General features: G+C 36.6%; 14 protein-coding genes across 23 annotated transcripts; 9 read left to right on the top strand and 5 right to left on the bottom strand.

The window, feature by feature from the left end:
• Positions 1 to 884: 884 nt before the first annotated feature.
• LOC113040240 (protein shisa-5-like) lies at positions 885 to 4,782 on the bottom strand. 2 transcript variants are annotated; one of them, XM_026198571.1, is made up of 5 exons: positions 4,608 to 4,782; positions 4,239 to 4,395; positions 3,168 to 3,271; positions 2,117 to 2,308; positions 885 to 2,037 (listed from the first exon to the last, which is right to left on the bottom strand). In XM_026198571.1, exons 1-5 carry the CDS (start codon positions 4,666 to 4,668, stop codon positions 1,874 to 1,876), a joined length of 678 nt encoding a protein of 225 aa, XP_026054356.1. In that variant the 5' UTR covers positions 4,669 to 4,782; the 3' UTR covers positions 885 to 1,873. The 2 variants fall into 2 exon arrangements, with proteins under 2 accessions (XP_026054356.1, XP_026054357.1); XM_026198572.1 differs by lacking the exon at positions 3,168 to 3,271 and having other exon boundaries at positions 4,608 to 4,749.
• Positions 4,783 to 20,427: 15,645 nt separating this feature from the next.
• On the bottom strand, positions 20,428 to 23,284 carry LOC113040239 (protein shisa-5). Of its 2 annotated transcripts, none has more exons than XM_026198570.1 (5): positions 23,152 to 23,284; positions 22,186 to 22,333; positions 21,216 to 21,376; positions 20,970 to 21,131; positions 20,428 to 20,879 (listed from the first exon to the last, which is right to left on the bottom strand). In XM_026198570.1, exons 1-5 carry the CDS (start codon positions 23,210 to 23,212, stop codon positions 20,740 to 20,742), a joined length of 672 nt encoding a protein of 223 aa, XP_026054355.1. In that variant the 5' UTR covers positions 23,213 to 23,284; the 3' UTR covers positions 20,428 to 20,739. The 2 variants fall into 2 exon arrangements, with proteins under 2 accessions (XP_026054355.1, XP_026054354.1); XM_026198569.1 differs by having other exon boundaries at positions 20,428 to 20,882; positions 23,152 to 23,283.
• Positions 23,285 to 23,328: 44 nt separating this feature from the next.
• On the bottom strand, positions 23,329 to 30,952 carry LOC113040238 (ubiquitin carboxyl-terminal hydrolase BAP1-like). Of its 2 annotated transcripts, none has more exons than XM_026198568.1 (17): positions 30,640 to 30,952; positions 30,341 to 30,370; positions 30,195 to 30,249; positions 29,633 to 29,765; positions 29,425 to 29,544; positions 28,607 to 28,668; positions 28,344 to 28,486; positions 28,182 to 28,260; positions 27,724 to 27,862; positions 27,190 to 27,334; positions 26,775 to 26,956; positions 26,567 to 26,694; positions 25,304 to 25,797; positions 25,010 to 25,230; positions 24,829 to 24,921; positions 24,649 to 24,721; positions 23,329 to 24,267 (listed from the first exon to the last, which is right to left on the bottom strand). In XM_026198568.1, the coding sequence occupies exons 1-17, from the start codon at positions 30,722 to 30,724 to the stop codon at positions 24,134 to 24,136; spliced, it is 2,316 nt and encodes a 771-aa protein (XP_026054353.1). In that variant the 5' UTR covers positions 30,725 to 30,952; the 3' UTR covers positions 23,329 to 24,133. The 2 variants fall into 2 exon arrangements, with proteins under 2 accessions (XP_026054353.1, XP_026054352.1); XM_026198567.1 differs by having other exon boundaries at positions 25,304 to 25,800; positions 30,640 to 30,951.
• A 1,604-nt stretch (positions 30,953 to 32,556) lies between these two features.
• LOC113040237 (helicase ARIP4-like) lies at positions 32,557 to 48,295 on the top strand. Its single transcript, XM_026198566.1, has 22 exons — positions 32,557 to 32,734; positions 34,778 to 34,947; positions 35,115 to 35,340; positions 37,454 to 37,566; positions 37,654 to 37,767; positions 38,739 to 38,974; positions 39,062 to 39,244; positions 39,333 to 39,466; positions 40,582 to 40,778; positions 40,868 to 41,210; positions 41,336 to 41,513; positions 41,611 to 41,832; positions 43,038 to 43,156; positions 43,304 to 43,413; positions 44,663 to 44,762; positions 44,842 to 45,047; positions 45,136 to 45,311; positions 45,845 to 46,041; positions 46,131 to 46,309; positions 46,390 to 46,479; positions 46,573 to 46,662; positions 47,355 to 48,295. The coding sequence occupies exons 2-22, from the start codon at positions 34,830 to 34,832 to the stop codon at positions 48,293 to 48,295; spliced, it is 4,272 nt and encodes a 1,423-aa protein (XP_026054351.1). The 5' UTR covers positions 32,557 to 32,734; positions 34,778 to 34,829.
• A 4,002-nt stretch (positions 48,296 to 52,297) lies between these two features.
• Positions 52,298 to 62,087, top strand: LOC113040236 (ras association domain-containing protein 1). Of its 4 annotated transcripts, none has more exons than XM_026198563.1 (7): positions 52,298 to 52,707; positions 53,931 to 54,490; positions 56,192 to 56,316; positions 59,366 to 59,470; positions 60,828 to 61,131; positions 61,223 to 61,338; positions 61,442 to 62,087. In XM_026198563.1, exons 2-7 carry the CDS (start codon positions 54,199 to 54,201, stop codon positions 61,589 to 61,591), a joined length of 1,092 nt encoding a protein of 363 aa, XP_026054348.1. In that variant the 5' UTR covers positions 52,298 to 52,707; positions 53,931 to 54,198; the 3' UTR covers positions 61,592 to 62,087. The 4 variants fall into 4 exon arrangements, with proteins under 4 accessions (XP_026054348.1, XP_026054349.1, XP_026054347.1 ...); XM_026198564.1 differs by having other exon boundaries at positions 53,537 to 54,490; XM_026198562.1 differs by lacking the exon at positions 52,298 to 52,707 and having other exon boundaries at positions 53,422 to 54,490.
• A 414-nt stretch (positions 62,088 to 62,501) lies between these two features.
• Positions 62,502 to 65,521, top strand: LOC113040235 (tumor suppressor candidate 2-like). The gene is made up of 4 exons (XM_026198561.1): positions 62,502 to 62,658; positions 63,144 to 63,350; positions 64,191 to 64,311; positions 64,412 to 65,521. The coding sequence occupies exons 2-4, from the start codon at positions 63,199 to 63,201 to the stop codon at positions 64,475 to 64,477; spliced, it is 339 nt and encodes a 112-aa protein (XP_026054346.1). The 5' UTR covers positions 62,502 to 62,658; positions 63,144 to 63,198; the 3' UTR covers positions 64,478 to 65,521.
• A 5,490-nt stretch (positions 65,522 to 71,011) lies between these two features.
• Positions 71,012 to 86,391, top strand: LOC113040233 (hyaluronidase-2-like). 2 transcript variants are annotated; one of them, XM_026198559.1, is made up of 4 exons: positions 71,012 to 71,096; positions 74,649 to 75,624; positions 83,024 to 83,113; positions 84,374 to 86,391. In XM_026198559.1, exons 2-4 carry the CDS (start codon positions 74,656 to 74,658, stop codon positions 84,758 to 84,760), a joined length of 1,446 nt encoding a protein of 481 aa, XP_026054344.1. In that variant the 5' UTR covers positions 71,012 to 71,096; positions 74,649 to 74,655; the 3' UTR covers positions 84,761 to 86,391. The 2 variants fall into 2 exon arrangements, with proteins under 2 accessions (XP_026054344.1, XP_026054343.1); XM_026198558.1 differs by lacking the exon at positions 71,012 to 71,096 and adding an exon at positions 73,737 to 73,975.
• A 926-nt stretch (positions 86,392 to 87,317) lies between these two features.
• LOC113040234 (protein ABHD14A) lies at positions 87,318 to 92,721 on the top strand. The gene is made up of 5 exons (XM_026198560.1): positions 87,318 to 87,470; positions 87,841 to 88,118; positions 89,900 to 90,015; positions 90,113 to 90,348; positions 90,438 to 92,721. Exons 2-5 carry the CDS (start codon positions 87,844 to 87,846, stop codon positions 90,618 to 90,620), a joined length of 810 nt encoding a protein of 269 aa, XP_026054345.1. The 5' UTR covers positions 87,318 to 87,470; positions 87,841 to 87,843; the 3' UTR covers positions 90,621 to 92,721.
• Positions 92,722 to 93,721: 1,000 nt separating this feature from the next.
• Positions 93,722 to 103,750, top strand: LOC113040231 (hippocampus abundant transcript 1 protein-like). The gene is made up of 12 exons (XM_026198556.1): positions 93,722 to 93,996; positions 95,584 to 95,679; positions 95,840 to 95,902; positions 95,981 to 96,108; positions 97,437 to 97,551; positions 97,643 to 97,861; positions 99,264 to 99,377; positions 99,507 to 99,578; positions 99,663 to 99,775; positions 99,890 to 99,987; positions 100,067 to 100,221; positions 101,428 to 103,750. The coding sequence occupies exons 1-12, from the start codon at positions 93,919 to 93,921 to the stop codon at positions 101,632 to 101,634; spliced, it is 1,458 nt and encodes a 485-aa protein (XP_026054341.1). The 5' UTR covers positions 93,722 to 93,918; the 3' UTR covers positions 101,635 to 103,750.
• Positions 103,751 to 103,800: 50 nt separating this feature from the next.
• On the bottom strand, positions 103,801 to 111,223 carry LOC113040230 (spindle assembly abnormal protein 6 homolog). Of its 2 annotated transcripts, XM_026198553.1 has the most exons (17): positions 111,016 to 111,223; positions 110,771 to 110,831; positions 110,602 to 110,681; positions 110,404 to 110,508; positions 110,149 to 110,320; positions 109,969 to 110,046; positions 109,772 to 109,891; positions 108,458 to 108,649; positions 108,186 to 108,380; positions 107,965 to 108,054; positions 107,709 to 107,888; positions 107,563 to 107,644; positions 106,927 to 107,045; positions 106,637 to 106,783; positions 105,112 to 105,194; positions 104,937 to 105,031; positions 103,801 to 104,855 (listed from the first exon to the last, which is right to left on the bottom strand). In XM_026198553.1, exons 1-17 carry the CDS (start codon positions 111,078 to 111,080, stop codon positions 104,782 to 104,784), a joined length of 1,938 nt encoding a protein of 645 aa, XP_026054338.1. In that variant the 5' UTR covers positions 111,081 to 111,223; the 3' UTR covers positions 103,801 to 104,781. The 2 variants fall into 2 exon arrangements, with proteins under 2 accessions (XP_026054338.1, XP_026054339.1); XM_026198554.1 differs by lacking the exon at positions 106,637 to 106,783.
• A 155-nt stretch (positions 111,224 to 111,378) lies between these two features.
• Positions 111,379 to 112,925, top strand: LOC113040232 (U6 snRNA-associated Sm-like protein LSm7). Its single transcript, XM_026198557.1, has 4 exons — positions 111,379 to 111,468; positions 111,734 to 111,824; positions 111,935 to 112,006; positions 112,250 to 112,925. The coding sequence occupies exons 1-4, from the start codon at positions 111,463 to 111,465 to the stop codon at positions 112,390 to 112,392; spliced, it is 312 nt and encodes a 103-aa protein (XP_026054342.1). The 5' UTR covers positions 111,379 to 111,462; the 3' UTR covers positions 112,393 to 112,925.
• A 2,061-nt stretch (positions 112,926 to 114,986) lies between these two features.
• On the top strand, positions 114,987 to 123,888 carry LOC113040227 (transmembrane protease serine 9-like). Of its 2 annotated transcripts, none has more exons than XM_026198550.1 (15): positions 114,987 to 115,132; positions 115,969 to 116,144; positions 116,242 to 116,369; positions 116,474 to 116,541; positions 117,068 to 117,243; positions 117,332 to 117,373; positions 117,454 to 117,567; positions 118,806 to 118,971; positions 119,050 to 119,324; positions 119,486 to 119,628; positions 119,701 to 120,088; positions 121,363 to 121,531; positions 121,622 to 121,887; positions 122,640 to 122,776; positions 123,103 to 123,888. In XM_026198550.1, the coding sequence occupies exons 2-15, from the start codon at positions 116,012 to 116,014 to the stop codon at positions 123,262 to 123,264; spliced, it is 2,367 nt and encodes a 788-aa protein (XP_026054335.1). In that variant the 5' UTR covers positions 114,987 to 115,132; positions 115,969 to 116,011; the 3' UTR covers positions 123,265 to 123,888. The 2 variants fall into 2 exon arrangements, with proteins under 2 accessions (XP_026054335.1, XP_026054336.1); XM_026198551.1 differs by having other exon boundaries at positions 115,062 to 115,132; positions 115,982 to 116,144.
• Positions 123,889 to 124,717: 829 nt separating this feature from the next.
• Positions 124,718 to 127,002, bottom strand: LOC113040229 (mitochondrial import inner membrane translocase subunit Tim13). The gene is made up of 3 exons (XM_026198552.1): positions 126,763 to 127,002; positions 125,786 to 125,854; positions 124,718 to 125,695 (listed from the first exon to the last, which is right to left on the bottom strand). Exons 1-3 carry the CDS (start codon positions 126,880 to 126,882, stop codon positions 125,597 to 125,599), a joined length of 288 nt encoding a protein of 95 aa, XP_026054337.1. The 5' UTR covers positions 126,883 to 127,002; the 3' UTR covers positions 124,718 to 125,596.
• A 1,146-nt stretch (positions 127,003 to 128,148) lies between these two features.
• Positions 128,149 to 138,857, top strand: LOC113040226 (ectoderm-neural cortex protein 1-like). The gene is made up of 3 exons (XM_026198549.1): positions 128,149 to 128,398; positions 129,323 to 131,120; positions 136,623 to 138,857. The coding sequence occupies exon 2, from the start codon at positions 129,330 to 129,332 to the stop codon at positions 131,097 to 131,099; it is 1,770 nt and encodes a 589-aa protein (XP_026054334.1). The 5' UTR covers positions 128,149 to 128,398; positions 129,323 to 129,329; the 3' UTR covers positions 131,100 to 131,120; positions 136,623 to 138,857.
• Positions 138,858 to 141,125: the final 2,268 nt, after the last annotated feature.

Genomic DNA, 141,125 nt, shown 5'->3' with positions numbered 1-141,125 from the left:
CATAGTCCGGTCATGCTTCAATTTGGACATTTCAGTAGTGTTGCATGCTTCTTGTGGGAATTTCCAAATTTGTGCCTATATTAAATCTTTAGCATTAATGATTCATTCTTTCGATCTAATTCATCTCAATGAACGCGTTCACATATGCTAATCTTAGATGTGGAAGTAGACAAGAGTAGGCGGCTACAATGAGAGGAGTGAACAGTTCAGTCAAAGAAAGATAGTTCTCACTTTCCATAGTGAATCAGCCACCCACAAGACATTGCGTCATTCACAACCATGTGCTGTGTTACTAATAAAAAATAAGTTATTTACATTCTGTTGCTCTGTCATCAAAACAGATATGAGGGACAAGACACCAAAAGAAGAAGTGTGGCACATGTCAACAGAGAGATGTCATTTAGAATCCAAATCAAATAAACATTTATTAATGAATTGTTCAAAATAATTTTGAGTACATTTTCAATATATCCTGACTTTGATTCAGTTTGAGGATAAGAAATAGCATTATTGCAGAGCTGAAATATATAATTTAAAGGAGAATAAGGTTCCCCTTTCTGGTACATGGTAAATGAGTTAGTTTTGGATGCCTAAAAAAAATGCCCAGAGGTGTAGCAAATGTTTCCAGTGTAAGTTAAATGAATTAGATATTTCAAATGATTTGGTTGTAAATTGTAAAGTGCTACATATTTCATTGCTGCAGAGATGAGTGTATTTTGTAAAACAATTGCAACTGCTCAGTTAATTGCCATAATTATCCCAATTGTCATTCGTTAATAGCATCATGTTCAAAACAATAATCTACTAATCTATGATAATAAGAGTAAAAAGCCTATATACAAAATAATATTTAAATGCATAAGTAAAAAGACTAAACACTAGACTAGATTGTTTCTTTTTTATTTGACCAGTAGGTTGCGCCATATACATTCAAGGTTTGGATGACTTTGTTGAGTTTGACATCCTTTAAATATAGTTTTCCCTTCTTTCAAGCATAAAAACATAAAAAACAGCAGTTAAACATTTACAAAATGTATAGCCGTTAAACAAATAGGCTGCTTCTCAAAAAAACTGTGTAACCTAAAACAATACAATAAGGAACTGTGAATGACAGTGGTTTCCCATAATGCTTTAACAAAGGTTGCTTTATCAAAAATGCAACCCTTTTTCCTACTTTGACAGCCATTTTGTGCTTTAAATCTTTCATGTGCATTTAAACTTGCTACAGAAAGTCAGTGGGACTCGTGACATGATTGTGGAAATTTTGTGACAGTCATTGTTGTTCAAGTGCGGTTGCATTTTTTTAGACCCTCAAAGGAAAAAAGCTCAAAATAGAAAACTTGTTGACACTTTGTTTGAACGGAATCCCCGTCACTGTCATCTGAAATGTAAACCCCTACACAATCATATTTATGAGTAACACCGTTAATGAAAATATGAAAACTCAATAACAGAGTTACGTAAACTGAAACGAAAGAACTTTACATTTTATATTGTGTAACAGTTCAGTTCAGTTTTAAAATAATAATCTAATAATTAATATGAAAGTAGAAAAAAAACAACTAAAACTGCATTAAAACAATTCACTTATTGCTTGTAGAAAGACTGAAATTGTATTTTCTTGTAAAACTAATCTTTGCTTTATTTACAATTCCCAAAAACATTTTTCCACAGTTTGCCACGGAGTGAAAACGAAACTGAAAGAAATTACTAAACGTAATAACGCAAAATAACTCAATTTAAAACCAGTAATAACCTGAGTCTAACACATCCACTATTTTTGTATAATCCACATTATTTTGGCCACATTCTGACTGCTTCGCGAAATATGCGTCAACCTCCACAGTCCAGCAGATTGACAGACGGTCGCGCTTTAGTAAGCGATGTTTGGTGGCTGCACGTAGGCGGGGTTGTAGGCCGGCTGATTCAATGTTTCTGAAGGCATATACATGACCCCCGGCTGGGCAGGCGGCTGCATGGGGTACATGGCCTGGCCTCCGTCATATGCACTCTGACCAGTGGGATATCCAGGACTCACTGGAAACAGAAAAAATTGATACTTTCCCAGAAAAGACTACTACATGGTTTCAGTCTGTCGAGTACTAGATGTTCTTACCGGCCACGTGATATGAGGGCGGGGGTCCTGGTGCATATGGCTGTCCCTGATACAGGCCCGTCTGCATTGGCTGACCATAACCCGGTTGAGTCGGCACTGGTTGGTATTGTGGGTACTGGCCCGCCTGCATTACAGGCTGCTGCTGAATGAAATGTGCATTTGAGATTGTAGTCACATGAGCTCCTGCCACAGCTGAGGGGGAAAAACAAGACAGAAATCAATTTACAATTCAATTTTACCAGCCCCCTAAATAATATATAATATATAATCCCCGTAATGGAACTGATCACCCAAAAAAAGAAAATATGCTGAATATTTGTTCACCCTCGGGCTGTCTAAGATGTAGATGAGTTTGTTTCTTCATCAGAACAGATTTGTAGAAAAATGTAGCATTACATCACTTGCTCACCAATGGATCCTCTGTAGTGAATGGGTGCCGTCAGAATGAGAGTCCATACACCTGATTAAAACATCACAATAATACACAAGAAATCCACACCACTCCAGTCCACCAGTTAACATGTAGTGAAGCAAAAAGCTACATGTTTGTAAAAAACAAATTCATCATTAAGACATGTTTAATGTAAATCCGTGATAACACTTCCTTTAGTGTAAAATCCATACCCATATTTAAAATAACTGTAAAATAACTGTTTTTGCTTGTAAGGGGTGCCTGGTCTGTGGTCTGTATTTCTCTCCCGATTCAGAAAAGAACGTTTTTTACTGTATAAAGCAATATTATGGATATTTAACCGGTTAAAAATGCCTTAATGACAAATTTGGCAGCTTTTGCTTCGTGAGGCATTAATTGATGAACTGGAGAGGTGTGGATTACTTGTGGACCATTGTGATGTTTTCATCAGCTGTTAGGACTCTCATTCTGACGGCACCCATTCACTGCAAAGGATCCACTGGTGAGGAAGTCATGCAATGCTACATTTCTACAAATCTGTTCAAATGAAGAAACAAACCCATCTACATCTTGGATGGCCTGAGGGTGAGCACGTTTTCAGTTTTTGGTGGACTAATCCTTTCACACTAAAACACTTACGTCTGGGTGTTCTACACATTTTATAGATACAGCAGCAGGTGATGAACACAGCGATAAGGATCACCCCCGTTATTAATGAGCCAATAACAATATTATTGTTTCTTCTGAAGGACAGATAAAACATGAAGCAACAAGCATTAGAAAAGCTCTTTAGCATATATTAGTATAATCTATAAAATCTAATGAATATATTAAAATCTTGTTAACACTTCATTTATTTAAATGCCATTTTTTATTAATTTAATTAAACCACACAGGTTTAATGAAAACACATTGGTTACTGCTGTGGTTAGTTTGCTTTGTGCTGGGACTATTAAAAATATACAATATCAAATCAGGATTCTGCAATCTATGCCACTAAAAAAATGTAAAGCATTTGTTTGCTTAAAATATTTGTTACAACATTTTTTTTTCCTTATTTGGTCATGTCCTGTCTTGCCTAGGCCACCATGTTAACCCCTTCAAAAAAGTTGCATCATGCTTCATCTTCAAGTTGACCTCTTTTTAAAGCAATGACTTAAAATGTTTGTTCTTTAAAGAACAAAGTGAGGGCTAAAAGCGCAACACACCAATCTGTGAGATGCATTTTGCAAGATGCATCACAAATAGAACACAGCCTCGGTAGGAAATGGTGGGAGGTGCGAGAAAAGATAAAAAAAAACCTCAGCCAACACGATCCGGAAACCAGAGATAAGAACAGGCCAGGTACATTTCAAGATAGGGCTTTATGTTTGATTAGACTCGTGATCAGGTTAGAATCAAAAACTGATATTAACAGTATAGGACACTTTAAAGTAGAAATCACTTGTACAGTCAGTGTCTCGGTTTACAGAATTATCACTAGATCACAGTTATGGATGATGAGGGAAATTAAACCATAAACTGACCCAATCATGAAAGTTGTAATTTTTGATGATTCAATCAGTCAGGTGGTTATTTGAAAAATGTCCTTTGTGTTCAGAAAGTGTAAGATAATCTTAGCCTACGACATGAGGGTGTAGAAAAAGAAACTTTAGGTGTCTAACGGACATCTGTAGCTATAGAAAATTGCATTGACTTAAAGGTCCTTACAAAGTGCAGAGGTTTTGATCACTTTCGGATAACTTAAAATATTCAGAGGAGCAGCAGTATCTGTGATTACAGGATCCACAGCAATGCTCCCGACCATAGCAGTTAATCCAATTCTTGAACTCGTTATTAATGTTCAAGTAGCTCTTACAGTCATCACCTAAAACCAAACACAAGAACAGCAGAAAGGCGACAATCAAGAGAAAGGATTTAAATGCTATTAACATTAACATTGTGAAGTAGCTACCGTTTAATCAAGCGCTGAATAAATGATTTTTGTACCTGGCAGCCATCGGTAAACCGGCCCAAAACAAGTTTAACGTGTTACTTTATTTTATTTTATAAATTTTTATAACATTTTGTCTAACTTACCAGCTTTTACCGTGAATAAACCTGCAGAAAGGAGAAGAAGAAGCGCTAAAGTAGACGCCATCGCGCAGCTCTTCCTCTATAACAACACTTTCTCTTGGTGCCTGAGGAAGCCTATTTCCAAATCTGCTCGCGCAGCGTCCGCGTCTCGAGACGCAATGACGCTTCTTTACTGTTTTCGGTCTGCACGCAAACACTTGGAGGAAACGAAAGCGAAAGGAAAACGGTCAAAAACTTGTTGAATATGTCAACTAAAACATTAACCAATGCAATCAACATTTGTTTGTGATTTGTTACAATATCCCAAATCTTTTTTTTTTTAAGAACAGAAGTTTTATTCTAACATACACAGCAATGCCGTTCAAAACTAAGCTATGACGCAGTGTCACGTGATCCTTGAGAAATCATTCTAATGTGCTGATTTATTATCAGTGGTGAAACACTTGTGCTGCTTCATTTATTTATTCAAAATAGAAAAATCTTTACTTTCACTTTTTTTTATCCATTTAACACATACTTGCCGAATAAAAGTCTTAATTTCTTTAAAAAAGAAAAAAAAAAGAAAAGGATCATGTGATAGGGAAGTGTGGAGAAATGATGCTGAAAATTCAGCTTTGCTTATTAAAATAGAACATTTAAAATTATTGCGTTAATATTTCACAATATGTATATATATATGCTTGAGGTGATGAATATTCTATTGTTTGGTAATAACAGATGGGATTTATCTTTTTTTCCCTTTACTTTTTAAAATGATAAGTTTCTTGTTTTCAGTGTCTGAGTCAATCGTCCCATTGCAAAATATTTCTCGTTGCTCACTGTATTTCACAATTAATGTTCTCAAAACCTCACACTATAATTACGCAAGAGTGTATTCTTGGCATGTGAAAAAATAGTTATGCAGCTGTTTAAGCACAAAACAGAAAAAGAAGAAGTTTAGGCATTTTTAAGAGCTCTGGCTCTCTGCTTCAACTCAAATGTTAATTATCTGCTAGTTGCTGTCTTGCTTGCTGGAGCCGGTGTCCTGAAATATTCCAAGTATAGGTGTCTGCAGGAAAGTAATGGGAGTTACCAGATCAGGGTGTTTTTAGACCATGATACCTGATTGGCTGACGTCATAGTGATGGTAGGTTTAGGGGTGGGGTTGGGTAAGGGGGATCATTTTGATTGCATGATTTAAAAACACCCAGCAGTCTGGAAACATCCACAAGGTCAGAAACAACCACTTTTGCTCTGCAGAGACCTAAGTCACCAAATATTCGGTGTCTGAGATATTCGGTGTCACTGGGAGGAGCATAGTCAAATCAAGTCAAGTCACCTTTATTTATATAGCCCTTTAAACAAAATACATCGCGTCAAAGCAACTGAACAACATTCATTAGGAGAATATTAGCTGCGTTTACATGGACACTACTAATCCGATTGTAATAAGACTAGAAGCACAATCAGAATAGAAAAGTCACATGTAAACACGTCAATCGGATTGAAGTGGCATTCGGATTGTAAAGGGTGGATAATCACTTTTGTAATCCGACCGAGAGGACATGTAAACACTTGATCGAATTGAAAAACTGAATTTGGAAAGTACTGCTCATGTGCAGTGACGTAGAAACGTTCTGGACTTTAGAAAGAGGAAGCGAAACTAGACCGCAAGGGATATCTGGGTATTTTTGTAAAGGCTAGAGGCATTTGACCAATGTCTCTTATCTACACTGAGACATGACTTCAGCTCACACCCTCCCCATTCAGAGTTTAGCTTCTTCTTCTCATCTGACTCGTCTTATTTAATATTTACTATTATTTAATTTTATTTCAAGATACTTAGTATTTTTATATACTTTGTACTCTTATGAACTTGTACTGAACCACCACCCACCGTCTGACTTTGGATTGAATTCTGCATCGATACATTTAGTGGACAAAATGCAATGGGAACAGATTATTTATATCCATTGCAGAATAGGTCATTAAAGAACGATCCCCATGTTTTTAATATTAGTAGAATATCCACCAACATTATATCTTATATCTTTTTTATCCATTAAATATGTTTTATTAGCTCATGCTTAGTTTGATTCCCTTTTATTATCTTGATTCCGAAAGTGTAGGTTTCAGGAACAGTATGTAGTAAAACTTTAAAACTGGTCAAATAATTCAACATATGAATCATATAGAATACATGTTATTAATATTGTGCATTTGATTTGATTTGATTCACCACTACAGTGATAAAGTACATTATGTTGGCCATCATACACACAATCCACCGTTCCCTGCATTGGATTAAAAAAACTAAATCAAAACAAAAGTTACCCATGTCTTCTTGTATCTGTGCAATAGTGGGCTCATTTATATTTGTAACAGATACATTAAATACAAACAAACAGCTTCTCCACACGAACCGCAGTCTGTTTGTAAGCGGTCATGCACTTCCATGTGACACATTTTTTAAAGTTGTTACTTCCCAAGAGTCTTTATATTGTTCCTCATTTCTCATTTCCCACAGGTTTGCCAGCCTATAACAGGCTACACACTTTAAATTATATACTTATCAAACATCATACTTTTAATAGCAAAACAGAAGATTGAGAAAATATTTAACAGCTGTTGGCCCATTTATTTGTAGCTGTTCTAACGGTAGGCTACCTCTGGCAAATCAGTGGCTCTAATCATTGAATAAACATATAACACCGGAAACAATTTATAACATTTTGTGCACAAACAAACAATTATACTCTAAGCTTGTTTAACTTCGTTCGAAATGAAATGTAATTCGAAAAGTAATGTAATTACCTTGTTAAAAAAGCTTTTGTGAACCGGTGAAAACGTACTAATATTTTCAGAGTCGTTTCAGAGCGTATCGAAATGTATGAATATTCATGTTTACTCCGCCCTGTGATACCAAATATCTCAGACAACAAATATGTCAAAACGCTGGAACACACACCCGAAGGCGGGTCTTAAAGGTGCAATAGATGATTGTCTTCAGAAACATTTTTTTGTTATACTGGTTGAAAGTCTCTTCACATCCCGATAGCAATCATTAAGTTAAGTGGTTTAACGTGCATGAACTGTGTTCCAATCGATATGATCCCTACACCGTGTTCATTGCTCCCTACTCCCTGAGCAGGGGTTTACTACACTTCGGAACATGGTCTGGAATTGGGAACCGCTGATGTAGCCTATTGTAGTAAAGTTGTCTGGTATTCTGGTCTGTGAGCGTAAATGCATTCAGGGGGCGTGGCTTTGGATAGCGATTGTAGGGATGGTAGGATGTATGCTTTCAATGCTAACAGGCTAATATTAGCATTTTTCAAGATCTCCTATTGCACCTTTAAAAATTACAAGTAGCCTAGGCTATAGTAAATCTGTTGAACTTTCTGTTAGAGACTTAAAACGCGCTAGAATTTATTCTTACCAGAACTATAAAAATAGGTATAAAAGCAGGTAAATTAATTAGGCAGAGATGTCCTTGCGTTATCCTGTGGGCAGCATACAAATGTTGATTAATAGGCTCGGAGAAGTATTTATCACCTCCAAATGTTGATTTAGAATGTTACAAGTTGTGTAGCAATTCAGGTGAGGAAAGACTTTGTTTATTCTCAGAATAATAATAAAACAAACACAATATAACCATGTAAAGGCCATTCATGCGAGCACATTTAAACTGAAAAGAATGCTTTAATTTGAGCCACTACTCCACATAGAAAAAAGAAAAAAACAGACATGCCAACTAGTTATTGACCTGTTGCAAATACACTACTGAAGCGGATCGATATCTTCTTGGTAAAGCGAGATTCACGTGAGGGAATCAGTTCGACTGATTCATTGAAAAGATCTGATTGGACAGATTCATTCAGAAATAACAGCCAAGGAGTACATTTTAAAGTTCATGCTTCATGTCTTTATAATTTGTAAGTATTTTCATGCAATATTTAAGGTTTAAGGAATTAAAACAACCATTATATTCATACTTTAGAAATACTCAAGTAACAGCCGGAAAAAATAGGATATAATGAGATGTTCCTATATTGTACTTTTCAGGTGCTTTAGCTGTATTTTGAATTACCGTATTGACCCGAATATAAGACAGTGTTTTTTTCTTGGAAATACATCTGAAAAAAACACGGTCGTCTTATATTCAGGGTCTAGAATTTGACAAAAAGTGGCACCAAAAACACATAAGAAACAGAAGCAGAAGTCCCAGTGAAGTACTTCACCTTCACATCATTGTCTTTAAAATAATCCTCTTCCTTCAGTCTCCTGTTCTCCTCCAACAAACAGTTAATTTCTGCACACTTCCTGATGTTCTGCAATGTCGTCATTTGAGTGTACATCATCCATTTGTGAAGCATCATGTGCTAGTGGTGCAGGTACAGCATGATCCCTGTGACAGCTGCAGTCTCCTTGTACTCCGGTTAAACCGTCCAGGTTACGTTGCTTTAAAGGGTTAGTTCACCCAAAATTTTAATTAGGCAATAAATTACTCACCCTCAAGTCATCCTAGGTGTATATGACTTTCTTCTTTCAGACGAACCCAGTCAGAGTTATTTAAAAAAAAAATATTTGGTCTTTTAAGCTGTTTAACATCACTCAGCAGGTGTTGCATGCATCGGTCCAATAAGTTAAATAAAATGCACCCATCCATAAATAAAATGTCCCACACGGCTCTGGGGCATGAACAAAGGCCTCCTGTACGAATCAATGTTTATTTGTCAGATAAATATCCATATTCAAAACGTAATTATCACATTAATGTAGCTTGAGCCAACAGTTATACACAGAAGCAGCTCTGGGAGGACGATGAGGTCAGCATCGTCTAGTCGCCGCGTCCTCCTTGACTTTTACATGGTTTCGACTAGGTCCTGTAGACTGAACTGTGTTAAGAGTGCCAATCTCATTATGGTTCTGTATGTGAAACTTGACATACTTAGTCGATCCAGGATCCATCGCTGTAACACGGCAAGGTCAAAGTGAACGAATCTCGGCTACTCAGGTAACCTCGTTGCTTGTCAAGATTCTGAATGGATAATTACAAGCGCTGCCTTATATAGAATGGGATCCCCTCATATGTTGTGTGCTTGAACGCCATTGGCCAATTTCACTGGCTAATTCACTAAGGCTTCAGTAGTATCTGGAGGAATGGGGAAACCCATAAGCATTGTAATTAAATGTCCTGTTCCCTCATCTCAGGGAATCAAGGTTACATGAGTAACCAAGAGATTTTGCTGTAACCACAGTTTAACCATGGTATTTGTAGCATAACTGTGGTTATACAAATTGCGGTCAGTACGCCCCCCAAAAAAACCATTGTTACCACACTTACGATAAAACCATGGTTAGCTTTTGTGAGGGCTGGTGCCAAATACTATGGTAAATTAATACAGTATGCATGCCGTTTATCAAATTACTGTATGATTACTGGGATCATATTTAAAACATAATTAACATCATATTCAAAACAATAAAAAGAATCTGTCTCTACTATGAAAATAAGATTAAAAAGCATCTACACAATTTTTTTTTATATTTAAATATGTAAATAAAAAGACTAAAATCTATAACATACTCTATTACAATTAGATGATTAGTAACAAAACAAACACTAGAGATTGTGTCTTTATTTCACCAGTAGGGGGCTTCTAACACATTCAAGTGCTGCAAGAGCACCAAACTCTTAAGCAAGTTTGGATGACTTTGATGAGTTTGACATAAAAAGAAAATAAAATTCACATCTTTCCCACATATAAACATATATAACACCGGTTAAACATTTACAACATTTATAACCGTTAAATAGGCTGCATCTCCAACAACGTCAGCTGAAAATACACAATACAATCTGAAAAGGAACTGCGAATGACAGTGGTTTCCCCTAATGCGTCAACAAAGGTTGCTTTAGTAGTACTAGTAGCCCTTTATTGTCACTAGTCACAAGAACCAGCTAAATTAGCCATCAACCTGTCCATACATACATATACACAACATACATAAAATATGACAAGGGGGTAGACAGGAGAGGAAGACAGGGAATTGAGGAATAAATACACCATAACATAACAAGTGAGGAGAAAAACAACAACAACCCGACTATACTCCTTTGGGAGCACAGTGTGAGAACAGGAAAAACACCTCAGCAACAAAAGCACATAATCAATACACCATAAACACACGACTTTGCTACAAGGGAATGGAAATTGGGGGGTGGAGGTAATCCAGCGCAGGCAATCAGTCATCCGGTCCATCAGGTTCCCCCGAACACTACGTCCATGCTTTTATCATGATCTTACCATATTATTTTAGTCTATTTGTTTCAATTTAAGGACAACACTATTTGTTTTACTAACTAAATTTGTAAAAGCTTCAACAGCTGTTGTGAAACTTTTATACGTCGAATACCTAATGTACTTAAGTCTAACAGAACTATAGCTACATAATTAAATAATTAGCCTATTAAATAGAGTCTGAAGCAAAATTATTTAAAAACCTTGAGTACTTTCTGTGTTCTGATAAATTAAATAATTGTGCTTGTAAATGTCTCCTTATATTCCCTTTGCATTGCACCCCTAAATCTTTCAACTTTGGGGAAAAGGTAAGCGTCATTCCTGTTTAAATAACAAAGTGACAGTTTAACAAAGAGTAACGCGCATCAATCTGGGGATGCATTCTGCAAACTGCTTTTCAGAGAAAAATACCACAACAGAGAAAAATACCACAGCCTCGCTCTGTAGGAAATGGTGGGTGGTGCAAGAAAAGTGAACCTCAGCTAACAATTGTTAGAAAAGATAGGGTTTCGACTTAAAGATTTACATCAACAAAAGATTTAAATAGAAATCACTGAATTGTGCAGTGCCTCAGTAGATCATAGATATTAAGTCGAAATCAATCATTAACCGAATTATGAAAATTGTAATTTTGGAAGATTCAGGAAGTGACCTGTGAATATGACCCGTTCTATGCAAAAAAATAAAAATAATAATTGACCCTACCAAAAAAAAAGATCCCCCTTTCATGCAATGCAAAGGTTCCATATATGTCAAAGGTTCTTCGTGGAACCATTTATACCAATGAAGAACATTTATTTATGAGAGTATATGTCCAAAATGTACAATAAAAAAACGTCTCTTTCCAGTAAGATGGTGCAAATAGAGAAGAGTTTAAGATTTCTGCTATTTATTCACCATAAGTCTGAAGTCGCCTCAGTGACTGGTTGATTTGCTTGACCACAAAACCACAATAAAAGTGTACAAAGGACTGTTTTCACATGTAGAAATGATTCATCAACTTTTGACCTTTAATTTTTTTGTTTTGTTTAAGATGCCATTTATTGACCTTTAAACAAATTACACTCACATATTAGGTTAAAATGAAGAGAAACAAACAAACAGCGGGTCATTGGAGTAAATAGAAAACAAGTTCAGAAAGCAAGTATTAACTTAGAAATGGCAAATGTACATGAATGACAGTAATACTTTTACTCTCAACACAGTCTTATGAGCGCCTGTAGTAGATGCACAATTCACAAAAGCAAAGCAGTGTGGAAACTAACAATTCTCTGTGATCCAGCATTGATAGCAGGCCATTTTGGGGGCGTGGCTAACTGGTCTTTGGCGATTCCACATGAGTCGAAGTGTAGTTTGTGGGAAGCGCTGGTTGAACCGGTGCTTGTGGAGGGTACATGATCTGACCACCGTCATATGCAGCCTGGCTGAAGGGAGCAGGAAACAGACCTGCTGGAAAACAAAAACCAGCAAAGAAAATTTTGGCTGTTTGGTAATGAAAGATAGGATTGATCTTTTGTCCTTTCAATTTTCAAATGTAAAGTTTCTTGTTTTCAGTGTCTGAGTCAATCTTGCCATTGCAAAGTCATTCTCCTCGCCTACTGTCACCACAATCCTGTTCTCAAAACCTCACACTGTAGTTACGCAAGAGTTTATTCTTGGCACGTGAACAAACAGTTCTGCGTTTTTTTTCCCCCACAAAACAGAAAAAAAAGTAGTTCAGGTTTTTTGTGCTTCCACCATCTTTGTCTCTCTGCTACCACTCGCATTTTAATTGGCTGCTAGTTTAATAATTACAAGTATAGCAAATTTGTTGAATATGTTTTGTTACAGACTTAAATCAATAAAGTTCAACAACATTTGGTCTTGTAAAATGCGTTAGACTTTATTCTTCCCAAAACCATTAAAATAGGCAGATATAAAAGCAAATAAATTAACAGCCCCCACATTATTTTACCTATCGTTTAACACAAAAATAAAACTCAGTGCCTGCATGTTTATTATGATTGTTGTAATGTTTTCAGGTAGATGTTTGCCGATCTTACCCGCCTCCTGATATGTGGGTGGTGGTCCCGGGACATAAGTTTGCTGATATGGTCCAGTCAGAATGGGATGTGCCCCATACGCTGGCTGTATGTGATTAGCCAAAGGCTGTTGATATGAGTATTGTGGGTGTTGTGTAGTCGTGACTGTAGTATTTGACTGCACATCTACAAAAGATGATTTTACAGCATTAAATATGTACAAAACCCACATGCAGCTCTTTTTACACACATTTTGACACTTACGCTGCGCATGTCTTATTAATCTTTTGGCCACGCAGTAGAAGATGATCAACACAGAAACGGCCACTGCGAAAAACACTAATGGGGGCACAATGTCTTCCATTGGGTGTATGACTTGAATATTTATTCAAATAGGTTTTTGCTTCTGGAAAGATTAGGGGAAATAAACATTAGAAACTTTAGAAATTGCATGTTTCATCTGTTGAATAACATCAGTCTTTGAATAACAAGCTAAGCGCTGTATCCAATATATCAATAGGACGTTTCCAATCAAATAGACATTTCGAAAATGTCTTTAAGATGTTTATGATTTAGAATGTTAGCAAAACTGACACATCAGATGCTTCCAGATTAAGTGATCTTTAACAGACATCTTGCAGATATAGGCCTAGTGTGCTATCATCAATCAGTTGAATTTATGATCAAATCATTCAGCTCAGTTTTGTCAAATAGTTCGACTGATTCATTGAAAAGATCTGACTGGAAAGATTCATTCAGGAATAGAACATAGCCGAGCAGTAGATGTTAAAGTTCACACTTCATGTCTTTATAATTTCTACGTTTTTGCATGCAATAAATAAGGTTTTTAGGAATTTAACCCTTTAACTGTCACCCCGTCCCGTATACGGGATGCCTACATTTTCTTCACTATATTACAGTGAAATCTAATCTAATCTTTACAAACTATATATGGAAAGGTCTAAGACTCTAAAATATATATTTTACCAATGATTTTTGTTAAAAATTATGTAGGAAAAGTAATAGATTAATTTATGACAAGAGTGCACCCTCAAAAATCAAAATTATAACTGGTGTTTTGATCTTTGTTTAAAAAAAAGACTTACTCGTTGCCTTTTTCTCTATCACATTTTAGAAATCATCAGACATTATATATCAACTGAAAACTTAAAATCTAAAAATTCATCCTTTAAAACCCATTTTAAAATCAGACATTGAATTACCATGTAAATGGTACATCAATATCATGTTACAAAATGTTTTCATTCATGAATTATAAAAATGTAAGTTTGGAACGTGCACTATAAAGTCTATGTTCAAAACTGTGATTGGCAGTTAAGGGGTTTTAAACAGCCATGCAGTACTTGTGTATATAAAAAATAATGTGACAAATAGAGCTTTTAAAACATCCGAAACAAATTACCAGTACCTTTTTACATTATCTACAGATTTTTCTTACAGTCTTTCATGAAACAAACAATTAGACACTTACCTACTTTCACCACAAATAAAAGTTCAGAAGAACCGTATTGTTGTAGACTTAGAGCTACTCATCCTCCTCAATCGCTTGTTTCGTCCTAATGGTGTATTTCCGGAGACTGCAGGACCAATTAAACCATGTTTTTCTTGCTGTTGTATCTAAACAATCCTGATAAGTGGCTATAGTGCCCCTCCCATGCAAGAAACTTTCAACAAAACCAAAACCCACCAGTGCAACATTTGAAGCAAATTGATTTTAAATACAGAGTCATATAAATACGCACAGACAGAACATTTCTGAGACAAAACACACTTCTGAAAACTAGACACAAACAATTTGTTCTTCAATTCTGAACTCTGTTATTCATCTTGACTCTTGCTTCATTTGATTGGCATGAAATGAATTGATAGACACATTTCACAAGGTAACAAATTTACAGTTGCAAAAAATCTCTACCAATCTAGGATCCAAAATAAAAAGACAATGGATGCATTTTTGGTTCAAATAGAGAGGCAAAGACACAAATTCAAGTGTTTAAAGCAAGTGTAAACTTAATGGTGAACAAGAAATCATAAATATGGCAATACTAAAAGGATACTCAACCCCAAAATGAAAATTTTGTCATTAATCACTTACCATATTTTTTTTACCCCCATGTCGTTCCAAACCCGTAAAAGCATTGTTCATTTTCGGATCAAAATTTAAGATATTTTGGATGAAAACTGGGAAGCTTGAGAGTGTCCCAAGTGAATTACACTGTCAAGATTCTGAAAAGTATGAAAGACATCATCAGAATAGTCTATCTGCCATCATTGTTCATTGCCATCACTGACTATGCATTTTCATACTTTTCTGGACTTAACTTTCGTGGCAGCCTCCCGGTTTTCATCCATAATATCTTAAATTGTGTACCAAAGATGAACAGAGCTTTAATGGGTTTGGACCGACATGGGGGTAAGTGTTTAATGACAACATTTTCATTTAATTTCAAGAACAGCAGAGCAGAAATATGTAACACTCCAGAATGCAACAGTTTGGATTTAGCTACTGGTCTTGACGACTTAACTGGTGTAAGAAGGGTTGTACGCTGGTTGAGGTGAGGTGTAGTCTGTGGGCAGCGATTACTGTAGAGCAGGGGTGCTCAGTCCTGGAGGGCTGGTGTCTGGCAGAGTTTAATTCTAACTTGCCTCAACACTACTGCTGGGAGGTTTCTAGTATGTCTAGTAAGAGCTTGATTAGCTTGTTCAGGTGTGTCCATTTGGGGTTGGCGCTAAACTCTGCAGCACCAATTTGGGCAGCCCTGCTATAGAGGATATGTGGCCTGACCACCATCATGGATGGGAAAAGTATACCCTGGTCCTACTGGAAAACCAAAGACAGTGATCATTTTGATGGTACACCATCTTGGCTCAAATAGTCTCGGTGATCTAGTTTTCAGATCTTACCAGCTCCCTGATATGAGGGTGGTGATCCAGTTGACATTGGTTGGCCTCCACAAGGTGGGTTATTGACCCGGCAAATGATGAACCATGATGATACCCTGCACTGTTTGAGAAAATCTGGAACGCCATTATCCTTGATAACATATTAGTCTCGCGTTACTACACCTTCAGGTCTAAAGGTACTAAAGGTCTTGAATTGATGGCAGCTTTCATTGGCCAAGGATCACCCATGAGGCCGTTTGACTGACATGTCAAACAACCAATCACAGTACATTTCGTTTTGTGTCACGTTTTGGGGCGTGGAAATGTCACCACAATAACAGGCCGATGTGTAGAACTTTCGGACATATTTTAAAGATTCTATGCCATGAGGTGTAAATATTTCACATACTTTTGAAAATCCAGTCTTTAGTTGATCCTGATAAGCGGGAAGACTATTCCAGAGTTTGGGAGCCAAATGCATAAAAACTCTACCTCTTTCAGTGGACTTTGCTATCCTAGGTACTTCCAAAATTCCAGAGTTTTGTGACCTTAGGGAGTGTGATGGATTGTAGCATTGTAGAAGACTAATTAGGTACTGATACTGAACTTAATAGGTAGCCAGTGCAGAGACTGTAAAATTGGGGTTATACGATCATATATTTTTGACCTGGTAAAGACTCTAGCTGCTGCATTCTGGACTACCTGTAGCTTATTTATTGAGATGCGGGACAACCACCTAGAAGTGCGTTTAACACACTCTGTTAGCTTAGATTTAGAAGTTTCATCAGGTCTCGTTGAGATAACAGTGGAAACTAATCCCATATTTTCTAATAATATTACCAAGGGGCAAGATTTATATTGAGAATAGCAGAGGACTTAAGACGGATCCTTGTGGCACTCCATATTTTACTGGTGATAAATGAGATGATTGTTTAAATAAACAATGTGTTTGTAATCAGACAGGTTGGATCTAAACCATCTAAACCAAGGCTGCCCTTGAATACCTGTATAGTTTTGTAATGATTTCAGTATGTCATGATCTATGGTGTCCAAAGCAGTATTAAGATAAAATAAAACTAGCAATGAGAAAGGGGTAAAACTAGCAATCGGAAGTAAAACTAGTATTAAAGGGGTGGTTGATTACAATTTCACTTTTTTAATGTTAGTGTGCAATGTTGCTGTTTGAGAATAAACAATAACTGCAAAGTTGCAGCATTGAAAGTTCAATGCAAATGGAGATATTGTCTTTGTTTTGTCACGAATCCAGATAAACCCTGCCCCTGGGAAGATGCAACAAAGGGGGCGATGCCATGTTGTGCTGCTTTAGAGAAGAGGAAGAGAAAACTAAGTGTGCACATAAAAATCTGGTCATATATGAATTGCGATTCTGTCTTCTAACAATTCGAATGGATTCACAAGTTTCAAAACCAATTTTCTAAAGCAGTAGTTCCTAATACTGTTCCTCAACTGCTCCAATAGCTCTGCATCTCTCTCTCTCTCTCTTTCTCCCTCTCTCATTCAGATCGTCAGATCAGCTCCAACAAACTGTTCCATTATTACACTTATTTCCACATAGCAATGAGAAGCGTTATACATGGACGCGTGTATGGTTGCTGTGCTGTGCTGTTTTAAAGCTTTAATCAGATTAAAACCATATATAAAAACTAACAGAAGCAGTAGCATTTACAAACAACAGCGTATCTAAATAGTATGAGACAACAACAAACAAACATACCATTAAGAGACTTTTTTTTCAGACCAACAAAAGTATACAAGTGCCATGACAAATACATGAATGACAGTAGAACTTTTACGAGCGTAAAAAAAAAAGAAGTCTTATGAGCGTCTGTAGTAGATGCACAATACCCAATGGCAAAGCAGTGTGGAAACTAACAATTCTCTGTGATCCAGCATTGATAGCAGGCCATTTTGGGGGCGTGGCTAACTGGTCTTTGGCGATTCCACATGAGTCGAAGTGTAGTTTGTGGGAAGCGCTGGTTGAACCGGTGCTTGTGGAGGGTACATGATCTGACCACCGTCATATGCAGCCTGGCTGAAGGGAGCAGGAAACAGACCTGCTGGAAAACAAAAACCAGCAAAGAAAATTTTGGCTGTTTGGTAATGAAAGATAGGATTGATCTTTTGTCCTTTCATTATTCAAATGTAAAGTTTCTTGTTTTCAGTGTCTGAGTCAATCGCGCCATTGCAAAGTCATTCTCCTCGCCTACTGTCACCACAATCCTGTTCTCAAAACCTCACACTGTAGTTACGCAAGAGTTTATTCTTGGCATGTGAACAAACAGTTCTGTGCCTGTTTTCGCACAAAACAGAAAAAAGTAGTTCAGGTTTTTTGTGCTTCCACCATCTTTGGCTCTCTGTTTCTTCTCTCTGCATTTTAACTGACTGCTAGTCTTGCTTGTTGGAGCCGGAGCACCAACAAGAATTACAAGTATAACAAATTTGTTGAACTTTTTGTTACACACTTAAAACAGTAAAGTTCAACATTTGGTCTTGTAAAATGCGTTAGACTTTATGCTTCCCAAATCCATTAAAATAGGCAGATATAAAAGCAAATAAATGAATAGCCTCCACATTATTTTACCTATCGTTTAACACAAAAATAAAATAAAATAAAACTAAAAACAAAACAAATGTGGCTGTATGTTTATTGTTGGTGTAAGCTTTCAGGTAGATGTTTGCCGATCTTACCCGCCTCCTGATATGTGGGTGGTGGTCCCGGGACATAAGTTTGCTGATATGGTCCAGTCAGAATGGGATGTGCCCCATACGCTGGCTGTTGGTGATTAGCCAAAGGCTGTTGATATGAGTATTGTGGGTGATGTGTAGTCGTGACTGTAGTATTTGACTGCACATCTACAAAAGATTATTTGACAGCATTAAATATGTACAAAACCCACATGCAGCTCTTTTTACACACATTTTGACACTTACACTGTGCATGTCTTTTGGCCAGGCAGTAGAAGATGATGAACATAGAAACAGCCATTGCGAAAAACACGATCATGGGCACAACAAATGAGCCTTCCATGATGGGGAGAATGACTTGAATATTTTAAGGTTTTGTTTCTGGACAGACTAGGGGAAATAAACATAAGAAACATTAGAAATTGAGTGTTTCTACTTTTGTATAATAAATGACAAGCTAAGGATTGGACCAGTTTGTCCACTGAAAGTGTTAGTACATCAGAATAAAATGTCAGAATTTGTTGCATTGTTATTTTATTATTCTGTTAATTAAATACAAATGGTTAGGATTACAGCAAGAGTTACAGCCAGTGAGTTTTGCTATTGGTTCTTACAAAGAATATAAAAATATTTAGCCTATACATTGAATAGAACTAAAAGTCTTGAACCTTATGTTTATGAAATGGTTCTTGAGTCAGATTTATGAACAAATCATTCAGATAACATTTGTTAACCAGTTCAAAAGATTAATTTAGCAATCGAACATAACCGTTTGGAGTAGATGTTAAAGCTTGGAAATTATTTTCCTGAGTATTTTATTTTTCGTATGCTAAATTAGATATAATAGTGATGTAGTCCTACATAACTCAGAGAAGGGTTAACTGACCATAACTGAACTGTGAGCGTTTTCACAAATCAGTATAGTGATACTGACACAGGGAAAGGTTAACTGACCAAAATTACACTGTGAAATTTGTCTGAATCATAATTGTCAAGTAAAGGGCTCAGGAAAGGGTTATCTGATAAGAAATATACGGTGAAACCTTCAAATCAGAACATTAAAGAACTCAAGGAAGGGTATAACAACCATTATTTTGTGAAAGATTACACATCACAATAGTCTATTAGAGCCATATATAAGATGATTTAGCTAATGGCTTGGAAACACCACCATTATGACACTTGTCAAGCAGGAAAATGGGGAAAGAGCAAAAAACACTGACACGTGAGAAAACGCGATTGTGAAAGTTTTCACAAATCAAGCTCGACCTAAAACAATGATTTTGTATTCCAGCAGTCTGCATGTGTAATGGTAACAGACGCTAAATATGAAGAACATCTAACTTTCCTTACTAGCAGTCAGACTAACCATGGGGTTTACACACAAGAGATTTACTGTAAAGATAAAAAAATTAAAATCAAGCTGGTGAAGAGGACACTGGTTTCAATCTTCTAAGTGTCCAATTTCTGGAGCTAGCCCATAGGCATTATAAAATTAAGTCACTGATTTTGGCCTGGAGGGCAGCATCACTTGAATTCACTAATTTTAGATTATAACATTTGGTAATCTATTATTTGTGTGACTATGACAATGCCTTCTGTATTTATAGTCAAAATCTTAATATCATACCGAAAACTCTCTTTACTGCGGCTTACCAGTTTGATTAAACAAAAAATGTAGACACTTACCTACTGTCACCACGAATATAACTGTATGAAAGAGCAGAAGTCCACTTCAATAGCTCGTTGATTGTGCCTTTGGCGTATTTCCTGGTATTTCTTGATAACTGGCTGTAGTTCCCCTTATACGCAAGAAACTCTCAACAAAACCAAAACCCACCAGTGTAACGTGTGAATCATATTGATTTTACATACACAACTCTATAAATGCACACAGACACACTTCTGTAAACCAGATGCATCATTTATTTTTCAACTCTGATAGTCAGCTTGACTCTTGCTTAGTTTGATTGGCATAAGTTGAATTGATAGACAAGTTGACAACGTAGTAAATATACAATCGCAAAATATCTGTACTGATCTAGGAGCCACAATAACTACGATGGAAATATCTTTGGTTAGAGTAGAGAGAAAGAAACAAATTCAAGTGTTCAAAGCAAGTGTAAACACTATGGTGAACAATATGGTGTCCACAGTAGCTGCACAATTCACAACAGCAGAGCAGAAATATGTAACCCTCCAGAATGCAGCAGTTTGGATTTAGCTACTGGTCTTGACGACTGAACCGGTGTAAGCAGGGTTGTACGCTGGTTGAGGTGAGGTGTAGTCTGTGGGCAGCGATGACTGTAGAAGATGCGTGGCCTGTCCTCCATCATGGAATGGAAAAGTATACCCTGGACCTACTGGCAAACCAAAGACAGCCATGATTTTGATGGTTCGCCATCTTGGCTCAAATAGTCTTGGGCGTCTCGTTTGCTTACTTAACTTACCAGTCTCCAGATATGAGGGTGGCGGTCCAGCTGGAATCGGTTGGCCTCCATAAGGTGGGTTATTTGGCAAAGCCTGGCAGGGAAGGTACTGACTGCCCTGAATGACGGCTGAAGGCTGGGGAAGGTATTGTGTCGCGACGACCGTAGCAGTCGTAATAACAGCTGTGTGAAGAATGAAAGGTGGAACCACGCTGAAATGACGTTATAAAAACATTCGGCCAATTTGACGTGCAAACATTGACTTACGGCTAGGATTTCTGAACCTCTTATAGAGATAGCAGCGTGGACAAACCCAGCAGATGAGGAACAAAATGATGATGACTACAAGCCCTATTATGGAGGCACCAACAGCGATAGAAACAGCGTCGCTTTGAGGAGAACGTTTAGGCAAATGGCTGATGTCTTTGCTTTTGGACAGATAATTGAGAAGAAGCAAAATAATAGGTTACAAATGGAAATAATAATATAACAGCCATCCACTTATGAGTAAACAGAGCTATAGTTGTAATTGAATTTGACACATTCACTAGAAAAATCCTTTATCGTCTTGGGACTGAAGAGGGAAATGATGGCAGGAAGGTATTTCCTCTAGGGTTCCTGTTCTCCAAATCTCACAGAATAATGGCAGCTTTGTCCAAAACTTTTAAGTGTTGCTCTATTATGTTTAAATATACTTGCCCATACCAAAAATTAAATAAAAATGTTCGGTAACACTTTATTTTAGTGGCCAAATTCTCACTATTACCTAGTTGGTTATTAGCATGTCTATTATAAACATATAGGTTGTTTATTAGTACTTCTAAAGCACATATTCTGCATGACCATATTTTACATTCCTAATCCTACCCCAAACCCAAACTTAATAACTGTATTACTAATTATTAATAAGCAGCAAATTGGGAGTTTATTGAGGCAAAATCATAGTTAATGGTTTGTGAATAGCGGGAATTGGACCATAAAATAAAGTGTGACCAAATGTTCATATAAATAACAGGTTTCCCTATGGAATATCATATTTAATTTTTTGTATTTGGTATTTAAAAACTAAATTAAATAATAAACCGAAGATCGGTTGTGCATGATTTTTACAATCTAGTTAGAAAATAATATAAACTATTACAAAAATATCAGAATAAGTTGGTAACATCTGGTGAGGGAGAAATATTAAACATTTAACTCTGATTTATATTAAGAAAGAAAAAAAGCAATTCCTTACAAATGACAGTGAGTTTGTGCTCTAATAGTCAATTTTTTTTGTGGATCAGAGCAACAGTATCTTTCATCACAGGTCCCACAGCAGAACTCAGATCTCCAAATATCACAGACTACCGAGTCTCTCTTATACATGCCGCATGTCTCATAGCCTAAACAAATAAAACAGAGGAAATGTGAGCCATTTTAAAAGTAATTCAGTTCTTTCACTTGTGTTTTGAATCACTTGTTTGGAAGTTTGGAGTAAAGCATCACTGTTCAAGTGTTTCAGAGACACTCTAGAAACACCCTAACTAATAATTATAAAATAAGCAATATTTAATCGCATTTTAATGATAAAAACAACAAATGTGTGGAAAAAAAAGACATGTAAAAAAAAGATTGGCATTTACATTAAACAACACTAAAATTCAATACTGGTATTCGTTCATGAGTGTGCCGTTTCCAAATGAGAATCTGTAAAAGAACTGGTACGTTGAAGGACGAATCGGTCACACTAATAAAACCCATAGACAGTACAAGAGATAAAACGAATCGGTTCGATTGATTCATTAAAAAGATTCGACTAATATTAACACTTCCTTTCTTCAACTTCAAGGATCGAACATCTTTGCTTTGGAGCGTTCATGTTCATTTTACAGTTTAAGCACCAGAAACAATTTGATCATTTTAATATCTTTATAACAACAGGGACATTTTCAAAACAAATATGTACTTCGTCCCCACGTGGAAAAAGAAACGCTTTCGCTGGCGTGCAAAACGCCCAAAAACGGTGTTTAGAAAAATATGACAAATAATTAACAAACTAGAAACACGTGCAACATAAAAGAGAGGAATACCGGAATAATTAGAAAATATCTTGAACACGTGCGCAGTACTTCCAAACAACCATGACATCCGTCGTGTTTTCGTGGTTCAAAGACTTGATTCACTCGAAAAGCAAGTTTAAAACGTTTCCTTAGACATTTACCTAATGTAGTCGTGAATAATCCTGCGGACATGAGAAGAAAACCAAGGATGTTGGAAGCCATTGCGATGCTCCTCACCTTCGATGAGGGGGCGTGGCGGGTGGGTGATGTTTTTTTCCGTCTGAAAACTAGTCCTTTAAAAGCAAGACTCTTTTAAAAACGAAATCAAGGCCACCAGTGTAATTCGAAACATTTATTTCAATGTCTAGATCTGACAGTCCTGTGTGGACATCAGATGATACACAAATACATATGTACAAACAAACAGAACATGTTGAGACAAAACCCACTGGCCTATTCCTTACCAATAAAAACAATCTTCAAGAAAATGGTGAAGAACTTCAACCAAAAACATTTTCTTCTTTAACTCTTGCTGAGATGATTTGTATGAAATGAACCAATACACATACACAAACCAACTCAAGTTTACAGTCTCAAAACTTCTTTGATTCTTTTTGTCTATTTATCTTATGAACAAAAACGGCTGTGGACATTGAAAATCTAAAATCCCATCTGGATTGACGATTGGTCCATTTGTTAACAACAGACATGCCCTGCACTGTTTGAGCGAATTTGGAGCGCCATTATCTTTGGTAGCACCTTGACTAGATATCTGGGATTTCTGGAGATTGGTATTTCTTGGGATCTTTTTTTAGCCTGAATCAGTCCAGCCCAGTACTCAGTCAAGATACTCATCCCAAAATGGTGCTCCAATGATTGTTGGTTTTATAATTAGCTTGTTACAGTACATGAAGTAATGGCAACATGAAAAAGGGTTGGGTATCTCTAAACATCTGGTGAGAATCACCAATTTGCTTTGGAAGTGGTGATGTACTTGTACATGGGCAGTTTATTATGTGAAACAAAGCTTGATTTAAAAAGAAATAATATTTTCGTCAATATCTAATACTGTCAATGAGGTGTTTGGTATCGTTGTTCATCTTCAGAAAAGATTGAGTTGTCGAGTTGCTGCTTTTTTTGCATTTATTGGCGCTTGGCTTTGTATGGTCGTGAACGTTTCCGCCGGTCGGGTTTGCGTTGTTTGTGGAGCCGTCCAATGCTTACGCCCTGTCTGCGACGCACGGAGATGTTCTGCTCCACCAGACTCGCTAACATACCTACAAAACACCAAAAGGACATTTGATTAAAATAGTGGTTCCTAACCATGTTCCTGAAGCCCTCCCGTCCCAGCACTGCACATTCTGAATGTCTCCTTTGTTTAACACCCATTTCACGTCTTGGAGTATCTATTAATGAGCTGCTGTCCTGAATCAAGTATGTTTGATTACGAAAATCACATGCAATGTTTAAACATGGTTGAGAACCACTGGATTAAATGAATAGCTCCCTGTTATTGCAGCCCATGAGACTTACTTACTTTTGTGGAACACCAAAGGAGACGTTTAGCAGAACGTTCACGCTGCCATTTTTGTGGCATATGAAGATTCTCAAAAATATCTGAATTTGCATTCCACAGAAGAAACAAAATGTTTTTTTACCTTCTTGTGCCAGCATTGATATGAAGGTGCAGATGAATTCGTCATAATTATGAGTCCTCCTTTGGTCATCGATCTGAAAATGGACAAAAAGCTTCACTATACAGGTTCTCTTGAAATCATTCCGGAGAGTCCTGCGAGATTACGTTCTTGTTCATCGGTAGCCTTAAATCAAACTCTTACCTTAAACTTTTTCCTTTTCTCCACTTCTTCTTTCAAACACACTTCATAGTTGGCGATGTCAGCTTCCACGTACTTCAACAAGGCCAGCAACTCCTGTGCAAAAGAAACCCTCAAGTTCATGGAAAGTTGCATCACTAACATCACTACAGCGCTGCAAGAAAACTAATTTCTGATGTCGTACTTTAGGGGTGTATTTTTCTCCAGGAGGTTTGGTGCTGGTTTCTGCGTTGGTGGATGACAGCTTCTCCTTGTCCGGTTTGACGTCGTCTGATTCTTTGACGTCCTCCTGTTTCATCTCCACCGATGGTCCTTCCTTCACTTCCTCCTCTCCTCCTGGACCAGTCGTCTCTTCATTCTCTTTCTTCTCCACACCACCTGCTTTCTTTAACCCTTCCAAGATTTCTATCAAATGAGATCGCGGTTATCCAAAAAAGTATACCCTTAAAACCTCATTGTTTTGATAGTGAACACATACCTGTAGCTGGCAAGGCATACATGACGCCGTCCTCTTGCAGTCGCAGCATTGTGGAGCTCACTAGCGCCCCCAAGTCCCGGACAGCTCGATTGTGTCGGGCATCTAGCCTAATCAGCCCATCCTCTTCTCCAAACAGCACACGACTTAAGTGGGGCACCACAGGGCTGGAGGGCCGCGTAGCTGCTTGCGATCTCGCGGGCGAGCGAAGTGGTGAGTTGAACGCGCTGCCGATTTCCGAGGCTGTATCCGTGCTTTCGTTACTGGGTGTGGGCGATGGCTGGCATGCCGAGGTGATGCTGATCCCACCCGTGCGACCCTCGGTGCGTACATTCAGAGATGTGGAACCTGTTGTAGCCATGGAGTCCTTCCTTTGGACTTCCTTCTTCAGTTTCTCAGCTAAAACGCTGAGTGCTAACTGACCCTCCATTGCTGCAACAGCACCGACTACACTTCGGCCCTTGGTACGTGAACGTAGACCAACCTTTCTTCGGACCCTGCTGATCACACAGACAACCAATAAAGGTCCAAAACAGTAATTTTTCTACTACTTAAGCTTCCTTTCCACTATCTCCGACAAATGAGGGACACAAAAGTTCTTCATTTCCAGTGGAGAGTAGTGCGGTAGCTGCTTGGAGTTACGATCGTATGCGGACATTTCGTATATGATTTGAGCTTCGGATGCATTAAAATATTTGAACTTCAGGTGGGTAGACCCCATGCGACTGCCCGACCGGATGCAATGTATTCTATAAAAAACTATAAGCATAAGGTTAGAATTACCATTAACATTATTCTTTAAACACTATTTCTGTAAAATGATGCATCAGAATAATTCTTAAATCATTATTTACATTGATTGGCCCCATAAAACCTACAACGTTTTTATTTTGGGAGGCATTTATTTTGTGACAATACATTCATACATTAATTATATTCATTCAAAGTAATTCCTTTTACCATGGTAAATATGCCGAGGTAACGTTGCTGCATGACCAATTTGAAAGTTGCCACTAGAGGGAGAAATGTGACAGTCGTGTCCAAATGTGGCGTGCAGTGGAAAGGTTGCGTTAATACTGTCATAGCGAAAATGTTGCCAATCAAGTTAGATAAAGGTTAAGTTTCCACTATGTTTATAGTTTACTTTAGTTTAACGATACAGACATTTGAAGGAACTCTTATCGCCCTCTTGAGTACTGGAGGTTTGTTACCACTGCAAGAACACATTAAATATGTTCAAATTTGAACGCTATCATAGTTGTATACCTGCTTGTAGCACCTGCCGTGCTGCACTCCTCCTCATCATTATAGTCATCCTCATCATCAGAATAAGGGGGCTGAGGGGGACCAGGTAGGCGTGAGCGACCCACACCTGCAGCAAGATCCTCCTCTTCCTGTCAGTCATCAAGCATACTGAATGAAAGCCCATATCATGCTTGCTATCCCAGATATCCTGAAATGCAAACAATCTCACCTGCATGGGGGACTTGGCGTAATTGTGGTTGTCCAGGAAGGCTGGCAGACGCTGGACAATGGGATTGGGAACATGTAGAGGGGCTGGTGGCGGACCACCCCCTGTTGGTAAGGTAGCAGGCTTCGTCATAGGTCTGACTTTTCCAGCAGGACTTGGGAGAGCAGCAGCACCTTCCAGAGTTTCTAAAGTGGCAAGGGACATGTTTTAGGTGCTTTTTTGAATCCCTACATTAATGAATAACGTTTAAACTATATTTATACATAACTATGAAAACCTATTCACACTGACTATTTTATGTTTTGAGGCAAGAACTTTCCTACTGACTTATTTCTCCACACGTCATTGTTGGCAATAACAGGTATTAATCAGAAGGTTCTCATTTTAAATAAATTTAAGATAAATTCAAATATGTTACCTGTGGGTGTGGCCTGCTCTGCACACAAAGATATCGGCATATCTTGCCCCTCCTCCTTTTTCACAGCAGGAGGCGTGTCTTCTGAGGAGGAGGAGTCTTGCTGCTTTCGATCCTGGCCTGAACCTTGTTGGGTCACCCGAATTACCTGTAGCATGTACATAGGTGTACTGAGACATTCACAACTGACCTAGATTTGACCACATATAGTGCTTTTCCACTGTGTGCTACGGCTCGGCTCGACAACTTTAATTTGACTCGGTTTGCTTTTCCACTGCAGTTTAGTAATGCTTCAATGTGGGTGGGATTATAGACTGACCATTATAGCTGTGCCTATCTACCAACCACGAAACAGCCATTTCTTTTTTCAAGTTGTGTGCGCTACAACTGAGGTGGTAATAAAAACAAAGCACCAGGTACTAGGAACTGTTGAACTCCCGAAAGTGAGCTGTACCGAACCATACCATGGAAAGTGCCAATGAACAAAACCTTTGAGACTCAAAAATATTGACTTTACTTACACAAAAAAATACTCACTTTTTTCTCCCTAACCTGCTGGAGCCCATCCAGAATGATCTGCCGGTTCCGTTTCAGGGTCTCCAGCTTAGACTCGTATTTTATCCTGCGATCTGTAACCACCGCCATCAGATTGAACCGGATGTCATGGTAAGGCTCCCTGAGGAACATTAGAAAGAAAACATTAGTTTTCATATTATTTTAATTACATTAAATGTTTTTATATAATCTGAATTCATATTAAAATATAAATAGACACTGCTCAAAAAAATTAAAGGAACACTTAATCAGAGCATACCTTCAAGTCAATTAAACTCCTGTATAGTTTAGATATCCAACATTACGTTTTTGAGAACTGAAAGTGTTCCTGTAATTTTTTTAAAGCATATATATATATATATATAGCTATATGTTCTATATATCACTTTCCTCAAATCCTGGTGGCCAAAGATGTGAATATTGGTCAGTTTAGCTCTTACCCAGCAGTGGCCAGTCCAATTCGCTCCATTATGACCCGTCTGGCTTTATCTGTCCACTCTTCATCCTCACCCCACGGCCCTGAGGAAAAACAAACAGATTCATGTAATCTGCTCTTCTCCTGAAACTCACAAAAGACAGTTATATGGACATTACGTTCTCACCGTGGTCGATGGGATATGCCTTCAGACCGTCCAGCTCAAACAGCCGGTCTTTGATTGGCACATAACTGACGAAGTGAAATGCCTCCATTGTCCGCACGGCGCTGATGCCGTTCTGTTTCTCCGGCAGGTGCCGCGGCTCCGGTCTACACCGAAAACAAGACAAAAACTATGACTACAAAACAGCAGATTGAGATCTGTTAGTGTAAAATCTACTAATTCTAAGTTAATGGGCAAAGACGTGTAATATTAAAGCTTGACTCTACCTGGCGTGGCTGTTGTGGGCTTTTGCCAGCTCAGGAGCGTTTCCAATGGCGTAACCTTTACTCTGAGAAGTCAAACAATAAAGACGCGTTTTAAAATAGGCAAAGAGAAGATGTAAGTGTGCTAATGCTACTTTGTTGACATTCAGACATTTTAAAACATCACTTAAAGTGATAAAGGTAACCAAATAGTTAAAGGGTTAGTTCACCTAAAAATGAAAATTCTGTCATTAATTTCTCACCCTCATGTCGTTCTAAACCTGTAAGATTTCATCTTAAGAAAACAAATTAAGATATTTCTGATGAAATCCATGAGCTCTCTGACCCTACATAGACAGCAACGCGACCTACCTATTCCCAGGTGCACAAAAATATTCTTACGTTTGAACCCCTGGTGTCACATGGACTACTTTACCGATGTCCTTGCTACGTTTCTGGACCTGGGAACATTTCAGTTGTATCGCTGTCTCTGGAGGGTCAGAGAGCTCTTGGATTTCATAATAAAAATACTTAATTTGTGTTCTGAAGATGAGCAACGTTCTTACAGGTTTGGAACAACATGAAGGTGAGTAATTAATGACTGAATTTTCTTTTTTGGGTGAACTATCCCTTTAACGGCAGCCATTGATTTACACAGAATTGTTTTCCATACTATAGAAATCAGAGGCTACCATCAACAATTTTGGTTACCTATATATATATATATATATAATATATAAATATAAATATTTTATGTATGTTATACAGGTTTGAATGACATGAGGGTGAGTAATAATAACAGGATTTTCATTCTTGGGTGAACTTTCCCTTTAAGGACTGACCTCAGGACTGAAGCCCTTGGTGAAAGCCTTCATGCGGCTCAGAGTCGTTCCCAGCTCCACGCCGCTGCAGTTCAGAAGCACACTCAGAAGAGCGTGAGTGGCACAGGAGTTCGGTATCAACTGCACACAACATTCGACAGACAGACTAATGAAAGGGAGGATCATAACTGCAGATTTATGTTGCAGTGCAAATATGGTCGAGACTAACTTGGTGAGCAAAAAACATGTCGTTAACGATCTCGTCATCGATAACTGAGGTTTCGTCCACCAGCGTGGAGACTTTACGCCGAGATCTTCTCTCCTCGATCCACTTGAAGAGGAAGATGAAGCCATAGACAGGACTGAGAAGACAAGATAGACAGGACAGCTTTAGAATGTTAATAATGAAAATGTTTCTAGATAGATAGAAAGAAATCAATATTAAAATGTTTATTATTTTTACAAAATTTATATTTCATTAATTGAGGTAAACTGTATGATGAAATAGCCAATATTATATATTTATTCATAGATTAATAAACAGAATGAATTATGAAAATAAATTTAAAATAAAAGGTTAACAAAAATCCAAAATAACATTATAATTCATATCTGAAGTATTACTGTCATTAGGAAACCAATATCACAAATATAGCAATATTATACAGGCTTATAAATTTAAAAAACAACATTTAAATGATTTATATTGGTAACAAATTACCAGAAGTTTATAAATATTAACATTGAGGCTTTAAAAAATGACTAAAAGTAAAAGTGTGTGATTAATCCACCTTTGACATTTGCTCTGAAGATCATAGATCTCCTCCACCTGAACGCCCTTCACACCTGAGTCCAAACATAGGCATTATATATATTGTGCTTTTCATATTTAATATAGATTATTAAAAGCATGTCTGTGCCAAACAGATCAACTCACCAAAGTCTTCAACCAAGAGTGTGAACAACCCTGAGAAAGAACGAGACATAACAAAACAGACAGTGTTAGAAACCACTAGAAGTCTTATATGATAAAATACTATATTATGAGATGAACCAGAAATTAATACGAGTGCGTTGACTTGCATAGTATGCATTTTAGTCAAATTAATATACTACAAGCACAATATACTATATTGGGAGATGACACGTTAACCTAAAATATATTTAATTAATAATAATATGATTACTGATTATTATACAATGACATTACGCATGAATGTTTATTTAGAGACTCACCCGGGTCGCTTTCTAACTCTAGCCAACCTTTGTTCATTTTTGCAGAAATCTCTCCACTAAACCATCGAGCAGTCCATAATATCATAAAACACTACATCAGTCGTGTCCTACTACATATTTGATCCATCTCAGGAGGATCTGGGCGGCTGGTAAACACAATAAAGAGCAGCGCCGTCGACTGGAGTTGACGTCATTCCGCTGCGCCGTGCGTCAAGACGCAATACAGTGAAGAGGCGCTGGATGGCGCTGAAGTTCAAGACAGATGAGTGTCACGATGTATAAAAACAAGTCACGATACTGTCTATGGTTTCGTAACAGTGTATTTATTCGCTTATTGTTTTGTGTGTGTGTGTGCCACTGATCTATATATATGATAAGTGGTGTGTACCTGTATGTGATTGTCCTATATCTCTATCTAAGCCGTTTATGTGGAACATTCTGTATACATAAATATCACTTTACATAAAGTCGTATATAATAAAATGTGATTTACGTGATTTGTAGTTACTGGATGCTTTTAGTGCATTAGTATAATTCTTTTTGAGACATTTAATATCTAATAATATGTATGTAGTTTAGTATAATAATAATAATAATCATATTAATTATAAATTAATTGATTATTATAAAGGTGTGATATTATCTCTTTTTTTCTTTTCTTTTTTTTTTCTTTTTTTTTTTTTTTGATGTTGTCCTAAACCACATTTAAAATGTTTTCTAGTTTGATTATTCTTGGGTCTTTTAAACAGTAAGAAACTTTTTTAAAAGCACTGCTGTTTTTTAACATGCCATAAAATGCTTCTGAATTATATAATAAGTTACATAACATGAATTAAATTTTTTTAATAATGTTATATTTAAATAATTTTTAATGCATTCAAATATTAGAATTTACTATATATATATATATATATATATATATATATATATATAATATAAAAACACAATAAAATATAAAGGTATATGCTAAATGAAAACTTAAAGTAAAAGGGCTTTGTAGACAAAGTATATAAATAAACGAAAGTACATTATAAATTATAAATGATAAAGTATTATAATGTTGCAATAATACAGTCTACAAATTATAACTACAGGCTTGTATAGAAAGATATATATTTATCAAAACCTATATTTTTATCTTCTAGACTCTATAGGTATATAAAATAATATTTATAATCAAGTAAAAAGTGAAAGTCATCTAAATGGGTTTAAGGTATTTACACCACCTTTTCATGAACTTTGCTGTTTTATAACATGCTATAAACTGCTATTAATTATATAATAAATTACATAACATACAATAAATCAATTTATTTTAATGCAATAACATATTTTACATAACATATTTTATAAAGTCGCTAATAATATTTTAATTCAACAAATTAAACTGATATGTACGCTACTAAAATACTTAAATGAATGTATATATTATTACATTATAATATTATTTATAACAATACAGCCTTAAGCAAAATGTAAAACCTAGCTTGAACATTTTTAAGCAACCTTCCCATAAACACAGCTGTTTTATAACATACAACACAGCCTACAATGAAATGTATGTTTATTACATAATGCATTACATAATACTGCAAGTATAGCTTTACCTGTCATAAATATAAAACGTCACATATAGGCTACTGTTTTATATGTATGCAATAATTTAATACAATGCTTAAAATGCATGCATAATAATAATAAAAAGCTACATCCCAAAACGAAAAAATAAAAATAAAGATGAAAGTACATGCTTCCTGACTGAAACGATGTAGGCCTGCATACTTGTCTTATCTTGAACTTCTTTTGTAAGTCATCCGTCTGGATTATTCCAGGCATTTACACAACACCCGAGCGTGTTGTATTTACTTTTATGCAACCGTGAGTGATTACGAAACCCTCTCAGAGTGACACTTAGCCCCCCGGACCGTGAGGAGCGGAACCTTCAGACCCGGTCTGTGCGCCTCGGGGGCGTCTGAGCGCGCTGCTTCGGCTCAATTGATAGATAAAATACAAGAATCGGAGGACTACATTAATTAATATTAATAATTTAACGAGTCACAGCGCAGCCGAGGGATCCGGACCAGGGTGTAAAAAGGTAAGACGCCGGTTTACCACCACACACTCTTGTGTAAGAGGCGATCTTGTGTTTATTAGTTATCTTTGAGCACAGTTAGCGCGGAAGCTAACGTCAACAAAAGAGCGCATCGCACGCCCGTGCTAACACGCTAACGGCTAGCACGCTCGGGAGGCACCAAATAACGATGTGTTTTATACACAACGCGTATAAAGCGGTACAAAACATCTGTGTGTATGTGTTTACAGTGGCTCGGGGGTCGTATCGCGGATCTTAGGTGAGTTTTCCGGCTGGTTGTTCATCAGTTAGCAGCGCCGATGGTCACCAAGTACAGTTATGTAAACGTGCCTCATTCAGTGCAGTCCACAAAAGCGCTTTAAAACACTTTTATGTTATGCCCGATACGAAAATAAGACAATGTGCTTCTAGTGCGGTGGTATATGATGTGGGTTTGTGTTTTTGTTTGATGGAAACTGTGTCGTGGGGAGCGCAGGTGCAGCTGATCTCTCTCATAATGGAAGAGATGAAATTTAGTGAGGTTTATCGTGTTTCTGCTCTTGTTTTGTGATGTAGTTACGATGTAAGAGTCCAGGTCAGTGGGTTTATAATGGTCTGATGGTTCATGTGTGGGATTGCGTTTCCATCCACACGGATTCAACATCTGGTTTGACTCGAAGTCATTGATTTCTACTGTCCTGTAAAATAATAGAAAGATTGACCTCAAACCAACAGTTCACTTAAAAGTGACGGCTCTGTCATCTTGAACTGTCCTTCATGTCATTTACAAACTGCCTTTGTCACATGATTTACCACAGACACACGCATGTTTGTTTTTGAAAAGTGGGTTCATCCCATAATGGTTTTTATACTGTAAAAACTGTATATTCTATGACCCTACAACTAACCCTAACCCTCACAGGAAACTTTGCTCATTTTTACTTTCTCAAAAAAACTCATTCTGTATGATTTATAAGCGTTTTGAAAAATGGGGACATGGGTTATGTCCTCATAAGTCACCCTCTCCTTGTAATACCTGTGTCATACCCATGCCATTACACAGAGTTGTGTCCTGATATGTCACAAAAACATGCCCACACACACACACACACACACACACAGAGGGGAGTGTAACTGATACAGGTTTATGAAGACCGCCTGAAGAGATCTTTGTTAAAGTTGTTTATCTGTACTGAAGCCCAAGCAGCGTCGGTCGGTCTGCTGAGGCAGGTGTGTGTGTGTGTGTGTGTGGGGCGGAGCGGATGAGTGTGTGTTGTGGAACAGGCTGTGCTGTACTGTGTGAATGTGTCAGTGTGTCACAGGCAGCGTGGCCTACATTCACACACCGCTCGCTCACTGCCTGCCAAGCGCTCGCTGCCTTCTCTTATATAACCCGCGCTTATGTAAGAAGCCTGAATCTCTCACTCCCTCTTCTGTTTTTTTCTTCTTCTAGCTCCTTCTGTTTCTTCTCATTACACTTTTTTTTTTAGATAAGATTTCTTTGGTTACTCTTTGTTCTTGTTGCTGAACTGTGTTGCTCTGATGTTTGATCACAGCTGAGACTCGCCTGGTTTGAAGTGAATTTCGCAATAATACGAACAGTTTAGTTTTGTAGTTACAATTTAGCCTCTTAGCTGAAAAGTAAACATAGTAGCCAAACCAGAATGTGTTTTTTTTTTTATCTTATGCTGATATACGTTCACAAGTTTGGGGCCAGTTCTAATTGGCACTAAAATAATTGCATACGTTGATCTTGTCTGTTCATTTTGTATGTATTTCATTTGTTGGAAAAATATTTCGGAAAACCCTGGGCGTTCGATCGGTGCATCTTTTATTCTAATAAGCCGATTTGCTGCTCAAGATACATTTATCAAGAAAGTTGTGCCGTGAAAACAGTAACACATTTTTATTTCAGGGATCTTTGGTTAACAGAAACTTCAACGGAAATGCATTTATTGAAATTGACATCTTTTGTAAAGTTACAAACCTTTTTGTCCTTGCTAAAGTAACATTAATCTTCTCCAAAAGAAAGAATAAGACTTCCTGTTGACTGTGTTTGTTCTCCAGGGGGTTTGAATGAAGATGTGTAAGTAATGCTCTTGGAGACCCAGGCGACGTCATGTCAGAAGAGGCGATCTCAGGGAGCGACCTGGAGCCCAGCCTTAACAGCGAGGAGGAAGAGGACATGGAGGAGGAAGAGGATGTAGAGAACGATGGCGATGATGAGGAAGATGATGGTGAGCCCCGTTTTCAGTTCACACCACCATCTTTCTCAACCAAACTTCTGCTTGCATTGAATAAGACGTGTTTGCATGAGGATAAAAGCATAGCGTCGTCGATAATGTGTGCACTCTGGTGTTAGTCCGTGAATCAATTATTGATGGCGTGGTATTTCGATCAACAGATCAGCCTGAGAGTCCGGAGGCCGAGGATCAGAGAGATGCGACCAGCCCGGCACCTACCTCACCGATGTCCCGAGACTCCAGCCCTGCGTCCACCTCACGGACGTCATCCCGGCACGGCTCTCCACCCCCATCCAGCCCGGACAGCCACAGCAACACATCAGCCAACAGCAACACCAAGAAGAAGTCCAAAACCTCTAAACCCGCTCACCTGAGGAGGAACATCCGGTAGGAGCTCCCTTTGATGATAATGCATTACTTCCCATCTGCTTTTATTTAGGGGCGGTTCCAGACGGTTTTTTATTTTTTTTATTAATTTTTGTCAAAACTCTATGAGGCATGAATCAAAGCAACCAGCTGCGAAGTGAATCACAACATTACAAACTTTGATTTGAAGCAGTTTAGTTATAAAGAAATAAAGACATAAAGATAAAAGGTACAGGACTTTGTAGTTAATGTGGGAAAGAACTACAATCCCATGAAGCATCGCAAATGACATAATTGAATTAAAACAAGTGGAGAATAAAAAAAAAAAAAAACTTGTATAAAGTTGTTGATTTTAACCGTAGAAACTATATATTTTCTGACCAAACACTACAGAAAAAAAACCATTGTTTTTTTATTTTTATTTTGAGTTCAGTATTTTAGTTTTTGGGCTATTTGGCTATTCATAACATTTAGTTTCAGACTTGCACGAAGAAAATTTTCTAAATGCACTTTGAAGTGTTTTTTTTTTTTTTTTTTTTTTATTACAGTAAAGACTCCAGACTGTGACTAAAACTATAAACTTAAAATGTACTTATTTTGCTTTATTCATGCTCTATTGCATTTTAAGATTTTCACTTGACCTGTTGTCTACACGATTCAATTCCTGCATTTTATTCATTAATAAAAACCGACTGAAAGTGTGAAAGACATACACTCTTGAAAATAAAGATGCTTAATAGTTCTTCACAGAAGCATTTCTGGTTCCACAAAGAATCATTCAGTCAAAGGTTCTCTAAAGAACCATATCTTGCTCCACTTTTTAGAATCTGAAGAATCTTCTTTTGCAACAAAGAACCTCTTGTGGAACGTAAAGGTTCTTCTTCAGATGTTAAAGGTTCTTTATGGAACCATTTACACAATAAAAAGTTCTTCTGTGGCATCGTGAAGCACCTTTATTTACAGGATACAGGAGGAGCCCAAACCTGGAACGTTAGTTTCCAGGTCATCTATGGATTAAAATGCTGATAAAGTCAAGAAAAGATCCGACGTAAACGCATGACAATATGACTGATATGTTAAAATAAAAATAATAATAATAATAATAATAAAAATAATAAAACATTTTTATTCTGTGGCACCCTAAAAAAAAAAAATCATTTGGCGCGTACATTTTTTTCTTATAGGAGCCAATGCCCTGACACTTTAATTGTGTTTGTATGAATTACAATGCCTATATTTAAAGGGGGTTTTATCTTTAAAAAAATGTTTCCTCCTGTTCAGTAGCACTTATATAATCCAACAAAATTTACAGTTTTATTCTTAACTATATTCTGAAGGATTTTACTGTGGGGTTTGCTCACATAACACATACTTTGTTTTTTATAACATTTTATTCCTAACAAACATGGTAAAGTTTTAGTTTTTTTCTAGCTGTTGACAGTATTTTGTGATTTATGGAGTGATGATAAGAGATGAAAAACCTTTGAGTCTAATTTCAGCAAAATGAAACAAGAATTGTAAATCTGGCTTTATCCAATGTTCTGGAAAATGTTTCCAAATGAGTGCATATTCAATTAGTTATTGCTTAATCTGTGTGTTTGAATGTAACATTTCAGAAAAGCTGTAATGAAGAACATGCTTGCAATTCTCAATCTAGTAAACTATAATGCAAAATGCAAAAAACGCAAATGCATGCAAATATTTAAGTGTTTTCACAGCATAGCATCTCAAGTTTCTGATTGGTGGGATTTTCCGTCTAAAAAATGATGGGTGATGTAGTTTTTCACAACAAATTCAGTATGATTTTAAAAATAAAATGAATTTAATACAAATAGATGGCTTCGACAAAAGCACGTTCCTTTAATTAACAACCTCATAACTTACAAGTCTGTCTGTAAAGTTTTAAGAGAAGTAAGAAGTGTTTACTTCCGACTTCCTCTTGTCTTGTTAATGCTAACCAGACACAATAAGCATCTAACAACAGGAAGTGTTGTTTCTCTCGGTCTGTATCTTGGTCATAATTGCCCACACTAAACCCTTATTGATCCAAAATTGCCCTGTGTGTTTGTTAATCACGTCGCGATTACAGTCATCTGTCTCCCTGCTAATATCATCTTTCCCCTCCGACATGCAGGAAGGTCCTCAAGGAGCACCAGCTGGAAGCGGGAACCAAAGCCGCCCAGCAGGAGGAGCTCGAGCGACGGCGGCGTCTCGAACAGCAGCGCAAAGACTTCCCCCTCCACGCAGGTGAGACTCGACTCTGCTGCCCGCTGCTCCTCTGCAGAAGTGTTGGTATTGTCATGACTTAATCTGTTGCGCTGTCGCCGTTGTCAGATCTATCCACTGCAGTGCCAGGTCTCAAACAAGAAGTGATCTGTCTGGACAGCAGCGGAGACGAGGGCGAGGCTAAAGAAGCTCCGCCCCCTCAGCTGCCTGCCCTCAGAGATGGTAAAGTCAAGTATTAGTTCTAGTACAGTATTATTTAGCTACATTAATTATATACATATTATTTAATATTTCTTGTTATTTACATATGTTTTTATTATTAAATTATATATGCTAGAAACTATTTTGGGTGGATATATATATATGTGTGTGTGTGTGTGTGTTTGTATTTATTTATTTTTTATTATTATTAAACATAATTATTTACAAATGATTTTTGGTCAACTTTTAATATTATTTGCATATATCATAATTATTTAAAATGTTTAAAAGTAATTTTTTTAACAGTAACAATAACATTGTATGTAAATAACATTTGATATAAAATTACGTAATTTTTTAAACATATTTATTGTAAATATTTAAAATGTGTTGTGATAAAAGTTTGATAACAAAAATGTTTGTTAATAATACAATTCTAACATTTAAAACGATTTATTTACATAATTTAATTTTATTAATTTTTTAATTATAATACATTTAAAATTAATATTAACAATAATATGTGTAAATTATTCAAATGTTTAATGTATGTTTAATTTTATTGTATAATTGTTTTCTGTAAAATTTTATGTCTGTGTATAAAATAAAATGTGATGATTGTTGTAACATTTATTAATCTAATGCTTAATAAATCACATTTATTATTAACATATTTCAAATGTAATGCATATATATATATATATATATATATATATATATATATATATATATATATATATATATATATAATTTTTTTTTATTATTATTATTTTTTTTATTGTTTTTTTAAAACAACAACATGTTTACCTAATATACATATGTATTTATCAAGTTTAATGTAACAAAAAAAAAAGTGTATATGTAATTTAAGAAAATATTTTTATACTTAAAAATAAATATACTGCATATTTTCAAATATTTATATAAGCAAATATATTCTTAAGAAGCAAGTTGTGGTTTAGGTATCTTGATGTTGATTTGTGTTTCTCCAGATGTGATTGAGTTGAGTTCAGGTGATGAAGACACCCTGCCGATAAGCAGCGAGGAAGACAACAACGAGGATCGCTCTGTCACTCCCGGGACAGAGGAGAGCAGCGGGTCACACGTGAACGACAGCCTCAATCAGCCAGACGCCCAGGGAAGAGTGCTGGTCAATATCAACCACCCAGGAGACGAGGAGGACCTGTTCCTCGCCCCGCAGCTCGCCCGTGCCGTCAAACCACACCAGGTACACCCATTTCTGCCATGAGATGACCTTTTTTTCATTTCAGTTGGACGTGGAGTCAGTTTGTTGATGCTCTTCCTCTTCTTCCAGATCGGTGGTATTCGTTTCCTGTATGATAACCTGGTGGAGTCTCTAGAGCGCTATAAGAGCAGCAGTGGCTTCGGCTGTATTCTGGCTCACAGCATGGGTCTGGGAAAAACCCTACAGGTCATCTCCTTTATCGACGTCCTGCTGCGGCACACTGGGGCCAAAACTGTCCTCGCCATTGTACCTGTGAGTGTCTGAGAAGCAGAGACGGCCCGGGGTGGTGTTTGTTTCTCTGTCAGAGAGGTGTGAGTCTCATGTCTCCTCTCGTCTCCAGGTGAATACACTACAGAACTGGCTGGCTGAGTTTAATCTCTGGCTGCCTGCTGCTGAGTCCCTTCCCCCCGACACGGATCCAGCCCAGGCTTTACCTCGAACCTTTAAGGTTCACATCCTCAACGATGAGCACAAGTATGAGCGCTTCACTTCCTCTTATTTGCACTTCAAATATTATTATGGTGAATCTCACTGAAAGAGAATTATGTCTAGGTCATATTGCACCCCTAAATCAAAAGAGAGAAGTTTTATATATTGGTTTAATATTGTGACATTATTTATAGATAATTAAGAACATTTCTGTCTTAAGTTGTCATTGACATAATTCCATTGTCATTTTTGTGATAGGAATATGTTAATAATAGTTTATATATATATATACTAATAAATTAATGACAAAATGACAATGTTAACAAATTAAGTTAATAAAACAATATATTAATAATGTCTGTTATTCACATAATCATAAAATGAATGCTTAATTTTATGGTGATTTAAATAAAAAAATAAAAAAACATTGTTTTAATGTAACAAGAATCACCATTGAATATGTTAACACAATGTAATTTTTTTTCAGTTATTTATTATCATTATTATTAATTTATTATAATAGATGTGTTATAATTAATAACAGATAACAGTGATGTATTTATATATATATATATATATATAATTTATGTGTGTGTAATTTATATACAGTGTTATTTAAATTTAGCTTCATTTGTTATAAAAAAAATGTTTCCGTATTTTTATTACATGTTAATTAAATTATTTGTGTTATAATATTAATTAAATAATTAGTTTTTGTTAATTAAGAAAATAATGTCATTCAAAAAGTATTTATATATTGTATTATTTTTAATTACATTCAACGAATATTATTATTATTAACTGGTAATAAAAAATATTATATTGTGATAATTAAAGATAATTAACATGTGTATATATATATATATATATATGTTACTGTACTAAATTTGGAGAGAAAATGTGCTGTATTGTCATGTAACAATAATTTTACACTGACAGAATAAAATTTGGTCTCAAAAATAGGCTATATATTATGGAAAATATAATTATCTATTAAATTTTTTTTTCAAGATTTACCCACAAAATGAAGAAATATAAAATCTCTCACGATATGTTTGGTATCTTCGTTGTTAAAGTGTTTATGTTGGTAAAATTCATCAGTAGTTCAGTGGCTTGTAGCATCTGTTGACACATCAATGTATTTCTTGCATCTGGTCCAGAACCACAGTGGCCCGGGCCAAAGTCGTGGAGGACTGGACTCGTGACGGCGGGGTGCTGCTAATGGGGTACGAGATGTACCGCCTGCTGTCTCTCAAAAAGAGCTTTGTGACCGGCCGCAAGAGGAAGTCCAAGAAACCCACAGGACCTGTAATTATTGACCTGGACGAGGAGGACCGTCAGCAGGAGCTCATGAAAGGTCCGTCGGGGATTGCGGGTGGAAAATGTTTGCCGTTTACTCTGGTGATGGTCTATAATGAGTTTTTGCGTGTCCTCTGTGGTGTTCAGGGATTGAAAGAGCACTGTCACGCCCCGGGCCGGACGTCGTCATATGTGACGAGGGCCACCGTATCAAAAACTGCCACGCCAGCACCTCGCAGACACTGAAGAACATCCGCTCCCGGCGGAGGGTGGTTCTGACCGGATACCCGCTGCAAAACAACCTGATCGAGTACTGGTGCATGGTGGATTTCGTCCGGCCCGATTTCCTCGGTACGCGGCAGGAGTTTAGTAACATGTTCGAGCGGCCCATTCTGAACGGCCAGTGTATAGACAGCACACCGCAGGACGTCCAGCTCATGAGGTACAGGAGTCACGTCCTGCACAGTCTGCTGGAGGGCTTCGTGCAGAGGTGAGCTATCATTATTAAATATTTATTCTTATTTTGGGTCGCAGTTTTTGCTTGCAGAACAACAATGGCATTTTTGAGTTGCACAATTTATTTTTAAAAAATAAAGCTGTTTTCTCTGTGGCCAGGCGAGGTCATGATGTTCTCCGTAATCAGCTTCCGGCGAAAGAGGAGCACGTGATCCTGGTACGACTGTCCCGCCTGCAGAGGGCGCTCTATACGGAGTTCATGAACCGCTTCAGGGAGGCGGGAAACACCGGGTGGCTCGGACTCAACCCACTTAAAGCTTTCTGTGTTTGCTGCAAGGTACTTCCACCCCAAAGACGCACCTGTTGTGTACCTTATATATATATATATATATATAGTTGTTGATATACGTACGACTCTTTTGTGCATCCTGTAGATCTGGAATCATCCGGACGTTTTGTACGAAGCTCTGCAGAAGGAAAATCTGGCCAATGAGCAAGATCTCGACCTGGATGACCTCAACTCCACCGGCGCGACCCGCTGCTCCGCTCCGGGAATAAAGGGCAAGTCGTCCGACCCGGCCAACAGCAAGATGGCTGCTATGGGACCCCTGAACCCCTTACAGGAGAAGGCCAACCAAGTCATCACATATGAATGGGTAACACTGCACACTTTAGAATGTGTCCCACACTTTGAATTGAAATGAAACCGAAATGGTAATATGACAATAGTGCGATTATCACAAATGTGATGCATGTTTCTGTGATGTTTTACATGTTAACCAGTGTTTTCAGTGGCTAATTTCACAGTAGATTTAAAAAAAGTGGCGCTTACAAACCAGCTGTTGTCAACAAAAGCTTTAATGGGGCGTTCACACCAGACGCGACTCGGTGTCGTGGGGGGCTTCTGCCAGTTGAGTTCACGCAGCATTGAGGTTTCAACTGCCATTTATTCTGATAATTTTCAAAATATTACCGTTATTATATCATTAAATGTAATTTTAAAAGTATTTCAGGTGAGAATGTAGTTGTTTAAAAATATGTTTAAAAATATGTGGTTTATTTATAAAGACAGCGCAATTTAAAAACACATTTAAAAATGTGTTTTCGGAGACGCATCTGGTGTGAACTCACCATGAGACATGAGTTTTTGCCAAACCAGAAGCTTGTTGGTATAACTTTTGAAAATAAGACAGTTATGTATATTAGTTTATTATAATATTATAAATTGTACCATAAACAAAAAATATTATATTACTTTTTAGTTTTTTTTGTCCCAGTGAAATATTTCAATAGTTATATTTATTCTGTATTAAATGGTCATATTTCTTTATATATTTATTTAGTTCAAACTATTCACTTTTAAATATTTATGCTTTTACTAATGTATATAATTTACACTAATAATGCAATAATTATTAAACTAATAATTAATACAATTGTATCTATTATTATTTTATACATTTAGATTTTTATATTGTTAGATTCTTCTTCTTATTAAAATGTTATTAAATCTTATTAAACAACTACAGCAAACATCAAGCTTTTTTAATGCATTTAAAAAATTTGTGCATTTAACAATTAGTGTTTTTCCCCCAAATCGTGCAGTCCTCGAACACATTGTTCTCTTTCTCATTTGCCTTTAGCATTTAGTTTTTAACTTATAATGTTAGAAATTGCAGTCTTGTCTCTTAGAAGCAGCTGTTTTTGCTACTGTACCTTTAAGACATTTCTATGAGTAAATATTCTGATTGGCTTTTGTTTGCGCCAGGCTGCTGAACTTTGAATAGATTTTATTTGGAAATGTTGAGGGTCATGATGTAATTTCTGCATATTATGAACACATTTGAATCCTTTGTTTTAGGCAAAAGACATCATGAGCAACTACCAGACTGGTGTTCTGGAGAACTCGGCCAAAATGGTTCTGCTGTTCCACCTGATTGACGAAAGTGTCAAACGAGGAGATAAAATGCTTGTTTTCAGGTGGGAAACGTTTGCAGTTTTTATGTGTGACAGTGTTTGCCTCTTTCTGTAATCTCTCCTTACTCATCCTGAACTGTCAGTCATGTGTTATTTTACACTGACCTCAACGTTTACACTGGCTTCTTTATCTGTGTGTGATTCTTGCAGTCAGAGTTTATCAACGCTTACGGTTATGGAAGATTTCCTGAGTCGGAGGCCCATGCCGATCCAAACAGAAGCTGGGATGCAAAACTGGGTCCGGAACGTCAATTACTACAGTGAGTTTTCAATCGTTTGCTGATGCCAAGAACCAGCGTTGTTATTGTTAGAAAGCTTGGGTTTACGCAAGATGTGTATTTGAAAAACAACCAGTTTGCTTTTTGGGATAAATTAATTCCTTAATGTCAAATTCGAATGGTGTGACGACTAGATTAGACTGTATAGAAATGTACCAGACTGTACCTCAGTTGGTCAGAACAAAGCGCGGCAGACTTGTTACTTGTTCAGATGACCATATATGGTGAAAACTCTTGTTTGGGTCCTATCTCCAAGATGAAGGGTAGAGTCTGTGATTACTAAGTACAGTGTTTGCGTTGACTGACAGCTACACATCCACCTCAAAACAGATTCATCCGCGCTGGAATATTACTCCACAAGGAACTGCAATTCCAGGTTTTCAAATATAGATGGCAACAAAGAGGCAAAACGTACGGACTGCACGTTTAAAAAGTAACAGAAATTACAAAAATGCACAAAGTTTTACTGAAAGCTTCTTCCCTGTGAAGGACCCTCTTCTTGACAAATAAATGCAGCTGTATTTTTAATGAATGAAATGGAAACTGGAGCAGTTATTAGAATTTTAAAATGAAAATTTAACTGATTGAATTTTAACTTCTATACATTTTGGAAATAATATAATAATCATTATAGTTAATAATTAATTTGTAATTATTTAAAATAAAATAAAAAGACAGCTATATTTTTAAAAGCCTTGTTTATACTGTGTGAAACGAAACTAATACATGTGAATAAGTGTCTTATAAGTTTAATAACAATAAAATAACTATTATAATCTGTAATATTCATGTAATGTTGCTTTTAAGTCATAATTTAAGCATTTATTATTTATTCGTGAATAAAATATGATCTATAATATATCTAGAGAAAATAAAATCACGAAAATTTGCTATTCAAATATTTTAGCAGTGCATCTCAAAACACTAGTGCTGTCAAACGATTAATCGCAATCAATCACTTTCAAAATAAGTTTTTAGTTAAGTTATAACGTCTTAAATATATACATTTTTGTGTGGATTTATAAAGAAATAATAAACAAAGTACACATTTTATTTTGGATGTGATTAATCGCGATTAATCGTTTGACAGCGCTACAGACCCTTTATTAAATATTTATTAATAATTTTCATTTCTGTGGCCTATAGGTCAGCTTCCTAAGGTTTGTTGTCGTTTATAGTATTTGTTCTTTCTAAATTCACAGTTTTTTGTTTGCTTTTTGTCTCATTGCAGGGTTGGATGGGAGCACATCGGCTTCAGAGAGAGAAAGACTCATCAACCAGTTTAACGACCCGGCAAACAACCAAGCCTGGGTCTTCCTGCTGTCCACCAGGTGAACTTGAGCATAAAATATATGCCACAAATACAGACAAAACAATGAGGTCTGGACTAACAGGCTGCTGTGTTTGCAGGGCTGGTTGTTTGGGGGTGAATCTGATCGGCGCTAATCGCGTAGTGGTTTTCGACGCGTCGTGGAATCCGTGTCATGACGCTCAGGCCGTCTGTCGCGTGTATCGCTACGGCCAGCGCAAGCCTTGCCACATCTATAGGCTGGTGTGTGACTTCACACTGGAGAAGAAGATCTACGACCGGCAGGTGTCCAAGCAGGGCATGTCTGGTAAGAGAGGGCGGAAAGTCTGCGAAATTATATATATTTTTGTCTTCATGTGAAAACAGTTCTGAGGTTATGATTACCTATTTACCAGATCGAGTCGTGGATGATTTGAACCCTGTCCTCAACTTCACCCGGAAGGAAGTGGATTCGCTGTTGCACTTTGTGGAGGAGGAGCCTGATCCCAGCCAATCAGAGCTGGTCCCTGGTGAGGACTTGGAAATGGTCATTAAACAAGCCTGCTTGTTATATCCAAACCTCTTAACCAAGGTAAGTACTCTTTCCACACCAGTTTTCAAATGTTTTTATTCCAAACAAAGTTCTTTCATGCAGAAGGCGGAGCTTCCTGCGATTGAGCGGCCATATTGAGCGTTACATTTTTCCCCATTCAAAACTAGTGACACGTCTTGGGTATTTTAGTCTTTAATATAACCTTAGTGAAACATCCAGTCCTGTAACATATTATCTTTATCTGTATTATACATCAGCTATTAAGTTTCCAATTTGAACTATTCTGGCTAAATTATGAATCCTACCGGTGTGAGCTCAAGGATATTAATTAGGTTGAGCTTACGTTACTATATAACCTTACTGGAGCATCCCATAACATAAGGACATTTTTATCAGAATTTCACACCGGCAAACATTTATACTATTTGGAATATTTCAGACATTCTAAATCCTACAATGCTGAAGGTTTAACTTATGAATATTGATAAGATTAAGTCATTAGAGTGCTAATATTCCTTCCTTAATAAGTCATTCAGTCGCCTATGCTAATATCGGTCTGTTTTTGACACCAGCATCCGTTCCATCACGAGTCTCTCCTGATGGACCGCAAGGATTTGAAACTTACCAAAGCGGAAAAGAGAGCAGCCAAAAAAAGCTATGAAGACGAGAAGCGGGCATCCGTGCCGTATCAGCGGCCCTCTTACGCACATTACTACCCAGCTAGCGACCAGAGACTCACCAATATCCCTGCTTTCAGCCAAAGGAACTGGTGAGTCCACCACAGAAACCCTAAATGTATCGGCCTTCTGTTTCAAGAGTATTTTAAAATGTGTTTGCTTATCCAAATCTTTCGTTCAGGCGGCCCCCTCCTCATTTAGAGGAGAAACCAGTTGCAAGCGTGAGGCCAGTTCAGTCCACACCCATTCCCATGATGCCCCGACAGGTACCCATGGGCGTCCCCGGTTCAAGCGCGGGATTCCCCGTCAACTACCTGCAAAAGGCCGGCGTTTATGTGCAGCGTGTTGTCACAACCACTGGTACAGTCAATTCACTTGTAGTGCTTGCAACTTCTTGTTCCCAGTTAGCTTCTTCATGATTAAATGTCTTTGCTCTGTAGATATTGTGATCCCTGGCTCCAACAGCAGCACAGATGTCCAAGCCCGGATCGGTGCAGGAGAGAGTATTCACGTTATCAGAGGATCCAAAGGTGCCTCAGTTTCAGAAAACTGTTGAGAGCATTGGCTGTTCACTGAGTGTTGGTAAGGTTCATTCGCTTACTATTCTGTCATTTGTACTGCAGGCACGTACATCAGGACCAATGATGGGAGGATATTTGCCATCCGCTCCGGAAAGCCAAGACCACCGGAAGGAGGAGCCTCAGCTTCAAGAGGTGTGCTAATTTGCTCATTTGTATGAGCAGTTCTTCTGGCATAAGTAGAAACACAATTGATCCCTTTTTATAGACTGTTAATGATGGTGATTGGGGGATATTCCTAATTCCGAACTTTTAAGCCATTCCTTTAACTGACATTCAGAAGATGATAAAACAAAAGAAACTAAATGATAATTGTACCATTGTCTTTGAGTTTGAGGATAAATAGTTAGTATATGCTATGCACTTTCTATTGCATTCTATGCAAGTAGGAATATCAGACAATTGATTATTGTGCAAAGAGCACCATTGCGCATTTTTCTAAAGACAAAAGATCTGTTGCTTCAAAGATCTTCTTTTTTGGGCCTCTGTTTCACATGATCTAGAGGTCTGTGTAGGATGGGTGTTTTTTAGTCCTGTTCCTGCAATATTTTGTCGTGAATAAAGGCCCAATGATAAAGGTAGAGGGCAAAATGAAGATTGAAAACTTAACCTGAAATGGTTCATCTTTCCTACCACTCCCACACTGAATAATTCAAAACTTGATAGTATCCCGCAGTAGTCACATGCGTGTAGAGGCCTATACCTTGATGTAGACCACAGTTTTTGTTGTTGATGGTTTAATCCTCTACGATCTTTCGGTGACCACCTCAGATCTTTACCTAGTAGTCTACACCAACATAAACTAACAAAATCTTTCTGTCTCACAGAGGAATCGGGCCCTCCCTTGCATTCTGTCAGTAATGGTCGTGCATCGCCTCAGGAGCCAAAACGTTTATCCCTCGAGGCTCCTCCTCGTCCTTCGCCCCAAGACAGCCCCAAGCTGCTCCGAGAATTCCAGAGTAACAAGGACCCGGTTCCAGCAGGAGAAAACTTGCCATCTTCAGGAACACCCGAACCCTCGGGAGTGGACAGACCCATCCAGAACCCAGTTCGAATCCCCGACCAACACCGGCAGCTCAGCAATGACATTGCATCGTCTGTGGACATTCAAAGTTTGAAGCGGAAGCTTTTGGAAAGTAGGACATCCAAACAACTTGGCGTCAAACGGACCTCAACATCAACCGGTGTAGCCGGGAGTTACCCGGGATTTCCTTTAAGCAGCGGATATGGGTTCCCATCCATGGGGTTGAACCCTGCCTTGCTGGGCGCACTGGGTCACATGACTCCCCCCTCTCTTGGTAGCAGGTCGCACCTCCTACAGCAAGCCGGTCAGACTCTGGGTGACCTACATGCCATGTTCCCCACTGATCCACTCGGACTTGGCATGTCCAACAGCACTCTTTCCACGACCTGCTCGACTAACACCACATCCAGCACCCATGCTGGAATTCTGGCCCCTTCTTTATCCTCTGTGCCCTCCTCGTCATCGTCCTCCACTTCCTCCTCGCTCCCACCCTTTCTCATGAACCCCAGCATGGCAAGCATGCTCTCTGGCTTCCCGGTACCATTTTCCCAGCCGCTGTTCCCTGGGTCCCTACACCCTAGAGGCCTGTCCTCTGCGCCAACCCCTGCCTCCACTGCCTCCAATTTCCTCTCTTCCTCCGGCCTGCTGGGGGCAGCGTTCAACCGCCCCGACACGCACCCCTCGCTTGCAGAAAATGGCGGGAGCAGCTCGGACGACGATGTCATAGAGGTGATGGGCCAGTGATTGGCTGCCTTGGATTCCGTTGTTCCAAATGGAAGAATCCTATTGGATGGAGCTCAAATTATATAAATCCAAATGCTGAATATGCATGGAGTTAAGAAAGGCGATTATATATTTTTCTTTACCCTAAGGGACCAGAGTATGGGGCTAATGTGAAGAGCCCTAATCGTATCTATCCCGCGAGGGCCTGGACACGGACCTGAGGAATTCCCTCAGAGAGAATACCGAACTTAAATGTGATTGTCTTTACAGACTGTTTGTATTCGTAAGAGAAGACTTTAGAGATACTTAGCCGTTTGCTAGACCTTGTAGCATCACCTGGAATGATAAACGAAAAAAACATATGTGACCTTTTTTATTATAATTGTAAGTACTACTATTACTTTTGTAAACGGTGGTCCTACATGAATATTCATATTTGTTTCAAATCGCAGACTGGGCAACGGGGGGGATTCGTAACAATTGAATCATAGAAAGACAGAAGCCATGCCTAGCATTAGCACCGCCGAGACCTTTTTGCTTTCCTTTGAGAAAAAACAAAAACAAGGAAAACCTTAAAAACTCGAATGTATTTTCATGTTAGCCTTTAAAATTTGGTGGAGGGGTGTAAGTTTAGTGCGTTTAGTTCGATCTTAGCCTTAAAGCAGACAAATGGATCTGTGTTCTCGTTCAATTGCGTAGCAAACAAAATCATCCGTTGTTCTCCACTGGGATCATCTTACGAATGTGTAGACTGTTATGCGACCCTATTAGTCGTTAATTGTTTCTAAATTTGCGCTTTGGATCATCTGTGCGCTCATTCAATTTTATCTGTGTTGGGGCTATAGTCATGACCAAAGTGTTCGTTGGGCCGTTTTGAAGAATCTCAATGTTTTAAATGTTTTTGTTAATGTTGACTCGTTTGCGCGCTGGTTGACCTGTGACTAACAGCCAATAACACTGTTCATTCTCTGTGCCTATTAGAGCTCTTTATTTTGACTCCTCCCACAGTCTGCTTTCTGATTGGCAGATACCCACATTGTGAACTTTGGCCTGAGTCTGCAGACGCTGTTATATAAAAACAATGGTGTGCATTTAACATGTGATTATATCTTTTTTCATTGTTATTTGAATGTTTTTTTTTTTTTTTGGTTACATCTTACGGCATACCTATGTATTAGTTTTGTTTTCTCTTTTAACTATGTACAAATTTAGCAGAAATATTTATTTATAATGCTGAAGAGTAATTCATTTTCATTCTTTTTTTATTTTTATTTTTGTACGTTTTAAACATTTTTTTAAGAAGGAAAAAAATCCCTCTATCCGAGAGACGCAGGGTTTTTTTCCCCATAGGTGAGTTCAAGACCTCGATCTGTGAGCGTTTCAGCAGTCGAACCCGCAAACACACGTGATCTCATACAGACGCTGTCCAGGGAGGTGTCCACACGTCATCTCTTGTTCCCAGCATGGAGAGCAGTACATTCAAATGATATTGTATTTATTAAATATTGTTTTAACATAAATAAACATGACTCTTCCTGTATTTAGAATTACTGTATATATATATATATATATATATATATATATATATATATATATATATATATATATATATATATATATATATATATATATGGATGGATAGATATGACATATATAGATAGATATGAGATAGATAGATATGTGTGTTTGTGTTTGTATTTTTTTTATAACCGTTAATAAATATTCATATAATATAAATATTAACATCATACACTTTATGCAGATTAAAAGTGTAAAATTGTGAAATGCAAGATATTAAGTGCACAAGCTTATGAAAAATCTACATATATCATTTGTTCATACAATAGGCATTATAAACGTGATATGTAATAGTAGAGAAAAAAAAAGATTTTTCACATTTTAGCAAAAAGGTTACCTGTTGTTTACAAATTAATATATTAATAATATTTTTAATAATTTATATAAAATAATAAAGTAAAACAAAAATGATTTTCACTACAGGAAACTGTCCAAATTTTAAAAAAAACAAAAACAGATATCTGCCAATTTAGAAATATTTGCTCCTTACAATTTTAATACTTTATTCATATTTAAATGTATGAATAATAATAATATTTAATACGTTTTCGTAATGGTCTACAATTGTTTAATTAAACAGGAAAAAGATTTTGTGCAACATTTAAAAAAAAAAAAAAACTTTGATTTGTCTTGAGTTGCTTAAGATATCATCGTATGTACTCTGTAGCAGCGCAGCTCAGTGAATATGTTAATAAGTTCTCTTCAGCAACTGTTTACTGTCACGCTGCTCGCTGGATCCAGGTCTCATCGGCTCAGTGATGAAGCACAGCGGGACAGTTTAGGCTCCGACTCGTGATGGACGCTCATATTCCGCTTGTACTGACTCTTCTCAGATCTACACACTACAGGACATACACAATCAAACCCATTTGAGCTGCTCGCAATCTCAACCAGGAACTCTGATTTCCAGTAACAAACCGCCTGTCAAAATAAAAGTCTCATACCTTAAATCTGATTTTTCACAGAATATAAATACAATGTTTAATAATTGTTTGTTGTCACTGCTATAAATTAAAGTCTAAAAACTTAACAGGATTCAAGAATTTGATCTAGCTTATGCCGAAGTCTTGTTGTAGGAAGGTATCTTTTATTTTGTCGATAATAGTAATAATTTCTTCCAGAATGCTCTGTTCTAGAAATTCACCTGCTCGCGCTGACGTGGGATTAGATGTTTACATGCATGTCTTTCTTTCCATCGTTTGTCCTGCAGGGATCACACTGAACTTTGTTCCCCAGATACGGCAAATTATTAAACCCTTCACAGTTCACTGTTATTTGTGTCAGTGTAGATTTAACTGAAATTAGACCTTTTTTTATTAGTATTAATAAAATACAATATAACTGTGTATTATACAATTGTATGTTGAGAAAGTACGTTTATTTATTTAGGAATATTGATAGATTAATTATAAATAAATTATAAACCTTCTTTGAAGGTATGTTTTTTGTGTTTGTATTTATTTTTAGATTAACTATTTTCTATTTTACCTTTAGATTTTTTTCTTCTATTTATTAAAAATGTGGTCAGTAATGTTTTTACCTTTAAAAGTATGTTTTGTCTACTTTTTATTTAGATTTATTTAAATTATTATATTTATTTTATGTTATGTTTTATTTTAATTTTATTGATTTTCAGTCAATTTATACAGGAGTCGATTAAATTTTTACCTTGAATTACCTTATATAATAATAATAATAATAATGATGTGCGTAGTCAAGTACTTCGTACCAGTTCACTTGAAAATTACACCACTTTTATTACAGAGTCATTCATTCACAGTTTCCGTGTGAAACAAATCTATTTTCTCAGTACACAAAATGCATCTTGGCATTGATCCATGCATATACTAACGAAACAGTTTATATTCTTGATTAAAGATTAATAACCGCATACTGGATTCTTATTCTGAATCCAACATTGGACTCTAATATAGTTACAGTCATATATCAGAGAGAACAGCAGAGCTTGTTCAGTGAATTCAATTACTGTAACAAAATCAGACACTGACGACCAATTCCTGTGTCCTGTGACTCCTAAACGGAGAACAGAAGCCTCCTTATCTCCCCCTGTGGGTCTCCAGACCTCCCTTCCTGATGATAGAAGACATCCGCTATCAGAGAAAAAAGACAGAATGAGAGTTACATCAAGCCTGTGGACGTGTGCCAACTCTTAGTGCACAGCGAGTTGAGTGCACTAGATTTCGATACAGTGAACTGATCTTCTAATTTGCCGTTTTTCAGTTTCCTAAGGTCATATCCAACACGTATGCATAATTACAAAACTTCACACGCGCTTTAACGGGAAAGAGCTGCGTTCTAAAACTCTTGCTTTCATTCCTCAGAGGAACGGATGACGTGAGGGTGAATCATTTTTGGCTGCTCTGTCCCTTTAAGAGCGAGTTTGATTTGAAACAAGGTCGTTTTAAATAGACCAACGGGCGGGGGTTCGCGTTATGAGACCAAAGGGGCCACCAAATGTTTCAGGAAACGATGTCCGCTCAAACTAGGACAGATCACACCGGATTAAGCGTTAATCTGAGTCCACGGCGCATGCGCACAAGCGCGCTAGCGGTCGCGCTGGACAAGGTGCGCGTTCAGAGGAGAAAGTGAAGGCTGCGAGTGCGAATCACGAGAAAACAACTCTGAGGAAACATCTAGCTGACGGTGGAGGATCGTGTTCACTTCAGGCTTGAGCGTTTTGGAAGACGTTTTCTCAGTTTTGCGCGATCGTTTGCGTGATCTGCTCTCAAACGCGGAGATTAAGTTACTCTTAATTTGAGACGCAAGAGCGGATTTGAGAAACCGACGCGTTTACTGTCAATCTGACCATTACTATCGATTTGCTTCGGTTTAAGGTAGGTTTGTCTACTTAAAGAGTTACCACAAGAGGTCTATTATGAGTGAAACTGTAACCTGACTTTGACAAAAATAGTTACTTTCTGAAATTTGGAGGCTTTTTCTCAGTGACGTCAGGCTGCTAATCTAATCTGCAAGAGATTAATTCCTTATATTTGTTTATTTGTTTTTAGTTTTTCTGTGTGTTATTCGTCTGTAATGAATAGCTGCTACACATTTTCACATTAGTTTTTAATCTGGTTGTTGTATTAATATATAATTTATTGTATGTATGCATTCATGCTTTTATTTATTTTATTATCCTGTTCGTTTATTTTCTATATTGTATTCTAATCTCTTGATTTGATTATTTATGCATTCATTATTTATTACTTATTTTATTCATGCCGTAAATGCATTTGAAGTCATATTTTAAGCACACGATCTGTAATCTGTAAACAAGATTTTAATTAAATGAATTAAATGTAAAATATATTTATTCATTTATTATTTTTATGCATGTATTTATAGATTTATACATGTATGTAAGTAGTCACACATTTATTGGTGCATTTATTTATTTGCTTATTCTTTTAGCTAATTATCTGCATTATTTCCCAAGTCATTTGCCAGTTGCACAGGCTTTCAGATCTAATCTTTATCCAGTATTCTATTCTATTCTATTCTATTCTATTCTATTCTATTCTATTCTATTCTATTCCAGTCTGTTCTGTTCTGTTCTGTTCTGGTCTATTCTTCACTATTTTTTGTCTATTTCATGACTTATTAATTCACTATGCTCTTGTGACCCAGTTTTGTGCCTCTTTCTGTTAATGCTTGGTTGTTCAGGGCCGTTCTCTGGATTGGGACAGTAGCCAAAAGAGGTGCCCTACAACAAAAATGGTCCAAAACACCCTCGAGTGCAATATACCCCTCCTCACGCATACTGATCAGCCTCCAGATAGATGTTGTCAAGTGGTTGTGTAAAGGACAGATCTGTTTGCACGAACCCACTGGAATGTTAAATCCACATTTATTCCCATTTGTTGACTTTCTCTCTGATGTTTACTAAACTAAACATTTAATTCTGTTCAACGTATATCAAGGGTCCTTACTTAAAGAAATTAATATTTATAAATATGATAGTAAAACACATTAATGGAGTCCTAAGATTATAACTGTCCACATTTGCATACAGAACCACAATATAGAGTATAATCTAATCTCTGTTGTTTCTCCTCAGATTGAGCCAGATGCTGCTGAAAACTGACTTGAGAGGACATCTTTCTGAAAACTCATCAAAAAACCATCATCTCTTTTATATTCAGACTGTAGGATCGACAAAGTGATCCATGTTTGTTCTGAGCCAGGATATGCAAACACATCAGAACCAGACCCGAAGTCTGTCGGCCTGGTTTGGCGTAAACAGGATCGCTCTGAAGTGGTCTGAAGTTATAAATCATCTCCTATGACCTAATGAGCCATGCTTTTCAGCCTCCTGTGTTCCCAATATGGCAAAATGTGAGCTTATTGAACTGCAGGACTTGACTCCGGATGACCGCATCGAGTTAGCGCCCCCTTGCGGCCCGCAGCCCGGTGCGGGGCCCACTCTAGACAGGTGGAGTAAAGGGAAGGTGGTGCGGATGGTGGGGGAGCGTGTGCGTCTGGAGGACCCTGACTGGCTGACGTGTAAACCGGGATGGGGACATGACTTCCAGCCCTGCAGCCAGACGCAGCTGAGCTGGTGCGACCTCTGCGGAGAGTTCATCTGGGGCCTGTACCGCCAGAGCCTCCGCTGCACACGTGAGTCATTAGGAGATAATAGAGAACATTTACACTGCCATATCAGTCTTCTGCTGCCGTCAAGACAATCTGGCCCTCGGAGAGCGGGAGTCAATGGGAAAAGGATGTTTAGACAGGGAAACGGACAGTTTAGAAAGCGTCCTATGTTGGATAGAGATTGTGTGGGTGTGTGTTGTAAATACATGGTTAAAAAATTTAAGAGGAATCAGTCAATAATGTCAGTTTAGTTATGGTGAGTAAGTCACAAACGAATGAATACCCAACATAAGCATACAATAAATTAAATTAAATTAAATAACCTCATAAAATTAGATGTTAAAATACATGCAGTTAATTTAAAATAATAATGCAAAATAGAATATGCAAATAAAAAATACTAATACATGTATTAATACAATGTAAATCTATAAAGAAATTAGGGCTGGACAACGATCAGTCGCATCCAAAATAAGCGTTTTTGCCTACATAATATATGTGTGTGTGTACTTTGTTTATTTATTATTTCTGTATAAATGCACATGCATACATGTATATATTTAAGAAAAATATGTTGTGTTTATATATTAAATATATTTATATAATATAAATGATATGAATGTAAATATTTTCAAAATATATACTGTGTGTCTTCGATATATACATAATAAATATACACAGTACACACACATATATATAATATTATGAACAAAAGCTTATTTTGTATGCGATTAATTGTGATTAAGTACTAAAATAAAAGCATAATAAACAATTAATAAATTCAATAAATAGTTTAATACCTGAACTGTGCGTTTAATTGAATTCATTTCATTATGAAAAATGAATAAATAAATGAATGCAGATGCATGCAGATTAGTTGTTAAAATATGTGCAACTGACTTTGAATGTATTTCAATTAAAAACCTGCATAAACAAACAACAGAACAGATACAATATAGAAAATAGAGAACAAAAATAGTAAAGAGAAAATAAATAAATGCATAAATAACTGCATTAATTCATAAATGAATGCTTTAGCAACCACACTTTAGCAATTCTCGGGCAACATCCCAGAATATCTTTTAGTGTTATAACAGTGAGACTTGCAAGTACTACCCACATTTTCTTCAGAAAAGGTAAAAATATAGTTTCCTGTATTTCTCTTGCTTCGTAATAGGTGATCAAATATTAAAACGATCATAATCAGCACTGTGTTTACACTTCATAAGGCCTTGAGAAAAATAGGTCAGTCGAAACCAGACCACAGATGGATGATTTATTCATCAAGTAACCCAGAATATACACATCAGCATGACCAGCAGGCGGCGCTGTACATTCAGACCCTTCTGGACTGGAAATGCTTGACCTCTCTGTCAAAGGTTCAGTTTGTGCCACCAAAAAACAGACTTTTGATCTCTTAAACTGCAGCTCTGTGAATGGAGAACTGTATTTAAAGGGACAGTCACCCAAAATAAAATAAAAATTCTGTCATAATTTACTCAATCCTCAGGTTTCTAACCAGAAAGAGTTTATCCCTTCTGTTGAACACAAAAGAAGATATTTAGAAAAATGTTGCCGTTGGCTTGCATAGTTTTATTTTTCATACTATAGAAGTCAGTTGCTACCGTCAACAGTTGCTTTTCCCCTATTTTTCAAGACAGCTAAATTTCTAAGTATTTGTGGTTTGGCTTTGTGCATGAATGAATGAACATTTGTGTTTTTTAGACTGTAATTACACTTGTCACTACCGCTGTCAACCCTTCATTCAACTGGACTGCAGCTTGAACTGCGACGCCGTCGGCGAACAGCTAAACTACTGCGAGGACACGATCGAGACGGACACTAATGTGGTGAGCGAACTACTAACACCATACAGAGGAGAGTTTACTAGTCAATGTAAATCAGAGATGTGCACAGACGTTACATTTAAACCTAATGAAATCGTTCCACCCTGTCATCTGTCGCTAGACGTAAAGCAGCGTCTCAATGCACCAGATGCCGTTAGCGCGCGTTTATTACCATTCTGCACACGCGCAATTTACGACAGCGCCGCAGAGGAGCAGCTGCTTACGTTTTAGCTTTTGAAATGCAAATACATCAACTATCCTTTATTTTTTTATGTTTTCTGAAAATGTGGAATTTATTAACCATGTCTGTATATTTAAAGTTGCATGGGATATTTGGTTTATAATGAGCTACTGTTTAGATAATAATAGAAGGTTGTAGTCACAGTGAAGGAGGGATCTGCTACTGATTTTCAGAGTAAGTGAGTGTGTGTTGAGTTATGGGTTGAGAGTGATATGGTGACAGCTGGGTGAATGAAGTAAGCTGCTTCACAAGGGAGTTCTTATCTAATTACAAGTGTGCAGATCATCTTAAAATCTCATTTGGCAATGCAACATTTGGTTGATGGTTTTTCTTATACTACAAATCCTTTTAAATATTCACAAGGCTTTTTCCAGCCGCACATTTTATGCAGATGGCATAGAATATATGAAATATTTATATATGTATATATATCCTCCTGAAACCCAGCAATTATGCCTGTAATAATAATAGTAATTATTATATGCATTTGATATGCATAATAATGTCAAATATTAATATACTGTTATTTACTATCATGAGTGTATCATTTAATGTAAATGTTAATTGCATGTAATAAACTTTATTTTAATTTTAAATGTATTTCATTATTTTATAATTGTATGTAAATTATATTTTTAATTTTCAGCAGTATTGATTAAGTGATTAGTTTTTTTGTTTCACAACTTTTCTGTCATATCAAATGTTTGTTCATTTTTATAATATAGGATATAATTATTATTATTAATAATAATATTATTGTTATATAAGTGTTTAATATTATTATAATTAAATAAACCTTTTATATACTTAAGAGTGTAAATATAAATATATATATATATATATATATAAGTACATTTATACTATTATTAATTAGAAATGTAATATTTAAAATAAATGTCATACTATATGTAATTTTTTTGAATTTTATGTATTTTAGCAAATTGCTAATGGATATAATAACAACAGCAACAACAATATTAATAAATATTATTATTATTATTTAAAATATATTCATACTATTATTTACTATTATAAACACTATTTAAAATACATTATATATTTGTAATATATTGCAAATATATCACTGTAATAATGATTATATCATTATAAGTAGGTTTAATTATATTTTTATTGATTAGAAAATATTTAGAAACGAAATTGTAAACATGTTTTAAACAGCAATCTTATCTTCCATTGTTCTGCCGGCTTTAAGGAGGAGGGGCAGGACTGGATTGTGGGAGGGGCCTGTGTGCCGTAAACTCCCGGGGGCGGGGCTCAGTAGAAGGGTGGGGTTTCAAATCACGCCTAACGGTTGCTTCCCGGTTACACGAGGTCTATCATCAGACAGCCACATCATCCTCCTCAGACACAGCGGAAGTTCTCGCGCAGACCCGGTGCTCTCGATTTCGGTGTGATAATAATGACGGACTGCGAGCGGTTGGACATGACGTGGGGCAGCAGCGCGAGCAGCGGATACTGCAGCCAGAGCGACTCCGAGCACGAGCTCGAGCAGTTCTACACCGCGCGCACCTCGCTCAGAAAGACCAGAAAACGCAAGGAAAAAGTAAGACAGCGGTTCATGGTCATACAAAATACAATATTGATCGTCCTTGTGCGTTATTTTAGCGTTTTTAGGCGGTTTCGCGACTTTATAGGCCAGTTCGAACGGGGGAAACTGAACTAATGTTAACGGAAATCCGATGCGCGCGTGCGTGTTTGTTTTAAATGACGCGCTGGGGGGGTTTCCTGTTCTTTAGATGATGTCATGCTGAGTAACACATGATCAATATAAAAACTTAATTCTTAATTAAACCTTAAATACTAATCATGAAACCAGCTTTTTTTTTAATTCAAAGATAAAACTGGACCAGATATATTTTTATTTCTGTGACATCAGTGAATTATTGTGGAGTTTGTCTTATCCCATTTTAAATAGGCTATAATTTTTTAGATAAAAACTGTAATTGTATTTATTATAGGCCTAGAGTACGTGTTTATTGTATATTTATTAAATTACATATTAATTAACTATTTAAAGTGAATATTTATTTCACAGTACAGCTTTAGTACAGCTTTACTAAAAAATTAAATTCGGTAACCATATAAATGTAAAAAGGACCAAATAAATAGATTTTTAAAATATTAAAATGTTAACTTGTTAATTTAAGTAGTTATTACATATTATAAATATGTAAATATGATACATAAAATTACTTTTTGGCTCTCGAATTAAGGAACATAATGTTTTACACGTGTGAAGTTTTAGAAGTAATGAACTGACTGAAATGTGAAAGCATTTAGAGTCGACATGAGTGTGTGTGTGTGTGTGTGTGTGTGTGTGTGTGTGTGCATGTGTGTGTGTGTGTTTGTGTTTCCACTTCCTGTCTGCTATTTGTGGATGAGGGCGGGTTGTTTTCTGGGTGAGTGTGGGTAAAGTCATCCAGCTGGATCTGAAAGACTGCTTCAAACCCACTTTTTGCCTCCGAGTCAGACTGCGATTGTTCTGCTTTACGAACACAACCAGCTGTTGTTGTTAAGTTGCACAAGAGTCAGACATGTTTTAGACAAAGTTTTTCTAAGTCTGATCCTTATTAAATGTTATATTATCCTCAGAAAAACCCATAAATATCACTATATCAGTGTTTAGGACAAGTGATCAAGTTGTGTTATATCATCGCTCTTTTATTGTCTGCTAAATGACTAAATGTAAATGTAGTATCTTGAGGAATACGTCAGCTACTCTTGAGTCGGTTGAGGTGTCTTTGCTGTCCTCTTGTGGTCATCTGATGCTCATGTCTTCTTGTCCCACAGGATGAGCCGGTGGACTGCAGGAACCAGGAGCTGACCCTCAGTGAAATACAACAGAAAGTCAAAGAATACAACGCTCAGGTCAACAGTAACCTCTTCATGGTTCTGGTAAAGAAACCTTTCAGTCTTAAAGATGTAAATATAGGTTACACTTTATGTAATTGTGACCTTGTTACAGTGTAATAATATATTTAAGTACTGAGTAATACTAACTACATATGCTTCCTGTATATGTTTATGGTTAATATAAGGGTTTGGCTTAAGGCCCGTTCACTCCAAGCACGATAACTATAAAGAAAACGATAAAGATATAGTTAAAAAAAATAATTCTCGATAATAAAGTATAGCAGAGTCCACACTACAAGTATAACGATAAAAGCACGGAGAAATGATAACGTTGGAATCACTTCCAGCTGATGAAGGGTTAAAAACATTGACAGCCAATCAGAATCAGTCCTGCTGTAACGAGCCTGAGAATTTAAAGCAGCAGACAAGCGTGCGCTTATAATAAACAGATGATATCATTCACTGGTCTGGACGCTAATATTGTTATCTTTATAGTTATTGGTGTGAATGGTGCTTTAGAGTTACTTGCATGCAGTTACACAAATGTATTGTTATTGTAATAGTAAGTATATGAAACATGTAACAAGGACGCCTAAAAATAGCATTACCTAAATATATCGTACTGTTTTTTTTGCCGTTTGTTAATTTGAAAATGTGAAATGCGGTCAAAATATGTTTATATACTCTAACAAATAAAATCTGACTAATCAATTTGAGTAATTGTTGTAATCTATAAATTATTATATATAAAATCTTTAATTTATAAAATGTATTACTTCATATAATAACAACATTTATAAAACAAATATATATTTATGTCAATTAAACATAATAATATACAATTATAATATTATAACAATAAAAATATAATTACATAAAGTAATGTGACATTACTAATTATTAATAGTATTTCTTATATTTAAAATACATAATTTATTTTTAAAATAGTTATACATAATTTACATATTATATATTTGTTCATATGATAACATTTATATATATCACTTATGTACTATATATATTTATATTATATATGTATAATTTATAAATTCCTAAAAATACGTATTTATTGCTTTTTGCAATAAACAAAATCATATATGATATTATGATATACATAATGTTATTAAATATCTATATACGTGATGCCTGCATTATAATTATATGAATTGTACATTATAATAGTACATAATGTATTAAATGATATTATTGTATGTATATGTTTATATTAATTTGTGGTGTTTGTATTGTAATCATTGTATTAATACATACATGTAATAATATTTAAATATAATATATCTAGTATTATATTAGTTACACTTAGCTATTATATATATATATTTGTGGTGTTTGCTGTAAGTGTTAAGCTTCAGAGTAAAAATGTTTGTGGTCCTCCCCTCAGAACCGTGATGGATCTTACACTGGCTTCATAAAGGTCCAGTTCAAGCTGGCCCGGCCCGTGTCTCTCCCTCCTCCCCGGAGCACGTCCTCCTCCTCCTCCTCAGGACGGGATGACAGTTGTCAGGAAGACAGAGCCCTGCAGCAGCGCACCTCATTCTACCTGCCCAGAGACACGGTCAAACACCTGCACATCAGCTCCAGCACACGGAGCAGAGAGGTCATCGAGGCGCTGCTGAGGAAGTTCACCGTGGTGGACAATCCAGCCAAGTTCTCACTGTTTGAACGCAGCGAGCGACACAATCAAGGTGTGGAGATCTTCTCTACATCCATCCTTACAGCATACAATAAATACATTGTTATCAGATAACACATTTCATCTTTTCTTTCTCTTTATAGTGTACTTAAGGAAGTTGGCAGACGACGAACGTCCGCTTTTCCTGCGCCTGTGTGCTGGACCCAACGAGAAAGTCCTGAGCTTAGTCCTCAAAGAGAATGAAACGGGGGAAGTCAATGTGAGTACACAACCTTCAGAAAAAGTGCCAATTTAAATATGCTAAATAGTTTTTTTACGCACATTTGAGGGATGAACAAGATGTTTATTGTTTCTTCTGGCAGTGGGACGCATTCAGTTCTCCTGAACTCCAGAACTTCCTGCGCATCCTGCAGCGGGAGGAGGAGGATCACGTGAAGCAGATCGTGCGGCGCTACGCTCTGGCCAGAGACAAGATGAAAGAAGCTCTGAAGAACTTCAGCACGCCGGGCTGAAACAAGCTGCTTCTTATACCTCACAAACAAGAGAAAACAAGAAGACAGCGTACTGTTTGAATCCAGAGAGTGTGTGGAAGAACCCTTTGTCCTGCTCTGAACGTGAGACGGCTCAGAGGTCAAAGGGAAATGAAAGCGAGAGAGACGAGAAGTGTGTGTTTAAGCGTGACTGGTGAGCGTGAGAGGAGTGTGACGTTAAACTGAGTGGAAGAAATGCTGCGGTCGTAGCTGTAGATCCAGGTGTGGAGTGAAATCATTCCAGTGTGGGCCACAGATGTGGTCGTCTGTGGTGAATGAAATGAATCAAAGCAGATTATAGAGTATTTTTAGCATCATTTATACATGTAATAGAGAATAAAAAAAGATTTTTGAATGTCTGTATTAAAATAACACAATTTAGTGATACAATACTTGTCAGATATTGAAGCACCCATATATATGTTGGATATTTACTGTAAATTAAGTGAAATTAAATAAAATATTTTCCCCTTTGAAATGACTGCTTTTGTTGTGTGCAGGAGCCAATAAATTACAGACTTTTAAGTTAAAAACATAAATGTAATTAAATACATTTAATAATGATGATGAAACTAAGCACTTCTGTTACATAAATGAAAATGGAAATCATTTAGTTTTCATAACATTCTCTATCTGAGAAAAGAATACTTTACAGTGCCAACATGTAATTAAGAAAGTGATCATTTTGATTAAAAGTGATTTATTTGTATAATTTTGGTCTAAAATAAATGGTCTGAGAATCTTTGTTTTGATTATATAATGGCTTTACAAAATAAAAATCAAGCGACAATAAGACGAAATATTATGATAATAATAAATGTGACTAGAAAAAAAACTTTTATTCTACAAATAAATCTTGAGCTCTTATTTTGTCAGTTCTCTCACCGTCACATGTCACTTCCGGTCTGGGCTGAGCGTGTGTTGATTCACTCTGATGCAGCGGTTCTTTTGTGAGTGACTTTACACACTCAATAAATCTGTTCAAACCGGCGTCAATCCGCGTTATTTCCACTGCCCTGCTTCATTTAACACCAGGAGACTTAATACAAGTAAGTGTCATCGTTATACACGTGAATTATTTTATGATATAAACTCAATTGTTGTAGGTCATTATGATGTTAGCCGCATTAGCATGAAAGCCACATCATTTTAGACTATTAGAAAATTTAATAATTAATAACAATACTTCCATGCAGTCATGTTTGATTAATTAGGTCTAAGAACTTTAATTCTTGTTTTTGGTAAGTTATTTGGCTGTCAAACACAATCTGTCATCTTTTTTTAATGCTGAAGGTGAAAATTTCTATTGCATAATCTATTATGTAAAATGTCACATTATTAAGAATTTAAGACAACTTCGAATGCATTTCCTTCAATGAAGAGTTTAGTGGGAAAGCAAAGCTCACAGGTTTCCCATGGCATAAAAAGTAGCCATATTTCATCATGACTGACATTATCAGATTCATGATATCAAATAGGTCAATGTTTAACAGTGTGAGCTCAATAACATTACGCTTTATTGTTTCTTCCTCAGAGCTGTAGGGGCGTCCCGAGTGTGACCCGAGCGGGAGGAGAATGTTCCTCAGCCCATGATGGGCGGCAGCAGCTCTAAAGGTAAAGGCTACTGGCCCTTCTCAGGTTCAGGTGGAGGAGATGAGCCTGTAAAAGACGGCCAGGAGCAGAGCCTGGCCCGGGTGCGCAGCGTCCGAAACGCCACGCCATTCGTGTTTACCAGGAGGAGGTAAATATAACCACAGCTCCTGGCATGTGACTCGATTTCTGACAGCACCACAGGACCCCCGTGACACATACACTGACAACAAGAAACAGATCGTCTGAAACGCACACGTTCTTAGGCTTGAAAGTTACCTTTTCAAACTGTTGACAGTCACTGAGGTAGCTGAACCTTCAGTGTTAAGTAAAGGATAAAGTACACTAACTAGGGTACATTATTCCAAAATAAACCTTGACCGGCTGACTATACATTACTCCTCTTATTTCATGACTACTTACGAAATAAAAATGTAAATTCTCTGTATCTACAGTACAATATTTTACATCAAATTTGTTGTATCTGCAAAATGTTAATTATTTTACCAAGATTAGAGCGTTCATACAATATGTGTATTAAAAAAAAACACCTAAAAGATGTTTACATATAGTCCGAAAGAGACAACAATAGTTGAATTCACAGTCTCTTGTTTGTTTTGAACAGTAAAACTGCATGCTGTTCTTCAGAAAAACCCTTCAGGTCCTGCAAAGTCTTTGGTTTTCCTTCATTTGCATATTTGAAGGCTTTGCAACAATGACTGTATGGTTTTCAAATCCATCTTTTCAAACTGTGACTGAGGACAAATGAGGGGCTCATACGCACCTATTACAAAACTTTAAATTCTCATATTAAATTACGTGAAAGACTGTATTAAATAATTGGTGTGTCACGTGTTGCAATACAAAACACATTTGTTTAGTGCGTTTACATTGAAAAATTATATAAAAATGATATTAAAAATACACAAAAAAAGTTTATTGTACTTTGCATACATATGTTTCAACTTGTAACGTTACTCATGTTTGTTAGCTCTTTGTACTTCGATGAGGATGGCGACCTGGCCCATGAGTTTTACGAAGAAACATTAGTAACGAAAAATGGCCGCAAGAAAGCCAAACTAAAACGAATCCACAAGAATCTCATACCTCAGGTAAATCAGCACGGGAGTGTTTGCCAACATTTGTTTGAATTGAATTGAAATGACAATTCTGCGAAAACGATAATTTATTTTATTGCACATTTTTCCATAGGGAATCATCAAGTTGGATCACCCTTGTATCCATGTCGATTTTCCGGTCGTCATCTGTGAAGTTTGATGCTGTTGGTGACCGCCTGCTGGATCCCAGACATGCTTGCTGTGTAGCGCCACCTTGTGTTCGGAAGGGCTTGACGCGTGTCTGTGGACTCCCGGCAAACGAGCCGCGAGATGCTCTGGCTGTGTGATGAGAAGAGGCTGCGGCCTGACAATGATGTCCTGACTCGTTTTCCCATAATCCTCCAAGTGATGACTATTATGAGGCTGTATGGCCAAGACACGAAGTGTGCTTTGTATATGAGTGTATGTTTGTTTGTATGTATGTGACCATAGAAAATTAGGGAATATTTAGCGATGTTCGACTTTTATCAGGAGCACATCATGAAAGACTCTGGAGGACCCTTCTAGAACGTTCCGTTTAGAATTTTCGAAGAAGCCCTCGGAACGATCAGGTTGCATTTGAATGCTGTAATTGATGGGCATTGTGTAACATCAGAGCTCCACAGATCATAAGGATGCGATGTTCGTAGAAATAAACCTGGTTTGGGTTAGTAGCAAAACTACAGCCTGGATTTTGCACGTAGTTCCTTGTAGACCCCATTCTGCTTTCTTTTCAGCCTGTAGAAGAGAATCAATGGCTGTTTACTATGCTTTGATTTGTTTGAATGCTGATTGGATGATGGAATTGCTGCTGCTCCTTGATTGGACGGTTGAGTCTCTGACTGACACAGTGCTGCCAGTCACTGGGGGAAGCCCCGCCCTCTTCTCACTGTTGTTTCGGTCTTTATTTATTAGAGTTTAAATGATCAGATGGCATTAAAGAAAATACCATGTATGAATGCACATCAAACTGTATTTGTCTCAATGTAATTCAGTAGCAAAACAGAATATCAAGTGGAAATGTAGGTGAACCAGATTCTATGTGGATTTGAGTGGTTTTGAGTTTTTTTTTTAATCTACTAAATTGATATATCACTATAGGCATTGTCTAAAAATGTTTGAATTATTCCTACTATTGAATATTACATAAAATGCGATGTATAGAAAGTGACATCATTTGGACTCTTTTGCAGCATGACTAAAAAGTAAAATTCTATTTTTCTTATTTCTTCTTACACAAATCGTATTATTCAAAAACTTAAAGCTATTTTATCTTTCCTCCAGTCGACTCTTTCCCTCGTGTGGTCTGTTTTTCTCAACTGTCCTCTACTCAAGCTCTATTGTTCTTTCCACAGGACTAAAATCAACTTTTGCCTGGTTTCCTTAACAATGGTCCACCCACAAACAAAAGAGCTTGCTATCTTCTGCTGTAGGAAACTCTTATTATTACGAAGACTGTTTTCCAGCAATGAAAATCTCTGAGCTGAACCGAGGCACTGGCAGAAGCTCAGGAAAATCATTTGGACCTGTGGGAAGCCATATTTATAGGATTATTGCTAAATCAAGCCTCATTATTGCTTGAAGATATTTGAACAAATGGCTAACACTGAAGCTAACACTAAAGTCACATACAACATAAAACAAAGGACGATCAAGTTTCAATAATCATGTATGACAGTAAGATAAGGAAGAGTACAACTATTACGATAAAAAAAACACTGATCTACAATAGAGATCTGTAATAAAAAATTTGTAATCACTTTAAAAACGATTTTTTTTCGAACTGATGAATGAGGAAAGTACTAACTGCTAAAAAAAAATGCATCCTGTTTTAAAGAGAATGTTAGCGCACTTAACAGAGCGCTAACGTGTTGATGGATGCTAAGTAGACTTTAGCTCCTCCCCTTTTCAACGCTGCGGCAGTTGTCCTCCGTTTCAGTATTGGCATATTTTTGGTATTTTTATTAAGTATTGGCAAATTAGCAATTGTGTTGCCAAATTAAGCAACTTCTCATACACCCTAGCTAATTTTCTTGCAAAAGCATGTAGCATCAAATTGAGCCATTTTTTTAATTTATTTGCCAACTTTTAGCAACTTTTGAAGTTATTCAGACAATAAAAAGGCACCATTTTCTATCCAAATTACACAAAAAGAGGAAACCAAAGATTCCTAGCAGTACACACATCACATGAATTGAGTTAGCTGCTATTTGCAATTGTTGAATTTAATAATAATTTAATAATTGTTAATGTATGATGCTCTTTGTTAGTAGCTTGTACCTGTGATTGTTGATCAATTAGTACACTGTAAGGAAAAATGGAAACGATACTAGTAATTTTCCAGGACATTATCCATTGTAGCCCTGTAACCCAAAAACACAGCGAGTAATTTATAATGCAGGTAATAAAAAAATAAAAAATACGTAAAATTCTTTCAAATTACCGTAGTAGATTGTGCCCTGTTTTTACAGACTTTTCTCAGAGTGTAGCATTTTAACTACTTAAAACACTGCTTTAAGCATAATTGTCGAAGAGGTGTAGTTTCTAGTTTACAATCTATTAAATATTTTTTAAATTGTAATAAAAAAATGTGCAAGCGTTCAATAATACAACGTATTTAAAAAAAAAAATAAATAAATAAAAGTTATTTATATTTTAATAATATATTAGGAATATTATTTTACAAAGAAATCTAAATTAACTGTTTTTATTTATTTAATTTTTTTTGCTGAGATTTGATGTTACAGTTTTGGGTAATGATTACGCAATGACGTTATCGCGAAATGACATCTCAACATCTTTTAGCAACAAATCAACCTTAAGTTAGCAACTATGTCTGAAAATTAGTTAGTTGGCAACATGTTGTTCTCTTAGTTCAGATGCCTTAAGTATTAAAACGGTTTAAGTGTTTTACACTACATTAATGATTTTTCATATAATTTTGGCTGGTTGTAAGTGATAAATTGAGTGAATAATTCCCATCATAGACACTTTGGGTGGGATTTACTGACTCTATCCAGAACAGCCACCTAGCAACCATTTAGAACAAGTTACCACATAGCGATGAGGTATTAACCACTTAAGAACATTTTAACAAGCAGATAACATGTTGAGCAGTTTTCGTTAGCAAATCTTTCTTCAGAAAATGTAAAGATCTCATTAATCAAATTTTTTATGACATTGATTTTGTAACGAATCTTCATTCCATGTTCATGATTTCATCTTTAAAGAGCCATGGTCTCAGACCCACCCATAGTCCAAATTGGGGACATTTATTCCCACTTGGTTTTCCGAAGATTAGCTGCGATTTCCTTGGAGACACCAAAAATGAGCCGTGATGACTTTTAGCTGCTGTGCCTGGAGCCTCATAATCTCTATCATATGAGTTACTCAAACTACTTCAGTGCATCTGAAACAATTTCATATCCCAGATCTGCAATCAAAACTCCCACGTATGAACTGACGCAGAATAACAACATACCGGTAAATGCTTCCCTCCATCTCAGCTGCACAGCTGCTTTTAGCATTAGAAGAGAGTTTCTACCAGTGGTTTACAGATTCAATTTGCACTTAATTTCATACCGATGTTACAATGCACAACACTTGTATGTTATACAATATGATTGAAATTACAACTTTTCTGTGCAGATTTTGGAGAGAATTGAATTGAAACATGCTCAAATGTGTTAAATGACAGAGTATTAGACTTGTGAAGCACAGGAACATATAAAATTTGTAATAAAAATTAAGCATGAAGATGAGCCCATTAACTAAAAACATTAAAACATACAATAAACTCAACGAATTTGCCAAATTAAAACATATCGCACACCAGTGTTACTTTAGGATCACTGAGATGCTATTATAGGTTTTATTAATGTTTATTCCAGTTAACAAAAAGGTTGTTTTTTATGGTTTAGTTAGCTATAATATCCCTGCTGTACACTGTTTCAGGTATGATTTTAATGGTTTGCAGAATGCAGTACTCGGAGCACAGCTGTTGAGAGTGTGCGCAGGGCTGATCCATCAACACCAACCGGTCCTCTACTTAATCGCTCTCAGATGAGTCTCAATAACTGAAACCTCAGGCTCATTAGGCAACAGCGTTCATGTATCTCATGCGAGCAGGAATGTTCCAAACTCTCAGTTGTGCCATAAATATTCTGTAAGCATATACATTTTTGCTTTATGGTAAGTTTGTAACAGAAAACAAGCATCCCCAAAATGCCTCTTTTTTTCTTAATGGGATTGTTTAGAAAAATATATGTGTACTCATCCCATTCACTGACACAGGAAACAAGTCAGTGAAAGTGTGTGACTTTAAAGGAGTAGTTCACCCAGAAATTCATATGTGCCGAAGATCTTCTCATTCTCAGGCCATGCAAGATACAGATGAGTTTGTTAGCAGTTAGCAGATGGTTTTATCCAAAGCGATTTACAGTGCATTCAGGCTAACAATTTTTCTCCTAACATGTGTTCTCTGGGATTCGAACCCACAACCTTGTGCTTGCTAAACACAATGCTCTACCACTTGAGCTACAGGAACATTTCAGGCTATAAATTTTTTTAACCAGTATGTGTGTTCCCTGGGAATCGAACCCACAACATTTTGCGCCGCTAACGCAATAATCCACACCACTCCCGTCCATCAGTTACCATCCTGTGAAGCGAAAAGCTGCGTTTTTCTAAGAAACAAATCCATCATCGGTGCATTTTTAATTTCAGTCTGTTGCCAGCTAAAATACAAATCCCCTGTCCATAATATTGCTCACTCAAAACAATATCTAGAAGTGTTTATGTTCACATACTTGCCTTGGGTTTATTTTAGTTAAGTTGACTGAAACGTGTCAAAAGGTGAAAGGAGTTCTTTAGCCATGTGTCCAGGCTGCTCCTCTACATACTAAAATAGGACAATAAATATTTGGAATTAATAAATATAAATTGTAGTATTAATAATAAATGTCCCTTAACATTAAAATAATATTATACAAATATTCTAATATTAGTTAAAATACTACTAATAATAATTTGCGCACTGTTCCTTTAAGTAACTAAAAAAGGCCGGTGCTTATCCTTTTCTGTCAGAACAGCATGTGTGATTATAATCAGATATCAGTGTTTTTCTATCCATTTTTTAAATAAAGCTGCGGGTTATTGCTGAGCTCAAGGGTTTTAAGGATTCAGTCTCTCTCAGTTTTTACTTAGAGGGTTTCTGTGCCGCTTCTGAGTCCGCAGAGAAGAGGAAACAAGAGAAAGGGATGGAGAACAGTCAGCTGTGTTTACTGGCTTGGTCAAACATGATGATCGCTTCGCTCAGACCTAGGAGGTCAGTTATCGATCTTCTGATTAGCGAAGACAGAGCTGACTGATTTTTGCTCAGGGATTCATCACTCTACACAAGCCTGTAAGACTGCACTGACGTCACCGTTTAAACCATGAGCCAAAATTTGTTTAGGAACTTTTGTGCTATGGACATGAGTTATAATTCAAATTGTGTAGCTTGTCAGGGTTTTTTCCCATTCACTTTCAATTTTCTCAGCAGCTTTTTACTGACCTGGGCAACCAACATAGCAAACAATGAGATGTAGCTTGTACAGATGTCACAATGTTTTTATGATATATATGGCAATATTTTGAAAAATAAAAATAAAATGTTGTCAATAGTGTAGCAATGTATGCGCTAACCAAGCAAATTTCGAAATCTGCTTGGTGAAAATCTTTTTCCCTCACGCAAAATTCTTGTTTGCGTATATTACTATTAAAATTAATCTATTTAGCCTCCTTTTATTCTTTGATACAGTAGTAATACAAAAGTGGATTTGGGAATATAATATACTGACCCTGACTGTGTGGATGCATGCTGTTTGGCTGGGGCCACGTTTTGAACAATTTTGCAAGGCAACTTTTTATTACCAATGTTTCTTTGGCACTTTCCCATTGAAAATGGGTAACAAATTTCTATCTGGATTATTTGGATCGGTCTTGGGCCCGGTGTCTCACCTGGTTGCCCATGACTGAAACATTAACCAAAGTTGCCACATGTATCATTAGCCTAAGGGGGTCTGTGTTCCCAAACAAATGATACAATAGTGGTTTTGGACTTATGATATACTGACACCTACTGGTGTGGATGCATGACATTTTTGCTTTAATAATTCATTCATATGATCTTCATGAAGGACTCCCCACTTTTTTGACCTTTATCACACACTTATATCCAAATAAAGTGCATTCAAGGCACATATTTTATCAGTATTTATATTCCCTTGGAATGAAATTCATGACCTTAAGTGTTGCTAGTGCCATGTTCTTCTGTATTTTTTTAAGAACTGTTAATTTCTACAGCTATAAATCTTTTTAATTAACATTCTCATCTCTATCTCTGTCACCATCTGTAGTTTCATTACTTTCGCAATGATTTATTAGTTTATCATACCTTATGTTCTGCACAGCGGTGGGAGTCTTCTACATCACCCTGTCAACCAGAACTGGGATCTGCATGGGCTGTCCCGCAGGGGCTGATCTGAGATCAGTCTAAAGCACTGAAATCCAATCCTCAATCATGATAAGATCAAAGTCTGGCTGGGCTCCCGGGGCTGGTGGCGTGTGGGTGAGATGGGCAATGGGAAGGATTAAATGGGAAGGAGGTACAGGGGTGTGGTCTCTCCCAGATCAAAACTGTGGGTCTCTCTCAAATCAGCTGTGCATTCAGTGACAGGCGAGCTGACGCAGGTGCACATCTACATGTAGAGACAACTGAGGACGTCTGTCTGCTGGGAGAGGGATAACCTTTACGCACAGTAAGTAGACACTTTCATTTGAAGTGGCATAAGAAAAAAAGTGTTCATTTAAAAAAAAAATCTGAATAAAAATATGTAACACATTAATATATTTTGCATTTTAAGCTACCTTTAAAATATAATGGATGCAGCGTACCATATGGAAAATATGGAAAAAACATGGTATGTGTAAAAATATATATACTGTAAAGGTTTTCAATTCTGTCATCATTTACTCACCATGGTGCCATTTCAAACACATATGATTGTCTTTTTTCATAGAATGGAAAAGTAGACGCTCAGTAGATTGTCCAGGCTGCTCTTTTCCTTACAATAAAAGTAAATGGGGACTGCAGTTTTCAAGGGCAGAAAAAAATAAATACTATAAAAGTAGTCCATGTGGTTTATGCTTTACATTATAAGTCTTTTGAAATCGTGCAATCAATAAAAACTACATTCAAGTCACTTTCATTGACAATATTTCCCTTCGCCGTGGATGTGAAATCACAAATGCACTTGGGAATTTTTTTTCAACATTTTGAGCAAAGTTTAACGTCATTTAATTTAGCATTAACTACTTTTCAAGTCGTTTTTAGACCTCAGCATCTCCAGTCCCGAATTCACTTTCATTGTGTATATAGAAAATATTGTCCAGTTCCATTTTTGAGTGAATTGTTACTTTAAGCCATAACCATTTTTATTTTAGTACCATTACTATACTATCGTATAGTATTTATTAATTATCTGGATTATTCATTTTCATTTTATATAAGTTGTTCATTTTTTTTGTTCGTTTTATTTAATTTTTCCTTTTTATATATTTTTATTTATTTAGTTTTAGTCATTTTAGTACTTAAACTAAACAAAATATAAAATGTTTCTTTCTCAACTAACTTAATAAAATACGTTTTTTTTCTTTTCTGTTATATTTATTTCTTTTAACATTCCATTTATTTCAATTCACAGAAATATTTTTTTCCACTTTAATTTTTAGTCTTAATTAACAGACCATGACACTCAAAAGAATTTGAACATTAGGGAACAAACACCTGTCAAAGTCAGATGGAGAGTTTTTTCATGTTTTTACGTCACGTAATTAGACATTAGTGGTGAAAACCACTCGCAGCTGTACGCTCTGTTCTTATTAGAGTCTGTAAGGGTCTGTGTTGGCTCTTACAGTCCTTTATTAGTACAAGATGTGTTTAAGTATTGAGGTATTCCGCCTGGAGCAGGGACTCGTCCGGAATGTCTTCATGCCTCCCGCTGAGGACGGAAGCAAACATACACACCGCATTCGTCATTCGAGCGAGAAATGCACTGCTATACTACTCACCAAAGCATATTTTCAATTCTAGATGAAGTGTCAAAACTATCTTGATTCCAGTTGTGACGTTTTCATGACATCTGCCCTTCAAAGGCAACATGAAAGATGACCCCTTTGGCCTGCAGCTGTGGGTGGTTTTCCTTCTGTGCGCCCTTTCCACTTTCCCACTAATCTAGACCTCAGAAGTCCTATAGCACTGACCGCAACATGTCATTACACCCATCTTCACTGTAACACATGGAAACCAGGTCCTTCCTGGAGGCCTTTATGTTCTGTAGGCGTCCTATAGGGATTCATAGTTTGAGGCTGAATGAACTTTTGTTCGTGAAACAGTAAAAACCAAGTGGTTTAATCTGTTACACGCGGTGAAATATGTTTGCGTGCAGAGCATGGTGAGATATTTTGAAGTGCTAAGTTTTCCACACATTCATCTGTGTGGGTTCATTCACAAATATTCATCAGTTTTAAGTAAGTCAGCACACTGGATGGTCCCATGGTGCCACAGGAAACTGCTCTGCCCTGCAGTCAGCTGACTTCCTGTATGTCAGTGGTTGATGCCAGTTCCGCCAACACCATGTTGCGCAACGTAATGTTTGGCTTATTTTGCAGTTTTAATGTACTGTTTTAAAAGTTAATGTTGTTAATCTAAGCTCTAGTTATTTTTAAAGCTAACTGCATTGAAGCTTTTTCAGAGTAGCCAAGTCTTATAAAATAAATTATGGTAATTGAGTTAATGGTGATGTAATTAAAAAAGTATAATGGCATTTCCAATGAATCCTGTTTAGAAACATGGTATTAACGTGAAACATGTCTATAAAAAAACATGGTGGGCTACTATAATGATACCGTGTTCAAAAACAACAGTAGCTAATGTTAGGCTACCTCAGTAATTTTTGATAGTCAGTCTTTAGTCATGCTGTAGTTTTACCCACATAAAGTGTGAAAAAAATCAATAGAGTTAAGAAAGGAAAAGACAGGAAATAGAGAATTTCATTCTCCGACTGATTTCGGAGTGAAACGTGATATATGAATAATGGCTCTGGAGTCTCCTGAAGGTCTCTCAGCTCAGTTCGGTAGAAACGCTTCTTCATCCCCAGCGGAGAATTCGGACTAAACCAACTCGCCATGTAGGGGGGGCAGGGGGCATATTTTTAAGAGATCTACTGCTTGTACACCCAAAGTAACAACTTCAGCACTTTATATAGACTTAATGTGCTATGTAATATCGTGTTACATCGATTGGGCTTAAAATGTAATGTTACAGAATAGCAAATGTCGTTATATATACCAACTCGCACCCCTTCATCCACAAGAACATTTATGAATCTGAGGGCCGAAATCCGCACACATTGAATCACTGTTCCAGATGAGCAGGCTGGGCAAAAGAGCTACTGACTGAACGCGAACGGGGCGTTTCAAAGACACAGAAACTGTGATCATAGATTGTGTTGAAATAGCCAGCGGGACTTTATAGTTATGAGGTGTTGGCATCCGCTGGATGGATGGGTGGAAGCTACGTGGTAGTTCATGAGTGATCGGACCGGTGTGCTGAACGGGTTTAGTCTGATCTATACAGGTCTGTGTCTCCTCTAACAGATTACAGTTAGTTCGTGTAACGTTAACTTTTCTAGAATGTGAAGCGGAAGCGGGGTTGTAACACGCAACGATGATCCGAATCGTATGTATGAAACAAAGTTTAAACGTTCTGTGGAATGCTTATTGTTTGTTTGCTTTTGTTTTATTTGGAATGTCAGAACTGCGTTCTAATAATTCTAAGGCCATGGGTTAGATTCCCAGCGATCACATGTAACGTTAGGCTAAATGTATGTTAGAAGCATTTGACAAAAGTTTAAACAATGGCTGAATGTAAATGTTCTCATTTATTTGTGACTATGATGACTATTTTAATGCTTGCAGAGCATGGTATTGTGCAAGTAGTTGTTTGTATGAATATATATATTTGTTTCCTTCCTTTAAAAGTTCCTTTAAAACTTTTTTACTCAGCATGGTTCTAACAAAGCCAAAGTCGTAGGTTTGATTCCCATGAAATGTGTTCTTTAAATATACAGTGATGTATTTATATTTTTTTATCATTAAATTGTGCAAAATTCATAACTGTATTTGTTAATATATGTATAATGCACCAATGAACCAACTGCACATGAAATGATGTTTTTTCCCCCCATGCTCTAGAACACACAAAGTGAGTTTGAAATTGTGTTAATTGTAGTGGTTTGCTGTATTCTTAGGTCTGAAATGAGAAACATCACGGGTCTCTTTGGGGCGACCCGACTTCAGTGGGTCTCCTGGCTGAGACTTTTACTTTTGATGCTGTTTTGGACCTGTTTAAAAGCACAACAGTTAAAAAACACTAGATGGCCGCTGTATTCTGGCAAGCCGTTGCTGTTGGCCTGGAACGCCCCTACAGAAGACTGTAGACCCCGTCATGATGTCGCCTTCCAGTTGGATCAATTCCAAATAGTGGCTTCACCCAATGAGGGCTTCACCAAGCAAAACCTCACCATCTTCTATCACGACCGTTTGGGTTTGTACCCTTATTTTGAGGCAGACGGCACTGCAGTCAACGACGGCCTACCGCAGACCGCCAGTCTAGTGCAACACCTAGAAAGGATGCCGGAAGGGCTCAAGAAGTACATCAAGGACCCGACGGTGAAAGGTCTTGCTGTGATCGACTGGGAAGAGTGGCGGCCCCTCTGGATACGTAACTGGGGCACTAAAGACATTTACCGCAATCATTCGCGACGGTTAGTCGCTGAGAAAAACCCAACTTGGACTCAAGACCAGGTGGCCAAAGTGGCCCAGCAAGAGTTCGAGCTTTCTGCACGCAAGTTTATGTTGGAGACGCTCCGAACGGCCAAGAGCTTACGGCCCCAACAGCTTTGGGGTTTCTACCTCTTTCCTGATTGTTACAATCACAAGAGCAACACGGGACTCTGTCCGGACGTGGAGGTGAAACGGAACAACGAACTGCAGTGGCTGTGGACGGAGAGTACAGCTCTGTATCCATCCATATACATGGCTAAAGGGCTGAAGGACCAACCGGCTGGACGCCAGTTCGTACGCAACAGGGTCAAGGAGGGCATGAGGTTGGCATCTGTTGGGAACGGGTCGGCCAGGCCTGTGTTTATCTACACGCGGCCCACTTACCAAATCAATCTTCCAGGTTCTAACGGCAACCCTTCTGATCTCCTGCTGATGTCAGAGGTGAGATTTTCGTTAGATGACGCTTGGTGTGGCAGTGTTTGATTTTCCTCAAAACGAGTGGAAACCAGTGTGGGCACCTGTTTGTTAAAGATGATCTGAACTATAAGTAGTTGTGCACAACATATTGGTATTGTGTTAGTTATCGGGCAATACTAGAGTTTTTGTTTTGAATTCATGGATATCGGCCACGGGTGATACTTGGTGTTTTATTGTTGCTAATGGTTATGTGCTCTATTTCTACTTTTAGATTAGCTTTTACTTTATCTGATGCTCGCTGCAAGTTCATCTTGTAAAAAATAATAATAATGCTATTAATTTAACCATAATGACAAATTTAGCAGCTCTCCAAATGAATATCCATTTTTATCCTTTATACTATAAAAATTGTGAGGACTAAACTTGTGGTATATAATATAATTGTTTTAAAAATTTCAGTTCATTTACTTTAAGAATAAATTATTATTTTAAGATAAAATAGTTTGGAATTGTAATTTTTATGCCAGAAATCATTATGATATTAAGTAAAGATCCGATATTTCCTAACGTAAAAATATTATATTCGTAATTTTTGATTAGTAATATGCAATGCTAAGGACTTCATTTGGACAACTTTAATGACAAATTTCTAAATATTTGGATTTTTATTTTTTTTATTTTTTTTTACTATCAGATTCCAGATATTCAAATACTTGTATCTTTTTATTTTTTAAGGATTAGTTGTAAATAAAAAATACTAATACTAATATTTAAAATGAATACTTAAAATATTGCCTCTTTTAGTACCTTTTCTGTATTATTAAATTATTAAACTAAGCATGAAATACTTATAAAAAAAAAATACTACATTCTACCAGTTCAACATTACATACATGATGTATGGTATGAAAGATTATATTCATTTTGAGATTTGCATTTACATTTTACAGTCTAAAATGATAAGATTACATTTTACATTGTTAAATTATAAATGTTTTAAATATAAAGTGGATTAAAATTAGCATTAACAATTAAATATCTAGTTAAAACATTTCTTATTTTGGCTGATAACCAATATGGTCAACCGATATACCGATATATTTTGTAGCCTTGCTAAAATCTCTCATAAAATCTAGTCATTTAATTGATATTTAAATCTAAAGGAACACTTTTTGTAGGTTCCTGAGGTGAGTAACCTGAGATGAGTCTTTGCACAATTCAAATGCACAACCTTTTGGACACCAGCCCAGATCTTTATCCACAAAAAATACCAGAGGCAAAAGCCAAAACTTGAGCTACAATTGTCCAGCCGAATTGATCTTTGTGATGGTCTGTTGACTACGGCAACTGTTTGAAGGAAGTTCAGATGTTCCCAAGGTGTTTATATTATTTTTAGGACTGCTGTGTCATGGTGTGTTTTTCCAGGAATTGAGCAATGTTCCCAATCCAACGTAGGTGCAGAGAATTTAAACAGACTGATATATGTCATGGCTTGTCCTAAATATAACAATCACACATGCAGAATCTTCTCAGCTTTCTGGAGAAAAAAGACTCATCTGTGTTTCACATTGAGTCTCATTGGCATATATATATATATATATATATATATGCACCAACAATATATATATATGCATATATATATATATATATCCAATATATATATATGCACCAACGAGGCCTTGTGGAAGAAAATGTGTTCTTTTTCAATTGAGATTTATAAGCCTTCATTATCTGTAAGCTGAATAAATAAGCTTTCCATTGACGTATGGTTTGTTAAGACAGGCAAATATTTGGTGAAATATTACTATTTGAAAATCGTGAATTTAAGTATGCAAAATGTTTTTGATGTTAAGAAAATAAATGTACAATTTGTCTACATGATGGACCTTAGCAATGCATATTACTAATCAAAAATTAAGTTTTGCTGTATTTGTGGTATGAAATTTACGAAATATCTTCATGGAACATGATCTTTACGTAACATCCAAATGATTTTTGTCATAAAAAAAAAACGATAATTTTGACCGATATATTGTTTTGTTTGCTATTGCTACAAGTATACTACAGCGACTTGAGACTGGTTTTGTGGTCCAGGGTCACAAATATCAAATGAAAAATTAAATGACACTTTATATTTGTATAGTAATATTAATAATAATATACTGTTAGTTATTTATAAATAATATAATGATATTAATAATATTATTTATATTACTAGTACGAATTTTCAAAATAATATTTCAAAATAAATGATTACTTAAATTACAACAAAATAAATAAAAATAAAACAATTGTTGTTGTAATTTTGTGTCTTAGTGTGAACGCCCCGTTACATCTAATCTAGGGATGCTGAAAAATATCGCCCGGCATTACTGGCAAAATGTGCAGTAAATATCGGGCGATATTTATCATGCATCCCTAAATCATACCACACCTAGTTAGCAGTCCTTAACTAACTGCTCATACAGACAGCACCGCAGGTCACATGACACATCTGTGACGTCTGTAACACTGTCCTTAAAGTCTGTAGAGTACTTCTGGTCTGTCTGGAGGCTGAAGATCACATGACATCTTCTGGACATGTCCATGTTCCGGGGTGGTGGTTGTTTGTGTTTGATCTCCAGATTGCCAGCACATGTGTGTGTGTGTGTGTGTGTGTGTGAGGGAATGACTGAGGGTTTGGCGTTCGTCAGACGTGTGTGGAGAGTCTGAGCGCTGCCAAGTTTAAAAATACAAGCCAAACCACCAAACCCAGCACATCTCCGAGAGGAACCCCACACTTGAGCCACAACACACTCCTTGTGGAAAGAGTTTCTTGAGACATTGGAGTCTGAGTTCATCACATGTGAATTTACAGCCTTATGTAAGTCAGTACAGGCTTCTTTCATCTGAATAAACTCTGCTGTAAAAGCTTCACACTAATTACACTTAACGCAAATTAAACTGAATACGTTTTACGGCACTCTAAGTTCAAACAATTCACCACAACACTGTGATATATTTTAGTTTACATTAACATTGAGTCATTTAGCAGATGCTTTTATCCAAAGCGACTTACAAATGAGGACAATAGAAAAATTTAAACTAACAAAAGAGCAATAAAATACAAGTGCTATGTCAAGTCTCTGTTAGCCCATGTAACATTTGTTTTGTTGCTTTTTAATACACATATATATGTACAACATACACACATACATATATACATATTTATATGTGTGTGTGTGTGTGTGTGTGTATACTAGGGTTTGGTGATCATATCTCTGCATTTTTGGGCCGATTTGTGAAATCCGATATATATCGGATCTGTATTTACAAAATCTGTATTTAATATCTATTTATTTTCGCTTACTGCCCAATGTTGTCCAACAAAACAATACATTGCCTATTAAAGGCTATGAAAACAAATTAAGTTAATGTAACCATGTCAGCCTTTATATTATGTGCAAAAAGGGTTAAAACCACATTTCATTCTAAAGTTGTAACGTTACGATCTAAAAATAAAAATAAGGCTTTTAAAGCAGAAGTTAAATTCACGAAACTAAAAAGGAAATTAAAAGAGAACAAAAGCACAGAGTTGTGTTAGGCTATTTTTATTATTACATTGCAGTCTCTTTAAAATTGCCAAAAATAAATGCTATATAAAATAAATCCTATTATAATTGTTTTTTAATAAGTGCTTTCAAATGATCAATCGCGATTTTATATATATATATATATATATTTAAATGTATATACTTGGAAATATTTTCAAAATGTATACTGTATGCCTGTGTTTTCATATATACATAATAAATATACACATAACACACACATATTTTTATTTAACCTTTATTTAACCAGAAAAAGCTCTCTGAGATCAAAAATCTCTTTCACAGGAGTGTCCTGGCCAAAATGTCCAGCAGTACAATCAAGTCCATCACAGATAAACATCTAACAAACAGATTAAAAACACTTAAAAGCAGTTGCATATAGTTAGATCAACTTCCATTTGTCGGATAACTGATTAGAAATGGTCTAGAGTCAGCAGATTTTCAAATGTTAATTTAGATTGGAGGAAATTCCAATCAAATGGCGCTGCATAAAAGACTTCTTACCTAGCTCAGTTCGGGTAAAAGGAACAGAAAGAGTATAAAAGTTTTGCGAACGAAGAAAATAATTATTGATAAATTTCTGTTGCATAAGACAACAAAGATAAGAAGGCAACAATCCCAAGATGGCTTTGTAAATAATTAAGTACCAGTGCATTTTTCTTCTGTTATACAGAGAAGGCCAACCTACTCTGTGATACAAGGTGTACACAAAAACTTATTTTAGATGCGATTAATCGCGATTAATCATTTGACAGCGCTATTTCTTTTATAATAATATAACAATTATAATGAATAATTGCCATTTTATTGTAATTACTAATATTATTATTTTTTAGTATTACATATGCTATTATCATTGCTCTTGTAAGGTTATATACTATAATATAAAATGTATAATTATTAATGATGATTATGATTGATTATGATATTATCTGTATGAATAATGAATATTGATGTAGTGCTATATATATATCAGAGATGGGACCAAGTCACACATGTGCAAGTCTCAAGTAAGTCTCAAGTCTTAACCTTCAAGTCTCAAGTAAGTCCCAAGTATTTTTTTCTTGGGCAAGTCAAGTCAAGTCAAGTCACAAGCTATGTCAAGTCAAGTCCAAGTCAAGTCACCTTAATATTGTTATTTTACCTGCAGAATCTGATCTTAATAAAGTTAAAAGACAAGATATAAGTAACTGTCAGTAAATTTAAATAATTTGGATTTGCATTGTAAATACTCATGTTCAGTAAAATACATCATGGAATCAAACAAAATTGTAAGTTCCTAAAATTATTTATTTTTCACTTCTGCCAACAGTGTTTGAAATGTTTTACATTTTCAACATTGAGTCCATAAAACTAAACATCCAACAGACTCCTCTCTGAACACCCCTCTCTCTCTCTCTCTCTCTCTCTCTCTCACACTCTCTCTCTCAGAGTATAGAATATAAATATGACGTATTTTCAGCTGTTTCATACTTTTTTGTTATGTACAGTACAGACCAAAAGTTTGGACACACCATTCAAAGAGTTTTCTTTATTTTCATGACTATGAAAATTGTAGATTCACACTGAAGGCATCAAAACTATGAATTAACACATATGTTAAAATTTTATAAAAATTATTTTTATAATGAATTATATATGGAATTATATACATAACAAAAAAGTGTGAAACAACCGAAAATATGTAATATTCTTGGTTCTTCAAAGTAGCCACTTTTTTGTTTTGATTACTGCTTTGCACACTCTTGGCATTCTCTTGATGAGCTTCAAGAGGTAGTCACCTGAAATGGTCTTCCAACAGTCTTGAAGGAGTTCCCTGAGAGATGCTTAGCACTTGTTGGATCTTTTGCCTTCTGTCTGCGGTCCAGCTCACCCCTAAACCATCTCGATTGGGTTCAGGTCCGGTGACTGTGGAGGCCAGGTCATCTGGCGCAGCACCCCATCACTCTCCTTCTTGCTCAAATAGCTCTTGATGCCTTCAGTGTGACTCTACAATTTCCATAGTCATGAAAATAAAGAAAACTCTTTGAATGAGAAGGTGTGTCCAAACTTTTGGTCTGTACTGTACATAACAAAAAAGTATGAAACAACTGAAAATACGTCATATTTATATTCTGTACTATATATATATATATATATATATATGTATGTAATATGCACTTGTCATGATTGGGTAATCGCGGCAGCTACATTTGTTTTTCTGATTAATTGTTTTGCTCTATGAGAAAGACAAGGTAACAAAATATTCGGGGCTTATGCCCCCTTAGCCCAACCCTAGCGCCGCCCCTGGAATGCGTTTTTTTGACGGCCTGCTAGCGGATCATTAGGGGCTGTTCACATCACGTATTTTGTGCGCGCAAGTTCGTTATTTCCAATGTAGGCGCGCGGTATGCGCGCTCATAATGGAATCAACGCCCTCAACATCTAAACTTTTCACAATGCCGCAAGCGCACCGCAGGTCATGTGACAATAACTAACCAATCAGCTTCATCCTTTCTCGTATCAACGTTGAAAGCTCAGCTAAGATGAAGGAACAGCTGTTCATAGCTGTATATGGATTGCCATTTTGAAATGAATTTAGTAGCAGAGCTACTGCGAGCGATTTTTAGTGCTGCAAATCCATTTATCCTTTGCTGAAATTTCCGCGTTTTCAATGAGAGAGAGCGTGTCATGGATGCTTAGCAACGACAGACGCCCCAGGAGCACTTCTGTCCGAGCGCTTTGGAAAGAAGGAGAAAGCGGCGCGACTAGCGTTTTCCACGCGTTTTTAGTCGCGAACTATTGAAGACAAAAGCGATGACCCTCGGTACCTCTCAGGCTGACATGTTGATGTGATGTGATATCTGATTTAAGTGGGCGTGGTGTGTGTAAGGTAGAGAGGGCATGACTGATGATAGTGTCCTGATCCAGTCACGACGCTATTCTCAGCCTGCGCTCCAGCTGAGTAATCAACTTTATTTTAAAAAATAATTTATATATTTTATATTCAAACTGAAAACATGATGTAATTAACACTCAAGTCATTCAAGTCATCGTGTCTCAAGTCAAGTCAAGTCCCGAGTCTTTAACTTCCAAGTCAGAGTCAAGTCTCAAGTCCTAAAAATAGCGACTCGAGTCGACTCGAGTCCAAGTCACCAAGTCACAAGTCCCCATGTCTGATATATATATATATATATAGAGAGAGAGAGAGAGAGAGGTAATGGATGGTAATGTTAATTGTCATTTTATTTCACAATATAATTATTTATATAATAAATTATTATAATTAATTATTCTTATTTTCATTGCAATAATAAAAAACAAACAAACCAACTTTGCCCAAGTAAAATATGACAGACATAATGTAAACGTAGTGAAGAACTAAAAGTAGTTTTCCCGTTGTGAGTTGATCCACAGTATTTCTGTCATTCATTTATCAAGCAGAAAGTTTGACTGTAGAAGGAATTGACGTCAGCGTCTGTGGAACAAGAGGTGAAGCAGTTCAACAAACCCAAAGAGTGAACGAGTGCTTGTCACTAATGTAATGAAAAGGCTGAAGACAAAGTGTGTGGTCAAGAAAGAGAAGAATGAAGTCTTTGTCGTCGTTCATCACCGATGTCACTCGTCACAAATATACAAACGGCAGAACGATTAACAAATACTCACAGACAAACTATTCACAAACACACAAGAAGCTCAAGTGTTTGGCGAGGTGATTATTTCAGAATTCAGTGACGCATGAAGCCTTATCTAAAACACCTGGTTCGCTTCCTTACTGGACCCTCACACTGAGCTGGTGCTGACGATCCCCTCTCTCTCTCTCTCTCTCTCTCTCTCTCTCTGTCTGTGTGCAGACGGATCTGGTGTCGACCATCGGCGAGAGCGTGGCCCTGGGTGTAGCGGGCGTCATCCTCTGGGGCGACTCCAACTACGCCAGCAGTCATGTAAGTTTGTGCCCTAATCAGGATATTAACTCATCTCCTTCACATTAATTGACTTTAGGGCTCAAGTGATGTTGGTTTTTTATTGGCAGATGGAGATAAATATGTAATCTACATAAGTCATGAGTCATGCACAATGAGTTTGTTATTATGACAGAAATAAACCCTGACAGGGTGATCAGGACTTTAACATGTGGAGGGGTCTTTTAGGATCATAATGTTCATTTGGGGACGCACAATATTTCAATAATATTGGGTGTCTGACAATATTAGTTCATGTATCACATATTAATTTCCCCTATATTTATCTAACATTAATTTATTCATTTAAAAATGTCTTAATGATTTAATTAGGAAACTAGTTTTATTTTCCAGTGTTTTTTTTTATTTGACAGTATTTATTAAAACATTTCTTTCATCATTTGTCAGGCATTGTTCTTATTGTTTATTTATGGAGAGAATTATAAAAACTTTAAATATACATACATTTGTATTTATTTGTATATATATATATATATATATATATATATATATAATATTTAATTTTAATTTATATATATATATATATATATATATATATATATATATATGTATATATATATATATATATATATATATATATATATATATATATGTATATGTATATGTATGTGTATGTGTATTTATATAATGTATATATACTGTATATATTTTTAATATCAAACATTTATGTTTTTATTTATATAAATATGTAGTCATATTAAATATATTAAAATGTTTATGAATCTTAAAATGAAAATGCGTTCAAATAATAATAATAATAGTCAACTAATAATAGAATTAAAATGAGTGTGTGTGTATAATTTATAGTAAAAAGTCAAAAATAATAAAAGTTTAATATAAAATAAACACAATAATTTGTGTAAATATGTATATTTTGTATTTGTGTAAATATAAATGGGAATTTTACACATTGTTTTATATTTATGCATATATGTATAATTAAAATATAATAAAAAATATAAATAAAAATGTAATGGCTATTTATATAATCCTATACAAAATGTCAAAGTTACAATTATATATAACAATAAAAAAAAACGGATTTTGAAACGGACACAAGGAGCAGGTATTTATTTTAAAATGCCAGTGCAGAAATTGGCCAAAGTAGATAATCATGAAATCAAATTTAAATATTGGACAATAATTTGTGTTTGTGAAAGATATTGGTCTATGTTTTTTGTTAGTCATATTTGATTAATTCTTTAATATTGTATCGTCCAGGAGGCTTGTTCCAAACTTAACGAATACCTGCGAGGGCCGTTGGGTCACTACCTACTTAACGTGACGTCGGCCGCCGAGCAGTGCAGTAGAAACCTCTGCAGATTTCGAGGCCGCTGCCTTCGCAAACAGCCCGACACGGACACGTACCTGCATCTCAGCCCGACCACCCACAGCATAGAGCGACTAGGAAACACGCTGAAGGTCGCGGGCCAGATGGGAGAAGAAGAGCTGAGCCGCGTGCGCGACGAGTTTCAGTGTCAGTGCTATAACGGCTACCTCGGCGACGACTGCAGCCAGACGGATGCTGGGAACAGAGCCACGCTCGTCTTGACCACGATTTTGCAGGTTTTGCTGTTGCCGTTGCTCTTGATGGGGTTCCTGCACTGAGGAGTTCGGTGGTTTGAGGTCGACACACCCCACTTTCTCGTCAAGAGATGCGCAACAGCAGAAAGGCCTTTTGTTCACTAGAATTTGATTAGAAATAGAGAATTTGAATGTGCGCGCTAACTCTGTGGACTGTATGTACAGCACAGCGGTGGCTCAGTTTATTTTTGGGTCGAGAGCATCGCCCCCTGTTGCATGGGAGGAAGAACTGCACCAGGAAGGAATTGTGATTTTTACTAGGTTTGTGTATCGTTTGTGTTGTCTCTGTGCATTTTTTATAAAAAGTAATTGATGTGGTGGTTTCCGCTGTCATTTGTGGCCTTTTTTTTATTACTTTGCTGCCTTTATACCTGCATAAAACCAGTTGTGACCTTATTTCTGCGGTGTGTCACATGACCAGCTCCTCAAAGGGACACGTTTTGTTACTTGCAACGCTGCTGCCTCATTAAAGCCTCACTTAGATTGAAACCTGTCTTCTGTATCATATTTCACTCTTAAATTAAAAGAAATTAGAGAAATTATTTTACATACTTTTTTTGCATCGTTTTTTACTTATTTTCATGACTGTTGTGCATTTTCATAATTTCTTTTTTTTTAATTCTCATAGGTATGTATTTGCTTTATTATATGAAAAAGAAAATCATAATGATTTGTAAATTGTCATTTTATAGGCAATACAACATGGAATAAAATGTGCATTATTATAAATTATTATACTATAAATTATTAATTAATTATTAATATTAATCACATTAAATTAGTAATATTAAAATATGCTTGAAATAAATTTTCTGTGACAATATGTTTTATAAATGTTTGTTAAATTAATATTCTCTTTTAGAATTTTGAATTTGTCTTTACATTAATAAGAATAAGGATCTAAATGGTCCTATAATTAGGTTTCTTTATGCAAAAATATACGTTTTGTCATGATTTTCTTTTACTTTGGGGTGAAATATGATTTGAGACATGTTCTTAGACCACTGCTGGATAGTGAGGTATTTTTGAAAGTCTTGTAACAACTTCTGCCAAAAACATGAATGTAAATGTCACATCAGTGAACGGCGGTTCACACAGAAAATATGCCTTTTCATTTTTCCGCCTAGGTTGCACAAATCTGTTTTGAGTCAGGATTTCCCCTTTAATTGCTGAACTTCTGCTCTTTATTTGCGTGGGATAAACTGGAAATGATTTATTTGTTTTTCCAGAAGGTGTTTTTTTTTTTTGTCTTCCTGTAGATTTCTGTTGTTGTTGTTGTTGTTGTAATGCCTTTTAAGGCATAGTTCACCTAAAAATGAAATTCTGTCATTTATGAAATTATTTCCAAACCTGTCTTGACTGCTTGCTTGTCTGGACAACAAAGCAAATAATGATAAAAATGTCATATTTGGGTGAACAGTCTCTTTAATTGATCATGTTTTGAAGACCCTCACAATTGCTACATTACACCGAAAAAGCTTAATTTTATTTTCATCCAATAGACTTTTGATACCAAATTCTGATATATATTTTTTATCCAGATCATTACATATAATGTGAGTTATACAAGATTAGTTGCTTTCCGGTTGAGTTTTATCAGGTGTTTGGTGACTCGTTTTATATTTTTTTTCAATAAATTTCATATTTAAAAGCGATCTCTTGCTTGTAATTTTGTATTTTAAAAGAGTAACTCCAGTACCAATGACCAAAACCATGTTGAAAAGCTGGGGTTTGTTTTATTTAAACAGGCAATTTTTACTTCAAACATTGAAAGTGATGAGACATTATTTAGGAATCTGTTTCTAAATGTCGATTTCCCCTCATCCTCACAAACTAGTTTTTCCAGCCCTTGGTTTGTAGGTTCCTGCTCCAGTTCTGAGGGGGTAGTCGACGGTGCCAAAGGGAACATTATGGGCAGACTGCACAGAAAACGCCTTGTGTTATAACTCAAACCAGACATCCAGACTCCTTTTATTCTCCCCCCCTCTTCTCGGACCCCCAGCGGGGCCTTTGCTCTGGGATCTTCTGTGTGTTTGCTGCTGTGTGTGAATATAATACTGGAAGCTGTGGCTCAGACTGTTGGGAATCGCACTGCAATATGGCATCCACATGTCTGAGCCAATACGTCATCGGCACGATATTACACGCAGCTCTGCTGAACAATGACACTTATTTTGCTCTTTATCCGACTAGAAAAGAAAAGAAAACTATGCCATGGCCTTGTTTTCTGTTGTCGTCACTATTGATGCCCTTATGATTTTATGTAGCATAGTCAAGTAATAGTATCAAATGGTAATTATTTTTTAATAGCATCAAATGTGTTAAAGAGACAGACAGATAGATAGATATTATTTTACACTATTTTATATTGCATTTTTGTTTTTACATTATTAGGTTGAGTCAGAGTATAGATTGATCTTTCATCACCATGTTTCTTCAGAGCCTCGGTGCATGTCCAAATGTGTAGTAACATGTCTTAATACATGATATATAATTTCGCAACAATTCTAAAAAAATTCCACGAAAGGACAAACTTACACAAACTGCAGGAATGAGCTCGAGTCAAATGCACCGGAACCATCGCAAACGTTTAGCTGTTTCCACACGGAACTGTTTTTGTGTGTGTGATGCATTAACGCCGCGCTACAGTCACTACATGCGAATTATGATCGGTCCCAAACTTTCAGACACTCATCGATTATTGGCTATTTACAGTATTTCAGCTACTTTCTAGGTGAGTACAAAATGCACGGCGTAGCTGTCATGTTTTTGCGTTCATCGGCAGGATAGCAAGCAGCACGTCTGCGCATTTTATTTCAGCGACGTTATTTAGATGTTATTTAGACTTATATGCATCAACTAAAAACTAAAATCATGCATAGTTAGTTTTAATGTACACGTATTTCATGTAACCAGTCATGCATTTAAGAATGTCTTTCTTTTTATTTATTTATTAATTTATTTTTCTAAATGTCACCGTGTTAAAATGGAGTCTGGGGGTTTAATCTGCTGTGGTTAATGAGATTAATGGTTGTTCCTCGTGTCTGTTTGTTAAACCCAGTGTGATTGTTTTATTTGCTGTAACTGAATGGGTTTACACGCAGACGATGAATTTCTTCCGCAACCGTCTGGTGGTTTTGGGGCTGGTGTTGCTGGCCACAGTGCTGCTGTATCTGCTGCTGCCCTCCATGCGGCAGGGGAGCATGGAGCCGTCTCTGGAGGTGCAGCAGAGGATGGGGATGATCGCCGCCTCTCCTCCGCCTCCGCCGCCGCCGAACAGCGTCAACATCACGGTCAGGACCGGACAGCTGCCCGGGGACCCGCCGCTCTTCTTCAGGGAGGCTCTGCCTGTGGACAGCGCTGGGCGACAGATCGTGCCCAGGTCAGCTCACTTAATCATTTGAGATTGATTCCATAGTTATATAATGACTGTATTCAGTTGAATAGATAGACATCAGTTTTGGCTCATTATTGGCACGTTCCAAATTTATATCATAAAGCTGTTTAGAATTAAATCTGATTCGTTCTTCAGTTTGTACTCATTAAAAATCGAATTTACAGTACGTCTATGGGGCAAGGCATTGTACCAGCCCTGACAAGAATTAACTATAGTTTTATTGTAGTAAAAGTATAGTAACCATGTTTTTTTTTGGCATATTGATTTCCATTTGTATAACCACAGTATTACTATTGCAAAACCATGGTTAAAGGGTTAGTTCACCCAAAAATTCTGTCATTAATTACTCACCCTCGTGTAGTTCCAAGCCAGTAAGACCTTTGTTCATATTCAGATCACAAATTAAGATATTTAAATCTGAGAGTTATAAAATCTGTTATTTTTATTTTCTTTCGACAAAAAACGTATTCTTGTAAAATTGAAAAATTGAACCCCTGATTTCACATGGACTGTCTTATCAATGTCCTTACTACATTTGTTGTCTGGGAACATTTCAGTTGTGTTGCTGTCTATGCAGGGTAAGAAAGCTCTCGAATTTCATCAAAAATATCTTAATTTGTGTGAATTTGTCTGAAGATGAAGTTCTTGCAGGTTTAGAACAACATGAGGGTCAGTCATTAATGACAGAATTGTAATTTGTTTGGGTGAACTAACCCTTTAATTTGTGGTTACAATGGTTTAAATATTTACAATGTTTTTTTGGTTTTAATCATAGTAAAACTTGGTAAAATGTTGTGAGGGAAAATACAACATTATAGCCTACATTTTACAGTTATAGTAAAATTATCTAATAATCATTTACTAATTTCTCTGCACAATTATATCCCATCCTATATTGATTAGGAAGATTTAACCTTGCATTCGCTTGCAAATCGTTTGCCTTTTTTAATAAAATATTGTTCACAGAGAAACTTTACATTCTCTCGCTAAATATTGCATTTCCCTGGAAATGTTGCCTTCGTTTGCACAACCTCGTAAAAACCTGCAAATATTGTCTAACCCTGAGAAACTTTGCATTCACTTGCAAAACTTTTGCTTTCTCGCAAAATACTGCATTTTCCCAAGAAACTTTGCTTTCGCTTTGGACAACTTTTTCATTCTCTTGCCAAAATATCATGTTTCCCCAATAAACTTTTCGCTTACTTGCAGAACCTTGTGTTCTCTTGCAAAATATTGTGTTCACAGATCAACTTTTGTGTTTTCTTGTAAAACTTTTCTTTTCTCTCAAAATATAGTTTTCCCTCGAGAAACACAGGCCCTTTTTCTTTTTTTATTGTTATGTTTAATGAGAAACCCTGCTTTTGCTTGTTACCTTTGGCATCACTTACAAAATATTGTCTTCTCTTGATAGATACTTTTGTGTTTTTTTTGCAAAAAATTGTGTTTCTTCGAGAAACCTTGCTGTCCCTCACAAAATCAATTTACTTTATTAATTTTGCAGAAGTTAACCTTTCGACCTTACACGAAATTCTCAATTGTGTGGATTCGCACTGACTGGATTTAGCCTGCAAAAATGATTAGTATTAGTGCATTTCGGCTGGTTGCTTGGAAGTTTTGATAGGCAGATGAACAGATAGACAGTGGTATTTTAATGAAAACTATAGTAACTATGGTATTTTTTTAACTTACAAAATTCTGCATACAAGTATTATGATATATTCTTAAATACCTGTACAGATTCAGCAACTGTATCTCCTCTCCATCAGGCTGCAGTTGGTGCTTCTTCATGGTCAGGCCTTCACCTCTAAAACTTGGGAGGAGTTGGGCACCCTCAGCCTGCTGGCTTCCAATGGATACCAAGCCCTCGCTCTCGATCTGCCCGGTACTTATAATTCCCTTTATTAATGTTCTTAAAATGCTCATTTTTATATGTTCAAAACATATAAAGCAGATCACTAAATCGTCTCGTTTCTCTTCAGGTTTTGGGAATTCTCCGGACTCAGAGTCTGTAAAGTCGGATCAGAGTCGCGTGGACCTGCTGAAACGTTTTCTGGAGTCTCTGGGGGTGCGAGCACCAGTGTTACTGAGCCCGTCTATGAGCGGTCATTACGCCCTGCCGTTCCTCCAGAAACACAGCGCCCAGCTACACGGCTTTGTTCCCATCGCCCCCGTGGGCACACGTGGCATCACCCCACAGCAGTACCGCGACATCCAGGTGTTGTATTTCTTTTGATTCATCTCACACTTAAGAATTCCTTGATTTGAATGCTCAGTTTTGACTCTTACTTCTCATCTGTATGACAGACTCCTACTCTGGTCATATATGGAGAGTTAGACACCAATCTGGGTGCCCAATCCCATAAGAACCTGATTCAGCTGCCTCATCACACCGTGGTGAAGTTGGCAGGAGCGCGACACGCTTGTTACATGGACAAACCCCGTGAGTTCCACCGCGCTCTGCTCGACTTCCTCAGCAAACTCGAATGAGGGACGGAGAGAGTGAGAACGGATCAAACAAACATGTGAAAAAGACTTTAGGAGAGACTGAGTGAAGAAAAAGACAAGAAAATGATGATCAGGACTGCAGTGTAGCTGTAAAACCAGTCCTGAAACATCACAAACACCTGAACGTTCTGTCGGCCATCCACATCTGCTCACTCATAAATCCCCTGCGTGCTCCATCAAGTGATGAGGTTATATAATACATCAAACAAACAGAACCTCTGCAGAGTTACTATAGTAACGCTTCTTTTGTAAACATCCTTTCATCAGTTTTGACACTGTTGCATGTAATGGCCCGTTACATTGTTACATTTTCCAGCCTGAGGGTTGTTCTGTAAAGCTGTTCCCAGGATTTCCAGTCTGAGGAATGTTCCTGCAACAACACAGTAGCCATGGTTCCAGGCTGAGAGTTATTTGTAACACTGGTGCCATGGTATCCTTTTTGAGAGTTGTTCTGTAATGCTGTTGCCAGGGATGTTCCTGTAACACAGTTGCCATGGTTTACAGTCTAAGGGATGTTCTTTAACGCTGTTGCCATGGTTTCTGGTCTGACAGATGTTCCTGTAACATAGTTGCCATGGTTTCTTTTCTAAAAGAGTTCTGTAACTCTGTTGCCAGGAATGTTCATCTTACTCAGTTTCCATGGTTTTCAATCTGCGAGCTATTCTGTAACGTTATTTCCATGGTTTCTAGTCTGACGGTTGTCTGACAGTACCTACAACACAATTGCCATGGTTTCCAATCCTAGAGATATTCCATAAAGCTGTTGCCATGGTTTCTGATTTGACAGATTTTCCTGTAACATAGTTGCCATGGTTTTCAGTCTGAGAGTTATTCTGTAACATTGTTGCTGTAGTTTCCAGTTTGAAACACATTCCTGTAATTCAGCGGCCATGGCTTTCTTTCTGAGGGATGTTCCTGTAACACAGTTGCCATGGTTTCTCATCTTTGGGTTGTTCCAGTGAAATGGTTGCCATGGTTTTCAACCTGTGAAACGGTCCTGTAACTAAATTTCCATGGCTTTCTTTCTGAAGGATGCACATGTAACACAGTTGCCATGGTTTCCAGACTGACAGTTGTACCTATAACACAGTTGCCATGGTTTCTAGTTTGACAGTTATACCTACAACACAGTTGCCATGGTTTCCAGACTGACAGTTGTACCTACAACACAGTTGCCATGGTTTCTAGTCTGACATTTACTTTCAGTAACATTGTTGCCATGGTTTCCATTCTGAGGATTGTTCTTGTAAATCACAGGTGCCATGTTTTTGGTCTTTGGCTCTTCTTATTATACAAAATTCATGGTTTACTTTCCTGTGTAATGGTTGTTTTTATAATACAATTATCATGGTTTTCTGTAACAAAAAAAGAGTTACATGATGGCAAAAATCAGCGTCATGACTGTCATGGCCCTTGGAAACTTTTGATATGTAACCGAATTCATCAATACTACAAGAACATCTCAGAGAAGAAAACAGCATTTCTATTTTTTTTGGCACATATTGGTTTGTCTTATTGGCATGTTAATTAATGCAGTGTGTTCACACCAGCAGCTGGCACATACATACATACATAATGTAGCACGGCATTGTGTGAATGACTCAGCACATGATTTTAGAAGTGCAAAACGAGTGAAGACTTTCAGTATTGGATGCCTGTAAATTCAGTTTTACATTATCAGTAGTTGTCAGACTCATATTAGCAGTAGATTATTTCTTGCAGTAAATAGAAAATTTCCTGAGACTGTAGAGAAAAAAAGGTGTTCATTACATTACAACACCTAAAAATGTAGGTGTTCATTACATATTTATTATTGATTTCTTAAAGCTTCTACAGGACAGAAACTGTAATGTGTGTGGTATTTATGTGCTGTGGTCTGTTGTTTTGTTTGTTTATAGCTTGTAAATGTGAATATGTTTTAGAGGACTGGGAGGCACCTCTGCCCTGTAAATATTTCCAACATCAGGAATCTTCAACCTGAAGGGATCTGTCATTGGGACTGAATTCAGATTCTTGTGTGCATGGTACTGCAGTGACATGAAACATTCTTTTGTTCAATGCAAAATAAAATTCATCAACATTACGGTTTTGCATTTGTGATTTAATGGACATGCACCACAAGAGACATCAGGTTACAACCAAAAAATTGTAAGGGGTCTATATTGTAAGATCCAGTGCACTTACTGAAGTCAAAGTGTATTTATCAAAATACGCAAATATGAACTAAACCACAAAATAAACCGTGGTTCTGTAAAATAAGTATGAACTACGCAAAAAGCATTTCAGTAACTTTACTGAATTCTTGCTGGATAATAAATAAATAATTATTACCTAACAATCCACCTCTTTTCAAATCATGTATTCATACATCATATGAATATTTAATGACACTGATGTCTGTCAAAAATAACATGCACAATACAAAGCAGAACTTTTGAGAAGCAGGGGTCCAGGGAGTACATGCGAATGTTTTGACTAAAGCAGAAAATGGTAGTCTGAGTGGATTCAACATGTTTAGACCATAACATACGTAATACATAATGCATTTGAGTAGACATTTAGTCTTGACTTGATGAAATTGACATTTTTTAGAAAATGTAATTTTATCAAATCCTTTTACATTTTTTTTTAAAAAAATTAAGGCAATAATCAAAGTTTGACGAAATGTTGTATAATTTCTCAATAAAAGGTGATACATAAAAAAAATGAATTTTTTTACCCCTTTGCAGACTTTGAGCTACACACACACACACACACACACAACTTATAGCAATAATAGTAGTATAATTATAATAATAGTATCGTTATTTGTATTATTATCATAGAGTAATTTCTGTGAACTTCAAAGAAAATAAAAGATAAATAAATATAGATAAATAAAATCAAGTTAAAATGGTATAGGAAAAAGTAAAGTTAACATGGGAATTCTTAAATAATAATAAATACAAACTATAATACACTTTACTTTTTAAGAAATACTGGAAGAAGCAAGAAAGTATTTTAATTGCTCTTAACTCGTGTTTTGACCACGTGTGCGCACTGTGTGTGGGCGTGGTCAGGCGGAATCGAATGATGCCGACGTCATGACGCACACCACGCGTCTCTCTTCTGGAAAATGGCTGCTGTGTACATGACGCGAACCTGAATGGACGGAAAACAGCCCAAAATATCTCAAAGTCCCCCTTCTTCCCTCCTCTGCGTCCCACGCAGCATCCACACACATGCGTCTGCGCGTAAACGAAGTCGATTTTAACCCAGTGTGAAGAACTAGGATGATAATATGACCCAGAAAAAGAAGAAGCGAGTGAATCGCAGTTTGTTACTGGCGAAGAAAATCATCATCAAGGACGGAGGAGCGGTGAGTGTCTGCTGGACTCAAACACTTGCTAACACCTCACACAGCAAGCTTTAACTCTTAAATAGACCGATACAGAAGTATTGTGTTAATATCTGAAGTACAAAGTGCTTTGATGAGTACTGACATTCGAGGCTGTAAACATCAGCATTTACTTCCTGTAACGAGCAATAAATCACATCTGTACATAAACCTGAAAAATATGAGTGGTTTTATTAATGCACAAGTTGTTTGACGACACATTAGACAGGTTTAAAGCTTTTATTACTCATGGCTGTACATATAATACATTCTCTTTGTTTTTTTTTTATAGGGATAAACTTTAAATAGTTATATACTTTATTGTTCTGGTGACGTTCAAACAAAACAGTATAAACATTAAACAAAACATTTCTTAGTATTGCAAGAACCTATTTTTACATTTTTTATTTTTATGGTAGTAAACCAGTAATGTGATTGTATTTGTAGTTTTACTAATTTAGTTCTCTGCTTTTGTCCTTTTTAAAGGTTTTTATGTAAATGTAGTCATTTTAGTATTATATTTCAGTTAGTCCTCAATGCAACATTATTATTTCTTTTTTAAGTTTTAGTAATTATGAGCTTTAGCTACGTTTAGATTTCTGTTAAGCTTGATTTATTTCACTTTAAGTTTCAGTAATTTTTGTACTTCACCGTATTTCAGTTAATTTCCAAGGCATTATTTGTAATTTTCTCATGTGCTTTTGTCGTATTTCTCATGTTTATATCTATAGATAGATAGATGGATGGATGGATGGATGGATAGATATAGATATTTATATACATCTATATCTATCTTTCTCTCTCTCTCTCTCTCTCTCTCTATATATATAGCTTTAATTTATTTTTAGTTTTTAGTGCTTTTAGTACTTCAGCTTATTTTACTGCAGTTGAATTTTGGTTTAAGTTTTTCATTTAATATTTATTTATTATTTGACATTTTTTAAATCTCTATTTCGATTACTGAAGTGATTTTTAATAGTTTCTATTAACAATAACAATTCTGCCTCAAAACAGTTATTTCCTTACACATAAACCATTGATAATAATAAATATCCTAAAGGTCAGTAATTTGTCTAAAATGTCTAAAACTCAAATAATAAGCTCCTCGCATCTGTAGTTGTCCGTCCCGTTGAGTTGAGGATCATTTGCGCACTCACACGTCACCAGAAACGACCGAAGCAGACACGTTATCAAATGTCCCGCTCGCCGGCTGTCAGTTGTTCTTTTTTTTATTAAAACTGTAGGTTGTAACAGGTCTGAATTTGAACCTAGTTCCTCTTTGGATGTGTTTTATCTCGTCTGTGGGTCAAAATAAGCCAGAATCCTCAAAAAACAGGTGCACGATAAGGTCACGAAAATCTCTAGTTCTCTATTTTGATAGATTAGGCCTCAAACAGTCCTGGGGGCTGTTTCATAAAACAGGTTTACCAAACAATCCAGGATTACTTCAGTTAGTCAGACTTGTTTTGAATCACATCAGTTGACAGTAAGTCAGACTAACTTAGATAAACCTGGCTTACTTGGTAAACCTGTGGTTGGTTTCTTCACTTCTGGTTCTTCTCTCTCCAGCCTCAAGGCTTCAGTTCCCCCAGCGTTTATCATGCCGTCATCGTCATCTTTCTGGAGTTCTTCGCTTGGGGTTTGCTGACTGCACCTGTTTTAGGAGTAAGTTGTGTTAAATCGAGATATTATTTTCATATCAGGTAACGTTTATTTCATGTTAGGGGTGTTAGGAACCCATTGTATGCCTCTGTGATATGATCAGGAAGGAAAGTCTTGCATGGGCATCATAACCGATATTGTTTTGTGTCTCGTGTGTCTGCAGGCTCTTCATGACACGTTCCCGAAACACACGTTTCTCATGAACGGCTTGGTTCAGGGGGTCAAGGTATCATCTGTAGCATCATGCTCTTTAGTTCCTGATAATCCAGTTCAGGATTCATTAACGGCGTGTTCTTGTTCGCAGGGTCTGCTGTCGTTTTTAAGCGCTCCTCTGATTGGTGCTCTGTCGGATGTTTGGGGAAGGAAGTCGTTTCTTTTACTCACCGTCTTCTTCACATGTGCACCAATTCCTTTACTGAAGATCAGCCCGTGGTATGTTGTGTTTCTGTTTTTTCTTTTTGGAACAAAATGAAAGGAAATGTAGATTTAGTTTTCTGAAATTTTTAATTTATGAGTCTGAAATTTAAATTGAAAATACATTTTATTTAATGTACCTTTTATTTATTTTTTTAATGTAGTGTTTATGAGATTTGGATGTATGACTGTATTTATCATGAAATGCATCTTTTGAATGTCCTCTAAAAAGGGTTAATTTAGTATTATTTATATACTATTATAATGTTTATTTGTAACATTTTGTCATTTTTGGGGATTTTAAAAAAATATATAAATGTAGGTTGATTGTATTTTAATGAACTTCAAATATTTTTTATATATTTTTGTCTATTTTATTTTTGCTTTTATTAAATTTGTTTTATGATTAATATTTATTTAATATTTAATGTGCTTTTTTAATTAATCTAAAATTTTAAAGATTTATGTTTTGTATTTATCTTAATTTAAAAATAAGCCAATGAGAGGTACACAAGTTATGAGTTTTTAAAAATATATATTATTTTCTGTGTCCATTGTATATATTTTTTTATATTTTGAATTAGTTTACATTTTTCTGCATTTACAGTTTAAAATATTAAAATTTGAGTTGCATAGTTTAAATGTATTTTTAAGTTATTTAAATAATAGTATTTAATTTAATAGTAACTTAATATTTAATTCATCATTAATTCATCTTATTTTTATTTTTTTAATGTATTTGTTTTTTAATAAAAAAAAAAAGCAAATTAGATGTTCACAAACTAGTGTTGTTTTTGGTGACCTGTTTTAATTTTAGTTTTAGTCTAGTCTTGGTGTGAAGCGGTTATTTTAGTTTTTATTAGTTTGTCACGTTCATACTCTTTTTAGTCTAGTCTAGTTTCAGTCAACTAAAAGTCTGAGCATCTTAGTCTTATTTTAGTCAGAATTATCCATGACTATTTTCGTCTAGTTTTAGTCGATGAAAACTGATGACATTTACTCTAGTTTTACTCAATGAAAATTAATAAGTCAATATAATAATACAAGTACCTAGTAGTATAGACAAAACCTAAATGTTCTTTTAGCCAAACCCATTTCAAACAAGGATATCTTATTATATTTTATTTAAAATATTGCACAAAGTTGATATATATATTTTTTTCATATTATGTTCTAGTGTCTTGTGTCAAAATAAAATGATAAATAAATACATTTAAACCAAAAAAAATATTGATTCTAATATTAATTAGAAGCTGATACAGATAATCTCAAATAGCCCAGATATCGGTCTCACCGATATATCGGTTTGTTTCTGTTTTGTAATACACATGCATGTTGTGTTTCAGGTGGTACTTTGCCGTGTTCTCTATATCTGGAGTGTTTGCCGTTACCTTCTCCGTTGTATTCGCTTATGTGGCCGACATCACCCAGGAGCATGAGCGCAGTATGGCGTACGGCATGGTACGTATGACCCATCAACACGCCATCATCATCATCATCTCTCCTTTTGCTGCTTTGTTTTGTATTAATGTCTGTGTTCTTCCTCCAAAAGGTCTCGGCCACGTTTGGGGCGAGTCTGGTGATCAGCCCGGCCATCGGCGCGTATCTGAGTCAGATGTACGGAGACGATCTGGTCGTAGTTCTAGCTTCGGCCATCGCTATGCTGGACATCTGCTTTATCCTGGTGGCCGTGCCCGAATCGCTGCCGGAAAAGATGAGGCCGGCGTCCTGGGGCGCCCCAATCTCATGGGAACAAGCAGACCCCTTCGCTGTAAGTAGATTTGACCTTTTTGAGCTCGTTTAAAATGAATAATCTACCGAATTATCCGTTTTATTAAATCAGCTGCGTGAGTGTTGGCTGGAAATGTGCATTTTAAAACAGAGGATGCCATGCAACATTTAGCTCGTATCCTGTGTGGTTTTCTGTGGAGAAGTGTTTTTACGCCCATTTCCCCTCGAAAGCATGAGTGTCAACATAAAGGAGTTTTCTGGACGCATGTCATATAAAGGTGTTTTCACACGTGGTTCATTCTGAAGAGTTCCCACGTCAGTTTCTCACGAGATTATTCTTGATTTTGATTGGTTAATATAGTCCTGCCAAGCTTAGAAGTCACATTTTAAGGTTCTCCTGTGGGCTCAAAGCACATAAACGAATGAATAGCAAAAGATCTCTGATAGAGTTAATACAAGCATGTGTACGTGCTGTACCTTTTAGGGTTTTTATTATGATTTTTTTCCCCCTATCTTCTAATAACATTTTCATATTAGTTTAATGTTAAAGTTTGCAAGGATATCTGAATGTATTTATCATGAAATGTTTATCTTTTACTTTTATTTATATACTGATAATATTAAATTATATTCTAATTTAATTATAATTATTATAATTTTAGTCATTTTTATGTGCTTTTGTACATTTTCTGTGTAAATTTCTATTCTGCAATTTTATAACTTTAGTTGTTAAATTTTGTATTAATTTATATACCTAAAAATTTAATTAACAGCGTAGTAGTCAAGTTTATTAATTATTTTTATATTAATTTTATGAGGTAATAATTTATTTTTCATCTCAAACTGCATTAGTACAGCACATTGTGAGCAATATTTGTATTGTGTATGTGTGTATATAGTAAAATTCTAACCAATGCTATTTTTGATATTATTATTATTATTATTATATTTTTTTGACCAATGAACTAATAACTGATATTAAAATGGTAGCAATTTGTAAATAAACCTAAAACACTCAAAACCAAAACCAGTATTTTTAAATGCATTGCTTTTGAAATGAAATTATTAAGATTAATTGTAAATGCTGAATGTGTTCGATAAGTACAGTTATGTTGCACAATTAAATATCCACCAACTAAATTACATTTAAACAGCGGTTTTCTCTACAGTTGGATGGGTCAAGACTCAATGGTTCTGCTCAGCTAATTTCTCATAGAGCCATTGATATGAGTAAATAGTAAAATTGCTGAGGATTTATATAAAAGTTTCATATCTGAAAGAACTGTTTGGTGCCAATTTGTAAACTATTCATGAATCAAGTCAAAATGAAGTCAGAATGAAGTCGTTAAACAGAACAGATGAATGTAAATTGTTGATCGAGCTGTTCTTAAATCAAGAAGAGTGTTGCATTGATTGAGACGGCCGTATGTTTCTCTCTGCAGTCTTTGAGGAAAGTGGGTCAGGACTCGACGGTTCTGCTCATCTGTATAACAGTGTTCCTGTCCTATCTGCCTGAGGCCGGACAATCCTCCAGCTTCTTCCTCTATCTGCAACAGGTACGGCAGGAGAGAGATTTCAGTTATCTCCGTGGTTAACCTTTAACTCGCTCTTTAATTAATTGTTTACTGGGTCAAGTCTGGTTTATCGAAATCCTGTCAGTTTTATTGTTTGATCCTCTTATGCAGATAATGGGATTTTCACCTGAAAGTGTCGCTGCTTTCATCGCTGTCGTAGGATTGCTGTCTATTATTGCACAAGTCAGTATTTTCCCGTTAAATACCTACTAATCATTAGTTTTTAATGTGAGTTATGTTAAATGTGGCTCTTTCCCCCATCTACAGACCGTAGTATTAAGTTTTCTAATGCGTTCCATCGGGAACAAGAACACAATTTTGCTGGGACTGGGATTTCAGATTCTGCAGCTCGCCTGGTACGGGTTCGGATCGGAGCCTTGGTAAGATCGAAAGCCTAGGTTTTATTTTCTAAAATGGATCAAAATAAAGAGAATAACGTAACTGTAGCTTTAAGAATAATGTTACAACTTTTGTCCAACGCATGGTTTCTCCAGGATGATGTGGGCAGCTGGAGCTGTTGCCGGCATGTCTAGTATCACGTTCCCTGCTATTAGCTCCCTGATTTCCCGCACAGCCGATCCGGATCAACAAGGTGGGTTTTCCTGAGTTATTTGATGTTACAGATTCAGGGTTGTTCTTTGAGGCGGACTGTAAAGCTCTTGTTTCTGTAGGTGTGGGTCAGGGTATGGTTACGGGAATCCGTGGGCTGTGTAGCGGTTTGGGTCCGGCTCTCTATGGTTTCATCTTCTACATCTTTCATGTCGAGTTGGACAAAGTTCCAGGGAAAGAACCGGATGTAACGCATCACCAAGATCACCACCAACAGGTAAGTCACCACACATTGTTGAATTGAACTGAACCATGCTGATTGCTGTTTACTGACAATTTAGGTTTATTTTAATGGATAATTATGTTTTTAATAATAGACACTAAGGTTTTTGTAAAAATGTCGAAGGCCGATGCTAATAAACCAGGGGTCTCAAACCCTGATAAGACAGTAGCTCACCAGGAGCAGAATTGGAGACCCCTGTACTAAACGCTGTGAAGTGTGAAATCTTTGCAAAGATTTTTCATGACATTTGCATAATTTAATTGAAAAAACCTCAACAAGTTTTAAAGGCTTAGTTCACACAAAAATTTTAAATTAGGCTGCCTTTTGCTCACCCCTGAGGCATCCTAGGTGTATATGGATGGGCACTTTTTATTAAACTTCTTTTGGACTGAAACAGTGCAACACCCGCTGATAGCAGTGATAGAACTTGAAAGATCAAAGACAGTTTTTCATATAACTCCGACTGGATTTGTCTGAAAGATGAAAGTCATTTACACCTTTGTGTATATGACTTTTGTTGTTAATTGTTTGAAGAACTATTCGTAAGAATGTGTAGATGATGAAATTTTGAAAAGTTGTTCATAGAATTTTTTAAAAGTCAAGTAGAATACAACTATTTGCAAGAATTCAAACAGAATTTGTTTTTTTGGTTATTGTTCATAAATCTATTCGTAATAATAAATATATAAATAAATTAAGCAGAGCCAATTTGTGTAAACTTTGTAAAATTGCAGAATTTGTAAATTGCTTGTAGAACAATTCTTAAGAAATCAAAGCTGTCTAATTTGAACCAATTTGTATTCAAATCTGTACTAAAAAAAAAATCTGAATTGTTTCAGAATTTGTTTTCTGAAAAAACATAAATTAATACCTGAAGGAATTTTTTGATACCAATTTCTAAAATTGCTTGTAAAACAATTCCAGGCAGAATCGATTAAAATCATTCTTAAAAATACATGCTAGAATTCAAACAGCGCTAAAATTCTTAGAATTTTAGTTATCCAAGCAATTCAAATCTCAGTCTAGCCTCTCTATGTAAAAATGAATGAATTATCACAGTAACAGAGTTTATAGAGATGCATTCTAAAAAGTAATTGCGCCTAGTTTAGTTTCGAAAATTTGTATCTAAATAGGCCTTCACTGTAGACTGTAGTTTTTGGAAAGTTTTTCACTATTGTGTTTATCGTGTTCCCCTTACAGAATGCAATAATCCCGGGACCGCCGTTCCTCTTCGGTGCATGTTCTGTGCTGCTGGCGCTCCTGGTGGCACTTTTCATTCCTGAACACCCCCATATAGGCGCTCGTTCGGGCAGCTGGAAGAAGCACACGTCACCCCACGGCCACTCGCACAGTCCCCACCCACCTGGAGAGGCCAAAGAGCCCCTCCTACAGGACACTAACGTGTGATCGGGAGTTTCGATGTGGCTGAATTGGCCACTCCGCCTATTCCCCATTGAGGAACGAACTGCGCATGGAGGCTGTTGTCATTTATTGAAACACAAAGCTATATCGGAGACACGGTCAGTTTTGCACCTAGAGCTCTACCTTTCTGCAGAGTTTCGTTTAAATACACCTGAGTTTGATAATTAAGGTTTATGGAAATTACAGACAGGAAGGAAAGTCTCCATGATTAAGACATGCTGAATCACCAATAGAGCACCACTTTTTAAAGAAATGTTTATAGAAGAACATATATTTAATGATGGTTCTGTCCAAAGGCAATTTTTATTTTGTTGTTGTTGTTGTTGCCAATTTTCTTTCCTTTTTTGTTGCTCAGTTTTGACTGTGTAGATCTTCATTACCATAGTTCACTCAGGGACATTATCCTGGTCAGCAATGTTTCAGAACACAGTGTGTTCCCATTATCAGAAGGGCAGAGCAATGACATATAAATAACAAAATCCATAAAAGAAACGCAAGCAGATTGAATTTGTGGAAATTACTCGTGAAACTTTTCGTAAAAAATTAACATTGAACAAACTTGGTGTAACTTGTTCGTAAAACCATTTGAGTCGAAAAATGGTGTAAATCATTCCTTAAAACTTTTTGCAAGGATTCGTGGAGAAGTCATTCGTTCGTAAGAATATCAGCTAAAAGCATTTGTGTGAAGTGTTCGGAAAATTGCTTTCAAATATTTAGAGTGGAACGAATGTAAGTAAATCATTCACAAAACTGTTTACTAGATTAAGTAAAACAGATTTGAGTAGCTCATTCGTAAAACCAATCATAAGAATTTGAGTCAAAAAATTGTGTAAATCTTTCCCTAAAACTACTTTCAAGAGTTTTCCTAGAACAAAGTTATGGAATTAATTTGCAAAACTCTGTAATTGTGTTTGGGTTAATCGTTCATAAAATTACTTGAGGTTTTGAGTGGAACGAATTTGCACAACTCATTCATAAATCCATTCATCATAATTTGAGATTTAAAAAAATGTAGTTTCCTACATCTATTTGCGTGAATTTGTTCAAAATTAATTTGGAGAATTGCTTCGTAAAACCATATGTAAGAATTCATGCTTAACAAATTTATGCAAATTGTTGGTAAAACCATTTACGAGACCAGAATTTTTAAGTAAAATTGTTGAAGTATAAGAGTTTAAGCAGAGCGATTTTCGTAAATCATTCATAAAACTTTTGGTGAAAATCTTAAAATTTGTAGTTCCTGAGGCCTGGTGACCGTACTAAATAAAATGGTTTTGAAATAAATGTGCTGCGTTCGTGAGAACACAAGTTTGTTAGGGAACATAAGATAATTTTAGGGATTTCTAATGCTTTGACATGGCCTTAACTGACAGTTCGGTTTCAGACTTCGACGTCACAATGGAAAGATTGATGCACAGCGTCAAAGTGTCTTTTCATTTCTGCTCATGTTTAAGCTGAAGCCTGTTTTCTTTATACCACTTCGAAACACTGGTGCCTTTTCCCAGCTTAAATTGTTTTGTCGATGTAAACTGGTGAATTTAAGTGACGCACGAGAGTTGAGATCTGAGCAGTGTCAGACTTACGCAACTGAACAGTCTTACGTAAAATAACGGTAGAGCTGACTGTAGATCAGTAGTGAAACTAAAATGCGTGATGCGTTTTTTGTTTGTCTGGATTCGCTTTCGGCCTTATTTATAAAACAAAAATATTAACACTTACGCAAAACATTTCGCAAATGCCAACTGACAGAAGTCCTTTGAGAAACAGGTGAAATTTGCCAGTGGCCTTTCTATATTTTTTGTTTTCATACAGACAGATGAATGGCTCATTTTAAGTTTTGACCAAATATATGGATATTTTATGGACGCAAGACAGGCGAGTTAATCTGTAATATTAGTTGTGTGGTTTGGATATTTATGAGATGATTTCCTGTAAGATATTTCCTTCATCTCAGAATACAGTGTGGTTTTTTTTACGTTCTGTGGTTTTGTTGTGTTGTCTTTATCAATTTTAAACATGGTGTATTTTTTTTTCCCGAACAATGTAAATATGTCAAAGTATCTAAACATGCATTTCAATAAAATTTAAATATTTTGATGTATGATCATGTTGGTTGTATTTATACTTTTAGCCACACAGTAAATAAGACAATTTTTCAAACTGCATTAGATTTTATTTACGGTTGTCCTAAAATTGAGCTACTGGTGAACAAGCAGCCAAACTGCAATCCATGATAAACAGATTACAAAGTTTACTATACTATAGTAAACCATAAATACAAAAATATAAATGTACACAAAATTAATTATTTACAGTTTTACACAGCAAACCACACACTGCCATTCATATCAATCAAGAACTCGAATCCTTCTATTAGCCTTAAAATCATCAATTACATCAATAGCAGTATTTGAGAATATGAAAAGGCAGCAATCTGAGAGATTAGGAAAAGTTCATTCAATCATTCAGAGACAGTTCATGTATGGCACAATCAAGTTTAGGACATTGAAAAGACAAAGGGACCACAGACTTAAATCTTAGCACCATTATTAGTAAAAAAGTTAGTCCCATGCTCTTGCCAAAGTCTCAAACATTCAATGAAACTCTTTTTTACTATAGAAACCAGTTAAACCACAGAATAAAGATAAAAAAAAAAACCTGTCTATAGTTCAGAATCTTTCTTCTTGTGATTCATATTTTAAATTTCACAATTATGTTGTTTGCTTCCACTATGAAATTTAAAGTAAAAATGTAACCGACTTTAAGCTCAGTTTTTACATTACAATTTAAATTACACAATCTGGACTTCCCAGAATTGCAAGTGAAAAGAGTGAAAACAAAACATTGGACAATTAAGACCTTATTTTCACAATTCTAAAAAAAGAAAAGAAAAATTCTTAAAACCTGCAATTTTCAAAACTCACAATTCTGCCCTTTTCCCGCCCTTTTTTTCATTCTGTAGCAATAACTGACTTCCATAGTAAACACATTAAAAAATGGGTTTAAAAATAAATGTTTTAATAAATTATTGAAGAAATTTTAAACAAACAAGAATGCAATGAATTCCCATCTTAGAGGTGGCATTCACACACAGCGTAGTGATAAAGAGAAGTACATCTAAACTGCTGCTCGTCATCCTGGGAAATACGCAGAAGTTGTGGACGCTGTTTGCTTTGCTCCAGCCGTGTTCAAAGTCTTAGGAACTTCTGTAGGTACAGATATTAAATACTTAATAAAAAGGTCTAGTAATTAGGAATAAATGGGGGAAAACAGTGTTTGTGTTTTGCCTCGGTTTAGATGCATGTTGGGTAGAAGGCCGCGGAGAGGAATGCTGTCATCTCGTCTCTCAAAGTATTTGGAGTCCAGACCAATAGGTTCTCCGCTGTTGAGATCAGAGATATGATCACACCGAAGGCTTTATTACAGAGAACAGGAAGTAAATGGATTGAAAGAGGAACTCACTTCTCTTTATTGGAGGGCTGTGAGAGTGAAGAGGGACTCACGTCTGCTGCTGACGGTTTGGCACTCATAGGGTTAAACTGAACCTAAAAAGAATCCAGAGAATTTAACTGTGTTTTGTCGGACACATTCAGAAGCAGTGATTGGCTTTGCTCACACCGACAGCTAATCTGATTGTTAGCCCCATCAGAGTTCAGGTTTTGGTAGCAATATGTGTATTTATTGGAGAAATTTTGAAATTAAATTTTTTTTTCTTCATATTTTCACAAAATGATGGTGGAAAATGTTATAATTGTTTGGAAAAATTTTTGGGAAACTTTTTTTTTTTTTTTTTTACACAATTCACAAAATTATGGTAAACATTTTTGGGAAATATGTTTTTTTTTAATGGTAAAAATGCTATAGAAAGTAAAAAAAAAGTATATATATTATTTTACAAAAATCTGATAAAAATAAGTTTTATAAAAAATATTTTTTGAAAATTATTTGGGTGGGGGATTGGATATTTTCACAATATTACGGTGAACACGTTATAAATTAGTTATTTAAAAAATAATAATATAGAAATTACATTTTGTTGAAAATGTTATAACTACTTTTGGAAAATATGTGTAGGGGATATTTTCACAAAAATATATATAAAAAAAAATTGGGGGGTAAATATTTACTATTTTCACAAAACTATGTTGAAAGATTTTATAAAAACAATATTTTTATAAAACAAATATTTTTCTATTTTCAAAACTCATACATATATATATATATATATATATATATATATAGAGAGAGAGAGAGAGAGAGAGAGAAAAACTCGAGAAAATACTGAATTAAAAAAATATATATTTTTAAATGTATGTTTGTGAAAATGTATATTTGAAACTCATTTTCATATATATATATATATATATATATATATATATATATATATACATATAAATAATGCAATAAAAAAATTATGTGTTTATAAAATTTAGAAAATACATTTTTTATATTTCCATCAAATAAAATAAAAAAAGTTTTGGGAAATTTTTGAATTTTTTAAAATTTTTATTAGTTTCAGAAAATGAGTTTCAAATATACATTTTCACAAACATACATTTAAAAATATATATTTTTTTTAATTCAGTATTTTCTCGAGTATACTTTTGGGGCGCTACATGTTTTAAACACCAGAGCGAGACGCAATAATCGACAGGTGCAGCCAAAACGCTAGTTTTCCATCTGCTCCTGCCACAATCCACTGTCTATAATACAATGGTTAATTGTTGAGAAAAAATTATAACAGCAACCGCAGTAAATAACACACTACAAATCAAATCATTCCAAGCATTGGCAGAAGGAAAAAAAAAAAATATATACTACTAATAATAAAAGATTTAGACACGTGCTTAAATTTGGACAAACAAATCAGAAAGAATTGTGTTCAGTGTGAGCAGAGAATGTAATAGAGACATGCAAACTAGAGAGAAAAAAAAATAATAAAATGTAGGGGAAAAAGAGATGGCATAAGAGAAATGATGAGGCCTGCCTTTGGTCCAAACATCTGATTGTGTGCTGACAGGACAGAGCGAGGTCCTGAGCTCACACAGGAAAGAGGAAGAGGATATTTGGAGTTTATCGTAGAGGTGATGGGGAAACCCTGTCCCAAAGACGAGGGGAAACCTTTGCTATCAAGCTAGAGAAGACAAGATCACTACATCACTTTAAAAGACAGGTCCAATCAAACTCATAGTTTCTGCTTGATTTCCTGCTACATCTACAGACAACACACTGCTTGGTGGATTTCATGCTAGACTTCGAGTGAGAGCGATTGATTACCATACTGTGAGGAACACTTCCTGTTCTCAGACCGGCAACAGGAGTCTCGAACACTCCTAAAGTTTCCTGCTTCTGAGAGAACTGGTTCTCATTCAGCTGCTTGTTCAGCCAAGTGATCACTGAAGAATACCAGGATACAATTATTATATATAGGGATTTTATATATAAAAATGTCAAATATAAATAAATACAAAAATCCAGACATAACAGATAAAAAATAAAACAAATAAAAAGCTAAAACACAGACATAAATTATGTTCATTATGTCAAGTACAGAGATGGAAAAATTTGTACCAAAAAAAAAAAAAAATGAATAAAACCAAAAAGTACATACATAAATGTTATTAAAAATGGATAAATAAATAGAATAATAAATAAAATTATAAACTTAGAGCTACAAAATACACATATAATGGTAATTATGTAAAAATCATAAATTAATAAAAAGTAAAAAAATTGAATGTTTATCGAAAAATAAACATCACCATCAAGAATCTTAATAAAACAATTACAGAAATAAAAAGGAACAAACACCCTATAAAAAAATGAAAAACAATTAAGTAATATAAAGATTTAAAAAAGTGAAATAAACAGTAAATAAATAAACAGCATATGCGAATAAATGAAAGTCCTCACCGTTCTCATTGGTTTTTAACACTTCCCTGCTCTCGTCCAGTTTCTGAACGGTCGCGTCTAACTGTTCTTTTAATTTGGTTACCTAAAGCAGAAGAAGATGTTGATGCAGAGATAAAAAGAACTTCTGATCAAGCAGGCATTAGTACCTCTTCCTCTTTCTGTCGGAGCCGTTGTTGGGCGTCCTGCAGCTCTCGCTGCTCCCGCTGCAGTTTCTCCGTGGTTTCCTGCAGGATCTTCTCCTGAGACACCGTCACCGTGTTCTTCAGCTTGATCTTCCCCACCAGCGCCTTCAGATCCCCCTGGAGCTTCTTGATGATGCCGTTCGCCTGAGTAATTCGGTCTGTGAGACGCATTCAACTGGACTTCAAATAGAGATCATTTTCTTTTCAAGTCAATGCAAACCTTGATGAGCTCCTCCGACAGGGATTTCACCGTGGCCTCCAGCTTGCTGATCTGAACTTTCTTACTTTCAGCATTTCCTTCCACAGAGTTCTAGGAAAGAAACAAAATTATAAACACAAATGAAATTAAATGCCATCCATTTGATGCCAAACTTTCAGTTTTAATGACTATAAAAAAAGAAAGATATTTGACTTGTGCACAGTGCTGATGAGAACGGTCACCTTCTGCTGCTGTGTGGCCTCCAGCACCTCTCTGGTCCGCAGCACCAGCTGCTCTTTATCTTTCATCTCCTGCTCTAAGACGGCCACTCGCGTCTGCAGCTGGTTGAGCAGACGCTCCTTCTCGTGACATTCAGTGTCCAGGGTGCTGTTCTCTCTCCTCAACGCCAGAACCTGCTGCTTGGACCTCTGACACTCCTGGACAGAGACGCAAAGATAAAACTTCAGATTTCCTTCTGATTTCCAGACTACATCCTTCTGGATCAATCTCACACCTCTTCCAGGCTGGCCAGTTTGGCTTTGAGATCTCGAATGGTGGAGTCGCTCTTGTATTTCTTGTCGATGAGCTCTCTGTTGGCCGTGTCCAGCTCAGAGACTTTGGTTTGGAGCTGCTGGGTGCTTCGGTGATGAGACGACTCCAGTTCCTGTCGCAGCTGTTCGTTCTGCTGCTGCAGACGGGCTTGTGTCTGTTAAAAACAATTCAAACAAACCAAACAACAAATCAGGGCAGCAAGATCTTTAAATTGTGAAGGGTTAAATTTGAAATAAATACATTTAAAAGCTCTTCTAACACACACACACACACATATATATATTATATACACACACACACAAATACATAGATATTATACACACACACAAATACATACATATTATACACACACACACACACACACAAATACATACATATTATAGACACACACACAAATACATACATATTATAGACACACACACAAATACATACATATTATATAGACACACACACACACACACAAATACATACATATTATATATACACACACACAAATACATACATTATATACACACACACACACACACAAATACATACATATTATATACACACACAGACACACACACAAATACATACATAATATATATACACACACACACACACAAATACATACATAATATATATACACACACACACACATCACAAATACATACATAATATATATATACACACACACACACACACAAATACATACATATTATATAAACACACACACAAATACATACATAATATATATACACACACACACACACACATTATATATACACACACACACACACACACACACATACATACATATTATACACACACACACACACACACACACACACAAAATACCAACAAATAACTGTATAAAATAAAATCTTAAATATATGCTTTGCTAAAAAACTAAATATAAAACAAACTGAAACTAACAAAATATAAATATAGATGAAAACAAACAAAAAAGGTACATAAATCAAGAAATACAAATAAAATAGATAAATTAAAATAGAAATAGCAATTAGAATAAATAGCAAACAGAATAAAATTAGAAACAAAAACTATTCAAATAAAAATACCTAAAGATAAAAAAACGAAATATAAACAAGAGAAAAAAAATAAAATACATTAAGAAATAAAATAAACTTAAAAGACAAAAGTATTTAAATCTCAAAATAAGAAACAATAAACAAACGAAAAAACATAAAAAGGTAAAAAATAAATGCAACCAATAAATATGAACGATTGATTGCTATAATGATTTCAACACTGAAATGCCTGTGGATGTGTTTACCTCGAGAGCTTTTTCACGCTCAGCTGAGAGATCCTGCATGTGTCTGCTGGACAGAGAGGTCGTTTGTGACGTCCATTCAGATCGCAGTTTGTCCAGCTCTCGACTCTTCTCAGACAGCGTCTGGAAATAAAAAGTGTATAATAATAATAATAATAATCATCAGTTCACTTCAGAGAGGAATCTTGAATGTGTCTTACTTGCTGTGCGTAATTTAGCTGTCTCGTCAGATCTTCCGCAGTCTTTCTCAACTTCTGTTCCAACTGCTGTTTCTCCTCCTACAACAAAAAGACGTATTACAGATTCACTCATTAAAAACACACAGGATAACGACATATATATGTATTCTATGTGTAGTCCAAGCCCAGGATGAGTTTGACCTTCACGGTGGACAGACAGATGGCCAGATACTTCTTAATATCCGTATCAGATCCCGGCAGCAGTTTCAGAGAGAGATGCGTGAGGTGTTTAAAAGCGTTGGTCTCTACAATGTTGAGGTTTGAAGGACTGTGATCGAACGCTGATGAAGCCGACGTGAGCTGCAGAAGAAACCTGAACACAGATAGAAACGGTTCAAACAACCAAGACACATTAATAGGAAACATCACAGCGATAATATCCTGATAAACTCAAACCGTGGGTTTTCTTTGTCCTGTTCTGAGATGCACTGCTCGAGCAAGTCGATAAATTTTTGTGGGAATGATGTGAAGTCTATCAAAAGCCCTTGTTGTACCTTTAAACTGTGAAGGAAAGCGAATATTGATTATTCCATTGAAAACTGCACACTCAAGTTAAATATGGACCAATATCAGATTAAAAAAAGATCACAATACCTCTGAAAATCTTCCTCTGATATTACAAGGTTGTATAAAAAGTAGAGATCGGTATCATCTGTCAACCGTACAACCAAATCCTGGTTAAAAAATAAATAAAGTCAGAATAACAAAAAAAAAGAAAGAAAAAAAAACATTATTTAAATACATAACTAATTATGTTTCTCACCTTTCTGTGGATAGGATTTGATGATAGCTGCAGTTCAATACTGATACGAATGAAAGAACGTCTGTGAGTAAAAAAAAAAAAAAAAACATTATAAATAATCACATTTAGATACTTAAGAACCTCCAAAAACACGATGTTATAAAAATACAAAACAATTAACGTTAACGACTTATCAAAGCCAAAACACACATTTAGGTCATGTTTACGTTTAAAACACATAACGTTACATAAACAACCGCTTTTACCTCTCATCGGTGTCTCTATTCTTCACAAACACATGTAACCTCTTGTTAAAAAGTAATTCCGTCATTTCGAGTTCATTTAGCTACACCCAAATCGATATTAATCATAAAAACCAGGGTTTATTCGTGTTTTTACGGCTGGTGGATGAATCATTTGCTGGTTTGTTTTTTCGCGCTTCTCTCCCGCTGCGTTTGTCACCCGGATGTACTGCGCGGCTCGACCTAATCACGCATATCAGCTTATCTCAGCATGTTTATGTTTTTAACAATATTAGAAAATAAACACAACACCTTCAGGTTGGTGCTAATCTATATCGGTGGGTGTTTAAAGATGATAAAATTAAACACGTTTTCTGTGTAGGTTCACCAGCGCGTGTTGTGATTGGTCGAGAGGCAGGCGTCAAACGTCAGCGCAGACTGGGCGGGGCGTACCGTACCGGAGTTTTGAACATGGCGGTGAGTAGAGAGAAACGTTTCCTCGCCGTTCACTTTATAATAAAAGCTTCTGTGGACGCGTGGCGCTTACAAACAAACACGCATATAAACACACACATGTCTTGTGGATTGTAAAGTTAAATTTTACACATTAGAGCAAGCTGGTTATTGTAAATGTGGTGTATTGTGTTGTGTTGTGTATTCATGCGCTAAGCTACATGGTGTGATGTTTATTATTATACAGGCCTGTAATATATATCATATAATCCGTGGTCTTGATTTTTAGGACAAAGACAAGAAAAAGAAGGAGAGTATTTTTGATTTGTCGAAGTACATCGACAAACATATCAGAGTAAAGTTCCAAGGAGGTCGTGAAGGTGAGACGGTTGCTTTATGAGATGCATTAAGGGTTTAAATAATATAATGACTTTATGTTATGCTTAATCAAGGTAGGTTGAATTTAACATTCATTGTTTCCTGTTTTCAGCAAGTGGGGTCTTAAAAGGCTTCGACCCGCTGTTGAATCTCGTGTTGGATGGCACCATTGAATACATGCGAGGTAAAAAAACTCCAGACTGATTCTGAAATAAATAATAAAAAATATATTTATTTTGACATTCATTTTAATAATTCATTTTATTTAAATTTTGATCTTTTTTTTAATTAATTTAAATCGTTTATATTTTATTCTATTCTAATGGTTAAAGCTTTAATATTTATTTTAATATATTATTTATTTATTATTATATATATATTTTTTTAAATCAGTATGAAAGATTCCTGATTACATCTTTTTATGCAGATCCTGATGATCAGTACAAGCTGACTGAAGACACCAGGCAGCTCGGTCTGGTTGTATGTCGAGGGACGTCCGTCGTGCTGATCTGTCCACAGGACGGGATGGAGGCCATTCCGAACCCTTTCATTCAACAGCAGGATGGATAATATCCTGACTTTTTTTTCTTGTTAGTAAAGTAGATGGTTTTTGTTAGGTCTGAAATCATGAAAAATACATTTTGTATTTAGACTCAGGATGAATGTTTTTGGTTGGTTTTGTTTCTGTGGTTTATGAAACTCACTTATTTTATTGTAAGGCATGTTTTCTGTTAATGAAAATGGGTGCGTGATGTTGCCCTAGTCCTTTCAGCGTTGTTTTATCAATTTAGACGATTTATAAACATGTGGGACGTAACCGTTTCTAAATTAAGCAAAAACCGAGATTATGCCTGTACCTCAAAGGTGGATCCCGACGGATTACCTTCTCAGAAGGCTTTTGTAGACACACAAACAGTCGAACGTCCAGCACGCTTTCAGTGAACATCTTTGTGTAATCTGAATGGAAGCTGTATTTTGAAAGTCTTCGGTTCGGAGACACCTTGAGAAAACATTTGTGTTTGCCTTTGTGGTGTTGTCTCCTCTGTTTTACACTCGCAAAACTTATTCCTAAGATTAAAGACTCAGTTATGGACCCTTCCCTATTTGGGAGAATGTTTTTCTTACCTTTGTCAAGAACATGCACACACTTTATTACACTTGCTTCCTAGTGGATTCCCTGCAGTGAATGGGTGCCGTAGGGCTGCACAATTAATCCAATTTCTAATCTTAAAAATCTTTTCCCATTATTTAAATTTTAGTGTAACATTATAATACCATTCATTTTTGTACTTTTTTTATAATTTAAAGAAGAAACCAATTCTGTGTATAGTTGACATTTGAGGCTTAATACTGTGGAAAAGCACTAAAAGTTTCTCAGTTGAGTGTTTTCAGTTTGTTTATTTTCAGAAAAATATATGGCATGCAGTTGCATCCAACAATGCTACAAACATAATTTAATGTAAATTGTTTAAAAGGCTAATCAAAACATCACAATAATCTCCAAGTCTAACATCTTGTAAAGTGAGAAAACTAATCCATCATTAACATCCACAAACATTTATTTTGTTTAGAACTGTTTCGGACTGTTTTTGCTTGTAAAATGTTATCGATCATCTGTGCATATATCTCTCCTGATTCAGATGAGATGCAATAATATGGATAAAGAACTAGTATTTTGTCCAGAAGCAGTGGTTTTCAGTTAAAATGTTTTAATAATGAAAGATTTATTTCTTACAAACTAGTAAGAAATTTACTTCACAATATATATTAACTGATGAGTTATGGATCATTGTAATATTGATCTGACGGCACCCATTCAGTGAGTCTGATCCACTGGTGAGCAAGTGACATTTCTCCAAATCTCATAAAGAAACAAACCCATCTACGTCTTGGATGAGTACATTTTCAGCAAATTTTCTTTTTTGAGTAAACCGTTTACTAAAACTATAACGGAAGAGCTGCTCTCCCATACACTCAAATCATGTTTTTCTATAACCTTCACTAAAAGCTTGGAAACGAGGGTTTTTCCACCGAGAGCTTTTTTGATGGATATCAGATAGAGATTAGCCATTCATGCTTCTTAGCACAGCCACAAAGCCCTGCTTATAACCTTTCAGGATTGACTTTAGGTGGGAAACGGCATGTACATCAATATACTAGTGAGATCCAGTATAGTTTCCACTGATATTTAATGCAATACGTGTGTGGTAATTGAGATTTGTTGGTCCCTCCATTTGTGATGGCAGTTTTCTAGCAGTTATGAATGAAAGGCTCAGTGTGTCTTGCCTCGCAGGTGCTCTTTTGAACAGCAGGACTTTCCAGATTTTATCAGTGCGCACTGGCACCCAAGTCTGGGCTTTATTGAGTAACACAGTTATAGTGGTTCAGGGTCTGTTAACTGATGGTTAACTTTAGAGGGGTCTGTAAGAGGAGCTGCGGTCTGAAGCCACGCCAACTCTTAATACTATTCCAGGTCAGCAGAAGTCTGAGGCGCGGTGGGCTAGTGGGGCTAGTGGCATTCATCTATTTCATTTTGCACAGTAGATTAAACATATGAAGTATAAAAAAAAAGAAAAGAGAGGGAATAATAAAAAGTTATATATAAATAAAAAATAACATTTGCCAGACAGATTTATCAGCTAAACTAGTCTACATTCTACAAGCATGAAACATGGGAAGAAAACAGTTTATAATAAAATAAGTTTAAATAAAAATTAAACATATCAAAAAATTATATTTTTTGAAAAAAAAAAAAAAATGCAATAAATATATATAAAAAGAAATAAATATATTTAAAAAAAATATATATATATATATATATATATATATATATATATATATATATATATATATATATATATATATATATATATATGTAACAGAATAAATAAAATAAAGAGATACAAATAAGGATATAAACAGAGATGAGAAAATGAGAGATGGATGGATGGATGGATAGAAATGTTAACTATTTGAAGTATAAGCTTCTGTTTTTGTTTTGGATTGCTTTTCCCATTTAACCCCTCCTAGGAACAACAAATATTATTTCTCTAAATCTCTTAGAAGTCTTAAAGTAATACTGTGAAAAGCATTTGAGGATTTTATTATAAAAACAACAGTTTTATGTGGACAAGGCAGCACTGGCCAATCAAACACGAGATCCCTCTCTCACCTGTGTGAAGCCCCGCCCACTGGCAAGCCTACCGCCTGACAGTGCTGCATTCTATATAGTCTCCAAATGTGTCTCGAGGTTTATTCGGATATCAACGTAAAGATCAGATGCCTCGGTGACCAGATGCTGTCTGAAACGGTGAGCAACAATCTATTCAATTAATTTTAATACTCTTTGCATAACTTTGTATCAAGTTAATCAGAATAGTATTTTTTTTTAACTGCACAGTCACGTAAACTATCTATTTTATTGTTAAAAATGAAAATATTATTATATTGCATTATTTAATTTATATATTTGTTGCATTTTATTATAGCTAATTTATATTTGACACAATTGCACAGTTCTTTTTTCATGCATCCATGCACATAATAATTTAGCAATTTAATTTTTTAATGCCATTTATAGTGAGCCTGTTTTTAGCATGCATTTTTGTAGTTATTGTGACCTGAAATAATATGTATTTAATTTATATTATATATCATATTTTTTTTTAATTTCAAATATTTTATCAATTTGATTATTGGAGTATACTGTATAGTTTCTCAAGCTGTATGCCCAGAACTGCATTTTTATTTAATACTGTTGCATTGTTGTTGGCAAGCATGCAAATAATAGTTTTAATTGGCATTTATCATCTGTTTGACGTCGATATATGTAATTAGAGAGTTGTTGTGGCATTTACAACCCTGTAGTGAAAAGTACCTATATCAATATATTCTGGAACAGCAAGCTTCATATTTCTGTTATAATATTTCCAACTCGACAGAGGTTTGTTTTGGCTTTTCGGAACCACTCCTAGTATTGTTTCATTCTATGACTGCTGAACTAATACTTTGACATCCCACGAGAAGATTTTCAGTGACGGTACCCAAGGGGGTTGCTAATGCTTTTGAGCTCTTAAAAAGCCAATCCTGTTTTTACCTTGTCACCTGTCTGTATTTCTTACATCCATGTGGTCTTGTGTTTTACAGTTTTGATGTCCAGGTTGTGTTGCAGGTCTTTGTTTAGACTGAAATGGAGAAGAAAGACTTGAATACGTGGCCCGAGGGTGCTCCACGGCCAGCTTACCTCTCCACTTGCAAATGCATGACTTTAGCTGCCATTCTGATTCTTCTCATCATCGGGGCTGTTGTAGGATTTATGACAGGTGAACTCAATATATCTATTTTATAGTCATTTGTGCAAACAATCAAAATATAATGATAATGATGGAAACTTAAACCGCCCTTGTTTTCCCTGTTTAGCTTATTTAATACAAGAGGAACATTATTTCATGGAAACAGTGGAATTGGAGGGTCTCAGTTATGATCCAGTTCTGCGAGATAAAACATCAGGTTTCTATGTGGTTCTGACGGCGACTCTGAAAGAAAAGGTACGACCAGAAGACATGAATGTTAATGTGCACAATCTATTAGTTATTTCAAAACAATAAAATGCAGATGAAAAAAGGGTTTTGCTGTCTTCACTATTTTACAGATCAGGAATATCTTTAGAGCCACTTCAGTGGCAAAACACTTCACAGACTGCCAGATAGTTGCATATGGGTTGGTACACTGCTTACATCCAATGTTTTAACATAAAATGATGTAGATGAGTTTGTTTCTCCAGCAGATTTGGATACATTTAGCATCACATCACTTGCTCACCAATGGATCTTCTGCAGTGAATGGGTGCCGTCAGAATCATCTGATAAAAACCTCACAATAATCTGCCATCACACTTTAACTGGAGAAAGCGTTATTATGGATTTTGGACTTTTATCTCGTTCAGAGTGAAGATTAAAAGTTAAAACGATTTAATTATGCATTTGTCATGGATTACTTGTAGATTACTGTGATGTTTTTATCAGCTGTTTGGACTCTCATTCTGACGGCACCCATTCACTGCAGAGGATCCATTGGTGAACAAGTGATGTAATGCTACATTTCAATAAATCTGGTGAATAAATAACTCATACTGTCTTTGATGGGTTGATGATAAGTAAATTATTAGCACATTTTAATTTTGGTTTAACCATGCCTTTCACATGGTGGGTAATTACGGTATTGATATGCATGTGATATTTTTCAGGAATGCCAACACAAATGTTTTGACCACTCTACGTTTGGTCTTTCGGATCTCTCAAGTCCAGGGGTATACAGAGAGTTTTGTTCAAGACCTCCTCCGCTCTGGATTGAAGGCCATGTTGAATGGGAAACCCATTGTTATCCCACAATATGGAGAGATCACTAGCATCGTCCTTCTTGGTACACCAGCTTCCTGTTTTTCTCTTTAAAAAGTACATTTTAAAAACAAGTCAATAATGGTGTTTTTTGACCTATTTTATAATTCCAGGAGCAAGTGGAAAGTCCTTCTATGCGATTGGGAATGACATAAGTAAGATAATACACTATTGATCATATTTGCAGGTTTATTGTAAACGTAGAGTGCTCAGATGTGTTTGTTATTTATGGCAGGTAAATGTCCTGAGAACACATTCACTTGTGACAATGGCGAGTGCATCACAAAAACAAATCCAGAATGTGACTCTATAACCGACTGTGTTGATGGTTCAGATGAAGCCTTTTGCTGTAAGTGTCACAATCTTACTATTATGCTAACACTTGAACTAGCTTTTAGTATCCTTTTTGTAAGTTTAAGAATTTTTTTTTCTGTAAGTAAAGGACTTTATTGACATTTTAGTATCAAAAAAGTTTAAAGGAGTGTATAAACGTGTAAAAACATGTATTTAAAGTTGTGCTTGTTAAGGGTTAGAGATTTGAACAAACCACCAATCCTAATGAAATGTACATAGTATTGTAACACATTTAAATGATTAAAAATGAGACAATGGCTACGTTCACACTGGAGGGCTTAATGCTCGTTTTTTTTTTTTCAAGGCCGTTCACATTTCCAATTAAATGCGCCCTTTTGTGATCTCCTGTGTGAATGTGAAATGACCCAGAAGTGACCCGCATGCGCAGAAGAGTACTCAACGGTGAACGGCGTCACTCGTTGTTTGCGGAAGTAGCTTACGGTAAACATGGATGTCAACAACAGTGTGGTCAACAGCTGGGCTCTTTTTGCAATATTAAAGTTATTTTCACAACAGAGCCAGCACAATTACAATCTTCTCGTTTTAAGAAGAAAATTAAAAAGAAGGAGGAGAGCAAGGTTTCTGGCCAAGGTGTTTTGTGGAGAAGTGTTAGCTACGTCAGTATAGAGAAACATGTGGGTGTGGAGTCGCAGCCAGGAGTGGTGGGATACTGATGTGAGTGGCTCTTCTCGTTCCCGCCTACTTCAACGCAGAATTATGACGTTTGTAGCGTATCAATGACATACGGGTCAGATACATGTGGCCTACCGGTACGTATCGGATTTAGGACCACATACCCAAGTGGCCTGGGTCACATTTGTAAAGATCGGATCTGTGTCGTTCAGACTGTCATGAAAAGATCAGATACAGGTCGCATAGGGATAAAAAAATTGGAATTGGGTCATTTCAGCCTGCAGTGTGAACGTAGCCAATGTGTGCTATTAGCCTTCTATGGATTTCCACCCAATAGACAGCAATACTGGCAAAACAATCCGCAGACTTAAATTTAAGATATACACAAGCCATATCTAGGGACAACAATTGAACCGAGACCAGATCCCTCCTATAAACCAACCAGAACAACATAGAAATCACCTAGAATACCATTGGAAGTGCACAGAAACATACTAAAGGCACTAAAAACATGTTAGCAACCAAAGACCAATAGAATTGTAGGGGCTAGTTCTAGCTTAATTTATGTTCTTTGATTGTTAACCACTGTATCTCTTATAGCCTGTGGAACACGTCCAGCCATGGGTAACCGTGTTGTGGGTGGTGAAAATGCCCGTCACGGGGAGTTACCCTGGCAGGTCAGTTTGAGACTACGCGGGCGTCATACCTGTGGTGCATCCATCGTCAACAATCGTTGGCTCGTCAGCGCTGCCCACTGTTTTGAAACGTGAGGAATCGTTCTTGTATAATCTTCTTCAGCCTTTCACTAGACAACAATGTATATATATCTTCTTATATACCAAAGGGAAAACAACCCAAAAGATTGGACGGCTCTTGTGGGAGCCAATCTAGTCAGTGGGGAGGAGGGCGAAGCCACCATTAAAAACATCAAGTCCCTGATTGTCTCTCCGAAGTACAATCCCATGACCACTGACAGTGATGTGACCGTGCTGGAGTTGGAAACACCATTGACGTTCAGCTCTCATGTTCAGCCGATCTGTATCCCAGCATCCTCTCATATCTTCAGTCCTGGGCAGAACTGCATCGTCTCTGGTTGGGGAGCTCTTAATCAGTACACAAGTGAGTGTGTTTGATGTCGCGGAAAGCCTCTGAATATACTTTTGCTTGAATTTGTTGAGTATAACCCAGATGTACTTGGTCACTCTGGTGCTTTCTTCAGTCAAAAGCCTGGCTACTTGTGACTACTCTTTTTGAGACTACACCTCTTTGTGCCCGAGCAGGTGAGGTGCCTTCAACATTACAGAAGGCAATCGTGAAGATCATTGACTCAAGTGTATGCAACAAGTCATCTGTATACAGAGGTGCACTTACCCAAAATATGATGTGTGCTGGATTTCTTCAAGGGAAGGTGGACTCTTGTCAGGTAAGGGTGCTTGATTTAAAAGTGTTTCAGAATTAATTATTCAATTGCTTTAAATGTGGTTTTGCCCTTCAGGGAGATTCCGGAGGTCCTCTGGTATGTGAGGTGTCCCCGGGACGCTTCTTCCTGGCTGGCGTGGTGAGCTGGGGAGTGGGATGCGCACAGATAAACAAGCCTGGAGTCTATTCCCGCGTCACCAAGCTCCGCAACTGGATTCTGAGCTACACCAATACTGCACCAAAAGCCCAGATCACCACCACTGTCCCTAGCGTCACCAACACTACGGTTCACCCTGCTAAAGTTATGAGCCCATCCTCTCAGCAAATCAGTAATGACTATTATCCTGCTACTGGGAACTGCAGTGGTAATTATAACTGTGGCGGAGACATGTGCATCAGCAAGACAAACCCAGAGTGTGACAGAGTCTCTGACTGCCCCAATGAAGCTGACGAGAAAAACTGTGGTAAATAATCTCAATCTCTAGTATGCCCTGTCCTACTTCTAGAGATCTACCTTACTGGAAAGTTTAGCTCCAAACCTCATCAAATACATAATTTTCCAATATATTAATATAAACTTATTACAAAGAGGTGTGTTGGAGCAGGGTTGGAACTGAACTCTGCAGGCAGGCACCAGAGTTGATCGTAGTTTTGGGCACCACTGCTCTACAACATTCACTCTGGTTTGTACTTTTTTTGTTAACTATCTGGAGTAGACCTTTTTCAGGGTAGGTGCCATATTTAAAGGGGTCATTAACTGCCTTTGTTTTTATGTTGTACTGTTCTCTGAGGTCCAATTAAGATTTTTACATCAAAAAACATAATTCAGATGTAATTGGCTATTTTCTATCCTGTTTTTAACTGCCCTCAGTATGCTCGGTTTAAGTAGGTGTGGCGGAGTATAGACTCAGAAGTAAACGCCTCCTACTGTACTCTGATTGGCTAATAGTTTAGTTTATTATGTTTGACAGTCTACATCCTTCATAGATGGATTTGCTGTGATTTAGATAAAAAAAAAAACACATAAATTCTCAGTACATATCAAACACTCTGTGATAACAGACAAAGCAATAGTGACCGCGTAATAAAAACAGATACTCACACTTGTTGCAACATTATTGTTTAATCCAATATAGTTGGGACAGCATCGTCTTTCTTTCTAAAATCCTGCATCAAATTGTGCCTCGTTTGTAAACGAATACATGGTAAAATGAAGTGAAAGTACCAAGTTCCTACTGACGTGATCTGGAACTTAAAAAATTAAGTTCATAAATTTAATAATCTTAAAAAACATTATCTTTTGGATTTTGCATAGATTTGCGTTTACCACTCTCGTCATCTACCTTCTACATGCACAATTGAGTGGATGGGGTTAAAAAGGGTAGAAGCAGGTGTTGATCTTCTGAGGAGGTGGTGTGATTTCTCAGTTCATGACCCCTTTAAATTTAGATGAAAGAAATAAGGGTAGAGATACAGTCTGTTCGAAAGGTTGTACTTTTTTTTTTTTTTTACCAATTTTCAAAGTTTGTTATTGCACTGTACGTTTTTTTTTCAGAATAGCATATTTTCAACATTGTGTCAGCTGATTGGAGCCAAGTTGCACAACTGTACAAACCATTGCATCCCTCACAGCCTCATATTTATTGGTGTAAATGTAAATATGGCATATACCCCGACTTAGGACCCATTGAACTAGCTTTAAGAATAAGAATAAAAGGGTCACCTAATTACTTTCTAGACTGTGGGAATCGTCCAGTTATGGGCCAGGACAGGATTATTGGTGGTGTCACTGCCTATAGAGGTGAATGGCCATGGGTGGGCAGTCTGCAGTACCAACGCACCCACCGCTGTGGAGCTACTCTTATCCACTGCAAATGGCTCCTGACTGCAGCTCACTGCTTCAGAAGGTAGTGTAACTTTATGGCATCTACCCAACATGCTCTACTTTCAGAGTTGGACATGGAAGATTTAGTGTTTTATTTTGTTTTCTTCAATAGTGATCTGAACCCTGCCAGCTGGACGGTAAGTCTTGGCTCGGTCATTTGGTCTGGAGTGGGTGCTCTGGCGATTCCAGTGCAAAGGATCATCCCTCATCCTGCTTTCAATGGCAGCACCATGGACTTCGACGTGGCCCTGGTGGAACTCTCCATCCCTGCCCCAAAGTCCTACACCATCCAGACCGTGTGTTTGCCTTCTCCCTGGCATAGCTTCATCAAAAATATGGAATGCTACATCATCGGATGGGGTGCTATGAGGGAGGATGGTAAGTTTGGGTTTGGTCAAGGTGACCAAGACAAAACCTAACATTAGTAGTTTATGGTTTTTTTCACCATAAACGTTTTGGTGCGGACTTGGGTAATGCTGAAGCTGTCTTCCAAACTAGAGTGTGCAACAAGGAATAAAAACAAACCAAACATGAAATGCTATGGGCGAGAGCATCAAAAAGGTTGGGCATTCCTCAACTTTGTGCAAATATTAAGCAAAAAACACCAGACAACAACCAAACGCCGGTAAAAGAAAAAGATGATGAAACGCAAACAGGATGTAAACAGTTTTCAGACGCATGCTCTGCCCTAAATTTGACACGCCCCAAAGCATTGGAGTTAAAATGCAAAGTATTCCTAATTAAAATAAAGCTATGTTATGTAGACTTGGATTTTTACAATACTATTGCCTAAGAGTGTCCCATTAGGTAATGAAAAGTTCTACACAGACTTGTGGTCTTCATCCTCACTTGAACACAAATACAGCCAAATACAGGGTATACGTCAGTGGGTATTTGGACAAGGCATGTGGCTTTCCAGGGCCATGGTTGGCCACCCCTGCTTTATGCTATTAGTAGACCATTTTGGTATCCATCACGGGTTTTGTGGGATTTAAGATTGTGTCAAGTGTACCAAGTGTGAAAACGACATTAAAACAGCTCTTCTATTCTATACCTTTTTCCCAAAAAATATGGAAACTTGTTACTGCTTTGTTTGACAAGGTGCATTATGGTCTGTTTATCCCATGCAGGCATGATAACCAATCTGCTGCAAAAAGCACAGGTTAATGTCATTGATAAGTTGGACTGCCAGCAAGCTTACGGTGCTGAACTTACCAACAACATGATGTGTGCTGGCTCTATGGAAGGAGACAAGGACACATGTCTGGTGAGTTTCTGGTTAAATTTTTTTTCCATTATTAAACTGTTCTGAACTCGACCATTCAAAATAGTGAGGAGTTACACATTCTTCTCCTTGTAGGAGAAATGTGAATCACTTTTTCTGAAGCACCACTGCACTTACCCAATGATACTTAATGCTCTAAAAGTCTCTTTTTTTTTTCCACTTAAAACATCCACCATGCCTCTTAAGCTGATTACATAACCCAGCCCAATGTAACCCAACCATATCCTTGAGTTTTCAGCAGACTTCAGTAAATGTCATACCTTCCATAAAAACCTCAATGAATGCAGTGGTCTTGTCTTTGTCTGCAGGGAGACTCAGGGGGCCCTCTGGTGTGCCGCGAACCCCAGGGCCGGTGGTTTCTGGCTGGGGTGACCAGCTGGGGTCACGGCTGTGGTCGACTTGGCTTCCCAGGAGTTTACATGCAGGTCACGGCTGTCAGAGAATGGATATCTATATACCTCCCTTTTTAAAAATATCCTCCACCATCTTTCTCACAAGTGATGTGCAGTCATACCTCTCAAATGAAATAAATAGGGGTGTAACGGTTGACAAGATTTACAGTGTGGTTCAGTACGTTTTCGACACAGCAAAAAGAAATGCCAGAGACATTTGATTTGTTACGGTGATTTGTTTTGCCCTGTTTAAAATAGCTGGAAATTCCTGTCTGCGGGGATGGTTTGTCGAGTGTGTGTATCTCCTTGTTTTCGTCTAGCTTCATAATTGACTATTTTTTAAAAAGCCTCAGAATGCCCACAACCGATGTCTGTACCGACAAACTTCTGAAAAATTAATTTGCCAAGTCTATGTAACCTCCTCTTATAAAACTATATATTTCATAAAACTGCACAAATGAATGAATGTTTGGATTTAGCCTTAATACAAAAAAAAAAAAAAAAGTTATGTGTCGCGGCAACAAACAATCTAGTCTGGAGGCTTCTATGTTGTTTGGGATGCATTGCATCTTATTTCACACACTTTAAGCTCTTTTATCTTACAAATGTAATAGGATTAGTTCAACAAATCTTTCGGTTTGTAATGCGTACTGAACTGAAAGCTTCGTACCAAACGGTTTAATACGAATACATGTATCGTTACACCCCTAGAAATGAATACATGAATCTCTAATGGACAACTGGTTCATACTGTACTGTCAAAATATTAATTTTTTGGTATTTATAACCAATGCATTCTGGTGTAACCAACACGACTTAAAAATAATGATAATTGTGAAGTGGCTTTCACTTAAGGTGTAAAAAAATAGCAACATTCGCTTGCAAAAAATTTGATGAATTCCAATTTCAAGAGACAGAAATCACCAGGAACATTTAGATTCCTGTGACACAAAATGGACTTTACTACAAAATGGAGGTGATTTGTTTTTATGTGGTTGATGTGTAAAAGAAGGATTAAGGAAAGAAACATTGTATATTACAATGGAAACCTCAAATGTTTATGCCATTAAGGCCCTGTCCCAGATGGAACATTTCATGTGCACTTGCGGTCTAACGAACTTACAATGGCCGCCGTGTGCATGTATCTTAAGTCCACAAGACTGTAGGGTGTCCCTACTGTTCAGAAGGGTGCTCGCGTGCGCCCCCGATCCGCATTTCTAGCGAGCTCCGCATCAGACTTCTAGCCGACAGTCAAGGTAGCATTACATCACAAAAGTCTGGACTCAGAAGAAGACCGCAAGGGTTTAGGGTGCCATTTGGGACAGGGCCTGAACAAGATTATTTTCAAACTATTGATCTACCATGACAATACTTGACCAGACTATACAATATGACACTTCAGAAATGCATGCTATACCGCCCCCTGTGGCAATGCAACACGTGAGTTAATTTACTTTCTTAGTGTTTCAGGCCTAATTTGTACAAATGGTGCTACATCTCTTAACCAATGAAAGAATAAACATCAATAAAATTGGACTAATTTGGTGGTATTTATTTGCAGTTCATTAAAACAGCTTGGTGACAATTACACAACATCTGTCTCTGGACATACCTTGGTGGAGTTTGTGTCTCTGTACCAAATCTTTCCAAGACTCGAAGCAATGAAAATGGGAAATTCGGACTTGTGCACACAAACTGAACAACAAAGGCTTGCAGTTAAACAACCCTACTACTGTACTTATGAGACAATGAGACAAATGACACTCCAGGGTCCACAATTGCGGTTTGTTCTTCAGAGGTAAGTAAGAAGGACTTCTTGGCTGCTCCTGGTGAAGAAGCGACAATTATTGCAACAAAGGCGCCTCTGATTTCTCCCCCTCTGGGAGAAGAACTAGGTTTGTGGAACAGAGTTGGTAAAGTGAGCCCTTCCCTCAGGGAATGGAGTAACATCCACCCAATGACAAAAGACAGACAGACGGTATGCTGCATTTCGATTGGCTGCTTGATAAATGAATAACAGCGAAAGGGGAAGAATCTGAATTTTAGCATTGTTTTTAAACACAGTGAAACCTCCGAACAGGAAAGTGCAGCTAAAATCCAGACTCATTCTTTTATTACCCCGATTCCAGTCATCATTTTAAGCATAAGAGTTGCTTCTACTACAATTATCAATCCCTTAATCTGAATTTGTCAATTATTAAACAGCTATTTTATGTCTTATATAATTATTTTAACACACAAAATATAATGAATGTCCATGTGGAGTCTAAGTCCAACCACCAGGTTCCTTCTGCAGCCATCAGCTGTTGTTTTTGCTTGGTAAGAGAGCCAAGTCTATACATCTGTCGTGTATTCAGAGACTAGACATCTCTACCTGAGGACTGAGGTAGTACCGACTGCCATCTGCACATCAAATACGTGCCCTTTCCCTCTGTAATCTGGAATTATATGCGCGGGAGACTGTGTTCCACGCGTCCATGTATCGGTCCATACACATGGCAATGCATTTCTGGGAAAAAACAAATAGGGGACAGGATGGTTTAGATTTTTTCCCCCCTCAAATACACATGGGTAACAGCATAAGATGTATCGCTCCCACCTGTTCAGAGTTGTCCAGTGTGCTTCCTGGCTTGCCAATGCACTTCTTGAAGCATTTATCAGTCATTCTCTGCAAATGTGGGACAAATTTTATTAGGAAGGCATGCCATTGAATGATTCTAGTTTTATAGGACATTGTTACTTCTTGGTACTTTAAGAACCTTCCAAAAAGAAGATATGGCAATATCATAGTTATAATTTTTGGTGTAAGATTTACATTGAAACAATTCAGTCCTAAATTGTGAATACATTTAAAAAAATGTTTTACAAAGAAACGTGAAAAAATGAAGTAGAAACATGTTTTCTAGAAAATAATACTTCAAACTTATTTTATTTATAACTAAATCATTATTTACAGTATAGTATAGTGACAGCATTACATTGTAATATTACGGTACTTTACAATATTTATATAAATAAATGGTATTTGAAGGTTTTTACAAGAACACCATACTGTGGAACTACTATGGTACTTTTTGCACTGCTTTTCTGACATTTTGTTGGACATGTTACATGGTATTTTAGGATATCCTTAGTAATACTGTAGTTCCTAAATTACTGTATACAACCACTGTAGCGGTTGCCACCACAGTACATTTTAAAGCGTACCATTTTCATATACCATGGAGTACTAACAAATGTATCATGATAGTAATATGGTAGGTGTTCAAAAAGCAGTTTTATCATATTTGAAAGACAAAATTAGAGGGAGAGAGATGAAATACGATGTAGTTGAAAATACCAGGGTAATACCATGTTATATTTTGGTAAGTATACATCGTGATGAACTTAACCTTTTGTACTGATACCCACCATGACATCTGCATGGTACTCCAAATTATACCAACAATGCTTTAACCATGGTGCATTTATATTTACTTATTTTCCAATATACAATAATGAAACCACTTAACACGTTTCTTATAAACAGACTAATAAAAACACCATTTAGCACCTCAAGAGATTAAAGTCATTTACCTGCAGCAGCTCTTGCGCGTTTGCAACGGCAATCTGAACTTTGACCTGCTCCATTATAGTGCCAGTGTCCATTTTACCAGACGAGGAGTTCGATGAGAAATCTGAACCGAAACTGTCCATTTTACACACTAACAGACCTAATTACAGTGACACACTGGATTAAAGTCAGTGTAGCTTCGCTACATGTGATAACTGTGCCCTTGAGATGAGCCGGAAGCGCTCTGGAAAACATCCTGCCTGATGACTTCTGGGATATGTAGTTTTTCATTACAGCCAGTATCAAAAAGTAACATTAAAACTAAAATAATAAATTACGTGATGAATTTTAAGCTAAAAACTCAGATGTTAAGGAGAGGTGCTGTTAGCGTAAATTATTATTTTAAAGCGACGAATTTTGATTGAACAGTTTTGCAATTTGAAAGAGCCAACAAAATTGTATTAACAGCATATGGTAAAACACACACACACACACACACACACACACACACACACACATATATATATATATATATATATATATATATATATAAAATTATTATTATTATTTTAAGATAGGGTATTGCTTTAGTGCAATACGGATTCTGTCCAGTAGGTGCCGCTACAATCCAACAGGCATGTTATTGCTTTGGAAAAAATATTTTTCAATTTTTTTCTTTAGTTTCATTTGATATTTATAAAAACAAAACACACACACACACACACACACACACACACACACACATATATAAGGAGATCATAATAATAAAATGAATAATTTCTAAACGTTTCTAAAGCCAAAATAGGAAGTGGAAGTTTAAAGTATAATAACACCTGCCAGAGGGATTTCTTTAGAAAAGTCAGGTTTGATTGGTGTTAAAAACTGTGTAAACAGGTCTCTGAGACAGTAACGGCTGTGTTCAAGCTCTAATAACTCTGTTAGACATGAACACTGAATGTTGGCAGGGGGTCTGACAGTAATTAACAGTCAGACAGTACAGTGCATTGGTGTTGTTTGTACAACACACCACTTTGAGGGTGAAAGAAAGATGCAAAGAATAACATCATGATTCCCCTGTCTGCGTAATTGAGTTGGAAAGCAAACACTGTGGATTGATACTAAATACTATAATGAAAGAGATTACATTTTTAATTTTTATTATTTTTATTGTTATTATTTTACCGTGCAATTAAGTAACATTGTATTTAAAACTAGTTTTTGTAGATATTTTTCAAAATATTATTGTCTTACTTTGGACAAAAAATAAAATAAAATAAATAAATATGCACGCATCCACCACGCATTGTGTTTCAGTATCAGTCACACTGACCTGTGCATGATCACTCATTCTCCGAAAGACTTCTGATTACTAATAAAAGGCGTCCTAAGCTCACCTCCTCGTTCAGGATTGGACGTTTCTCGTGCGGGAAGAAGGAGGAGCGACTGAGATCCACACTACTATACACGCTCGCTCACAGCTCAAACCACAGTAGTGATGTTCCCTCAGCAGCATGTGACAGGCAGAACTCACTGAGTCCAGACTGAGCTCATCTCGAGAAACGTTACTACTGAAACCTCTCGGCGAGACGTCTTAAAGTAACACGCGTCCTTAAATATCGAATGCATACTTTACAAGTCCGTGCGTGGAAAGGAAATAAGGTAAAGTCATACTACTTTCGTTCTACTGCTTTTGATTATACGACACAACTTTACAATAAATTAACCTGTGGTGTGCCGCTCAGTAGACTTGTCTGGCGTAAACCTGTCACGTTAAATCGTTATATATATAGTTTCTGTTGTACTTAAACAGGTAACTTAAGTTATTTAAACACGGGAAAAAAATGCAAGTGTTGCCTAACCACTGTTACTGTAGGCTAAATCAATTCAGAAGTTTTAATATGTGAATATTTTCTCATGACAGTACCTGTAGAAACAATAAATGTGGTTACTATCGTGTTTTATAGTTCACCTGGTACATTCAGGTGTATCTTAATTGATTTTAATTTCAAGATGCTGTGGTGGCTTCTAATATAAAGTGTTCAATGAGAATGTAATTTAAAATCGCATTATTTAAAACGGAACACATTTTTTTTTTAGAACATTTAGAAGTATTCCAGCATTCCGTTTCATTCACTATTGTTCTAAACAATTAGGTTTCAGACTGCGGTTCAGTGTTGGATTGTTTCATGCATTTCTGAAATTATAAAATGATAGCTAAGAGCAGTAACTTTATCAGAGATCAAAGAGGAACGTGGTGATTCATTTCCCATGAATCATTAACCCTTGTACTGAAGGGTAGAACAATCTCAAGGTAAACGAAAAGCTGTAATGTTTTACTGCTGTTTAACAAACGATTATGGGTTTACTGCCGTCCAAGGAGATGGTTGGTTCCAAGTGTAATTGCCCTAACTATTATGTATCCACTGTCTAATTATATGTTAAAGATTTTTAAATACAGCTGAACAATAGGCCTTCTGAGTAATATCAAATGAATGTCCACGGATGATGTGAGATGTTAATACTTTATCAAAAGGGGATCTGAAAGGAAATTGTTTCTTTTTTTTTTTTTGGTCTTTCTTCCAGTTTAAAGATGTCTGTCAGTAATCACGAGAACCGAAAGTCAAGGTCAAGCTCTGGGTCCATGAACATCCAGCTGTTCCACAAGACGTCACATGCAGACAGCTTGCTTACCCAACTCAACCTCCTCCGCAAGCGACGTGTCTTCACGGATGTAGTCCTGCACGCCGGACATCGAGCATTTCCATGCCACCGAGCCGTTCTGGCTTCATGTAGTCGCTATTTTGAGGCCATGTTCAGTGGTGGACTAAAAGAGAGTCGAGATGCCGAGGTCAACTTCCACGACTCTTTGCACCCGGAGGTACTGGAGCTCCTGCTAGACTACGCCTACTCGGCCCGGGTGATCATTAACGAGGAAAATGCAGAGTCTTTGCTGGAGGCTGGCGACATGCTCCAGTTCCACGACATCCGTGACGCCGCCGCAGAATTCCTGGAGAAGAATCTGCATCCGTCTAACTGCCTTGGAATGATGCTTCTCTCCGATGCTCATCAGTGCCAGAGGCTGTATGAACTTTCTTGGCGAATGTGTCTGGCGAATTTCGCTAATCTATACCACACTGAAGATTTCCTAAGCTTGCCCAAGGATAAAGTTCAGGAGCTTGTTTTTAGCGAGGAGCTGGAGGTTGAGGACGAAAGTATTGCGTACGAGGCTGTTATTGATTGGGTCAGAGCTGACATTGGAAGGAGGCATCTTGATCTTCCCGACCTTCTGCGCTGTGTTCGACTCGCCTTGCTCCCGGAAACCTATCTGCTAAAGAACGTTGCATCGGAGGAGCTCGTCATGGGACACAAGGTGGGCCGTGAGATTGTGGAGGACGCCGTCCGATGCAAAATGAAGATCCTGCAGAATGACGGCGTTGTCACGGGCTTCTGCGCCCGACCCCGAAAGGTCAGCCAAGCTCTCCTGCTTCTAGGAGGCCAAACGTTCATGTGCGACAAAGTGTACATGATCGATCACAAGGCGAAGGAGATCACTCCCAAAACGGACCTTCCTAGCCCTCGCAAAGAGTGCAGCGCTTGTGCTATTGGCTGTAAAGTATATGTCACAGGTGGTCGAGGGTCAGAAAACGGGGCTTCGAAAGACGTTTGGGTCTACGACACCTTGCATGACGAATGGTCCAAAGCTGCACCGATGCTCGTCGCTAGATTCGGACATGGTTCAGCAGAACTTGACCACAGCCTGTATGTTGTAGGTGGACACACATCCCTTGCGGGGTCATTCCCTGCATCCCCATCTGTGTCTCTAAAACAAGTGGAGCAGTACAACCCCCAATCCAACAAGTGGACACTAGTAGCCCCTCTTCGAGAGGGTGTGAGCAACGCTGCTGTCGTAGGCGCCAAAAACAAACTCTTTGCTTTTGGAGGCACTAGTGTCAACAGGGACAAGTATCCCAAGGTTCAGTGCTTCGACCCCTGTGAGAACAGGTGGACAGTCCCGGCCACTTGTCCCCAGCTCTGGCGTTACACGGCGGCAGCAGTTGTTGGGAACCATGTTGTGGTCATTGGCGGAGATACAGAGTTCTCTGCGAGCTCTGCGTACCGCTTCAACAGTGAGACGTTCCAGTGGACCAAGTTTGGAGACGTGACTTCCAGGAGAATCAGCTGTCATGCGGTGGCGTCGGGGAATCGCCTCTATGTGGTTGGGGGCTACTTTGGGGCGCAGAGGTGTAAAACCTTGGACTGCTATGACCCATCAACGGACTCATGGGACAGCATAACAAGTGTACCATATTCGCTTATCCCAACAGCATTTGTCAGCACGTGGAAGTACCTCCCATCTTGAAGAAAATATGTCTCTGATTTGGTGAGTATTTTCCAGTATTACTGTCCAACTGATAATATTTGCTTTGAGTGCAAGCCCTCTCAGATGTATAAAGCAGTAATTTTGTTTGTTGATGAAAAATGTCTACCCGTAATTAGTGCTGTTGGGTGTCAAATAAAGACGAAATGTTCCTTAATAGTTCGAAAAGGAATGTGGCAGCACAAATTACAGAGTACAACGCGTCTCTCTGGGGCGTACAGGCTTTTCCAAATGCTTCCAGCATGAGCAGGATCAGGTTCATGCTTGCAGTTCTGCCGATGGCGACGCCTGTGCCCCTTTTTTGCGCATTGCTCCACAGAAACAGAGTATGGTTTTGCTTCCCAGGGTTGTTTACAAATCCTCCATCTTTTCTTTTAAATAAATGTCAGGGCTCATTGTTCTCGCTAGCGTACACAGTAGCCAGACAGATAACAAACTCAAATAATGGCTGATGATGTTTAGGGAAGGTGTGTTTTATTTGAGGCTGAGGCCTAATGTTTGGCAGGAAGATTCAAGAATGGAGACTGGAATCTTTCGACTCGTTAGGTGCCATCTTCACCTCTTTGTTTGTTGTAAAACAGGCCTTTGCTTAAAGAATTTCTCTCACTAGTTCGGTTATCTAGTTAAACATCTCCGCTTGTTTAGCACACTCGCAGCTTGTTACCGAAAGCTCAGCACTCGCTTAATGGACGGATGCCTAGGGGAAACTGCTGTTTGCCCTTCCTCAATAATAAACAGATGGTTTGGGTGGAGACGTGCAGAAGAGAGCCTGCGAGGGCCTAGATTTGCACGGCTGCAGCTGCTGACAAGTCTCTTTTATCCTTCTTTGAGAGTGTAATTCCAGCTCTTTTGAATGTCACAAATTCGCAGTTGATTTTTGCACAGAATAGCCTCGTCAGAAACAGCGGAGCGAGGCTTGCGGAATAGGGTGCAGCTATATTTTGCAGCGTTTGGCAGCCAGCAGCTTAAAACTAAAAATACACATCAGAAGCCGTCATCTCGTAATGGGGCGAGGAGAACAAATAGAGGAAATCTCCTTCTCTTTGAAGTCCACTTTTGCTGACTTCCAGTATGCTGTATGCATATGCGTTGCACCAAAGGTGTACAGTCTCAGAAAATGTCTCACCAGTTAGTCACGCCCATTTAAATGCAGATATGTTTCTTTTTTTATTGTCACTGCATATCAGCGCAGTGAGTCACTGTTCTAGTTAACCATTGAGACATTCGTTGGAACGCAGTTCTGTCACAACCTGAGATGGAAAGACATGGGTTGTCTTTTTTTACTTGAACGTCCCGATGAAAGTACAGATTGGTTTCCTATATTCACGTATGTAGTCTCACAGCTTCAAGGTTTGAAACCGCATGCTAGCATACCTTTCTTGCAGTATATAGTACAGTATATGTACTTCGACCCATGAATTATAAAACTGTGCTGAATACTGTATCCCACAATGCATTTTCTTGATTTGTACATCCATGGTTACAGATGAATTATATTTCCTGTCTTCGGGCAACTTTAATGTTTTCTTGCTGGCAAGACTGGTAATCCAAACTGTAACACGAGCACTCGGGAGGAAGTTATCAAGATCTTCTCATTCTTTGGTCTTGCAGAGCAGGCTGTCGTGATTGGCACCCATCCAGTATACACCATATGAGTCTCTGTTTGTTGTTTGACACACCTGATCTAGGTCAAGGGTCGGTTCCTGGCTTTCAGGACGGCTTTATTATCCACAGAGTGGGACCAGATTGACCCTCACAGTCAATACTAATGTTTTATTAATGCACGCCTTTTTTAAAAGCCATCCGAAACGCTAACAGAAAGATCCTTTATTTTGGCATCTGCGTCCGGCCTTTCATGCCCGACACGCGCATAAAGTCACCGCGTCCTGCTGAGCCCTCGCGGCGCGCCTGGATCTGCAAGTTAATGGATCATTTTCTTCACTCCTTTGTCCTGGAAAGCGGGACCTGTGGAGGGAAATTTAATAATATAAAGGCCTCAAATTGGTTACCAGCCATAAATCCATCAAACGGCTCGGGAGCTTGCTTGGTGTTATTAATCAGAATTGCATAATATTCATAAATCAGAAGAGGTGAAAAGGTTGGGATCCGCATACACACAATCCTTTATTTTTCAAGCCTGGGGAACACATTTAAAAGACCTGTGTTTTTGTTATTTAGGGATCAATGGAGCTCTCTTCTGCAAAAAATTTTTGCAAGAGAAAATGCTAATGAGGTTTAGATGGCCGTTCTGTCATGCTGTGATTTTATATGTTCTATACCCACACACTCTTGCTCACAAGTAAACATTGCCTGTGTATTGAGAGGTGGCACATAATGCAAAGAAGAGGGGTTTCCTAATAAATAAGGTGCTGATTGAGATTGATCCGGAGCAGATAACAGATCAATTGGCACAGTAGTTTACACAGCTGTCATTAGTTCACCCTGTGACCCTCATTACAGCTGCTGAAACCATCAGGAAAGAGCTAGCCTCACAATTGATTTATTAGTGTTATTTCAGGTTTATCAATCAAACAATATACAATAAATAATAACCAACTAAATAAATAGTTTGTGATAAATATTTATCATTCCCATTTTATTTACTGCACATTTTATTAACAATTTAATACAAAATAATGAGTGGAAATCATTTATTTAGGTAATATTTATTTAAGTTTTTTTTCTTCGTATTTTTAAAGTACTGTTAATCATGAAATTAGTTTTTTTTAATAAGTGAACTTGAATTATAAATCATTTATTTCTCACTCAGACAAATAAATAGCACTTTATTTATTTAGTCAAAATAAAACGCTGTTTTACAATTTATTGTATACCAATTGTAATTATTTCTTGACATTTAAGTTTTATTAAGGGGTTTTCCATTACTTAAAAAATGTATTAATTTATTTTCAAGTAATAAAAAATAAAGACATTTATTAGTTTCATAAACATTACCCAAATTTGATAAAAATAATGAATCATTCCTGTTTTACCATTTTATAACACACTGAACTGAAACTTTAAATGTTAAAAATATTCTTTTTGTGAGTGCGGATCATGGTCTCAAGTGCTAAACCATTTAAAACATAAAATAATATTTGAGGGATTAATAATTTTGCACCCAAATTACATTACATTAAATAATATTTTAACGCAACCAAATAATTGCTTTAAAACAACTCAAAGATGAGATAAATGCAATAATACATAAAGCTTTGAATACTAAGACTTAAAGTCCTTTAAAAGCTGGAAAAGGTGTGTGTTTTTAATATTTTAAAGTGCGTGGTTGACTGTATAATAACACATGGCAGTAAACTGCTGAGTTTGGAAGAATGTAAAGACAAAAAAAAGAAGGTTTTCAGTTTAGGGCTCCCGCTAGGTGATGAAAACAAGACCATAAACTCTATTAAACACAAGCTGATTGAATCCCAGGCATGCGTTCGGGTCTTTAGACTCGCTTTAATGGAATTTCCAAGGTCTGCAAACTGGGTCAAAGGTCACCCGTTCTCCTGCTGCTGCTCTGGGACGGACGGGTGAGACCACTGACGCTGATGGACGAGCACTTACACAACTCTCAAAAGTTCACTTCACCGCACGTTAAGCGTTCGTGTGGTTTGTGTAGCATCGTTTCTCACAAAGTGTCTGCCACGTCCCAGGAATAACACAAAAGTATGAAATACGGGACGCTTCTGTTTAAATATAACCAGCTCTGAAGCTGCTGTACTTGTGAAACGCTGATCTCTCTCAGGTAGTATTTTTAATACTGCTGGAGTGTTGATCGTCTCAACAACGGAAAAACAGACCGCGTGTCCGGAAAGTATGCAGTACTGGGAGAAACAATAGCATTTAAATTTGGTCTCTTTTTGTGTCCAGATCTGAGCTTTGACCCTCATGCATGGCATCCAGAACAGTATTGATTAGAGAACGATCATCATGTCCGCTGGTAGAGGGGTTCAAGGCTTTAATTACAGCAGCGGACGCATGGAAACACGTGTTGTGGTGTCAAGAGACACTGCTGGGTGTGAACGGATCAGCTGGCTGGCTTTAGCAGTTAGGTCACTGTATTATCTAGACTTTACAGCATTGTTAACCCTGTTCAACTCTGATTCAGCTCCGATGGTGTCAATCCCAGCCTTATTCCAGCTGGAAAACATTATCAACTCTCATACTGTTCTTTAAAATAATATATCAGTAATATATAATAAGATATTTTTTATTTTAATTAAATTAATTATAAATAGCAGTATAATATTAATAATTAATAATAATAGTGTTGTTTATTTGATAAATTATTGTATTATGCCATGTTGCTACATTTAAATTTTAGATTTTAAAGTAAAAAACTATATAATACAAAAAGTTAATAATAATAATAATAATAATAATAATATAAATAAAAACTAAACTAAATTTTTTTTTATTTATTATATTATATATATATATATATATATATATATATATGTATTAAATATATACACACACACACACACACATATATATATATATATATATATATATATATATATATATAGAATTTTTATATATTTTGTAAACAATTTGTCATTTATTTTTAGTGTCTTTCATTTACTAGCATTGACTTATTTGTAGTAAAATATTTTTTTTATCTTCTAAGTTTAAAAGATAAAATAAAAAATAATATATAATTAATAAAAATAGTATAATATTAAATAATATATTAAGAATAGTGTAATTATTTTAATTATTGTATTCTTTATAAGCATTTTATGTGCCATGATGAAACATTTTAATAATATAATATGATTAAAAAATACCATAATAATAAAATGTTTAATTTTAATTCATAAAAAAATACTCTTATAATTGTATAATATTAATTAATAATAAAAGCAATTTAAATTATTGTATGATATATCTGCATTTTATATGCCATGTTGCTAAATATTGATGTTTAAAAGATGAATATGATAATAAAATATTCACAGTCAATTAAATAATAATAAATGGTATAATATTAATTAATAAGTGTTGTTATTTGGATTAAATTAAATGCTGTATTATATATCAGCAGGTTATATGCCATGTTACTCTCTAGATATCGGTTAACATTTATTCAAATGGTTTTCACCTTCAGATAAAACACACTCTTAATAGGTCAAGTGTTCAAAAGCAGATCTAAAGGAACAGCCTGTTTTATAGGTTGTGGAAAAACATGTTGTGCAAGTGGAAATTAGGCACAAGTGAACTTCATGAGCTCATTACCTACATGTTTCAGGGGATGAAACGCATTTAACAGGCCAAGATCAGTTTTATAGCGCTTGTTTTAAAGCTCTTCTGAAATGAAAAGCAGCTTAACATACCGAATGTGATCTCATTAGTAAGTGTTTGTAGATTACACATAGTTACTCTCGTATACATACCATCAGTTTTGTGATGCGCCCGGTTTCCCAAACTAATGTGAAGGATTGTAGGTGAACCATGTGGAGTTCAACATGTGTAACTCATTCCCTGTTTTTCCGTCCTCAGATCTTCCGGCGTTCTCTGGAATGCAGCCGAGTCCCCCCCCTCCCCCCCACGAGGCCTGGGAATGCCGGGGGAGGGGAGACGCTTTTCCTCCTTTACATTCACATGGACCTCGTGCTGGAAACCAAGCCTTAGGTCAGTGGGGTGGGTCTCCATGTCAAACAGATCCCATCCCAGCTCACCGCGGTCCTTACAGCGAGACACGGCCCTGAAGAGATGCAGAAAGCATTGAGGACGCTTGTGTACATAAACTCACTAGACTCAACTCTTTAAAACAGGTTATTTTTAGCCTGAGGTTCCACACTTCAGTGTCTCGTTCACTCACACGGATCCTGCTCGGTCATAAATTAAGTAATAAATAACTCTTGCCTCTGGTTACTCACTTTAGCGCATGCAACTAGGCTCATTGTGTTCTTTAGTAGACTTGGGTGACCTTTTGAAAGAGGAAATGAACCCAAAATTGTAGGATAACTAGCTAGCCTGTGCTGCCTTTTTATATATAGAATGTGTTTTTTTTTATTGAATATATTATTATGCAAGAATATTCAAAACACTTCTCTGTTTAGCACTGTGTTCTTGTTAAAAAAAAAGTACTGGACGAATAGCCGGGCTGGGCTAATAAACAAGTTTGGATGGTATTTCGCCTCCAAATGATAAGAAATTAAGCCTGTTTGCGTTTGGGATATTATTTTCAAAAGCAATTAAAGCAGATGCTCATTACCATAATGCACAAATCGCAATACTATTGTGGGAAAAAAAACAAGAGTAAAAGTATTTTAACACATCCAGATTTTCATTAAGAAATACGTAAAAATCCTGGACAAACTACGGTAATGTGGAAAACGTCCTCAACTGCCATGAAAATAATGTCAAAAAAGAAGAAACCAATAAGAAATTTGATTTTGCTTAAAGAAAATGAAACCTGGTATTATATTTCTTGCATTTTGACATTATTTTCAGAGCAATTAAAGCACATTTCCCCCCTAGATTCTCATTACCGTAATGCAAAACATCATTGCTGTAAGGGAAAAGAACAGTAATTTATTTCTTATGTAAAGTCGTACGCATATGCAGATTTTTAAAAAAAAAACCTAAATAAATACTTAATCCTGGACAAATTGTGGAAATGAGGAAAACACCCTTAATTATCATGAAAATAATGTCACAATGTGAAAAAAAAGAGAAAGAAATAATATTTTGGATAAAGAAAATAAAGCCTGGTTTTATATGTCTTTTTGCATTGTGGAATAATCTTTTAGGGCCATTAAAGCATATGTATCCCCCAAATTCTAAAAAACAAAAAAAAATCATTACCATAATTAAATAAAATAATTTATAATTTAAACAATAATTACAGTATATTGTGGATAGACAAAATATGGTAATAAAGAAAAATGTTCTTAGTTGTCATAAAAAAAATAATCACAATGCAAAAAAAGAAAACAGACATATAAGATTAATGTTTTTCAATTGTTTGCATTTTTTCCCAAGGAAATTCAAACAGATTTTCCTCACAAATTCGCATTACAGTAGTGCAAAAAAAACAATAGGAATATATTATCTAAACTGTATTTATGTGTATGCAGATTTAAAGCCAGGACAAATTACGGTAATGATGGAAAATATTCCTAATTGTCATGGAAATGTCACAATGCAAAATAGGCTTAATTTTATTTCTTAAAAATGTTTTCACAAAACTGTAGGATAACGTGTAGTTTACAAAGTGAATTACATTCACCAAACTACTTAAGCTGTGGATTTGTTCTTAATGGTTTTGTGCCAAACCTTCAGTAAACTGTTTTCAAAGTGTACGAAAACCTGACGAAAGTCTTAAATGTTATTACTGTACTTGTAGCCTTGATTTTGTTCTATTGTTGTATGTACGTTTGTGAAGTATATTGTATTTTCAAGTAGATTTTGCACATTGTGTCCTTCTCACTGTTGAACGGTCATCTACACTCATAAGGCTGTTTTTCTTAAACGTCATTAAAATGTGTTGCCTGAAGCCAAAGAAAGCAGCACAGATAGAGACATGTTACCAGCTAAACGCTGTGTCATTCTGAAATATTTGTTTATTTGTTGTGTAATGTCTTAATTTGTGTACAATGTTTTTTTATATCACTGATATTGTTCAGTTTTTTTTTTTTGGACATTTAATGCCAAATACTGTTTCTAACTTCTGTCAGTCATAGAGTATGGTGTATTAAAGACTTTTTAAATAAAATCTCGGTAAAACAAGCTAAGCACGTGTCCTTTTGTTTTGTAGAGATTGGATTAGTGGATTACCCTGACTAGGATCATGCTGAGTGATGAGGAATGTCTCGCACCTTTCCTAACTTGCTAGAGACGCTGGAATTTTGAAAGTGTCGGTCACACCCAGTTGATTTTAACCACAGCCATTTTAACCATAGCGAGTTCCAGCCGCTTCAGAAACCTGGAGTGTAAAGTTAAATATCTCTGCACAAATTTTACAGCTCCATGTTGCTATTTTAGCTCAGGCATGGTCTTCTTCAGAATCAAGGGTGCGTGTACATGTCACAGCACCAGCCTCATTCCTTTCATTCCCGGGCAGGTGTTATTAGTGGAAATGCCAACGAATGGCACTGAGACTCCAGACGGCATTCCTTTGCCCAGATTGTAGGGAAGAGATCTGTCTGTTGAAACAAAGAGACACAAATTAAGCCAAACTACTGATTATAAACAGTGATTCAAAATGTCAAATTTCTTTCAAATGAACTTTGGAAAAAACTGACCGGATGTTGGTAAGATTCATCCAGAGGCAAAACCCACTTCTGACGGATGTAGGACCACTAATTAAACGACAAAGCCTTGTTCTCTCATCCTCATGCCATCCAAGATGTAATTGTTTCTTGATCCGGACAGATTTGGAGACATTACATCACTTGTTCCCCAGTGGATCCTCTGCAGTGAATGGGTGCCGTCAGAATGAGAGTCCAAACAGCTGATAAAAACATCATAATAATCCATATTGCATACTTGTTTTGTACTATTTTTACTTGTAAATGGTGCTTCATCTATGCAGATTTCTCTCCTGATTCAGACAAGAAAACTTTTTTATTGTGGATAAAGGACTCATATTTTGTCCGAAAGCAACATTTGATGTTTAAAATGCAGTTTTTCGCTTCACAAGACATTGCTGTGGTTGTGTGTTCACGGCGTGTGTGTGCACTTTGGATGGGTTAAATGTAGAGCACGGATTCTGAGTATGGGTTACCATACTTGGCTGTATTTCACGTCCCTTTCACTTTCTCTTTCACTTAATTGATGGGTTGGAGTGGTGTGGAATATTCTGTGTATTATTGTGATGTTTTTATCAGCTGTTTGGATTCTGATGGCACCCATTGACTGCAGAGGATCCATTGGTGAGCAAGTCATCCAATGCTCAATTTCTCCAAATCCAGTTTGCTAATATATATATTTTTTTTGGTTGAACCAGTCCTTTGAGATATCGACGTTGAGTGATGAAATCAAACATTCCTATCACATCTCAAACAGTTCAGTCATTTCCAAACCAAATCCATGGCTGAGCTCCAGGAGACTGGTTGAAAAAGACATTGATACTGAAAGTAAGAGCTGGCCTGATGCCCGCCAGACACTCTTGAATAAGTTATGCATGTGGAGGTCAAAAGCCACGGGTCCATGCACTAATAGAGCCCATCAGAGATGCCAGATGGGAGAAATCCCTAAAAGCAGCTGGGCACGATCCCATGGGGAAAAAAACTGGGTTTTCCAGACAGATGTCTTTGTAAAAATGATTTTGCAACTACTGAAGCCTTTGTGATAAATAGCATAATGGTTTCAACTAGAACATGAAAGTTAATCATTTTGCACTTGGCTTGCAAATCCTTTTAAAGTTTGAAGGTTATTGAGATAATATGAATACTTTTAGATCTACTATAAGCAAAACAGACTGAAAAAAATGTCTTTGCTGTTAATTCTCAGTTTTTAATGTACAAAAATTGGTTGTACATTATTATATATTGCTTTGCTGGCTTTGGTGTACTGGAACAATGGAAAAAGGCGGCAAAAAATAAACTTCATTCATCACAAGCACCGTATTCCAGCTGAGCATGTCGACCGGCTAAGTGCTTCAGGTGTGAGCGCAGATGGGAAGCAGCATCTGAATGAATGCAGCCAAACACAAAAGAGGCACGGGGATCGAGACATCTTCCTTTCAAAGGGATCCTGGCAGGATGTGTGCGGGCACTAGCGTGTTTTTTTGTGGGACTTCTCAAAGGCGCCATTGTCATGCAAAATGGAAAACCGCCGAATTCAAAAGGATTCCGCCGGCGACGCAATTAATGCGCTGCGCATAAATAGACGTTTGAAACTTGGCAGAAGACAAAAGGACTAGCCAATGCGGTCTGGAAAGGAAGGACCGCCACAGTGTGGACAGAAAGAGGGGGCCGGTTGGCGTAGTCGGCATTCAGTGAGTGTAGTTGGTTAACGCTTTTCGTAACCTTGAGAAGAAAGGGCGCATTTGGT

The sequence above is a fragment of the Carassius auratus genome, chromosome 22 (genome assembly GCF_003368295.1).
Source record: "Carassius auratus strain Wakin chromosome 22, ASM336829v1, whole genome shotgun sequence".
NCBI lineage: Eukaryota > Metazoa > Chordata > Actinopteri > Cypriniformes > Cyprinidae > Carassius > Carassius auratus.
The sequence above is the reverse complement of the archived record's forward strand: the minus strand, read 5'-3'. Positions and strand labels throughout refer to the sequence as shown.

Bases quoted from the DNA above. Each gene is read 5' to 3' on its own strand.
- LOC113040240 (XM_026198571.1), bottom strand. From the start codon at position 4,668: ATGGCGTCTACTTTAGCGCTTCTTCTTCTCCTTTCTGCAGGTTTATTC. The intron at 3,272-4,238 runs GTAAGGACCTTT...TCTGTCCTTCAG, and splicing joins GATCAAAACCTCTGCACTTT to AAGAAACAATAATATTGTTA. The intron at 2,309-3,167 runs GTAAGTGTTTTA...TTTCCCCCTCAG, and splicing joins AATGTGTAGAACACCCAGAC to CTGTGGCAGGAGCTCATGTG.
- LOC113040229 (XM_026198552.1), bottom strand. From the start codon at position 126,882: ATGGACAGTTTCGGTTCAGATTTCTCATCGAACTCCTCGTCTGGTAAA. The intron at 125,855-126,762 runs GTAAATGACTTT...CCACATTTGCAG, and splicing joins ACGCGCAAGAGCTGCTGCAG to AGAATGACTGATAAATGCTT. The intron at 125,696-125,785 runs GTGGGAGCGATA...GTTTTTTCCCAG, and splicing joins CACTGGACAACTCTGAACAG to AAATGCATTGCCATGTGTAT.
- LOC113040238 (XM_026198567.1), bottom strand. From the start codon at position 30,724: ATGATATTATGGACTGCTCGATGGTTTAGTGGAGAGATTTCTGCAAAA. The intron at 28,487-28,606 runs GTAGAGTCAAGC...TTTTCGGTGTAG, and splicing joins GCCCACAACAGCCACGCCAG to ACCGGAGCCGCGGCACCTGC. The intron at 24,922-25,009 runs GTACGACATCAG...TCTTTTGCACAG, and splicing joins GAGAAAAATACACCCCTAAA to GAGTTGCTGGCCTTGTTGAA.
- LOC113040230 (XM_026198553.1), bottom strand. From the start codon at position 111,080: ATGACGGAATTACTTTTTAACAAGAGGTTACATGTGTTTGTGAAGAAT. The intron at 110,682-110,770 runs GTGAGAAACATA...TTTTTTAACCAG, and splicing joins CAAATCCTATCCACAGAAAG to GATTTGGTTGTACGGTTGAC. The intron at 107,645-107,708 runs GTACTAATGCCT...CTTCTGCTTTAG, and splicing joins TCCGACAGAAAGAGGAAGAG to GTAACCAAATTAAAAGAACA.
- LOC113040236 (XM_026198563.1), top strand. From the start codon at position 54,199: ATGGCAAAATGTGAGCTTATTGAACTGCAGGACTTGACTCCGGATGAC. The intron at 59,471-60,827 runs GTAAAGAAACCT...TCCTCCCCTCAG, and splicing joins GTAACCTCTTCATGGTTCTG to AACCGTGATGGATCTTACAC. The intron at 61,339-61,441 runs GTGAGTACACAA...TTCTTCTGGCAG, and splicing joins ATGAAACGGGGGAAGTCAAT to TGGGACGCATTCAGTTCTCC.
- LOC113040226 (XM_026198549.1), top strand. From the start codon at position 129,330: ATGTCTGTCAGTAATCACGAGAACCGAAAGTCAAGGTCAAGCTCTGGG.
- LOC113040234 (XM_026198560.1), top strand. From the start codon at position 87,844: ATGAATTTCTTCCGCAACCGTCTGGTGGTTTTGGGGCTGGTGTTGCTG. The intron at 90,016-90,112 runs GTACTTATAATT...GTTTCTCTTCAG, and splicing joins CCTCGCTCTCGATCTGCCCG to GTTTTGGGAATTCTCCGGAC. The intron at 90,349-90,437 runs GTGTTGTATTTC...TCTGTATGACAG, and splicing joins AGCAGTACCGCGACATCCAG to ACTCCTACTCTGGTCATATA.
- LOC113040237 (XM_026198566.1), top strand. From the start codon at position 34,830: ATGTCAGAAGAGGCGATCTCAGGGAGCGACCTGGAGCCCAGCCTTAAC. The intron at 37,567-37,653 runs GTGAGACTCGAC...CGCCGTTGTCAG, and splicing joins AGACTTCCCCCTCCACGCAG to ATCTATCCACTGCAGTGCCA. The intron at 41,211-41,335 runs GTGAGCTATCAT...CTCTGTGGCCAG, and splicing joins CTGGAGGGCTTCGTGCAGAG to GCGAGGTCATGATGTTCTCC.
- LOC113040233 (XM_026198559.1), top strand. From the start codon at position 74,656: ATGAGAAACATCACGGGTCTCTTTGGGGCGACCCGACTTCAGTGGGTC. The intron at 75,625-83,023 runs GTGAGATTTTCG...GTCTGTGTGCAG, and splicing joins ATCTCCTGCTGATGTCAGAG to ACGGATCTGGTGTCGACCAT. The intron at 83,114-84,373 runs GTAAGTTTGTGC...TGTATCGTCCAG, and splicing joins CCAACTACGCCAGCAGTCAT to GAGGCTTGTTCCAAACTTAA.
- LOC113040227 (XM_026198550.1), top strand. From the start codon at position 116,012: ATGGAGAAGAAAGACTTGAATACGTGGCCCGAGGGTGCTCCACGGCCA. The intron at 116,145-116,241 runs GTGAACTCAATA...TTCCCTGTTTAG, and splicing joins TGTTGTAGGATTTATGACAG to CTTATTTAATACAAGAGGAA. The intron at 121,532-121,621 runs GTAGTGTAACTT...TTTCTTCAATAG, and splicing joins GCAGCTCACTGCTTCAGAAG to TGATCTGAACCCTGCCAGCT.
- LOC113040235 (XM_026198561.1), top strand. From the start codon at position 63,199: ATGATGGGCGGCAGCAGCTCTAAAGGTAAAGGCTACTGGCCCTTCTCA. The intron at 63,351-64,190 runs GTAAATATAACC...CATGTTTGTTAG, and splicing joins TTCGTGTTTACCAGGAGGAG to CTCTTTGTACTTCGATGAGG. The intron at 64,312-64,411 runs GTAAATCAGCAC...ATTTTTCCATAG, and splicing joins ACAAGAATCTCATACCTCAG to GGAATCATCAAGTTGGATCA.
- LOC113040231 (XM_026198556.1), top strand. From the start codon at position 93,919: ATGACCCAGAAAAAGAAGAAGCGAGTGAATCGCAGTTTGTTACTGGCG. The intron at 93,997-95,583 runs GTGAGTGTCTGC...TTCTCTCTCCAG, and splicing joins TCATCAAGGACGGAGGAGCG to CCTCAAGGCTTCAGTTCCCC. The intron at 97,552-97,642 runs GTACGTATGACC...TTCCTCCAAAAG, and splicing joins GCAGTATGGCGTACGGCATG to GTCTCGGCCACGTTTGGGGC.
- LOC113040239 (XM_026198569.1), bottom strand. From the start codon at position 23,212: ATGGCTTCCAACATCCTTGGTTTTCTTCTCATGTCCGCAGGATTATTC. The intron at 21,377-22,185 runs GTAAGGAATTGC...TCTGTCCAAAAG, and splicing joins GCACAAACTCACTGTCATTT to CAAAGACATCAGCCATTTGC. The intron at 20,883-20,969 runs GTAAGTTAAGTA...TTGGTTTGCCAG, and splicing joins ACCCTCATATCTGGAGACTG to TAGGTCCAGGGTATACTTTT.
- LOC113040232 (XM_026198557.1), top strand. The intron at 111,825-111,934 runs GTGAGACGGTTG...TCCTGTTTTCAG, and splicing joins GTTCCAAGGAGGTCGTGAAG to CAAGTGGGGTCTTAAAAGGC. The intron at 112,007-112,249 runs GTAAAAAAACTC...CTTTTTATGCAG, and splicing joins CACCATTGAATACATGCGAG to ATCCTGATGATCAGTACAAG.